At 42.2% G+C, this 134,995-nt stretch overlaps 4 protein-coding genes across 10 annotated transcripts in view; 1 reads left to right on the top strand and 3 right to left on the bottom strand.

The window, feature by feature from the left end:
* The window catches only part of LOC121281291 (signal peptidase complex subunit 3-like), a 13,502-nt gene extending 6,113 nt beyond the window's left edge, over nt 1-7,389 (bottom strand). Inside the window, exons 1-2 of one of the 2 annotated variants that reach the window (XM_041194160.1) lie at nt 7,247-7,389; nt 1,355-1,419 (exon numbers count right to left, since the gene is read on the bottom strand). In XM_041194160.1, the coding sequence (XP_041050094.1) occupies nt 1,355-1,419; nt 7,247-7,389 (208 nt within the window). Of the gene's footprint in view, nt 1-1,354; nt 1,420-2,015; nt 2,104-7,246 lie in introns of both variants that reach the window. The other variant, XM_041194161.1, reaches the window with a different exon arrangement.
* Nucleotides 7,390-10,342: 2,953 nt separating this feature from the next.
* On the bottom strand, nt 10,343-23,923 carry sra1 (steroid receptor RNA activator 1). The gene is made up of 5 exons (XM_041192919.1): nt 23,686-23,923; nt 19,015-19,140; nt 18,044-18,261; nt 16,031-16,139; nt 10,343-11,088 (listed from the first exon to the last, which is right to left on the bottom strand). Exons 1-5 carry the CDS (start codon nt 23,759-23,761, stop codon nt 10,928-10,930), a joined length of 690 nt encoding a protein of 229 aa, XP_041048853.1. The 5' UTR covers nt 23,762-23,923; the 3' UTR covers nt 10,343-10,927.
* A 3,529-nt stretch (nt 23,924-27,452) lies between these two features.
* On the bottom strand, nt 27,453-35,966 carry nudcd2 (NudC domain containing 2). 5 transcript variants are annotated; one of them, XM_041192808.1, is made up of 5 exons: nt 35,922-35,966; nt 31,525-31,715; nt 30,535-30,583; nt 30,179-30,330; nt 27,453-28,721 (listed from the first exon to the last, which is right to left on the bottom strand). In XM_041192808.1, the coding sequence occupies exons 2-5, from the start codon at nt 31,711-31,713 to the stop codon at nt 28,638-28,640; spliced, it is 474 nt and encodes a 157-aa protein (XP_041048742.1). In that variant the 5' UTR covers nt 31,714-31,715; nt 35,922-35,966; the 3' UTR covers nt 27,453-28,637. The 5 variants fall into 5 exon arrangements, with proteins under 5 accessions (XP_041048742.1, XP_041048747.1, XP_041048746.1 ...); XM_041192813.1 differs by lacking the exon at nt 35,922-35,966 and adding an exon at nt 35,894-35,914; XM_041192812.1 differs by lacking the exon at nt 35,922-35,966 and adding an exon at nt 35,664-35,765.
* Nucleotides 35,967-36,154: 188 nt separating this feature from the next.
* On the top strand, nt 36,155-120,383 carry lars1b (leucyl-tRNA synthetase 1b). Of its 2 annotated transcripts, XM_041193957.1 has the most exons (32): nt 36,155-36,255; nt 42,709-42,830; nt 54,583-54,670; nt 57,510-57,590; nt 58,883-59,023; nt 60,863-61,024; nt 61,468-61,580; nt 63,231-63,294; nt 65,773-65,840; nt 67,512-67,737; nt 67,929-68,016; nt 68,157-68,233; nt 69,242-69,295; nt 69,848-69,988; nt 70,413-70,490; nt 71,537-71,622; nt 72,884-72,949; nt 73,619-73,701; nt 77,223-77,361; nt 81,655-81,867; nt 83,224-83,281; nt 84,581-84,644; nt 90,211-90,394; nt 92,726-92,816; nt 92,935-93,075; nt 94,676-94,816; nt 97,879-97,989; nt 106,878-106,988; nt 108,182-108,286; nt 109,701-109,796; nt 111,421-111,553; nt 120,010-120,383. In XM_041193957.1, exons 1-32 carry the CDS (start codon nt 36,250-36,252, stop codon nt 120,213-120,215), a joined length of 3,537 nt encoding a protein of 1,178 aa, XP_041049891.1. In that variant the 5' UTR covers nt 36,155-36,249; the 3' UTR covers nt 120,216-120,383. The 2 variants fall into 2 exon arrangements, with proteins under 2 accessions (XP_041049891.1, XP_041049892.1); XM_041193958.1 differs by lacking the exons at nt 36,155-36,255; nt 54,583-54,670.
* The last annotated feature ends 14,612 nt before the right edge of the window (nt 120,384-134,995 follow it).

Here is a 134,995-nt window from a genome sequence, read left to right as displayed (position 1 = left end):
GTGCACGGTTTTTCCTTTTCTTGGGCTTATCAAAACAGCTGCTCAGGTGCACAACAGCAGCCAAGGATGAATGTTTCTGCAATCTGCTCTCAAGGAAGACAGAATCATTAGAAAAATTAGATAACAAAAAATAAATCAGAGAATTTGAAAAAGCTAATAGAATGTAGAACCTTGGTTCAAATCCAGCCCAAAGTGAGAAGGTGAACCCCTCTTCTGTCTGCTGACTTTAAGGGTATTTCATGAAGCCAATTTGGAAATCCTAAAAACTGGCCATTATTCTGCATTAAATACCACTAAGTTTGCATTAACTATCCAAACAGAATGGCTGGAGAGTGAAAGGAAAAACATTACACTGGAACACTGAGGAGTGGCCCTCAAGATTGGGCTAAGGCATGCTATATAGATGGTGTAGGCAGCTTCACTGTATATCTAACTGTTATAATGCAGAAACATTATTTCTGTCAGTGAGTGTCAAATCTATGGAACAGGCTTCATAGGGATATGGTGGAAAAGATCATATTGAATGAATCAATACTATCAAATTCAAATGAGAGACACTTCTTTCAGAAGATATTTTGTGATACAATATGAGTAATATATGAAATCTGATAAATGTAACATGCTTGGGAAGAACAGGTGACTTTGGATCTAAGATTTCCAAAGATCTCCACAGCCTGGGGTTGTTTCACTTCATAGAAACAAAGTGCACAGCAAGCGGCCATTTGGTTCATTGCACCTGTGCCAAATCTTTGAAAAAGCTATTCAATTAACCCCTTTCCTCTGATCTTTTGCATCAGTTCTGCAATTTTCTCTTTTTCATGCATCTCTCTAATTCCTTTGTGATTGTGCTATTGGATCTGCTTCCACCAGTTTGTTCAGGTCACTGCACCAGTATAATGTTTTTTATTCTAGATCCTAACAATTTAGTGCAGAACAAAATGTCTCTCATTTCTCCTCTAAATACCTTTGACCATTGTCTTACATGTTCTGGTTACTGACCCTCCTGTCAGTGGAAACAGTACAATGTTCTTTTTTGGTCTGGCTAGCCTCAAGTATTTTTCTGTTTTCAGATTACATAGCTAATGTTGGGCAGGCGGGTATTGATGCTTCATGTGTTGCAAGTTGTGTGTGGAATTCAAAGGACCTGCTGTTGTTGAAAGTTGTAAAATAAATGCCATTATTAAATAATACCATCATTATCTTTGAACCACGTGACTACCGAGGTGTTAGAAGACAACCTAGATGGACCATTGTCTTTTTTCATTGAGCAATTCCTACATTCCTATACCTAACCTGAGATTCCCAGACCTCAGCTTGATGAACAGAACAGTGAATCAAGTACGAAAAAGGATATCAACATAAACGCTAAAATTTACAGATCCTAAATCATACTTTCCAGTATAGTCTTCATATTTTTTTCTGAAATAGAAACAAAACATGTACTCCAAAACACAGGTTAACACTCCTTCTCTTCCTCTCCCCCAATACTACGCTCTTATATTCCCTCCATTTGCAGCAGATGAAGCTTTACCTTATCATTTCACATACTTGAAGCTATTTTTTTTAATACCGTGAAAAATATACAATTCACAAAATCCTATTTTATGGGTGAAAAAGTTAGTTGATCACTACTTAGGCGATGTTCCAGTATACACCCATTAGAATTTAAATACAGATAAGGCAACAGGATTTTTTTGGAAAAGCAATAAATTATTCAGCCATTTTGCAGAGTTTTCCAGAGTGAAGAGGGTTTAAGATTTTGGCTGGTATTGGACATCTTTGCTTCGGCAGTAGAGAGAAATATAAACGAATTTTGAGAAGTTTGCACCATATACTGGTGCCTGCCGCAGAAGCTTTCACACAATAATAGCTGGCTTATTTTCACTGCTGTGAAATACTGCCAGCATAGACAATGTGAATACAAGACAGCAGTTGGCTGGGAGGGAATGATTAGGCAATAATTCAATTAATAAGTTAAGATATTATAAATTGAGATAGCAAAGCCCACATAATACCTGGCTTAAACTGACAGCTGGTGCTGTAATTCCGGGCCCAGCAATCAAATCCATGGGGTGGCATCGCTCATGCATGATGACGTTCACACTGAAAGAGTAACAATCGTGACGTCATTACTGCAGGGATTATCAGGGAATTTTCTGCTGCACAGTATGTAAAAGTAATGGGTGTATACTTAAAGCAACTTAATAAGAATTTTACCATTATTTCTGCACATTATTCTAATAGCAAATTGGGGAAAAACAGGAATAAACTATTTGGTACACCCAAACTACCATAAATTTATTTTTCTGTTCCCATTCTTGTTGTTAGTAGAACAAGACATGATCATCCAAAATGACACACAAACTGTCTTATGGCAACCAGTTTTGAAGCAATCTTTTTTCATAATGTTTGAATTATGGACAAATTGAGAAGAATATACTGCAAATAAGAGAATTAAAGGATCAAGTGACTATGAGGATCACAGCCTGTAAATATGAATAGGAAACAAGAATACTGAAGAATAAAACATAATACCAAGACATTAATTCATTGAAGGGGGTAGGTTCAGGGGAGATACTTACAAGTATACCCATTGTAGATGGGGAATAAAACTCATTTTTAAACTTCTTACTTTGTACTATTCCCTTGCATCATCAACAGATCAAAGAGGGACGTGTTTGGTTAATATCAACCACAAGCTCCACACCAATCTGCTCCAATACCACCTGTGGTATTCACCACTAACAGGATGCTGCCGTCAAGGCAAAATATGTTCTGCCTATCACACAAATGAGTAATATGAATTTCAGTGCCAGTGTGATGCTAGGTATGTAGGCTGTACGTTTCAAAGACTAGTGGATTGTATCAAACAGCATATCCCAGCCGCTGTTTGCAATGGGCAGTGTACAGACTGCACCCAATCAGCCCATGCTTGCAAAACTCAAACAGTGTCCAACATTAGATGTGATTCTGCGATTGGATAGCATTTGCTAAATAATTCTCAGTGGGCTAATAATTATGCTGACAACCAATTTAAGATTGTCAGTCGGGCTTGTAATATGGCACATTTGCGTGTCCTGGAAGCTACATTAATACACAGGGCCCTGTACTTTGCAGACAGAAAAAACATGTACATAAATTGTGCCTATTTCAGCTAACTCATTCCTTAAGGCAAAGCCTTGGCCAATCAGGGTCAAGCTGTCTGGTTTAAATTTCAAACGATGCTTGGCAGTTATCTGTCAGTCACCAGTGATGCATTCTCCTCTATGGCAATGTCACTTGCTGACCAATCAGCACTCTCTTCACATACAGTATAAATTGTTGTTTTCCACCTTATATTGGTATTCTTGTGAATGTCCTGATGAGTGCAAGCTAAAAAGCTTAGACCTGTCTCTTTTTTTCAGCAATACCCAAGTTCGGTACTACCAAACAACTAAATTATAAATTAAGGAATGGGATAGTAATAAAAGGAACTGTAGTGCATTAAGGGATAGACAGTAATGGCAGAACAACAGATTGCCAAGTAGTGCCAAGGTATGTGGATGATATGCTTGCTATATTTAAATCCGCAGCTGCATGTAATAATTTCCTTACATGTCTTAATGGGCTCCATCCTGCGCTCAAATTCACCAATGAAATGGAGCAGTCAAATAAACTCCCTTTCCTGACATACTAGTTGAGAAATCGGCCAGGGGGGGTTCTATACCATAGTCTACTGCAAACCTACTTTCACAGGTCAATATACACATTGGGATTCTTACAGTTTCACACACTATAAGATTGGCCTTATAAGCAATCTTGTAAATAAGGCCCGAGCCATTTGCTCACCATAAAAGCTTGATGATGAAATAGGGCGCATCCTGAAGAATAATGGCTACCCTGATTAGATAATTTTGTGCTGCATATCTCATGAACGGGCCTAAAGTTATCACTTTCAGCCCTGAAAAGTGCCCGGTCTACCTCAGGTTACCCTGGAAGGGCAAGGTACCTCAAAAATTTGAGCAACAGGTGAACTTAGCTGTTTCACGCTGCTACTATGCAGTAGCAACATGAGTGGCATTCACCACTAACAGGAGGCTGCAATCAACCAAAAATACGTTCTACCTATCACACAAATGAGGAATGTGGTATATGAATTTCGGTGCCAGTATGATGCTAGGTATGCAGGCCGTAGTGCAACTCATATCAAACAGCATGTCCCTTCTGCTGTTCACAACAGACCATAATCAACCAGTCTGTGCTTGCAAAACTCAAAACAGTGTCCAACATTAGATGTAACTCTGCGATTGGACAACATTTGCTAAATAACCCTCAGTGTGTTAAGAATTATGCTCACAACCAACTTAAGATTGTCAGTCAGGTTTGCAGTGTGGCACATTTGCGTGTAATATTAGCTATATATATTAATACACAGGCCTGCTTCCTTGCAGACAGAAGGAGCATGTGCACACATTATGCCTGTTTCAGCTAAACAAAATAAGTAACGGCCATTTGCTGGTTCATTCTTCAGGGCAATGCTTTGACCAGAGTCAAGATGCCTGGTTCAAATTTCAAACGATGCTTGGTGACTGTCAGTCACCATCAACTGCACTATTCTCCATGACAATGCCTCTACCAGAGTCCACTTGCCAACCAATCAGCATTCTCTTCTCATACAGAATAAATTTGTTGTCTCCCTTGGATTTGCATCCTTGTGAAATGTCCTAAGTGCAAGAGGAAAAGCTTTAACAAAAACAGAAACAGAAATACCTGGAGAAACTCAGCAGTTCTGGCAGAGGAGAGCACAGTTGATGTTTCGAGTCCTCATGACCCTTCAACAGAACTAAGTTAAAATAGGAAAGGGGTAAAATATAAGCTGGTTTAAGGTGGGGGGGGGGGGGGGGGGGGGGGGCGGTGGGACAAGCAGCCAGTAAAAGGTGGAGATAACCAAATGATGTCACAGACAAAAGAACAAAGAGGTGTTGAAGGTGGTGATATTATCTAAAGGAATGTGCTAATTGAGTAGAAAGCAGGACAGACAAGGTACAGATAGCTCTAGTGGGGGAATACTAAAAGGGCTACAAGGTAGAGATAAACAATGGGTGGAAATACATGTAAAAATAATGGAAATAGGTGGGAAAAGTACAATCTATATAAATTATTGGAAAAAAATTGGTGGGGATGGAGGAGAGTTCAAGATCTAAAATTGTTGAACTCAATATGCAGTCCGGAAGGCTGTAAAGTGCCTAGTCGGAAGATGAGGTGCTGTTCCTCCAGTTTGCATTGAGCTTCACTGGAACAATGCAGCAAGCCAAGGACAGACATGTGGGCATGAGAGCAGGGTGGAGTGTTGAAATGGCAAGCGACAGGGAGGTCTAGGTAATGCTTGCGGACAGACCAAAGGTGTTCTGCAAAGCGGTCACCCAGTCTGCGTTTGGTCTCTCCAATGTAGAGGAAACTGCATTGGGAGCAATGAGTGCAGTAAACTAAGTTGAGGGAAGTGCAAGTGAAAAGCTGCTTCACTTGAAAGGAGTGATTGGGCCCTTGATGGTGAGGAGAGAGGAAGTGAAGTTTAACAAAAATCTTTTTTTCAGCAAGACTGCCAAGTATAATATGAATCTTTATTATAATGAAAATCTAAGATGATATTAAGCAAAACTGATGCAGTGGGGTAGTATTATTAAATAAAAAATCCACAGACTGAAGCAATAGGTGAGTATCCTCAATGCCAGCTCAACTTCAAATCCTATGTTGCTCCTACACCAAAGCCACCTAACCAAACATCACTAGCCCAGATTCCCACTGTAGTTAAAACTCTCATTTGCATCTTTTTTACCTCAAAGGTTGATGTTTTTACTCCAACGTACAAAAACCTAACTCATCTAGAGTTCTGTGGACTCCATCTTTTCTGATGCAATTTCATCCACATGTTTCATCTCTACTGGCTCCCTGAACAAATTTCAATATATTCACATTCTGTCATGGCCTCACTCTACATTCTATTACACATCCTCTTCTCTTCCAAAATTTGGTCACTTGGCACTCTCCCCTTTCTGCTGCTCTACCATGGATGCCAGAGCCTTAAGGCACCATAGCCCTGGACTTTGCATATCATGTCTCAAACCTTCATTACCTTGCCCGAACACTCTTTATTCTCAAAAGGTACCTTCTGTGCTTCAGATCATTTCTCATTTCAACCTTTCCTCCTGCTTAATGTAACCTATCATGGTATGCTTGGTCACATAAAAGGTACTAAATAAATGTAACTTATAGCTCCAAATTGTATCAAATTAAATATAATTAGAATTAATAAAAAGTTATGTGACAGTTTCTACAATCTGTCCTCAGAATAGTATTATAAATTGTGACATACTTGAAAGCCAGTATGCAATTGTAATTGGGATATTAAAAGAAAGTAACAAACCAATAACATTGTCAAAGTTATAATGGAGACATGTTAAAGATAATCAGGAATTAATATTTATAAGCTATGACCCAGTCTCCACCACCACCCCCCATTCGCAGATAAGAGAGTATTCCAAGTTATCGGACAAGATAAATCGAAGACAAAATAAATGAGAGAAAATAATAAGCTAAATGAGCAACTGCTCAAAGAAGCATTACAGGCCATTTGGTCTAACTGATCTATGCTAGTGTATAGAAGAAGTAGATTGATTTTTTTTAAAAATCGGGAGTTGAAGTCTATGAGGAGCTGGCACCAAAGAGGAGTTGAGGCCTGGGGCAGATCAGCCATGATCTTATTGAATGACGGGGTAGGCTTGTAGGCTTGAGGGGCCGAATGGCCTACTCCTGCTCCTATTTCTTATGTTCTCCCATCCTACTTCGTCTGACTGCCAGATTCTTGTTCCTTTCTCCTTCATGTACTTGCCTAGCTTCCCCTTAAAGGTATCTGTTCCACGCACCTCAACTACTTCGTGCAAATAGCAAGTTCCACATTCTAACCACTCTTTGGTGTCATTCCTGAGTTCTGTACTGAAATTATATTTATGGCCTCTAGTTTTGGACTCCCCACCAACAGAATCATCTGCCGCCTATCCTTAATTTTGAAGGACCTACCTGCTTTAGGTCACCCCTCAGCCTTCTCTTTGCAGAGAACAAAGCCCTAGCCTTTCCTGATAACTGCCAATATTGCATTAGGTTATAACTAAGAGGCCCAGTTTCTGCTGTCGGGCAGTCGCACCGAGAAAACGAGGTAATGGTTTGTGAAGAGCTCCCCCTCTCCCTCCCCGTTGTGGTCCACACTCACAGAGAGATGCCGCTCACACTGATGCTGACTGGTACCCGGGACCGCTGGAACACGGTGCTCAGGAGCACCAGCAAGGTCAGCGCCGCCATCACCATCACCGTGAAGGCGAACAGCGAGTTGAACCGCGAAATCAGGTTGTTCATCTTCCCGGCACCGGCTACAGGAGCAGGGGTACGAACAGACAAGACCCAGCGCACAAAACACTCCGGTCCAACCGCTGCAACTCGGAATAAAGGTTCCCAGTCCCCTTTTTACCCCACACCCCCCTCTCTCCCTCTCTGCAGCTTTGTCTTGCACCTGCTCTATCTCAGACTCCCCACCTGCACATCTACTTTTTAACCTACCCCCCTCAAGACTCAGATTTCCAACTAGAATAAGCTAATGAGTTTTGATGATGAAACTCGTTACAACGAAAGGCTAATCCTTATTAGCGTGCAAGCAATCCAGTAACAGCACTCATTTCTGGTGGGGTGCATTCCCCAAAGTCCAGCTGTCAACAAAATGAGATGGGATCAGCGAAAGTGACAACCCGCGAAAACACTTAAACATCTCCAGCTGTTATTTCTTCCCCCAGCGGACCGTCATGGGCACAATACTATAGGTTACAAGTGTAAGCAGAAATGAATGACACGAGACATGAGCGAGGCTTAACATATCAGGGTCAGAATATCATTGCTGCAGAATAATCAATGCAGCGAAACGCTCATTTCAGTGACTGAGATACATTCTAACTATAATTCTTGAGACCTCAAAATGTTCCAGGCTACATAATGAACAGAATCAACATTTAATACGTCAAAAAGTAAATTTAAACCCGGCTGTGGAGGAAAATGAAGCAGACAAAACTGTACGTTAAGACTTCAAGGTAAATAGGATTATGCCAACAGCTCTGAAAAATTGATCAGTTTGAGCTAATTTCATTGCTCACTTGAGCTCAAGAGAATGTCTCTCAATTACTGAGATACCCGAGTACAGCATTTAGGCTGATTTCACATCGTTAAAAAATACTTTAGATAAATCCAAAGGTGGCATTCCATTTCATTTCTTTGGAGCTAATCACCATTCAGTAATCTCAGCTAGATGTACACATGTGATAATGGCTGTGACAAGATCAGGCTCAGCTGTGATGTCTACTTCTTTTCAATGATAATAAACAAACATTCTGCTGGTGGAATTGCAGGCCAAATGTGCACCACAAATGTTAGTATGCATCTGCAAGCAGGGAGTGAAACATGATTCCCTCTTTGACTTGTTAAAAAAAAAGCAAAGATTATGTCCACCATTTCAGTATTAAAATGAAAGTACACTTTTTTCCCAGCTCTCTCTTATTCCATATCCATGTACCCAGTATAGCAAGATATAGCACATTTAACATACATACATACAAACATAAGAAATAGGAGTAGGCCATTCAGCTCCACAAACCTGTTCTACTATTCAATAAGATCATAGCTGATCTGTTTGCTTGGAATTCCACATTCCCATTAACCCCCCAATAACCTTTGATTCCCTTGCCTAACAAGAATCTATCTACCGCTGTCTTAAAAATATTCAATGACCGCACCCCATTGCCTTCTGAGGCAGAGAGTTCCAAAGTCATTTTGGAACCCTCGGGAAAAAAAAATTCCTCATCTGTGTCCTAAAAGGGCGACCCTTGATTTCAAAACAGTGTCCCCTGGTTCTGGACTCACCCACAAGAGGAAACATCCTTTCTACGTCAACCTTGTCAATACTGTTCAGGATTTTTTATACTTCAGTCAAGTCAACCCTCACTCTTCTGAACTCCAGTGGAAACAGGCCCATTTGGTCTAACCTTTCCTCATCAGACAAGTCCACTCGTTCCAGGTATCAATCTAGCAAACCTCCTCTCAACTGTCTCCAACGCACTTACATTCTTCCTTAAAGAGGCCAAAATTGCACACAATATTCGAGATGTGGTCTCGCCAACCCCTGTATGACTGAAGCATAACATCCTTACTTTTATAGTCAATTCCTCTTGTAATAAAGCATAGCATTCTACTAGCCTTGCCTACTTGCTGTACCTGCATATCAACCTTTTGTGACTCATGCACCAGAACACCTAGATTCCTCTGCATCTCAGTTCTGCAGCCATTCTTTGTTTAAGTGATACCCTGCTTTTTTATTCTTCCTGCCAAAGTAAACAGCTTCACAATTTCCCACATTATACTCCATCTGCCAGATTATTGCCCACTCAACCTATCTATATCCGTCTGCAACCTTCTTCTGTCCTCTTCACAACATGCTTTCCTAACTATCTTTGTGTCACCTTAATTGTAAAACTTCATTTTTTTGGTCTTTTTACTAATTTTCACTAATACTTTTAACCCACCCCCATTTTGTCCTTTTGCTATCTGGCAGAAGTGGAAACATAATTACAATGATGCATCCTATGGTTTGAAGAGCACTTTATTTGTGATGAGGATTCTGATTGCCCACTGCAAAGCCCCCCTCCATAGGAAGCGTACGAAACGGATTAAAAAGTCTTCACACTGAAATGCAAACCAGCAGTTTTTTTTAAAACTGATAGAAGAAACAATTCAGGACACTTGAAAGGCACAGACATCATTCTTGGCCATGGATGGAAATGGAGATCAGGGGGCAGGAAACAGGTTCTCTATCTACATCCATGACCAGGAATGATGAAAATAGGTTGTGGAACGTGTGCAAAAAGTATCAGTATTGTGCATAAAAAGTAATTTTCTAAACTGAATAATTTGGAAAACCTGAGGGAAAAAAAGTAAAACGACAAAAAAGTGCAGTTTTACAATTAAGAGGCTAAGTCTCTCGGCAGATTTTCTGGAAGTCAGAAATGGAACTTAAAAACATGGCAATATTTGCACCTATCAATAGTTTTTATTTTTCTGGAGAACATTTCCCAGTCTCAGCTTTGTCAGGGTGAGGGCGGGAAACAACATTCGCCTTAGTGCAGTTCCGAGCAGGCCGAGCATGCAGTTATTCTCATCACATTCAATAATCCAGCACATACCAACTATTGTCATTGTATATTTAGATGTGTATGAATGAAAGAAAAATGTTTTTCAATAAAATAAAGGACTTTACACGCACACTATAACCCAAAGCTATTTCAAGATGACTCTTCACCTTGAATCTTTAATGATTGTTTTAAAAATATAAAATGCAGCAGGAAGGCCACAATTTCTGAATTACTTGTGGTAAAGTTAAATCGAAATCTCATTTCTACAGATGTCAGTAAAACAAGCCATGTAAAAGGAAAAAAGCGTCTCTGGAAGAGCCCTATGTTCTTGTAGTAATGAGGCTTGGCTGCACTCTCTGTGGCAGAGGAAACTGATATAGTCAACATCTGACACTCGCCTTCCAAACAGAATACTCGGAAAGGATTTAATCATTGCAGCAGCTTCCTGGTGGCCTAAGAGTGGCCAAGTCATTGAAAAGCTCAGTCCATTTCTTTAAGACTAAAGTGCTTTTGTAAACTCTAGAACAGTCTTAAGATAAGAATACAGCCTGAATACATGCTTTCATTCCTGCTCAGTGCAGGAATCATTAACAAGTATTGTCTTTTCCTTATTCCTGTTGTCAAGGTTTTATAATTTTGGTACTTGACTACATTCTCACTGAAGAACAGTATTATCAGTTGGATCACCATGAATGGTTTCAACATAGCACCTCAGCCTCTAACTCTTAATCTTTGTTTCCATTGTCAGTAAGGTCAGATGGTAGATTTTTAGTTTCAGCAATGAGGCGTTTCACTCCGACCATCCACTGTCCAACTTCATTCACATGGTCAACCATTAAAGATCTGTGGATTTCATCAGCAGAATCCCAATTGCATTGCTCCATTTCTGTCAACAGACAAACATATACAACATATTCTTAGGAATAGTCATTTGGTAGTACAGAATTTGAGTATTGCTGAAAAAAGAGACCTGTCTAAACTTTCCATCTTGCACTCAGCAGGACATGCCCCCTTATATTGGTATTCTTGCAAGTGCGAGATGAGTGCAAGACAAAAAATTTAGACGTGTCTCTTTTTTCAGCAATTTTCTTAGAACTTAAAATATATCATTAACCAAACGCTACTTACAATACACAGATATCCTAGTAAAAGACAGGGAAAGGGAGATGGGAGGTAAAAGGAGAAAACAGTCTGCTCTGAGGAAAGAATTCTGAATTAGATCCCATACATTAGGGGTACCCAAGCTTTTTGTTTTTGTAATGCATGCAAAAGAGCCTCACAGGCCAGATATGAATGTAAAATCAATGCTCCCATAAATTTGCATTTCACTATCTATTGGTGCTAACAGATCTTGGTATTCTGACTAGGGACTTAGCCATCAATTAGATAACAGCATTAAGAACAAGTCTTTTCAAACAGAACAAGCCAGCAATAAAAAAAAGACGGTACATAAAATAGACACTGTACTGCTTGCATTCCATGGCCCAAACTGCACAGGTTCAAAGGCCATAAACATCCATAGGCTATAGGTTAGATACTCCTGTATTACATTACAGAGCACTTAATATGAAAAGATGACCAAAAGAAACATTTTTATCATTAGTTTCATAAACAGTTCTCATTTTACAATGGTTTTGCTTGATAAATAGATTCCTAAGTTTGAATAAATAAATCATTTTCCAGCCTCCCCCATTTGACCTAAAAACATAGGAAATAGGAGTAGGCCATTCTGCCCCTCAAGGCTGCTCTGCCATTCAGCTAGACGTTGGCTGATCTTCTACCAAAATGCCATTTTCCCACACTATCTCCCCTAATATCATTAATATCTAGAAATCTATAGATCTATCTTGAACATTTGTAATGACTGAACCTCCACAGCCCTTTAGGGTATATTCCAAAGATTCGTCTGAGTGACGAAATTCCTCATCTGTCCTAAATTACCTTTTATTCTGAGACTATGTACTATATTCTAGGTCGCCCCCATAGCCAGGGGGAACATCCTCCCTGCATCCATCTTGTCAAGCCCTATAAGAACTTTGTTTGCTTCAATGAGACCACCTCTCATTCTTCAAAACTCTGGAGTATACAGTCCCAGTCTCCTCAATCTCTCCTCATTGGACAATCCTGCCATCTCAAGGATCGGTCTGATGAACCTCCATTGCACCCCTTCTATGTAAAGTACATCCTTCCTTAGGGAAGGAAACCAAAACTGTACATAATACTCCAGATGCAGTATCACCAAGGCTCTGTACAACTGCAGCAAGACTTCTTTTCTCCTGTGCTCAAATCATCTTGCAATAAGGCCAACTAACCACTTGCCTTCCTAATTGCTTACTGCACCTGCATGCTAACTTTCAGTAACCTCTGAACAAGGACATCCAGGCCCTTTGAACATAAACACCTCCCAACGTCTCACCATTAATGAAATGCTCTGCATTTCTGATTTTTCTTACCAAAGTGGATAACTTCACCCTTTTTCCACATTATATTCCATCTGCCATGTTCTTGCCCACTCACTGAGCCTTGCAGTCTCTTTGCAAACCTCCTCAAACTCTCATTCCCTAGTTTTGTGTCATCAAACTTGGAACATTACATTTGGTCCCCACAACCAAATTATTGATATAGATTGTGAATAGCTAGGGCCTTGCGAAACGCCACTAGTCACAGCTTACCAACCCGAAAATGACCTGTTTATTCCTATTCTCAATCCTTGTCAGTATATTATCCATAATCCCATGTGTTCTAACTTTCCTTACTAACCTGTGTGGGGCCTTATCGAAAGTTTTCTGAAAATCCAAATACACCACATTTACTGGTTCCTCCTCATCAATTCTGCTAGTCATATCCTCAAAAAAACTCTAACAGGTTTGGCAAACCTTAGGAATGTCCTTTCATAAATCCACACCCAATCCTACCATTATTTTCCAAGTACCCAAATATCACAGCTTTTATAATAGGTTCTACCATTTGCCCTACTACTGATGTCAGACTAGCAGGTCTGTTTTCTCTCTCCTTCCTTTCTTAAGTGGGGTTACATTTGCTACCTTCCAATCTGCAGGAACTGTTCCAGAATCTATAGATTTTTGGAAGATGACCAGCAATACATCCAGTTTCTCTACTGCCACCTCTTTCAACGCTCTGGGATGTAAATCATCAGATCCAGGGGATTTATCAACTTCCAGTCCCATTAATTTCCCCAGTATTACTTTTTCACTAATACTAATTTCTTTCAACTCCTCATTCTTGCTTGTCCCTTGGCTCTCTATTATTCTTGGGAGGTTTTCTGCATCTTCCTTCGTGAAGACAGACAAAAAATATTTGTTTAGTTTAGCTGCCATTTCCTTATTCCTCATTATAAATTCCTCTGTCTCTGCTTATAGCAGGCCCACATTTGTCTTTGCTAATCTTTTCATTTTTACACACCTATGAGAAGCTTTTAGTCTGTTTTGATACTTTTCACTAGCTTATTTTGGTATTCTACATTTTCTTTCTTTCAATTTCTTGGTCCTCCTTTGCTAAATTCTAAAATGCTCCCAATTTTCAGACATACTACTTTTTTGGCAACTTTATAACCCTCTTCCTTTGATCAAATACAATCTTTAACTTTTCGTTAGCCATGGTCGGATCACATTTCCTACTGGTTTTTTTGTGCTTAAAAGGAATGTAAATTTGTCGTAAACCATATATTTTACTCTTTCAATGCTAGCCATTGCCTGTCTACTGTTATATCTTTTAATATAGTTGCCCAATCTACCACAGTCAATTTGCTCCTCATACCTTCATAATTTCCTTTGTTTTGATTTAAGCCCCTAGTTTTGGATTGAATCACATCACTTTCGAACTTAATATAAAATTCTATCATATTATGGTCACTCTTCCCTAGAGCTCCTTGAGAATGAAATTATTAATTAGCCCTTTCTCATTGTATAATACCAGATCTAAAATAGCCCATTCTCTAGTTGGTTCCTCAAACTAATGTTCTAGGAAACAAACCTTTTATATTTCTAACCCTTTCCAGTTTTGAAGAAAGTCCATTGACCTGAAATATTAACTTGCTTCTCTCTCCATAAATGCTGCCTGATCTTCTGAGTATTTCCAGTATTTTGTTTTTATTGGGGTTTTAAAAAACATTCAAATTAGCATGTATCATGTCCTACTCAATACGTCTCAAAGAGTAAAGCACAATTCCACCTTTCTTAATTCTGTTTCCCATTTTTAAAGTTATTTTTCTCTCCACTTTTCAGCTTCCCGAAATACATAATTATCTGGCCTGGAAATAAGACATAGACACGATAGCCAGTTGCTCAGAGATGCATGGAACACTCCTTTTATTTAGTCATGGGATGTGGGTGACGCTGGCTAGGCCAGCATTTATTTCCCATCTCTATAAGGTGGTGGTGAGCTGCCTTCTTGAACCACTGCAGTCCATGTGGTGTAGGTACACCCACAGTGTTGTTAGGGAGGGAGCTTCAGGATTTTGACCCAGTGACAGTGAAGGAACGGCGATATAGTTCTAGATCAGGATGGTGGGTGGCTTGGAGGGGAACTTCTAGGTGGTTTTCCCATGCATCTGCTGCCTTTGTCCTTCCACATGGTAGCAGTTGAGGGTTTGGAAGATGATGCCTAAGGAGCCTTGGTGCGTTCCTGCAGTGCACCTTGTAGATGGTCCACACTGCTGCCACTGTGCATCGGTGGTGGGAGTAGATGGCATGCCAATCAAACAAGTTTCTTGAGTGTTGTTGGGGCTGCACTCATCTGAGCAAGAGTATTCCATCACAATACTGACTTGTGCTTTGTCAGGAGGTGAGTTACTCGAATAGGATTCCTAGCCTCTGACCTGCTCTTGTAGCCGCAGTATTTATATGGCTAGTCCAATTCAGTTTCTGGTCAATGGCAACCCCCAGGATGTTGATGGCGGGGTGCTGGGGGGGGGGGGGGGGGGGGGGGGGGTTCAGTGATGCTAATGCCATTAAATATCAAGGGGTGATGGTTAGATTCTTTCTTGTTGGAGATGGTCATTACCTGGCATGAATGTTACTTGTCAGCTCAAGCCTGTCCAAGTCTTGCTGCATTTGGACATGGACTGCTTCAGTACCTGAGGAGTCGCAAATAGTGATCATTGTGCAATCATCAGCGCACATCCCCACTTCTGACTTTATGATGGAAGGAAAGTCATTGATGAAGCAAATGAGGATGGTTGGGCCTAGGACACTGCCCTGAGGAACTCCTGCAGTGATGTCCGGGAACTGAGGTGAACTAACACTGAATGAATTACTTTCTGATTTTACCCTCTTGGAGCAAGGGATAAAGTATCTGTTCTCCAATCTGTGCCTTTTGCAATAGATAATTCAGATTTGAGTTGAAGAGAAATTTCTTCACTCAAAGGGTTGTGAATCTTTCGAATTCTCTACCCCACAGGGTTGTGGAAGCTCCATCATTGATTCTATTTAAGGCTGAGATAGACAGATTTTTTGGTCCCTCAGGGAATCAAAGGATATGGGGAGCATGTAGTCAAGCGGAGTTGAAGCTAAAGATCAGCCATAGTCGTACTGAACGGTGCAGCAGATTTGACAGGCCATATGGTCTACTCCTGCTCCAATTTCATTTGTTCTTATTCAGAATTTTATAAGTATGTGCTGCTAACTAGAGCCTTCGCAGAAAAATGTACAACTCTGCTCACTCATATTTTTGCACTTGAGTGTTACATATCTTTTGCACTTATGGAAACACAACTTGCATTTATATAACATTTTATCACATCGCTCAGCACATCCCAAAGTGCCTCATATACAAGAACTTGGACAAGATACAAGACACAAGTTGATTACCTAGTGTGAGCAGTTGCATCCTTTTTTGCACTGATACAGATAGCTTTCCCGATTGCCACATATCCTGGAGTATTATTAGCCTTCTACCAATATCATCACAAACTTGTTTCTAGACAGGAAGTTTGAAAACAAAATTTTCAATTATTAGCTGTTACATAAGTTTTAATGTTAAGTGGCTGTAAGTATTCAAAATAATCCTTCTTGACACTTAACAGCTGCCATTAAAATATCACTATTTAAAATGAAATCTTAAAGTGTTATCAGACTATTGTTTGCACTGTTATATCAATTTATTTAAGACCCATCTGCAACACCCTTTAATTCCTACACATAAGCAAACTATTGACAGCATCTTTTGCTATGGAACAAATTCACAGTTTGGCGATATGAAGATACTTTGAAGATATCATTGACTCAGTCATATAATTTTCTCTTTCTGGGGAAATGCTTGGATTTCACTCTGTGTCTCCTCCTCAATTTATAGCCTGAAATTGGGAAATGTGAAAATGGGCAATTGTGGCTGTGATCCAATTTTCTAATATTCTATAATACATCATATTGGTACAATCAGCTTTTTACCAAGTTGTTTTACCTATATCAAATATCAATGCATAGCTGACATTCATTTTCACTTTCAAAGGAAGAATAGAGCTACTACCTGAAAGATAAGTGTATATTGCTGCTTTCCTGCATGTCAGTTTTACTGTTATCTTTGAGTCAGAAAGTTGTCGATTCAAACTTCAGACCAGGCCTTGAACCCACAATCAAGGCTAATATTTCAGTGCAATACTGAGGATATGCTTTATTTCTGGAGGTGCCTTCCTTCAGATATGGTGTTAAACGAATGCCCCACTTTCCTGTTCCAATGGTTCAATTGAATTATAAAGTTTACATCGTTACTCAATGGGTAGCAGGTTCTCCTGAGGTTCTGGTCAATATTCTTCCGTCAGCCAATATGACAAAAAAAAGGAACTTGTCATTCATCTCACTGCTGTTTGCAAGGATATACTGTGCATGTAAGGGTTGTCAAATTTGCAACTTTTCACTTTACACATTAATGATCTAGAAGAAGGAACTGAGGGCATCCTGGCTAAGTTTGCAGATGGTACAAAGATAGGTAGAGGGACAGGTAGTATTGAAGAGGCAGGGAGGCTGCAGAAGGATTTGGACAGGTTAGGAGAAAGGGTGAAGAAGTGGCAGATGGAATACAATGTGGGGAAGTGTGAGGTCATGCACTTTGGTAGGAAGAATAGAGGCATAGATTATTTTCTAAATGGGGAGAGAATTCAGAAATCTGGAGTGCAAAGGGTCTAATTTCTGCTCCTATGTCTTATGGTCTTAAATATAAAAATAGTAGTTTTAAATAATTTGCTGTGCAGGAAGATATTTGGATGTTTCTATAAAAATGCAAGCTTTCTCTACAAAAATAGAAAATTTGGATTTATTCTGTTCCAATAGTTTATTAACTTTATTCCAATATCTCCTATGTTTTCAACATAATTTTTCCCTCTTACAAAAACATTGCTGATGTGCAAGTATCAGGCTGATTATATTTGATGGATATTTGATATTCTAAGAATACGTATGTAGCATCATTCCTTCTCTCCATTTAGCCTTCCATCATTCACCATTTCCAACCAACTTGCTACTACACATCTGCTAAACTAACTCTACAATCTGGTGCTATGAGTGTGGGGGAATTCTGGGTGATCTTCCCTGCCTCCCATTTTGTGCAGGAATACTTGGTTGTGTTCAGCATTTCTGAGATACAAAATTCAGTGTGTAATTAATCAGATATATGAATACACATCCTACCTCTATTACAGTTGGTTAACCAAGTTAAGAGTTTAAGATGGTATGCAATGGTTGATTTGAACAGAATATCAATACAGTCTACTGTTGGTCAATTCCTTGTCAGCTAATATTATATCTGTAGGATTACCATTGTTTTTAGAACCCAGTTGGATGTCATTTCATAAGCTTTGCTGGAGGAACATTATTCACTCTGCTTACCTTAACAGTTTTCCTACAAGCCTCCAGTGCTTTATTCAATGGAACTAAAACATCTTCCACATTTACTTCACAATCAGACATAACTGTAGCACTCTGCACTGGTTTACAACTGTTGGACTGACTAGATTGCTTTGGAGGTGGTGGCGGTGGCATCTTCTCATGGGCTACGGAAGGGCCCGATGGTATAATTGCAGGAGGAATTCCAGCTGGTCCACAAACTACGGGAAAAATACACAATATATAAATAGAATCTTGCCACTGGGGGAAAAAATATTTCTATCTCCATGTTACTGGGAGTAAATGCAATTCAAGGTGTTTCATAAAAAATGAAAGTTTTTTGTACTAGAATTCATGGAGGGAATGGAATAATCTCTGAATTAAGCAATACTGCTAAATTAATGTGTTGCCAGTGAGCTGCATCATGCGCAGAGTGGTAGGAGGTACCTTCCCAGGCTCATTTTCCCATGTGGTGAATTCTCAATTGGGGTTAGGAGGAAGTGCAATGCAGAAAACAGATGACAGTTCTCAGGGGAGGGAGAAAAGGAAGTCGAGGAAGTGATCCAGCTTATGACTGTGCACCTCCTAATGAAAGGCTAGAGGTCAGCATTTGTAAAGGTTGCTTGCCCAGTCCCTTATAAAGAATAGGACACTTCAGGAAACTGCACATAGGAAGAGGAGATTTAAAAACATACACAAACTGGTAAAAGTTAAAACTACTTTTGTACCGAGGCTGCCCAGTAATACAACAAAGGCAGAGAAAGTGCTGATTTGAGTAAACACTAATCCATACTTGCTCCTCATATTTTGTTGACAGCTGGTGGAGATACCAGCTCAAAAGGGGAAGTTCAATTACATGAGAAAAAAATGATGACCACAATTTTGATATACCTAATTTGAATTTTTATGCCTATCGATTCCAAGCAGATATTCTGCCTTAGATTGCATATGTAAGATAAGTAACTGATGCTCACCTTTTGGTTTTTCCAACTGAGGTGCTGGTACCCTCTTAGTGAGAAAATGTTTCCTGGGACGCTGTGCTTGTGTCTGCAACCCATACGAAAACTGAGGGGGATCATTCCAGCCTCGCTCCTGGTTTCCTGATTTTTTTTAAAAAAGGGTTTATAATTAAGCAAAACAGTACAAGTGATGGTATAAAAATACATTACAGTAAACCATTCAAAACAACTGCAATTTGTATTTATATAGCACCTTTGACAAACAAAACACCTCAAGGCACTTAATATTCTGTACATTTCAGTTTTTAAGAATGTTTTCAATATTTTCCAAAATGTTCTTTGTGGTGACATCAAATTTTTCCTATTCTCTCCAATTTCTTTAAAACATGAAATTATTTTTCACAAGAACCTATTTTCCTCATAAATAATGATTAATGAAAATCATTCTCAAAAAGCCACATTTTTCAAAGCTAACCTGATTTTCTTAGCGGTTCATTAACTACAGAGGAAAACAAGCATTTTCCTGTTAAACCAAAAATGTGCGTCTCCCTAAGCAAATAATTAACTGTGGATGAGAGGACACACAAAGGCAGATATCGACAACTTGCATTTACTCTACTATTACTAAGATAAGAAACTCCATTATCATTGCAGCACTCAAGTTCTCTGGTGGCCATTCATAACTCAGTCACAAGATGTGAAATTAGTCCAGTGAAAACACAATTTTCATCTTGTTGCAAAGGTCTTGAAGTCAGATCCTCAAATAAGAAAGACTCACTTTATAGTGTGACTCTGACCTGAAGGAACACACAACCTCTGATATGTGGTGGTATATTTCTTTTAAAAGCAGCAAAAGGCGATTAGTGGGATCAATTAAATTCTGCTGCAAGTAGCATGGATGCATCAAGGTAAGGATATCAGTGATGGGCAATGAAATATATTTTTTCCATTAGTCATCATGTAAGTATCAAGTAAAGTTCACCTTACTCTGACCAAAAGTCACAAGAACACTCACTCATCACCGTAAATCTTTCCATTCTAAACTTTGAGTCAAAGAACTTCAGCACAGAAACAGGCCATTCAGCCCAACTAATGCTCCACACCAGCCTCCTCTCACCCCTCCTCATCTAACCCTATCAGCACTCTCTCAGGTGCTTATCTAGCTTTCCCTTAAATGTATCTTTTTGAGAGAGCTTTCCAACTGTTGTGTAAACATGTACCAGGCAAGTGGCAATTCTGTGCTGTGAACAGATATTGAACTTATCCAATAGTGACTGAATCTGGTGAATCAGCAAAACTTTTCCCGGCCAGGACATGTAACGTGGCAAGCTTTCTCACAGAAAACCAAGACTATTTCCTCTCTAGGATTCAACATTATAAACCTTGTTTCTGGGGTGGAGGTAAATTCGAGTGAATATATTTGTCACTCCATTAAATTTATTATTCTCCATTAAAGTGCTTTCAAGCTGTGAAAAGGGATAAACACAAATTTTAGGAATTCAAATTTTGTTGAAATATAAACTGCTCATAAATGTATTGCTGGTGTCAGTTATATTATTTAGTGGACAATAATCTTGGTTCAGAAACAGAAAACGCTGGAAAACTAGGGTCAAACAGCATCTGTGGAAAGAAAAACAGTTAATGGTTCAAGTCCGTATGACTCTTCTTCAGAGGAGTATTTTACTTTTATCTTCTTAATCTTGGTTCTCTCAGCTGTAATACAGTGAACTGAGTTGTGCCGTATTTCTTTAAAAAAAGCTATTAAAGGGTCATTGCAGTGTTACCCTGAGTTGGTTCATGGCTTTGGTGCCTTACATCCTGTCAGCTCCCTGGTCTCAATAATGTAGCACTTAAATATGATTGCACATACTAAATATAATACTCAGACTATAGTACACCAAATAATCATATGTGCTCTGCCCGCAGGCAGGTCATTGGCTCATAGTCTTCTCCTTGTCTTGTTGTCCTGTGCCAGTCTTTTCACTTTTTAAAAACTTCCTTCAATTTTCAAGCTATCCAGTATTTATAATCTCTTGCTTCTTCTTCTTCCTTGAAATCTTCCTTTCATGTCTCTTATTGGTCCATTTCCTCTGAATGCGCCCTGCCCAGGTTAACTGTTCCTTAATACAGTCAGCAAACTTCTTTAAAAACAAAAAAACTGCGGATGCTGGAAATCCAAAACAAAAACAGAATTACCTGGAAAAACTCAGCAGGTCTGGCAGCATCGGCGGAGAAGAAAAGAAAAGAAAAACGTCAACTCTTTTCTTCTCCGCTGATGCTGCCAGACCTGCTGTTTTTCCAGCAAATTTCTTTGATCGTTCCCTCTCTTCAGCACTTCATTTGCTACTTTTTCTATCCATCTGATCCTTTCCATTCTCTCCAAACTCACATTTCAAAACTAATTAGCAAATTGGTCTCCTTTTTCCGTCAGGTCCACGTCACACATCCATACAAAATACTCCAAATCAAGCTCCTTCAAGGTCTCTTATTGAGTTATTTATTCAGCTTTCCGGTTAGCAACTGTTTCGCTCACTTAATACAGCCTTTCCTATTGACATCCTTGTTCTTATTTCTTTGTTGTATCTTCCACCTGCAAATATTACGCTTACTAAAAGCAGAGTTGATTAAAAATATGAGAAAGGTTGTAACATCAATGTTACATTCAATGTTTATTAAGCTGTACAAAGATATTTACTTATCAGGAGGACAGCCAGAGGACTTCATGCAGACAATAATGATCACCCTAAGAAAGAAGCCAAAGGCATGCTGATGTTCTGACTTTCATACAGTCTGATTGCCCTTTTATCAAACGTTATGTTGAGAATTATAACAAAAAGAGTGGGTGGGAAGACACAGAACTACATCAGAGATGACCAGTTTGGATTCCAGGGAGGAAGAGGGACAAGTGACGCAATCAGCATTGTAAGATTAATGAGTGAATGTAGTTTAGAAATAAGTGCTGGAAATACTCAGTGGGTTTGGCAGCATCTGTGGAGGGAGAAACAGAGTTAACGTTCCAAGTTGATTATGTCTCTTCTTCAGAATGCAATTTAGACAAAGCATATTTTTTTGTAGATTTTGAAAAAGCACACGATCAGGTTGACTGGATCTTGGGAGCGCTGAAAGACATTGGAATAGACTGGTGAAATAGACAACTCATAAGAAATCTGTACATGGGACCAGCATTAACAGTGAGTAGGAAAAGGTGTAATTGGAAGAGGAGTTCGACGAGGACATTTTTTATCACCAGCCCTCGTCAATGTCTATGCAGAAGAAATGATCATAGGAGCTTTTGTAGAAGCAGAATCAGGTGTTAAGATTTGGGAGGAGGGGATGGGGGTGCGAATGATAACATCAATTAGATTTGTAGATGACAAAGCACTTCTAGCAAGCGCAGGAGGATTATAAGAACTAATAGACTATTAACAACAGGCGTGAACTTTGGAATGAAAGTGAACATCAGCAAAACCAAAGCAATGCACATCTCAAAATCGCCAAGAAATATTCATATATCCATAGGAGGAAAAGATCTTGAACAGATGCAAGAATACCAAATAATATATAAATACACAAGAAAATGGCATATTTATAGACCTTGTGTACAAAACGACAGTTGCAACATGATGTGCCTAAGTAGGGTGGTTAGTGGGTCATGCTGGCAAGAAAGCTGTTTTGTACTTTTTTTGGTCTGCCACTGCGCTGTCACTTCCTGCATGTTGATTTCTGGTTCAGCTACCTGGTTGATCCTGCTAATAGCATTTAATATCTGCACTCCTCTAATTCTGGTCTTTTGCGTATCCTCTATTTTAACCACTCCAACATGGATGGCTGTGCCTTCGGTTGCCTATGCCCGAAGTTCTGTAATTCCCTCCTTTAAGGTACTCCTTAAAGCCAACATTATGGTCATCTGCCCCAATATCTCTTTATGTGGTTCAGTGTCATGTTGCTTTCTAATGCTCCTGTAAAGTGCCTATTATATTAAAAGCATTATAGACATACAAGTTGTTGTTAAGTCAAAATTCTACTCAGTAGCTTACTTTTCCTGTCCAATTCTTTCAACTACATTCCTACATGCAGCTAACAATATGAGAAGTAACCTTTGTCCCCTCAGGACATTGCTTAACTCGAGCAGACTGGAACCAGAGATGGGGGTGGGGAGGGTTCTTGCTCAGAGCCTTCTTGCGACATTCGCCGTGAAAGGTCCTTCAAAAGATGTTTTGATGCAGGAAGTTGAGATTTTCTTTAATTGCTGGTAACATTTTTTTTCCCTCCTAATGCTGTAGCTTCATTCAACCCATCCACTTCCGTGTCCCTTTCCTTCCTTTGTCATCTACACCTCTCTCTGTTTATAAATATATTATACTATATATATATATTACTTTCTTAAAATGCTGCCCAGCTTAGATATGTATGCACATATACACACATATATATTCACATATACCCTAAATATATTATCTCTCTTTCTATATATCTCTCAAAGTGATCAGCTCTAGGGCAGTATTACATCACCGCCCACAGCTGACTCTAACTTGGCCACGTAACCAGGGTAACAGACTAAAGCCAACGCCTCTACACGCGTCCGCCCCTCAGACACCTCGGCTTCTTTAAATCCGGCCGCCGTTTCCCGTACGAAACCATTTGTTTTTTTTTCTCTTCCCCCTCTCTCTCTCTCTCTCACTTTACCTGGTTTCACGAACAGGTCCGACATTTCACTTTCGTCCCTCCTCCTCCTCGCCGGGGGCCCGGTCTCCGGCGTCATGGCGTCACTTCCGTCAGCAGGCGAAGGCACGTCACGTCACAGTGCGTCAGCAGGCCGGAAGTGTCGACGCAGTACAGGGCGTCGGCCTTGTGGACGCCATAGGCGGTGCTCTCAAGAGTACAAAAATAAAAACAAAAAAACTGCGGATGCTGGAAATCCAAAACAAAAACAGAATTACCTGGAAAAACTCAGCAGGTCTGGCAGCATCGGCGGAGAAGAAAAGAGTTGACGTTTCGAGTCCTCATGACCCTTCGACAGAACTTGAGTTCGAGTCCAGGAAAGAGCTGAAATATAAGCTGGTTTAAGGTGTGTGTGTGGGGGGCGGAGAGATAGAGAGACAGAGAGGTGGAGGGGGTTGGTGTGGTTGTAGCGACAAACAAGCAGTGATAGAAGCAGATCATCAGTCCCCTCCCCCATCCCCACCCCCTTTCTGTTTCCCCCTTCTTTTTTTTTCCCAATAAATTATAAAGATTTTCCTTTTCCCACCTATTTCCATTATATAAAATAAAAAAAAAACCCACTAGAGCTATACCTTGAGTGCCCTACCATCCATTCTTAATTAGCACATTCGTTTAGATAATATCACCAACTTTAACTTTAACACCTATGTGTTCTATTGTACTATTGTTGTTGACATCTTTTGATGATCTGCTTCTATCACTGCTTGTTTGTCGCTACAACCACACCAACCCCCTCCACCTCTCTGTCTCTCTATCTCTCCGCCCCCCACACACACACCTTAAACCAGCTTATATTTCAGCTCTTTCCTGGACTCGAACTCAAGTTCTGTCGAAGGGGTCATGAGGACTCGAAACGTCAACTCTTTTCTTCTCCGCCGATGCTGCCAGACCTGCTGAGTTTTTCCAGGTAATTCTGTTTTTGCTCTCAAGAGTACCATTGATTTGACCAGTGTCGTTCTGCATTGGTGATCGTGAGGGGGGAGTCATACGGATTCGAAACGTTAACTCTTGTTTCTCCCTCCACCTGACCTGCTGAGGTTTTCCACCATTTCTGTTTTTATTTCAGATGTCCAGCAGCCACAGTATTTTGCTTTTACATTATTGTCGTGCTGCAGTGAACCGTCCAACTGCAATACGCAGATTTACAATTTAACTGAAATGCAAACACTGGATTGCCACTCCTGCAAACTACCACTTAATATAGTTTATCATCTTAATTGACTTTCTCTGTATCCTCTTTTGAACTTTAATATGATTCCCATGGTTGATACCCCAGATCAAAAACAGTTTTTGCAATCTTGGTGGCTGATTTGACGCTGAGGTGGGCTTCAGACTCCAGTCCACCACCAAGGCTCTCTATTTCCACCTCTGGAATATCACCCATCTCTGACCGTACCTGAACTCATCTGCTGCTGAAACCCTAACTTCATTAATATCTTTGTTACCCCTGGACTTGACTATTAAAATGCTCTGAAAACATAGAATAGTGGAAATAACTAAAATAGTGGAGAGAGAAATTGTGTAAACGGGCAGGATTTTAGTTTTGGACACAGGACCCTGACGACAGATACATTTCAAGAGTCCCAAACCCACATTGCATTGGTGCCTGATGCCCGATGCAATTTTTGAAGAGCAGGCCAATTAGTGGCCAGTGAACACACTTGCCATTCAATTAAGGGCAGGGATGGACTTCTGAGGCTGGAGGACCTCCTATTGGACCTTCAGCCCTGAGAGGTCAGCAGCTTTGCCATCTAACGTGGAATCTGCTGATGTAGATGGAGAGAGAAGACACCGCCAGATGGTATCATCAGAGTGGCCTTGATGCCTAAGTAGCTATTTGATGCTTACAGGCAGGTAGCTGTTCCCCCCAGGAAAACCAGGATTTTCCAAAATGGTCTAGAGGCATGATGGCTGATGGCAGGAAATTGCAGGCCTATCTGCCTCTTCAATCGTTCAAAGATTTTGCCCCACATTTCAGGCAAAATGCTGCCTGACCCACACTAAAATGTCCATTTTCCACACCAGCTTGATGAGATTCTCAAGGGCAGTTAGGAGATAGACAATAAGCACTGGCCTTACCACTGACACCCACATATCATGAATGATTTTTAAACAAATGCTGATTACTACTGAATTACAAGGTTTTCTATTGTATGCAAATACCATGAGGAACTGGATTGTAGCTTTCCAGACTTGTATTGCACACAGAACTTACAGCCTGCAGACAAAAAGGTTTCATAGCATTAGCCTGGGTTGAACTTGAGCTCAAGTCCCAGAGGCGAAAAGCCAATATCTCAACCTCCACATCACTGAATGTTCCATAAAGTGCACAACAATAATAATTACACAAGGACAATTGATTCTGATTTTATTATTGGGAAACGGTGGTGTAGTGGTAATGTAAAAGAATTGGTAATCCAGAGGCCCAGGCTAATGCCCTGGGAACATGGATTTAAATTCCACCACAGCAGCTGGTGGAATTAAAAATTTAAGGCAGATGTTTAGAGCATGGTGCCAAGGTTGCAGATTCAATTAAAGCAAGCATGTTGCTTGTGATGTTTAGCTACAATCCTTAAATGGTTATCGACACACTCCAAGATGAATTCAGCTAGGGACACTTTCTCCTGTAGCATTACAGCCTTGCCCCGTTCAGGGCCTATCACTTTAATTTAATTTGTTAATTTGATCAATTAGTCCACTTTACTGTTTCATACCTAAAGAGTATAAAGTTAGTCTCAGTAATGGTCACCATGAAACTATGATTGTTATTAAAAAACCCATCTGATTCACTAACGTCCTTCAAGGAAGGAAATCTGCCATCCTTACCTGGTCTGCCCTACATGTGACTCCAGACCCACAGGAATATGGTTGACTCTGAAATGGCCTAGAAAACCACTCATTTCAACAGCATTAGGGATGGACAACAATGCTGGCCCGGCCAGCAACGTCCACATGCCATGAAAGAATATGGGGGAAAGAAAATGAATGGCATTAATCCTCTACAGAAGACCAAGAGGATTGCGGTATACTAGCTTGAAGGCTCCAGTTAAATGGTACAGAAATGATGAGGGAGCTCTATCAGGGCAGTTGAAACTTTATTTTGTAAAAAAATCAAAATGAACAACCAAGACCATAATTCCAGCAGGAATATTGAAGAAAAGGAACAGGAATCCTATTTGGGTGGAAAGCTGTAATATTGTATTACCAACTGGAATTCTCACAGCATCATGGCATGGCACTGCAAACACAACTGAACTATTTAATTTTTATTAAAAACGAAGACCACAAAATAACACCACACCTTGCTTTTTATTCCCCAAACTCCTTTAGCTGAAGATTTATCAAGTTAAATAACATATTTGGTGAATTCCTCTTATGTTGAAGATCAGAGGCACGACAGCAAAATACTGCAGATGTAGAACTCTGAAATAAAACCAGAACATGCTGGAAATACTCAGCAGGTCAAGCAGCAACTGCAGAGAGAGAAAGAGAGTTAAAGTTTCAGATCATTCATCAACCTGAAAAGTTAACTCCGTTTCTCTCTAGACAGCTGCTGTCTGACCTGCTGAGCATTTCCAGCATTTTCTGGTTTCATATCAGAATTTTCAGGCAACTGTTCAGATCAACCTAAACCAGAACAATTCAAAATATTGGCGCAAGATTTCGCACAACGTCTAATAATTTAGAAACGTGTACCCGAATTAAACATAACATAAATAAGAAACCATATATGAATTTTTGTGCAGAATTTTATTTTTTAAGCAGTAAAATTCATTTTAAAGCTCATATATCTGTGGCCCAGAATTTGCTGGAGACAGGCATTTTGTGGCCAGCAGCACGAATTGGATTTTTCTCCTCAACCTTCATCTCCAATTATTTTAGTGCCGCAAATTACTGGAATCAATTATGACATGCCAACAGCAATATGGTAAACTACTTGACCATCTTACAGGGACAGCGAAAGAAACGGGCCAAAAAAGTGGGGGTGAACGCTCTGCCTGCCTCTCTTTGGGGGGTGAACGCTCTGGCTGCCTCTCTTCAGCACCTGGGTGGCCCTGGAGAAGGAGCACACAGTTTCCATCAGTACACTTCAGGCCTTCCCTGACCATTGGGCACTGCAAGGACTGCACTGTCGAGACTGTAGATGATATTCTGAATTTAATTACGTTTCCTTTATTTTTAAAAACAAAAGATCAGTTTTATTGTTTATGCGCCTCTTTAAAAAAAGGGGGGCACTTTTGTCAAATTTGCTTTATCTTATTGTTCTAATTAAGAGGAGAAAGAAACAGTGCATGGCAGAGAAGGGAATAGGGTGAATGCGAGCCAAATTAGGTACAAAGACATAAAAAGAGGAATAAAGATGGGATTGGGAGAGGGAGAAAAGGGACAAATGTAAAGCAAAAAATTTTAAAAATATATATATATATAATTTGAAAAGCCTTTGAGGACAATTTAATACTCATAGGAGTTGAGACTCCAGTCTTAATTGTTCTCTTTCGGAGTTTCCAAGTTTGAGTGCCCCATTTAACAGGGTTCTGACGTGAAATAGCTGCCGAACTCTAAGTGGTGTGTTTCATTACATTTACGGTACAAATCCAGCAACTTATTGAAATGCAAGGGGAGGGTGACAGCAAGCTCCTGTTTTTGCAAGGCCAACAATGGTGCATTTCAAATTGTCCAGCAATTTGTAGCAGTTCATAACTCATGGCATATTTCTTCCTCAACACAAATTTCTGGGTTATTTAAACACCAATAACAGTGTGCTTTGTGAACTTGCCCTTATTTTCCCAGCAAGTTTTGGGTCATTAAGTCCTTCATGCACTTCAAAGGCTTGTCTTCTGTGCTGTTCTTTTCAAAGTCCATTAATGTTCTGTAGAAGCAACTCAGTCACCACTTTTCATGTCTTTAAGTCTTCCTCACTTTCCCAGGTTTGAGAAATCTGGACCTCCACCAGCATAGTTTCCAGAAATGTCAGCTCCACTAAAGTCAAAGCCAGGATGCTGTGTAGGAGGAAAATGAAAGCCCATTATACTGATTAAGTTTTTACATGTTTATGATTTTCCAACATGAATAATCTTCAGTTTTGAGTGTGATCTCCAGAAACATCTTTCTTTGTCACAATGAAAAAGGCTTAGCCTGCTGAAAAATGTCAATTCGCAGCAGGGATAAATGATTGATTAGCTTTGCTGGGATGGGTAGGGGCCTGTTGTGGGGTGGGGTGTCAAGAGTTGAAAAGTCAAGCAAAATTTCAGCTTTGTGACCTCTTTCATTATTTGCGTTGCTATATTGTTGCTTTAAATCTCATCCTCAGTATCAAAGATTCCAACTCCTCATCTCCAAAGTACTTTTTCTGTCTCAAAGTTATCCCCTTCATGTTTCTGAAATACCATGTCTACAACTACTTGAACGCATCTGCCTCACATCCCCCAATCAATGTCAGTTTATCCATCCTGTCTCTCATGTTGCCCGTGTCAAATTTTCCCCATTTTGTTAAGGAAATTGTAACTTCTCCTCTTTTCCATCTTCTCCACACTCTCCCTGGCTGGAAGGGGCAGTCAAGTGATCAAATTTGACATCTTTGCCTCCAGAGTAATGCTGCTCCCCAACAATAGCAAGTTCCACCCTGCCAGTTTTTCTCGCCTCTCCATGACATTGTCATTTTCTTAGAGAATAGTACATAACATAAGCTCATACATAGAAGAGGATAAAGGGGAAATACCACAGACCACCTCTGGTATTTCAGCCAAGTGGCCATTCTTCACTCTGCGTGTTGTCACAGTTAGTAGGCTACTGACTACAAAGAATATGGGAGCCACTCCATCAATCTAAAGTTATAATACTTTTAACTCTTAGTATTGCACCTTACTCCCAAAAAAGGATAATTTCCAATCTTTAGTGCAGTGCACTTCCAGAAGAATTGCAAAAGTCAAATCATGCTGCACAGGCACAAAGGCACTGATAGAAACAATGGGCGTGAATAGTGAAATTAAGAAATTGCAAAAACAGTATGTCTGATTATTAAGATGCAGATATTTATAACTATTTTCCGAGGCAAGCTTAGCTTTTTGGCCATCAGAAGGTTTTGTAATTAGTGTATTCTGTACTAACTTGTCTGTTTTACATCTTCTTCTCATCATATTTATTTAAGATCCTAGGCAACAGAACAGATCCAGTTGTAACCTGCTGATATTACCCAACCAGGGAGCTTTATTTTGCAGGATACTTTAGTGTTCAATTGTTCTGCATTTGATTATGTGAGTCTGATTCACTGTACTTGAATGGTTAAGCTTGGGTGTGGACTCAAAGAAATGTGAATAAAGTTGTAGAAAGAGCTGGAAGCTAGAGCTAGAAGTATGGAGCAGATATTTCTAAGCACTGAATAAAGCCTGTACAGTCATATGCAGTTATCTCTGCATATATACAAGATACAAATTATGCAACAGGTACCAATACTCACCTCCCTTTGGAACCTTTCCAGTGTGAGTTTCTTCTGCATTTCATCTTGCAGCAAGGGGTCAGCATTATACTGCCCTTCCAGCAATGAAGGCCAGCAGTTCCCAGCTCCTCGGTTACTTTTCCTCAGCACAATACACACCTGTTTCTTGTCCTCTGTCAGAAAGTATATGTTTCGTTGGAGGTGGAAGAAAATAACAGTTGAAAATATATATTTCTAAATTCCCTTATTTCTTTAGTCCTTTAAAAATATTTTGTTTAAATACAGAGTGGAGGGGTATCACATGTTCTCATACTGAAATGCTAAAGGCAGAAAAAGCTTATCATTTTTAAAGGTAACATTTTAAGATTGTTCCCTACCTAGTGTCCAGGTTCCTTCATCAGAAACAGTAGAATCATAGAGTTTCCCCTGAAAATCAAGTGAGATTCACCCATAACAATCCAGTGTGCTGCATAAAATCAGGATTTAATTTACAAAAGGTAACAATTTTCTCCTTTTTAATTTTACATATCATGTCATTTCGACTCAATGACAGCAGTCTTGCTGAAGTCAGAAATTTTTGAGTTCAAGGCCTAGTCTGGGACTTGAACACACAATAAACCATTTCAGTGCAGTATTAGAAGATTGCTGCATTGTCAGAGGTGCTATCTTTCAATGATAACACTTTATAGCTGGCTATGAAAGATTTTAGGATGTTCAAGAGAACATGAAACACTTTCTGAATGCCATTTTTTTCTTTTTTTACATGCAAGTAGAATAGCACTCTATATAGTTTACATGCCAATACACGTCATGCACTTATTCAAACAGTCTCTTTAAAGAATTACTAGATTCCTCTGTATATGTCTAATTGTACAAGTAATCGTACTCAATCTTTCGCCTGTATGGTTGCCACCTTTTGCCAAGTCTAAAACAGATTAGAGCTCAGGATCAAGGCTGGAGTTCCAATGAAAATTCTCATGAACAACTAATGTTTCCCAAGATGAGAAGAGAGGTGGGAAAAATATAGTATTTTAAAATAAGAACAGAACATTGGGAAATACACAGCATGCATGTCAGAATCTGCAGAGAAAAATGTTTCTTTTTTCAGTATTTCAATAGTCTTGTTGTCCTGTTTCAATATCAGGTTGTCAATTCAAAGCCTCGCATTTCTACCGTATCTCCCTATTAAGAGGCAGGAGCTATTATGTCAGATCTATTATCAGAAAAGTGAGATGACAAACCTATTTAAACTGACACATGTGTGTTCATTTAAAAATGAAATGCATCAACTAGGTTAGATTTTCAAACCAAAATGAATCAGCCTCATTTGAAGTGAAAGAACCAGGAGAGGTAAGGGATCTGTTTACCTTCAGCATCTCTTTCCCCTTGACAGACAATGTGATATCTTTACTCCCCAGGCTACATTTGATTTCTTTTGCAGATGTTCCAACTGGAACCTGGACATCAATGAAAACTTCTTCCATGGTTTGATACCATTCACCCCATGGGGTCTTACAACGCACGGTCCCACTTCTTTCATCAAAGTGAACTGACATGACTTGAAAATTAAAAACAGATTAAAAGTACTGCAAACAAGGATATAATTATGTTGAGCTATGACAAATGCTAATAGTTGGTCTTGGTAAAATCACTAGAAAATTATGCAGAAACTAACCAATGGCAGTTATATAACTTTAGTAGTAGCTATTCTAAAGGTTGGGCATGTTTTATATCTGGATATATTCAGCTTTAAACACATTTATAATATTGGGATCATTCCTTTGCCAGTTTTGAGCTACAGAAATTAAAACCATGTTGAACATTATTTTGTTATTCTGTAGTCATTCCTTAAGTATTTATTAGCTTCAAAAATTAAATTTCAACCAAGACATGCATAGAAAACAACAATGGATGGCTAAAGACACTCTCGTGCAGCCAATCTGTCCCACGTCTTGAGCAGGATTTTCCCACCAGGGTTGGGAAACCATATCAACACTGGGACCATTCCCAGGTCTCGACCTGCCCCTGGGGTGGGGGCGGGGTGGGGAAGAAATAGTCACAGCCTGCAATTTTTGCGGAGGCAGGCTGCTAGTTGGCTGGGTGGCCTATTGGGTACAGGACACTGCAAGTGCAGGACCAATTTAAAAGGCATCAAGGCAGTCTTGACTGAGGCTGAAGTTTGAAAGAGGAGATGCAGAAACCAGGGAGACAGCAGGAAAGGCAGAGGTAAAATAAAAATGCTGGAACTCAGCAGGTCAGGCAGTCTCTGGGCAAACAGTGTTAATGTTTCAGGTCTGACGTTTTATTGATCTCTCTTTTGTTCTTGCAGGCCTTGCTGACCCCGCAGGAGCAAGTTGGGAAAGGAGAGAAGGGCTTACCCAGAAAAGAGGGTGAAATGTTATTGTAATCTTTAGATGAAGGGTCGAATGCACTCCTCCACACCTGACAACACGCCAAAGACTCAGCTGCATTAGGAAGCCTCAGCACTGCAATGGTTTCTGCTATCAAAGGCTAGATGTTATGATCTCTTTCTTGCATCTCCTACACGTCCTGCCAAAAAGGACGAACGCCTGTATCCTGCCTCAGCCCCAAGACCATCAGAAGAAAGTGAGACAGCAGAGTCAGCACGTCTTGCAGGCTCATCCTCCACCAGTGCAGATACACTCACATCTGTGGATTCTTGTGCGTGCTCAGAAAGGGTGGCACTAGTTGAACAGAAGATCACCAGTGAGAGTGAGAGAAGCATGCCCACAGCTGCCTCTGATGATGGAGGATGGACACATCCATGCTTAGCTGGGAGTAGATGCTGGGCCTCGGGAGTCACAAGAAAGGAGGCTCGACTTAGACCAGCAACATGAAATGCGTTCTCATGTCAGGAGTTCCATGAAGCAGTGTGGGCTCATAGATTGAGAACCGAGGACTGCATCCAGCTCATGGGCTTAGGGCTTTGAACGCATGAGCTCCTCTAATGAGAGGGTGGCCAACCTCACGGAGTGCAATTTACAGTAGCAATGAGTGGATGCAGGAGCAGTGCACTGGCATGCAAAGACTGCATGCAATGCTCTGTCGCATTGACCAGAGGTGCCAATAGCACAAAGACCTTTGGACTGGATGCCAGTTACACCCTATCTAGTCACCAAGGAAGATGAGGGAGCCACCCCTAATGGGAAACAATCATTGACGGTCTCCTTGGCCCCTCTGACTGAAGGGCCATCAATACAGCAGGACACTGTGATGGAGATTGCCTATGCTGGTACCTTCATGACAAGGAAAACCACCATATGCATCTCAGCCGCAAGCAGACATACATGAAACTGGAAATGAGGGATGGAGTAGTGAAGGGAAGCACAAGTCTTTGTCCAATAGGACAGTGAGATTGCTGGTCAGAAGTGCCTCATTCATTGCAGTGAGAATGAATCCATCCAAGGCAGCATCTTCAATGTAAATGTCCTCACAGGCAGTTCAAAGTGAATCATAGACCACGCCATCCTCCTGGGTTAGAAGGGCTCACCTAGAACATGCCTATTCAGATGATCCCTGATTTTGATGGCTCCCTCACTAGATCCTCGATTTCTGTGCAAGGCCAATTCACGTAGAAGGCAGTCCGAGCATCTTTTTGTTCTGTACCTTCCTCTTCTTCCTCCCTTTTCACGTCCTCTGTTGAACTGTATGATTCCAGGGCCTCACCCTCTTAAGGGTCCAGACCTCTCTGAAGGGCCACACTATGAATAGCACAACAGGCCACCACAATGTGAAAGAACCTTGCAAGAATGTACTGCAGGGTGTGCTATTTGATTGGTCCAGGCACTGGAACCACATCTTCTGAAGCTCGATGGCCTATTCAATGTCTGTGCTTGTACTGCTTCTGTGCCTCTGTCTTGTGGTCATATCAAGAGGTGAGTAGCCAACTCTTTAAGCATATCCCTTGTCCATTAGAATCCAACCACAGAATTTGGGGGCGAAATGGTACCCTGGACAACCAGAGTATAAAGGCATCATGACAACTGCCAGGAAACAAGCACTTGCATGTAACTCTTGTGGCCACAGATCAATTACACGTTGAAAGTGGAAGCCCTTCCTGTTGATGATTCTCACTGGCCAGTCACTTAGCACCTTGATGGCCATATGGATGTAATCGATGATACCCTGCACCCAGGCGAATCCAGTGACAAGGGTAAATCCCACTGTGCTTGTGAGACCTCACCTATCCAAAATTCGGTGAACTGCCCAGATCACAGAAGAGAGCATCAGTGACCTGCAGGATGCAATGGTATGCTGTCGCTTGCAGGAGACCACCAAGGTCTGTAGCTAATCCTTGGAAAGAGCCAAAGTCAAAGAAGTTCAATGGCACAGTGACTTTTGACAACTACTGGCAGGGCAAGTGAGGTGTTTTGCGACAAGGGCACAAATCTCAGCGATAATCTGGAAAGATGCGGTCTCCAGTGGCACTGGCTTTTGGGCATGTCTAGTTAGCTCCTTCTTTGGCCGTACACCAAGGTCTCTGTTGCCTTTCTGCCCCTCTCCTCTACCTTTCTCATGCAGAGCTCTGGCTCTGCTGCTGATGTTGCTCATCACCATTGAACACAATATCTGAGAATTATGCTCTTATTACCGGTTGTTGCCTTACTTACACTCAGTTGCACTCACAATAATATCTGAAACCCTTCCTCTTTTGTCCCTGTGATGCTAGAGGGGCCACTGCTCCCTAACCAAATGCGTACAGACCACTCTCCCTGCAACCTCCAGACAACTGATGGCACCTGTGTACTGAGTGGTGTACAGAGGGACTGAGTATCCCTCTTAGCAGTGCTCCCTTTTGTAGGCACACCCAAGTTGATGATGCAGCCATGACTGCCTCTCTGCTGTGTTGTCACCTCCACGCACCTAGTCAGTCCCTGATCCAGCATGCAATTCATGCGCCATCAAAATCCCAAACTGGCTGACAATGAGGTCGCTAACAAGATTAATTGGCATTGTTCCCAAATCTGGTAGGTCACCAAGTGCCACCTTCTCCTGTAGAGAAGAAAATCGCTGGTAGCAGGAATGGCAACATAAAACCAACACATGTGCCAATTTTCCCACCCATCGTGTCTCCAGCTACATTGGGACCTAAAAATCCTGCCCCTTCTTTGTCACAACACATATGTTCACCACTCAAAAAACATGCAACAACCAGGGAGAGGAAAGAAAAAAACAGATAAAAACATAGGCCAATCTGGGGCTGCAGGAGGGTGGAATCAGCAAAATTCCTCTCTGACCAATCCAGACAATCAAAACTAGTGCAGGGGACAACTCTGCCCTTGAATTCATGCAGTGCTTACCCTCTGTAATATTAATTAGTATTATTGAATATTAACCTAGTGCACTTCAAAATATGGTCAAAAATGCCATCTCCAAGTTCTTCCCTGATTAACAAATCAATTCACAAACTCTTCTAGTTAAATGAAGAAGGGTCATACAGATCGATACGTTAACTCTGTTTCCCTCTCCACAGATGCTGTCAGACCTGCTGAGTTTTTCCACCTTTTTCTGTTTTTGTTTCTTCCAATTAAATATTCTGTGAGCCCATGTGTGAGACTCTCAGGTTTAATCCAGGCATTGCCTCTCTGGCCAGAAGTGAGAGTGGTTTTACGACACTGTCATAAAACCTAACACATACCCTCCCCTCTCTGAACACATATAAAAGCTGCGATGAACGATAGCGATAATCACCAGTAACTATTGAAATTACTGAACTGTATTTGTTAGAATGACAGCTTCTTACCGGCGAGCTTGGGGTGGAGAGGGGAAGGGAAGGTAATGGTGGTGAGCTAGGGGCTGGAGGAAGGGTAGAGGTGACGGACTGTTCGCAGTGTGTTCTGGGATTTGTAGGCTCTATATATATATATATATATATATATATATGTGACTGGAGCCGCGTGGTGACCGGTTAAAGCCTAGAGCAAAAACTCTACATCTCCCAGCATGCCGCTCGATAGCGCTGCGCACGCGCGTTTTGTAGAGCCGCTCGGCCCTTTCCCCCCCACCCCCCACCGATCTCGTTCTCCCATACGGTGAGTGAGTGAAGCCTGGCATCTGGCAAAAGACTGGACATGACGGTGAGTGTTCACCTTCTAGAGTCCTAATGCACACGTGTTTTTTTTTTATTGTTGTGACCGCCCCTGTCCGTTATTATAAGCGATCTTATATGGAGGGTCTGAGCATGAGGGGGTTTTCGAGTGAAAGTCCCGCTCCTCACCCTGTCTAACAGGCCGGTGGGGGAGTGAGTGCACTTGACATGTCGCCAAGCCCCGCAGGAGGGACATTCTCTGGGAATCTTTGGGTGGTCCTGAGTTCGGTAAGACTTGTTGAGCCCACCCTCAGCGGTAGCAGCTCAGTTGGCCGCACTCTTGAGTCATCAGGTCCTGGATTCGAGTCCCACGCCAGAGACTTCACGGAAATTGAGGCTGACCCTCCAGTGCGATACTGAGGGAGCGCTGAACTGTCGGAGCTGCTGTCCTGCCGGATGAGACGTTAAACTGATCATCTGGCCATTATCACATTGTTGTTTGCGGGAACTTGCTGTGCACAAGGGAGATGCTATGATTCCAAACTTTGCAACAGGGACTGCGCTTTAAAAGTACTTCCTTGACTGTAGAATGCTTTGGGATGCCCTGAAGTTGTGAAAGTCACTTCATAATACCAACACCACCTTGATGCACAACATTGTATGTTCAATCCCAGGAGTTGAGCATGTGCTCCAGATTTATACTTTAATGTGGTAATGATGGGGTGTTGTATTTGTTTGAGGTACTGTTACCTCAATGACCTGTTATGCAGCAGAACAGTAAAGATCCAGTGGCACTATTTGCAGAATAGCAGGGAAGCTTTTTGTGGGCTGGCCTCCTCTTCACCACTCAATGAAGATTAATAGGTCATTTAGCTAATAATCATTTGTAGGACCTTTTTGTGTTTACCTATCTGACTTTTTCTTTATTCATTCACGGGATGTGGGCTTCGTTGGCTGGGCCATCCCTAGTTGCCCTTGAGCAGGTAGTGGGGAGCTGCCTTCTTGAGCTGCTGCAGTCCATGTGGTGTAGGTACACCCACAGTACTGTTAGGGAGGGAGCTCCAGGATTTTGACCCAGCGACAGTGAAGGAACGGTGATATGTTTCCCAGTCAGGATGGTGAGCGATTTGGAGGGAAACTTCCAGGTGGTGGTGTTCCCATCTATCTGTTGTCCTTGTCCTTCTAGATGATAGTGGTCATGGGTTTGGAAGATGTTGTCGAAGGAGCCTTGGTGAGTTCCTGCAGTGCATCTTGTAGATGGTACACACTGCTGCTATGGTGCATTGGTGGTGGAGGGAGCGAATGTTTGTGGATGTGGTGCCAATCAAGCGGGCTGCACTTTCTTGGATGGTGTCAAGCTTCTTGAATGTTGTGGGAGCTACATTCATCCAGGCAAGTGGGGAGTATTCCATCACACTCCTGACTTGTCATGTAGATGGTTGGCAGGCTTTGGGGAGTCAGGAGGTGAATTGCCATCACACAATTCCTGGCCTCTGACCTGCTCTCGTAGCCATAGTATTTATATGGCTAATCCAGTTCAGCTTCTGATCAATGGTAACCCCAAGGATGTTGATTGTGGGGGAAACTCAGTGATGGTAATGCCATTGAACATCAAGGTTCGATGGTTGGATTTTCTTTTGTTGGAAATTGTCACTGCCTGACACTTGTGTGGCATGAATGTTACTTGCCACTTGTAAGCCCAAGCCTGGGTATTGTCCAGGCCTTGCTGCATTTGGACATGGAGTACTTCAGTATCTGAGGAATTGCAAATGATGCTGAACATAGTGCAATCATTAGCAAACATCCCAACTTCTGACCTTATGATGGAAGGAAGGTCATTGATGAAGCAGTTGATGATGGTTGAGCCGAGGACACTACCCTGAGGAACTCCTGCAGTGATGTCCTGGAGCTCAGATGATTAACCTCCAACAACCACAAACATCTTCCATTGTGCTAGGTATGACCCCAACCAGTGGAGAGATTTTCCCCCAATTCCCATTGACTCCAGTTTTGCTAGGGCTCCTTCATGCTGCACTTGGTCAAATGTTGACTTGATGTCAAGGGCAGTCACTCGCCTCACCTTGGGAGTTCAGCCCTTTTGTTCATGTTTGAACCAAGGCTGTAATTAGGTCAGGAGCTGAGTACCTCTGGCGGAACCCAAACTGGATGTCAGTGAGCAGGTTATTGCTCAGTAAGTGCCACTTGATAGCACTGTTGGTGACCCCTTTCCATCACTTTATTGACGATGGAGAGTAGACTGATGGGGCAATAATTGGCCGGGTTGGATTTGTCCTGCTTTTTGTGTACAGGACATACCTGGGCAATTTTCCACATAGCTGAGTAGATGCCAGTGTTGTAGCTGTAATAGAACTGCTTGGCTAGGGGCGCGGCAATCTCTGGAGCACAAGTCTTCAGTACTATTGCCAGAATATTGTCAGGGCCCATAACCTTTGCAGTATCCAGTGCCTTCAGCTGTTTCTTGCTATCACATGGAGTGAATTGAATTGGCTGAAGTCTGGCATCTGCGATGCTAGGGACCTCCAGAGGCGGCCGAGATGGGTCATTCTCTCGGCATTTCTGGCTGAAGATTGTGGCAAATGCTCCAGCCTTAACTTTTGCACTGATGTGCCGAGCTCCTCCTTCATTGAGGGTGGGGATATTTGTGGAGCCGCCTCCTCCAGTGAGTTGTTTAATCACCATCATTCACGACTGGATGTGACAAGACTGCAGAGCTTAGAGTTTTTCCAGGTATTTCTGTTTCTGCAGAGCTTAGATCTGGTGATGGGATCACTTAGCTCTGCCTATCACTTGCTGCTTATGCTCTGTGGCACGCATGTAGTCCTGTGTTAGAGCTTCATTTTTAGGTATTCCTGGTGCTGCTCCTGGCGTGCCCACTTTCACTCCTCATTGAACCAGGGCTGATCCCCTGTCTTGATGGTAATGGTAGAGTGGGGGATATGCTGGGCCATGAGGTTACAGATTGTGTTTGAGTACAATTCTGCTGCTGCTGATGGCCCAGAGCGCTTCATGGATTCCCAGTCTTGAATTGCTAGATCTGTTCAAAATCTATCCCATTTAGCACGATGGTAGTGCTACACAAAACGATGGAGAGTATCCTCAATGTGAAGGCGGGACTTGGTCTCCACAATGACTGCCTGGTGATCACTCCTACCAATGCTGTCATGGACAGATGTATCTGCGGCAGGCAGGTTAGTGAGGATGAGGTCAAATATGTTTTTCCCTCTTGTTGGTTTCCTCACCACCTGCTGCAGACCCGGCAATTATGTCATTTAGGACTCAGCCAGCTTGATCAGTCGTGGTACAACCGAACAACTCTTGGTGCTGGACATTGAAGTCCCCCACCCAGAGTGCACTCTGTGCCCTTGCCACCCACAGTGCTTCTTCCAAGTGGCGTTCAACATGGAGGAGCACCGATTCATCAGTTGAGGGAGTATTCCAGATGTGGTTCATCAATGCCCCGAACAGCTGTAGCAAAACTTCCCTACTTTTATATTCCATTCCTCTTATAATAAATGCCAACATTCCATTTGCCTTTCTAATCGCTTACTGTACCTGCATATTAACTTCATGAGTCATGAACCAGGACACCTAGATCCATCCCTCTATGCCTCTGATACCTCTGAGTTCTGCAACGTTTCTCTATTTGAATAGTATACTGCTTTTCTATTCTTCCTGCTAAAGTGGACAAGTTCACATTTTCCCACATTATACTCCAGCTGCCAAATTTTTGCCCACTCCCTTAACCTGTTTATATCACTTTGCAGACTCTGTACCTCCTTGTGGCAACTTACTTTCCAACTACCTTGGTGTCATCGGCAAATTTAGCTACTTTCGCTCTCTTTATCCAAGTCCTTGATATAGATTGTAAATAGTTGAGGACCCAGCACTTATCCCTGTGGCACTCCACTAGTTACAGCTTACCAATCCAAAGAAGATCCGTTTATCCCAACTCTCTGCTTCCTGTTAGCCAACCATGCTAATTTGTAACCCCTAACACCGTGTGCTCTTAGTAACCCATTACACCATGTGTAGTAACCTTTGATGTGGCACCTTACCAAATGCCTTTTGGAAATCCAAGTTCTCCACATTTATCGGTTCCCTTTTGTCCACCTTGAATGTTCCTTCATCAAAAAATCTCAGGAACAGATTAATTAAACACAATTTCTCTTTCACAGGGCCTTATTTACTGTGCCTGACCAAATCATGTTTATTGAAGTATCCTGCTATAACCTCCTAAATAACATTTGAGAGGTTGCGTACCACAAACCCTTTCTCAAAATCCAATAGTCCCCTTCTGCATGTTGTGTTGCACCTTGTTATTATAGTTGTGGTAAAGCACATTTACTCACAATGAATCTCATAGTTATTGCTCTCGGATTGAAAATTGGTTAGCAGGCAGCAAACATGGTAGGAATAAACGGGTCTTTTTCGGAGTGGCAGGCAGTGACTAATGGGGTACCGCGGGGCTCAGTGCTTGGGCCCCAGCTATTCACTTTATATCAATAATTTGGATGAGGGAACCAAATGTAATATCTTCAAGTTTGCTGACGACACAAAACGTGGTGGGAACGTAAGCGATACGGAGGGTGTTAAGAGGCTTCAAGGTGATTTAGACAGGTTGAGTGAATGGGCAAATACATGGCAGGTGCAGTATAATGTTGATAAGTGTGAAGTTATCCACTTTGGTAGGAAAAGCAAAATGGCAGAGTATTATTTAAATGATGATAAATTGGGAAATGTGGATGTACAAAGGGACCTGGGTATCCTTGTACACTAATCGCTGAAAGCAAGCATGCAGATGCAGCAAGCAGTTAAAGCAAATGTTATGTTAGCCTTGATTGCAAGTGGACTTGAGTACAGGAGCAAGGAAGTCTTACTGCAGCTGTACAGGGCCTTGGCGAGAGCACTGCTGGAGTATTGCATGCAGTTTTGGTCTCCTTACCTAAGAAAGAATATATTTGCCATAGAGGGAGTGCAGCGAAGGTTCACCAGACTGATTCCTGGAATGGCAGGATTGTTGTATGAGGAGAGAGTGGGCCAACTCGGCCTGTATTCACTGGAGTTTAGAAGAATGAGAGGAGATCTTATTGAAACATATAAAATCCTGACAGGGATGGACAGACTGGATGCAGGGGTGATATTTCCTTTGGCTGGGAGTCTAGAACAAGGGGTCACAGTCTCAGAATATAGGGTAGACCATTTAGGACTGGGATGAGGAGAAACTTCTTCACTCAGAGGGTGGTGAACCTATGGAATTTTGTACCACAGAGGGCTGTGGAGGCCTAATCACTGAATATACCTAAGAAGGAAATAGATGGATTTCTGGACTTGAAAGGTGTCAAGGAGAATGGGGAGAGTGCGGGAGTATGGCATTGAGGTAGACAATCAGCCATGATCATATTGAATGGTGGCACAGACTCAAAGGGCCGAATGACCTACTCCTGCTCCTATTTTCTATGTTTTTCAGGTCTTTGTTTCAACCAGGCATTGTAGAACAAACATTTTTCAGTTTTAGTTCATAATTCAAAAGTTTTCATTTATATTATGATTATTGTCTGTAAAATTTATTTAAGAAGATCTTTGTTGAGTCTCCCTTCTCTCAAAAAACACCATCACTTCCAAAATCTAATGAACTGGACTTACTGAAAGTGAACTTGATCACCACAACAACAATTGTATTTAGGTAGCACCTGTAATCTAATAAAACATTCCAAGGTGCTTCACATGACTGTTATCAAACAGAATTTGACACTGAGCTATTTAATGAGATATTAGACAAATGACCAAAATCTTGGTCAAAGGGATTGGTTTTAAAGAGAGTCTTAAAGGAAGAGTGAGAGGTGGAGAAGTTTAAGGAGCGTTTTACAGTGTTGAGGTGCCACGATTGTGTGCCTATTACCTTAATTTGATGTTAGCATTATCACTGTGAAGTAATTCTGTAGCAGGCCTTGAGCTGGTAAGAGAGATTAGACAAAGTGGTGAATAAAATGTGGAGAGAGGAAAAAAACAATGCCTAATCACATGACGTTATATCTCCCAAGAGAATTGGCTTCAAGGTATTTTTACATTGTGACATTTTATCCTGTGCAAAAATGTAAATGGAAGGAAGAGTTTGCATTTATATATTGCTTTTCGCAATCTCAGGAAATTGCAAAACTCTTCATGACAACTAAGTACATCTGAAGTGTGATTGCTATTGTAGATTAATGGAGCAGTCTATTAGCATACAGCAAAACCCTACAGATACAGCAATGAGATAAATTACTAAATAGCCTCTTGTTAACATTAGTTTATGGATAAATGTGATCAAAGCACTAGGTGAACCTTCTTGCTGCTTCTCGAATGGTGCCATAGGATCTTTTATATGTAGTTATTCACTGAGCCAGGGCTGGCAGCTTATGGACTAGCAATGAGAAATCTGTATGTTGATAATATGGAAAGCTAATAACATTTAGTATCTTTTGAATTTTCACCTCTACAGGAACGCAAGGGAACCGCTAAGGTTGATTACCTGAAGAGAATTGAGAAGGATATCCGCAAAAAATGGGAAGAAAATAAGTTGTTTGAGATTGATGCTGTCGAGCAAGGGAGTGCAGAGAGTAGGTAAGCTAATACTAATGTAGGTAGGTTGTTTGCACTTGCCACTTAGCTACGTTTAATATTTTTTTTGATTTTGGATTAAAGCATATTTTTAATAAAGTTAAGTAGTGTAATCTCATTCTTATTTATCATTTCTAAAGTACTTAACAATACAGAAGATTGATTAGTTCAGACTTGTTTTCCTTTAAACTCATTTTTGTGGTATAGGCTTCACTGGTAAGACTGAGATTTATTGCCCATCCCAAGTTGCCATGGAAGATGGTGGACCTTCAACCTTTGCACCTGTGTGGTGAATGTGTTCTAGTAATGCTTTTGGTAGGGAGTTCTAGGATTTTGACCCAATGAATATGAAGGCAATATGTGTCCAATTGGATGGTGTGACATTTGAAGGGATACTGATAGATGATATGATCCCATGCACTCTAAGTGGGGGCAGTCGTGGGTTTGGGAGATGCTGCCAAAGAAACCTTGGCAAGTTATGGTAGGGCATTATGTTGATTGTACAAACTTGCAGCCACAGCACATGCTGGTGGAATGGGTGGAGGTTTAGGCTAGTGCATGAATTGGCAAAAGCTAACTTCTTTTTCCTGGGTGAGGTTGAACTTCTTGAGTGTTGTACCTGCCCCCACCCCCCCATCCAGGCATGTGGTGAGTATTCCATCACACTCCTGACTTATGCTTTGTGGTCAGTAGAGAAGATTGCAGGAGTTAGGCGGTGACCCTCAGAATATCCAAAATCTGACTTGCTCTAATAGCCAAGGCAATTATTTGACTGGTCCAGTTGAGCTTCGAGTTATTGGTGAGCCAGAATGTTGAGAGTGTAGGATTCGAAGATGGTAATGTCATTGATTGTCATGTTTCAGCATTCTCTAAGAGATAATAATTTTTAAAGTGGGAATTTAAAATGGGAACAGGCTCAACAAGTTGCAACTTCACCATTCATCATTTTTCAGCATTGTGCAAATGTAAAAAATGTGCAAAGCTCACTCGTTCTTGACTCTCCCTGATTAGAAGGGAAATGATTGGCTGAGTTCGGGTTGTGCAAACTGACTGAATTCTATAAAATTGAAATGATACCCATTAGAGGTGTGTCACGTTCTTGTTCTAAAAACACTTACAACTGATATTATGTTTCTGTGGAACCAACCAGATTGTGTGACACTGCAGTACCACCCAAGGAGGATACTATTGATTCTCTTTTGTGCAATGCAGAAGCACTGTAGCCAACATGTTTTATTGTGTTCATGAACTAAACTCTGGAAAGGTTATGAGCTGGGGAGGCAGTGGCGTAGTGATATTGTCACTGGACGAATAATCCAGAAACCCAGGATAATGTTTTGGGGGCCCTGGTTCGAATCCCACCACAGCAGTTGGCAGAATTTGAATTCAAAAATCTGGAATTGAAAGTCTAATGACGACCATTGTCTATTGTCGTAAAAACCCATTTGGTCTGGCCTACATATTGACCATTAAGTGTCCTCTGAAATGACCAAGCAAGCCACCCAGTTGTATCAGAAAATTGGATAAGAAATGAAGCCGGACGGACCACCCAGCATCAAACTAGGCACTGGAAGCGACAACGGCAAACTCAGCCCTGCCGACCATGCAAAGTCCTTACTAAAACATCTGGGGGCTTGTGCCAAAATTGGGAGAGTGTGACATAGTCTTACTCACAGAATCATACCTTACAGATAATGTCCCAGACGCCACCATCACCATCCCTGGGTATGCCTTGTCCCACCGGCAGAACAGACTGAGCAGAGGTGGCAGAACAGTGCTATACATATGGGAGGGAGTTGCCCTGGGAATCCTCAACATCAACTGCAGACCCCATGTAGACCCCATGGCATCAGGTCAAACATGAGCAAGGAAACCTCCTGCTGATTATCATGTACTGCCTCCTCCACCCCCCCCACCCCACAAAATCCCTCAGCTGATGAATCAGTACTCCTCCATGTTGAACACCACTTGGAGGAAGCATTGAGGGTGGCAAGGGTGTAGAGTGTACTTCAATGTCCATCACCAAGAGTGGCTTGGTGGCACTACACTACTACAGACCTAGCTGGCTGAGACCTAAAGGACATAGATGCTAAGCTGGCTATGCAACAGGTGGTAAGGGAAGCAACATCCTCATCCAACACCAACCTCACCCTCACCAACCTGCCTATCGCAGATGCATCTGTCTGTGATGCTATCGGTAGGAGTGACCACAGTACAGTCCTTGTGCAGATGAAGTCTCATCTTCACATTGAGGATACCCTATATAGCGTTGTGTGGCACACCGTGCTAAATGGGATAGATTTTGAACAGATCTAGCAACTCGAGACACTGTGGGCCATCAGCAGCAGCAGAATTGTACTCAGCCACAATCTGGCCTGGCATATCCCCCATTCTACCATTACCATCAAGGCAAGGGATTAACCCTGGTTCAATGAAGAATGCAGGAGGGCATACCTGGTGAAGCTACAACACAGGACTACTTGCATACCAAACAGCATAAGCAGCAAGTAATAGACAGAGCTAAGTGATTCCACAACTAACAGATCAGACCTAAACCCTGAAGCCCTGCCACATCCAGTCGTGAATGGTGGAGGACAATTAAATAACTCACTGGAGGAGCAATCTCCACAAATATCCCCATCCTCAATGATGGGGGAGCCCAGCACATCAGTGCAAAAGACAAGGCTGAAGCATTTGCAACAATCTTCAGCCAGAAGTGCCAAGTGGATGATCCATCTCAGCCTCCTCCTGAGGCCCCCAGCATCACAGATGCCAATCTTCAACCAATTTGATTCACTCCACGTGATATCAAGAAACAGCTGAAGGCACTGAATACTGCAAAGGCAATGGGCCCTGACAATATTCCCTCAATAACACTGAAGACTTGTGCTCCAGAACTTGCTGCTCCCCTAGCCAAGTTGTTCCAGTACAGCTACAATATTGGCATGTACCCAGCAATGTTGAAAATTGCCCAGGTATGTCCTGTACACAAAAAGCATGACAAATCTAACCCAGCCAATTACCGCCCCATCAGTCTACTCTCGATCATCAGTAAAGTGATGGAAAGGGTCATCAACAGTGCTATCAAATAGCACTTGCTTAGCAATAATCTGCTCACTAACACTCAGTTTGGGTTCCGCCATGGTCACTCGCTCCTGACCGCATTACAGCCTTGGTTCAAACATGGGCAAAAGAGCTGAACTCCAGAGGTGAAGTGAGAGTGATTTTCCTTGACATCATGGCAGCATTTCACTGAGTGTGGCATCAAGGAGCCCTAGCAAAGCTGTAGTCAGTAGGGCTCAGAGGGAAAAATCTCTGCTGGTGGGTTTCAAATCTGGCACAAATGAAGATGGTTGTGGTTGTTGGAGGTCAATTATCTCAGTTCCAGGTCATCACTGTAAGAGTTCCTCAGCGTTGTGTCCTTGGGCCAACCATCTTCGGCTGCTTCATCAATGACCTCCCTATCATCATAAGTTCAGAAGTAGGGATGTTGCTGATGATTGTACAATGTTCAGCATCATTCGCAACTCCCCAGGTACTGAAGCAGCCCATGTCTCCATGCAGCAAGACCTGGACAATATCCAGGCTTGGGCTGACAAATGGCAAGTAACATTCACACCAGTGCCAGGCAATGACCATCTCCAACAAGAGAATCTAACCCTTTGACATTCAGTAGTATTACCATCACTGAGTGCCCCACTATCAACATCCTGGGAGTTACCGTTGACCAGAAACTGAACTGTACTAGCCATATGAATACTGTGGCTACAAGAGCGGGTCAGAGGCTCGGAATCCTGCAGCAAATAACTTACCTCCTAACTCCCCAAAGCCTATCCACCATCTACAAGTCAGGAGTGTGATTGAATATTCTCCACTTCCCTGGATGAGTGCAGCTCCAACAACACTCAAGAAGCTCAACATCACCCAGGACAAAGAAACCTGCTTGATTGGCACCCCTTCCACAAACATTCACTCCCTCCACCACCAGCTCACAGTGGCAGCAGTGTGTACCGTCAACAAGATGCACTGCAAGAACTCACCAAAGCCCCTTAGACAGCACCTTCCAAAATCACGACCGCTACCATCTAGAAGGACAAAGGCAGCAGACACATGGGAATACTACCACCTCGAAGTTCGCCTCCAAGGCACTTACCATCTTGACTTGGAAACATGTCGCCGTTCCTTTACTGTCGCTAGGTCAAAATCCTGGAACTCTCTCCCTAACAGCATTCTTGGTGTACCAACACTACATGGACTGCAGTGGTTTAGGAAGGCAGCTCACCACCACCTTCTCAAGGGCAATTAGGGATAGGCAATAAACGCTGGCCCTGCCAATAACTGCTAGCCCGGCCAACGACATCCACACCCCATGAATGCATGGACAAAAAATTCTTCCCATGCTGCAATGAGTTGGAAATAATTATGGTGTGAAGGCATAATTTCTCCAATGGAATGGAGAAGATAAAAAAACTTGGCTGAAGATTTCGTTTGAAAAATATACAGACAATTAAATGTTAATAACTTTACCTAGCCAAATAAGCCAGATCGACACAAAATATTTTCCCAGGAATAACTTAAAAAAGAATCGGCAAGCAAGTAAACATGAGTTGTAGATCAATCTTTCCTCAAGGTCACTGAAAGGTTGGGAGCAGTCTGGGAACGTGTTGCCTGTTGACTCTGGTGTTCCACTCTAAGAAAATAGTAAAAATAACATGACATTGAATTATACAGACCTGTAACGTGACTTAATCAGTGTTTCCTAAACTTCTTTGGCCACAGAACCCTTTCGACCTCCCAAGAATATTGATGGAAGCCTTTAGAAACATTCTTCTTATTATGCTGAAGAGTTAAACCACAAAAAATGTTTGTCTTGTGCAATAGGTACAAACATACAGAAGTGTTTTCAATTTCTTATTCATTATCCCGAATTCTCTTATGCAAAAAAGTACTTAAGTCTTTTTGTCATTTTTAATTGGATGAGTGTTGCTGCTTCTTTTGCTCACAAGTTAGTTTAATATTAGGAGTGATGCAGGAGAGCTGGATTCCTTTTCCCCCTCCCCACCTCCTGCTCGCCCGCCCCCCACCCCACCTCGTGCATGCTCTCTCTCCCTCTCTCCTCCTCCCGCTCACGCGGCCTCTCTTTCTCTCTCCCTCTCACTCGCGCACGCTCTCCCCATTCTTTCTCTCTCTCTCTCTCTAGCACGCTCCCACGCATGCACGCACTCTCCCCACTCTCTTGTACGCTGCTCACTCTCGCTCTCGTGCACGCACTCTCTCTTCTCTTTCTCTCTCCCTGACACGAACGCACTCTCCACGCTCTCTCTTGCACACGCACGCACTCTCCCTGCTCTCTCTATCCCTCCCCCTCTTGTGCATGCACTCTCCTCTCTCTCCCTCGCACACTTGAGCGTGCAGTCTCCCTGCTCCCCGTCTCCCGTATTCGAGCGTGCGCTCTGCCCGCTCCCCCCTCCCTCGCGCTCGAGCGTGCGCTCTGCCCGCTCCCCCCTCCCTAGCGCTCGAGCGTGCGCTCTGCCCGCTCCCCCCTCCCTCGCGCTGAAGCGTGCGCTCTGCCCGCTCCCCCCTCCCTCGCGCTCGAGAGTGCGCTCTGCCCGCTCCCCCCTCCCTCGCGCTCGAGCGTGCGCTCTGCCCGCTCCCTCGCGCTCGAGCGTGCGCTCTGCCCCCTCCCTCGCGCTCGGGCGTGCGCTCTGCCCCCTCCCTCGCGCTCGAGCGTGCGCTCTGCCCGCTCCCTCGCGCTCGAGCGTGCGCTCTGCCCGCTCCCTCGCGCTCGGGCGTGCGCTCTGCCCCCTCCCTCGCGCTCGGGCGTGCGCTCTGCCCCCTCCCTCGCGCTCGGGCGTGCGCTCTGCCCCCTCCCTCGCGCTCGGGCGTGCGCTCTGCCCCCTCCCTCGCGCTCGGGCGTGCGCTCTGCCCCCTCCCTCGCGCTCGGGCGTGCGCTCTGCCCCCTCCCTCGCGCTCGGGCGTGCGCTCTGCCCCCTCCCTCGCGCTCGGGCGTGCGCTCTGCCCCCTCCCTCGCGCTCGGGCGTGCGCTCTGCCCGCTCCCTCGCGCTCGGGCGTGCGCTCTGCCCCCTCCCTCGCGCTCGGGCGTGCGCTCTGCCCCCTCCCTCGCGCTCGGGCGTGCGCTCTGCCCCCTCCCTCGCGCTCGGGCGTGCGCTCTGCCCCCTCCCTCGCGCTCGGGCGTGCGCTCTGCCCCCTCCCTCGCGCTCGGGCGTGCGCTCTGCCCCCTCCCTCGCGCTCGGGCGTGCGCTCTGCCCCCTCCCTCGCGCTCGGGCGTGCGCTCTGCCCCCTCCCTCGCGCTCGGGCGTGCGCTCTGCCCCCTCCCTCGCGCTCGGGCGTGCGCTCTGCCCCCTCCCTCGCGCTCGGGCGTGCGCTCTGCCCCCTCCCTCGCGCTCGGGCGTGCGCTCTGCCCCCTCCCTCGCGCTCGAGCGTGCGCTCTGCCCCCTCCCTCGCGCTCGAGCGTGCGCTCTGCCCCCTCCCTCGCGCTCGAGCGTGCGCTCTGCCCCCTCCCTCGCGCTCGAGCGTGCGCTCTGCCCCCTCCCTCGCGCTCGAGCGTGCGCTCTGCCCCCTCCCTCGCGCTCGAGCGTGCGCTCTGCCCCCTCCCTCGCGCTCGAGCGTGCGCTCTGCCCCCTCCCTCGCGCTCGAGCGTGCGCTCTGCCCCCTCCCTCGCGCTCGAGCGTGCGCTCTGCCCCCTCCCTCGCGCTCGAGCGTGCGCTCTGCCCCCTCCCTCGCGCTCGAGCGTGCGCTCTGCCCCCTCCCTCGCGCTCGAGCGTGCGCTCTGCCCTCTCCCCCCTCCCTCGCGCTCGAGCGTGCGCTCTGCCCGCTCCCCCCTCTCTCACGCTCTCTCCATGTCGCACTCGCGTGCGCACTCTCTCACGCTCTCTCCCTGTCGCACTCGCGTGCGCACTCTCTCACGCTCTCTCCCTGTCGCACTCGCGTGCGCACTCTCTCACGCTCTCTCCCTGTCGCACTCGCGTGCGCAATCTCTCACGCTCTCTCCCTGTCGCACTCGCGTGCGCACTCTCTCACGCTCTCTCCCTGTCGCACTCGCGTGCGCACTCTCTCCGCTCCCACTCTTGCGCGCACGCACGCACAATCTCCCCATGCTTGCTCTCTTTCACTCACGCGCACTCTCCCCGTTTTCTGTTGCGCGCGTGCGCTCTCCCCCCTCTCTCTTTTCTCTTGTGCATACATGTGCACAAATGCATCAGCCAGTGCAGGGAGAAAGCAGCCTGTGATTGGACAAGCAGCTTTATAGCATTTTTCAAATGTACATCAGTTCATTGACGTGAGTTGGACAAGCCTGGCCTACTCCTACACTCCGCGCACACTACCACGGATCCCATTGATATATTATATGGAACCCCAGCATTCTGTGGAACACAGTTTGGAAATTCCTGGACTAAATCATACCAAGCTGAAGGCTGCAGGTTCAGGTGTGATGAGTTAGTGGATCACAGCTGAAGTGATGGTGGGGTGTTTTAATTCATCTTCATGCCAAGGTCCCTTCCTAAAGGGAATCTAATGTTCCTCTCTCAGTCGCAAAAATAGTTTGAAACAAAAAGTGCCACCGAACCAAGGGAGAAAAATCATGAGTTTTCTGGCCAGTGCTCCCTACTGAAAGTGCATTTGTGTAGGAAGCAGGTGAAGACAGAATTAAACTCATCTTGGATGTCCTTAGTCATTGTTTAAGCTCATGCTGAGAAAAGTGAATAGGACAGGCTGCTGTAGGATGGCTGGTATCTGTAGAACTTTTCACTAACAGATGTCATCACTCTCAAGAGAGCAGGAATGAACAACGTAGAAATAAATTATTGGCATCCATTGTCTTTCTTTTTAAAGAGTTTGACTGTGAGCATGGTTTACCCAAAATAAATCTTTAAATTTATATGCAGAGTCAACCACTGCCAATCACCAGGAGGTCAGTGATCAATTCAAACTTTTCTATTCCACTCTTTATACCTCAGACTCCTTTTCAGATACTGATTTATTTTCACAATTTTTTTTGATAATATAGACATCCCATCTCTAACGCCTGACACAATGAATGCATTAGAAGTGCCCCTTTCCCAAGATGAAATACTAAAAGCAATTAAATCTATGCAAAGTAATAGGGCACCAGGGCCTGATGGATTTCCAATAGAATTTTATAAAAGATTCTTATCACAACTTTCTTCATTATCATTGTCTCTGTTTTCGGAATGCTTTCTCTCTAAAACACTTCCTCCTACACTGCGCGAGGCATCTTTGTCTATTCTTTTGAAGCGGATAAGGATCCATCTATCCAAGGTGAAATTATCTAAGATTTATCCAAATTTTGATCGAACCTCTGATAAATGTCATACTGCCCAAACCCCTCTAATTCATATGTACTGGTTGTGTTCTAAATTGGCTTTGTTTTGGACACAAATTTTTATATCACTCACACATATTTTCAGAAGCAACGTTGGGCAGAATTTTGCCCTTGGTGGGCGTGCGGGCCCCACCGGCTCGGGGACGGGCGGACAGCCAACCCCGGCCACTGAAACGGGGCCCACTGCCATTTTGCCCAGCAGCCTGCCCGACAGGAAGTGCTATGCGCATCCTGTGCTGGGGGGGAGGAGGGAATCCCCGGCTGTCAAAGTACACTCTTTTGCGCATGCGTGTGAAAGAGCACACTGCTCCCTGAGACTAAGTGCTGTCTCAGGGAGAGTAGTGACAGCACAAAAGTTTAAAAAAAAATAGAAAAATAAAAATATTATTAACATGTCCCACTCATGTGACAATGTCACACGAGATGGGACATGTTAATAAAAATGACATAAACTTTTTAAAAATGGACATGAAACCTCATCCCGCCAATGGATGAGGTTTCATGAATTATCAGGAGCCCTCTGGGGCTCCTGGCCTGCCCACCAGCCTTAAGGTTGGACGGGCAGGTCTTTAATGATCTTAATTAGTCTGTCAATGGCCTTAATTGGCCTTTGACAGGTCAGGGGTGGACAGCTGATTTTGCTGTCCGCCCGCCTTCCTAAAAATTTAAAGGGACTGGGATGACATCAGGGGTTCCTCCCAACGTCATCCTGCGTCATTTTCCCATCAGCGAGCAGGCCCCATCCCCAAATCGCCGACGGGAAAATTCTGGCCATTGAACCTTCTTACAAAATTCAGACTGATGCATTTGCTTTTTCAACATTATTGGCTAGACGTATTATTTTATTAAATTAGAAACAGTCTGCCCCGCTTTCTTTTACTAATTAAATATGTGATCTTATGCAGAATCTTAAATTTGAGAAAGTAAAGGACACCATAAGAAGCTTCACTGGATTTTATGTAGCTTGGTAACCTTTCTTAGATTACTTTGAGGAACTACAACTCTCTACTTTCACATAACTGATCCTAATTAGGTCGTATGTATTATATCAGATTAAACTATATCTGACCTATGATTGTTGGTTTTCTTATGAGTTAGTTTTTGAGGGGCTGGGGAGGTTTTTTTTATATTTCCTTTTTCTTCCTCCTCCTACATCTCTCTTCCTGTCTTTCTCTTCCAAATATAAGTGTGTTGAATTATTACTGTACTAGTTTTTTTTTGTACAGTTCATTATGACTGTTGTTAATAGTTAAATAAATAAAAATTATATACAAATATATCTGAATCAAACATTTGAAGTCACAAGATGTTTCTGGTTCACACAGTGGATTTATAGACCTCTTAAAAGTACTGAAGGTACCCAAGTGTATACTTTCTGTTCAGCACAGGTCAATTTCAAGCTTAACACACTTGCATTGCTACTCTTTGTCTTGTATTTAGACAGGCATTAAGGTCACAGGGGAATATATTATGATGCACTGAACATTACTTTGAGTATTTCACTAATCGTAAAATATAACTGTTGTGCCAATTAGGGAAGTACACCACTTATGATTCACTTTGATAAGTGTCAATGTAGTTTTTATTAATTTATGGGATTTAATTATCGCAAGCATGGCCAGTGTTTATTGCCCTTGAGAATGCAATGATGAACCGCTGCAGTCCGTGTGGTGTAGGTGCACCCACAGTCCTGTTAAATTGATCCAGTGATGACGAAGGAACAGCAACCTATTTCCAAGTCAGGATGGTGCGTGACTTGAAAAGGAATTTGCAGGTGTTCTTATTGCCATGTTCCCTACTGCTCTTGTTCTTCTAGGTGCTAGATGTTGTGGTTGGGGAGTGTGTTAAGGAAACCTTGTTGAGTTGCTACAGTGCATCCTGTAGAGGCACACAGTGCAACCATGATGCACTGGCGGTGGAGGGATTGAATGTTTAAGGGGGTAAATTGGGTGCCAATCAAACAGGCTGCTTTGTCTTGGATGGTGTCAAGCTTCTTGCATGTTGTTGGAGCTGCACTTATTCAAGCAGACGGAGAGTATTCCATCACACTTCTGACTTCATTGTTCCATCACTGGTGGCCATACTTTCAGCTCTTGAATTCCATTCCCAAACCTCTACACCTCTCTACCTCTTTCTTCCTTTTAAGATACTCTTTTAAAACCTATTTCTTTGACCAAGCTTTTGGCCATCTGCGCTTATATTGCCATACGTAGCTTGGTGTCAAATTTTGCATGTGACAGTCCTGTGAAGTACCTCAGGGTGTTTTATTACATTCAAGGTACTATATTAATACAATTTTTTCTTGTTGACTTGTGCCATGTAGATGATGGAAAGTTTTTGGGGAGTCAAGTGATGAGTTACTCATTGTAAAATTCCTAGCCCTGACCTGCTTTTGTAGCGACAGTATTTATTAGGTTAAGTTTCTGGTTAGAGGCAACCCCCAGAATGTTGATAGTGGGAGAATTCAGTAATGGTTATGCCATTACATGTCAAGGGGTGGTGGTTTGATTGTCATTGAAAATGGTAATTCCTTGGTACTTGTAATCCACAAACATTACATGTCATTTATCAGCCCAAGTCTTACTGTTGGTCAGATCTTGCTGCATCTGGACATGGAATGCTTCATTACTTGATGAATTATGAATGGAACTGAACACTTTCCAAACATCAACACACATCCCCTTTTCTGTCCTTGTGTCGGATGGAAGCTCTTGGATGATGCAGCTGAATATGGTTGGACCTAGGATACTTCCCTGAGGAACTCCTGCAGTAATATGCTTGGGCTGAGGTGGTTGGTCTCCAACAAGCACAAGCATCTCCCTTTGTGCTCGGTATGACTCCCACCAGTGGAGAGTTTTCCTCCAATTGCCATTGACTTCAATTTTACTTGAGCTCCTCAATGCCACACTTGCTCAAATTCTGTCTTGGTGTCAAGGACAGTCATTGTCATCTCACCTCTGAAATTCTGCTCTTTTGTTCATGTTTGGATCGAGACTGTGGTGAGGTCTAAAACTGTGTGGCTCTAGCAGGACTCAAGCTGAGTATTAGTGAGCAGGTTATTATTGAGTATTCTACCTGCTGCCACAAAGAACAGTTTCCCATACAATGTGACTGCAGGTCTTTCAGGTAGGCTCAGTGGTATCATTTGTGGGTTCAAACTTCATACCAGGAATTTGTGTTTGAATTCTAAGATGACAATATTGAGGGAGGATCAGAAAAAGGTTCTGGGACCACTTGAAGCATTGCTGTTATGTCATACCTAAAATCGTGTAAGATTTAAGGCATGTGGTTTCCAGATATTGCATCTTACGCTGACCATCATCTCCCTGGTCGGGCAGCATTGTAGATTGATTTTCCTAAGTCTTTGCTCTTTAAATTTATATTTTACAGTGAGCCAAAGTACTTTGTAACCTTTCCCTATCCATACATGAATGGGCGACTTCATCTTGGGCACACTTTCTCCTTGTCTAAATGTGAGGTATGATTTATTTCTCTCTGTCACTTGGGATTGCGTATTATCATGGATTCACCTTACATTTTCAGTTGGCTTCCTGATAGCTATTCTGTTTAAACAAATGGTGAGATGTTTGACAAGCTTTTTTATTTAGTTCAAACCTGTGTTGCATTGATGTAACCTGGAAAGCACACGGCTGTGACACTTGTGGGTGATATTGATACAGAAATAATCCATGGCTTCTGTTCCTCTCCAAACAAGGGAAGGGTTACCAAATACTTCATAAATACGGTTCCCCTGTAATTACACGGAAATAATCGTGAGGGCAGTCATGTCTGAACACCTTTGTGTAAATAAATATATAAAAATGCAATTAAGGAAATTTTTGCAGTATTTGTTGATGCAGTGTGTAGAGTTGTCACCAAGAAATACTGGCAGGAACTAAGGCATTCCCATGAGGCTGCTTGACTCCCAGTACCTACAAGTGTTAAGGAATAAACATTTAACTGCACACCTTCCTGATATATGCTTTATTTTTCAGGAGAGTGAGAGAATGAAATTGGTTGTCAAATGGGGGTAGTTGGGAAAGAATACCAAGGGCAAAACTTTTAGCTCGGCAGAGGGCTGCACGCCCGACCTGCTCAAGCATAAAATGACACATGTTGACATCGGACGAGCATCACAGTCACGCGATATTTCGTTCGGCAGGCATGCAGCAAGCCCGCAGACAATTAAAAGGCCTATATGCAAGCCCGCAGACAATTAAAAGGCCTATTAAGGCTATTAAATTATCAATTAAGATGAACTTTTCGCTGCCTGTCCAACTTACGGTTGGCGGGCAGGCAACAAGGCCAAGCGGCCTTTGCACCTTTTAGGAAACCTCATCCATGGGCGGGATGAGGTTTTCTAAAGCAATTAAAGATAAAATTAAAATCTTAAAACTTAATTAGTAACATGTCCCTGCTCATGTGACAGAGTCACAAAAGGGGACATGTTTCATTATATTTTTATTTTCTTTATTTTTTCATGTAACTCTTCACCTCCCTGAGGGAGCTCTGTGCCTCAGGGAGATGATGAAGCACGCATTTGCCCCAACCCCCTCTGGCACAGGCAGCGCTGCCCTTCACATTTCATACTGGGTGGTCCTTAATTGGCCCGCCAGCATGAAATTGCCTTCCCACCTCGATCGCGGGTGGCCGTAGGCTTCCTGACCGCCCCCACCGAGCCCGCCTGACGTGGGTGAAATTCTGCCCCAAGTCACTTCTCAGTGAAGGAGCAATTTGCTAGTCAGTAGGGGGAGCCCAGAGTGTTTCTCAGTAATGCTGGAGCTCTGAATGTCTTATTAATGGGAAGTGAGGGAAGGTTAGATTTCTACTGTAGAAGTAAGAGTGATGGTGTCTTCTCCTGAATTTAGGAGACTCACACTTCCTTCTCTTCAGCAGTGGAGATGGCTCAAGTTTCCTAATGAGGTGGTGAGGATGTAAGGCTAAGGGAGATAGAGGTCATTGAAGTGAGAGACGGATGGGAATTTTTTAAACTAATAATTCAGGTAAGGATCGATTTACAGTCTAGTTTAGCTTCTGAGAGTCCATTTTAAATTAAGTTTGGTGTTGGAAACTCATTGCTTTTCCTACTGCTATTTTTGAGGTACATTTGACTGTTGGAAGGTTGCAGCAGGTACTTTTCTAAAATGGGGACAGGGAAAGTTGTTGCAATGTACTGGTTGGGTAATGGGGAAATAAACAGGAGTTAGCAGCAATGCACTTGCATTTCAGTGAGGGGAATATGTGAACCATTTCAAAGCAAATTCACTGTCAGGGGAACTTGCATTTTTGAGGTAAAATTGCCTTTGAGGATATTTGGGGGAAGGGGGCGAGAGTTATTAGATTAATCACTTTTAATAGGATTTACCATTAAGGAAGCCCCGTGAATTAGCAGCGTAAATTGTTAACTGTATAAGTTAAGGTTAGGTGTATATTGGGGGGATTGGATAATTACTTGTGTACAGGGAGACAGTGGCTGGTGGTAATGTCACTGGGCTGGTAATTCAGGAATCTCAGACAAAAGTTGTGGGGCCATGGCTTCAAATCCCACCATCCCACCATGGCAGCTAATGGAATTAAAAATTCCTAGAAATGGTGCAGTACTAGAAATGCTGAACTAGTAATTAGTCCCAGGCTAATGCTCTGGGGACATGGGTTCAAATCATGCCATGGCAGCTGCTAGATTTTGAATTCAATAGGCGGTCTTGTGGATCAGTAGATTGTGCCTCTGTCTCTGAGCCAGAAGGTCTGTGTTCAAGTCTCTCACTTAGACTTGTTGGCCACTGAAGGAACATTTATGACACAGTTCAAAGGGTTGGCAATCAGCCTGCTAATCCGCCCAATACTTATTCACTATTTCCCAAAAAGGGGGGAAAAAAGCGTGTACAGGTATGATGCAAAGAGACAGCTATTGACACTGGTGGTGAGTTGTAGAGTTAGGAGCTGTACATTTGTAATGTATCACTTTGAATAAATCTAAAACTGAGTAAATATTGGCTTCTGATCACCTTCAACAATTAGCTGTAAAAAAAATTAACATAAATGTCAATTCTAGTTGTCATGTGGTTGGGGGGGTGGATACGGTTACAGGGATTGATACAGCAACCTATTGTGCAATGCTAGAGGGAGGCCACGGTTTATTAATGAATCACATAATCATTTTGCTCACAGCATCACCTGTAGGCATAGCTGCATTTGAGCGTTGTGTCCACCCACACCATTTTTAATGTATAATAAATTAGGCATTTAAATCTGCCAACTTGATAGCAGTACAGATATCCATTGTAATTTGTTTTTTTTTTCTTTTGCCCCTTTTACAGTTCTCTGTAGGATTTCAACGTTTAAAGGGAAAAAGATGCCTCTTTCCTTTTGGATTGCATTGCACTGGCATGCCCATCAAGGTTAGTTATTTATATTTAGCTATGTGTTAATCATTTTTTTTGATCAGATTATTGGGTATATTGGTTAATGTTAGTTTTTATACCTTGGCTTTCAGTTTTTCTCATGTTATACCAAAAACACTAAACTTTAATTGCGAGTTTGTAATGATGAACACCATGAGCATAAGTTGCAGACCAAAGATGAGTGAAGGTCAGGCAGACCACATTGTACTCAGATATTCCATTCAGCTAAGAGAACAAAATGGTGGATTCTGAGTTTGTGTTTTGCTAGCAAGACTTAGCTAACCATAATCAATTTATTCTCAAACATGCACTTTTCTTCACACAGCCCTCTTACACAAAAAATTACTTGTGCAGTCTCTGGTGGAGTTCTGCAGATGACGGCAGCTGTCCAGTCCAATTCACAATTCTTCATATGAGTGGAGGCAGTCAGCATTGAGCTATTTGATCATGGCCAATACTGTAGCTGCCCCCAGCCCTGTATTCATCGATCATTATTCACAAATTCGCGCAGCATCCTGCAGATGCCGTTGGGTAACTATCAGAAATGATGAGCCTTGCTGGTTTCTCTTTCTCTCAGTTGCTTATTTGGAGTACTGATACAATTTCCTCAACTTGGATTGGCTTAGCTATTCAGACACTGACCATGGATTGAACCTGGGATTCAGCAAATTGTAAAGCTTAGTACAACACTGTGCCCACCGCCCCACCCACCCACCCAACAACGAAACTTATTTTAAAACTGGAAACAAATCTTTGTTTTGAGCTCCATAAATAGTGCAGTGGACAAACAGTGTTTGTTGGAGGTACTGAGCCATAAAGGCCAGAATTTCACAGTGATCTGAACTGAGTTGGCTGGTAAGAGGTGGCCTCTGCTTAGTGCATCCTCATAACCAGATGAAATATATGATTTAGGAGCTAACCGTGTGGGAAACACAAGCAATTCCATATCGGATGATGCAGTGATAACCTGCATTTAGAGCTTTTTGATGCTGCACCATCAAGGCAGGAACAAGATATTACTTCAGTAAGAATATTGCAACTTTTAAAATAGAAGCAAACATGGATGGCAAGCAATGCCTTGGATACCCAAGATAAAAAAAAACAATGATCACTGAAATACAAAGTAGCATGGTAGCATTTCATTTGCAGTCCTTTATCAGAATCCGGTTTACCTGTACATTTCCAACACTTTCTGGTTTTATGTAACTTTGCCAATATTCAGTGCTTTGGGTGTTGTCACTTGAGTACCCAATTCATCTCACGAGTGGTTTTCTCTTTCTTTGTGTTAGGCCTGTGCTGACAAGCTGAAGCGGGAGCTGGAGTTGTATGGGAACCCACCTCAATTCCCAGAGGAGGGGGAAGAGGAAGAAATACCAGCAAAAAATCAGGAAGAAGAAACTATTATCAAGGACAAGGCAAAGGGCAAAAAAGTATGCAATGTTTATCAATGTTTGGCCTTAACTACAAAAGTTTAATGTTGATATTTTATTTGTTTCAAGATAAAAATGTCCATTATGTTAAGATATGCAATCTCCTTTTCATCTTTGTATTAAATAGCTAGTAGTACAGTGTGCGTTAGTATAATGAGTTCTTGATCTCAGCTATAATTTTGAGTTCTTCTCAAAGGCAAGGGCCATCTCCAAAAGTTGACTTTGGATTAGCAATAGTCTAGAAGCAAACTGCCTACACACAGCAGATCAGGCAGTTATATGGGAGGACCCCCAAAACTGAGCAGAAATTTATTTTTAGATGGGAGAGTGATATTACAGGTAATTTGGGAACATTTAATGCATGTTAAGAAAAGTTTTACATTTAATAAGTGATAGTTTCAATTTTTGCTTCTGTAATTCGGCTATGGGTATGGATTGTTTGGAGAACAGCAAGTGGTTATCTAGAAAATTGGTGACTATTTTAAAGTGGTGTATAATAGGCATGGGATCTGTCTTGTGGTATTATATATTTCAGGTCTGCACTAGATAACCTTTCAGGGTTTTACTGTCAAAGGACACTCCCATAAGTGGAATCTGTGTCTACCTTGACTGCTTGGTATTCTAGTTAAATTATGGCCTGATCCAAGAACTTTAACAATAAGACCCCCTTCTGAGAATACTGAATACTGTGATCTTGCACATAGCACTTGCAATCTCCTATCTTACAGGATGTACACACCCACAGGCAGAGAGGTTTTAAGGAGGGGATTCCAGAGCTTCAGCCCCAGACAGCTGAAAGCACAGCTGGCAATAATGGGGTAAAGGAAGTGGGAGATGCCCAAGAGGCCAGAGTTGATGAACATGGTGCTGAAGAAGATTACAGAGATAAGGAGGGATGAGACTATGAAGGGTTTTGAACACAAGATTGAGAATGTTAATTTCGAAGTATTGCTGGATGTGGAAGTAATGTAGCTCAGCAGCCATGGGCACCGGATAAAGGTGCAAGCTAGAATATAGGCAGCAGATTTTGGATGAGGTTAAATTAATGGAGGGTGAAAAATGAGATACCAGCCCATAGAGCTTTGGAATGCTTGAGTGCAGGGGTAACAGATACGTGGGTGAAGGTTTCAGTGGTAGATGGGTTGAATTATTGGTGGAGATAGGTGACATTACAACAATGAAAGTAGGCAGTGTTGGTGATGGGCAGGATTTGAGGTTGTAATTTTAGTTCAAGCTCATTAGGATGCTGAGGTGCAAACAGCCTGGTTTAACCTGATGCAGAAGGGTGGGATGGGTGGCTAAGGAATACAGTTTGTGGCAGACAACTGGTCAAGCAACTGCTTCAGACTTATCAACATTTAATTGGAGGAAATTTTGGCCTATGCAGGCCTGGATATTAACAAGCATTTTGATAACACAGAAGCAGTGAAGTGATTCAGAGGCGGTAGTGAGGTAAAGCTGGATGTTGTCAACATATCTGTGGAGTCTGAATGTAAACAGACAGTCGTGGATAGATCGCTCATTTTACAATGGGAAGGAAAATTGGGTAAGGTGTATGGCAAGCAGCTAATTGTCATTTCCCATCTTCTGCCCTCGCCAAAGTTAATTTCATCCCATTCTTTTAGTGACAAATTATGGAAGAACTAAGAATTGTTATATCATTACAATGTCACCCATTGAATTCGATGGACAAGGAATGTTACGAAATCCACTGAAGACAGAGAAGAGAAATGCTTGTCAAAGTTTACATTCCTAATTATTTTTGAAGATTTACTTCTGAACAGCCTTCTTTTGGTCGATTTTATTGCTTATTTCATTCTTCTTGCACCTAATCTCCAGAGTAAAGCTGCTGCCAAGACTGGTGGGGCCAAGTTCCAGTGGAACATAATGAGATCTCTAGGCCTTTCCGATAAAGAGATTGTGAAGTTTGCAGAGGCTGAACACTGGCTTGATTACTTTCCAGCGATGGCTGTCCAGGATCTAAAGAGAATGGGGTTAAAGGTCTGTCTCAGTCTTCCAAAAGTCAAAGACAAAGCTATCTGATTTTTTATTTCACTCCCATGTCATTATTTAAACATCAGCCCTTTTAAGCTAATAAAAAGATATAAGCTTGGGGTTTGAGTAGTGCGTAGGATTCGTATAGTATCATTATATTTTAATCTGAGTTCCAAAGTAGCTGCTAATAGAACGTAGGAAATGTAAGAAATGTTTGTTAAATCAGTATGGATAAGCTGAACCTGTTTTCCAGTGAGTATGACTTTTCAGCATGGAAACTCTCATAATGCAGTATTAAATTGGCATTCTCACTTGAGAATGGCTTATGTGGAAAATGGAAAAATTTTTGCTGATATGATGTGAAATTTTGTTTCCGGATTGAAGTTGACAGTTTTGGGTTGTTCAGATTCATCGTGGAATGTAATCCTAGATTATGTAAATTGTCACAGATTGACTGGCGACGCTCCTTCATCACCACAGACGTGAACCCGTTTTATGATTCATTTGTGAAATGGCAATATCTGATTTTAAAAGAAAGGAAGAAAGTCAAGTTTGGAAAACGGTATGGATTTTTGAGGTTGCTGCTAATCCAAATAGAATGTGGCTTTTTGAACTAATTTTAATAGACTTGTTCTTGTTGGGTGATTTCTTAGGCTTTAAAGAATAAGGCCATTAAGCTTGTGAAGGCACCCCAATTATAATTTTCTGGTTATTTCTACGCTTATTAAACCATAGTCAGTGGCCCCAATTCCAAGCAGCATCTTGCTCATGTCTACTTGCTCATATCAGTACTGATTCAATATACTGTATCAATCAATTAAGCCTGTTCCTGTGGGTTCCCACATAGTGTATTCCTGATCTCTGTTCTATCTCTGGACAGTCGCTGTTTAAAAGTCAGACACTTACTCACAGAAGAGAAGAACTATGGGATAGTTTACAGAGAAAAATCTGTCCTTGATTTCTTTCACTCATCCTGTGGATGTCAGAATACACCCATTTTCTAATAGTTGACAAGCAAAAAATAGAGATGGAGCAACATCAAATTTCACCATTAACTATTGTAAGACAGTCAGAAGTTGCATTTCTGTAGAGTTCCTCACGTGCAGAAGAATTTCTCAAGTGCTTTATCTTAAGCAAAACTAGACCCTGGATATTCAACAGGTCTTTAAAAAAAGGAATGACAATTTGGCGGGGGTGGGAGGGAGTGTGGGGGTTGGGGTGGGGGTGTGGTTGAGCAGTATGGTGAACTAAAGGCCCAACTGAATAGAAGAATTTTGAGGAATGTTTGATTTGGCATCGAAGAAGAAACTTGGCAGAATTCCAGAGACAAGTGCATACGGACTAAGCAGCAGCCAGTGAGGGCCTGAGTGAGAGGGCATAGGAAAAGCCTGGTATTCAGGTAGAACAGTGTTTGGGAGGTGGGGGGGGTGGTTGTGAATTACTCTGGTAATGTGGGGTAAGACCATGAAGGGAGTTGAAAGTGAAATTAAGAATTTAAGTCAATTTCTTGGATATGAGAAGACGGAAGAACTTGGAAAGGACAAGGGAAGTTTTATTCTGGGATTTAGTGTGCTTCGAATATGTGAGCTGCATTATTTTTGATGAGTTGAAGCTTGTGGAAGATTGAGGCAAGGAGGTTACCCAAGAGCCTTACAAGGCATTTAAGGCATGGACTAGGATTCAGGTGGGTTGGAGATAGACAGTGCTGGAGATACAGATGAAAACGCTCTTGATAATGGAGCAAACGGGGTAGGAAGCTTTGCATGTGGGTTGCACATCAGAAAAATGTTCTACACCACCCAACTGTACTTGAGGTAGCAGCTGAAAGGCTGAAGGAGTTTAAGCCAGAGGCACAGATTCTCGTAGGACCTAAAAGGGATGGTTATGATTATGTTGACAAGGCAGAGAAATAAACAGCAGGACTGCAGGTAAAGAGGTGGCAGGCCTATAGTAAAGTTTGAATGTATTGAATACTGCTCTTACATTTCTCGAGTACCTTGGAGATTAACTGTAATCATTAGAATTGTCATATAACCCTTAAGAGACTTCAGTATGCCCAATAGTGTCTCTTTTTTCCTTCCTTTTCATACAATGCTTTAAATTTGTTGGTGAGAAGCATTCTGGAAACAATACTTGTAGAATTCTCCCCTTCAAAGTAGTGATGATGTGAATGGAAAGAGTGATTTTTACATATGAGCTCTTCCTTTTTCAGGTACACTATTTATTCTCCAAAAGATGGACAACCCTGCATGGACCATGATCGACAGAGTGGAGAGGTAAGAATGGTCATAGTCATACTTGGTAATGTTAATATAAATAGCAGCATAGAGCAAAGGAAGAATCCTGGGATATTTGGGACCAGTTCCTGGCCCAGATTGCTGGAAGTTCCCATTTTACCTTGGTGCAGTTCGTTGAAAATTATTAGGGATGCAACTAATATTGCATAAGTGCCGAAAAGTCTGCAACTAAATTTCAGATTTTTGGCATTTTTGCACTGGATATTTTCCTTTAGTTCAGTGTCATAGATTGCACCTGTGAAGGAGGTCTCAAGGCTGTGCCTTTACTCGCACAGTATCTAGATAACTTTATTGAACACAGGATTACAATGGAGAGCCCTTGCCACTACTTCAGTATGATATCATGTGCCACTGTGTGCTTTCCTCAGCTTTGGAAAGGAGGAAGATTGTAATCAGACTGTGCCTTAGACTATAATCTATCAGAGAGACTTATTAAACAGTTAACAGACCAATGATCAGTAGTAATTATATAATTCAGTTCTTTGGAATACAGATGGTATTAAAAAATTGAACCTTGATGCAAGGTCTCTGTAGTTGGTGGTTGGCTGCTCACTTACTACGGAACTTCTGCCCTGTCACAAACCGTGAAGGCTTCGGAATGACTCGTAAATTGGGCAAAGGCCTCACGTCATCCAGTTGTTAACTACAAATTTGCCCAATTACAATGAATCTCTCACTACCCCCATCCCTGACATTGCAGATCTAATTCCTTCTTTGTGATTATGATTTGTATCCGGTTGTTATTTACAGTATGATTCAAATACACCTTTGCCCCATGTCTCTTTCACCCAGTGAATTGTCAAGAAATCTTTTCTGGGACTTTCTTTAAAATCACCGTTTGCTACCAAAGCCAGATCGCATATCCTCTGCAGCTAGAGATTACCAGTTCTCTACAATGCAATATTAAAATATATTAGAAAGCTGACTGAAAACGGATATGACTGAATCTGACTCAATTCTTCATTTAATGCTTCAAATATGGTGTTGTATTATGAGCCATTTCACAATCTCCTTGAGAAACTTAGCTCCTATAGATGCCAATAGGATTTCCAAGGGCAGGATTTTCCCTTCCTCGGGCGGGCAGGCCCAGGAATGACTGCGAAACGGACCACTGCCCGCAATCGGGCTCAGACCATGATTTCACGCAGACTGGCATGAAACGCGTGCCAAGAGCCTTGGTGGGGGCGGGGGAGCACAGGCGCTGAGGTCTGCGCATGCACAGGGGAGCGCGCACTGAATGTTTCCCTGAAGCCACAGAACTGCGTCAGGAAGCTGAAGAATTTTAAAAGTGAAAAGTAAAGATCTTAAAAATAAGGGAAACATGTCCCCACATGTGACTCAGTCACATGGGGGGGAATTTTTCTTATGGCGGGCGGGCTGGGCGGAAGCAGGTGGGGGTGGGCATGGAGCCGATCGTCGCCCGCGATCAGCTGCACACTGCCATTTAACGCGGGCGAGCCAGTTAAGGCCCAGCCAGCGTAACGCGCAGCCGGTAGCCTGTGCAGGCGGGGAGGGGAGGGAGAGTCGGGGCCTGAGCGAAAGAGCGTCGCAATCTCCCTGAGGCACGGCGCTGTCTCAGAGAGATTAAGTAGATAATAAAACTTTTTAAAAACAAAGTAAAAAAATTATTTAAACATATGCCCTCATGTGACAGCGTTTGTGAAGTATGCAAAATGTATTTAACTATTTTATAAAAGACATTCAGAAAACCTCATCCATCTCGTGGGTGAGGTTTCCTGAAAAACGCAAAAGCCGCTTGGGCTCTTCGCCTGCCCGCCAACCTTAAGGTTGGATGGGCAGCGTTGTTAATAAGTTAAATTACTTTTTTAACAACCTTAACACCCACTGACCGAACTATCGAAATGACATCGGGATGCACGCCCGACATCATCTCCTGTCATTTTACACGTCTGCGTGTCGTGCCCGCCCCTGCATGCCAGCGGCAATACTCTGCCCATTAGCAGGGACGTATTAAACATGATGTTTTAAAATTTTTATATATTTTTTTAATTACTGTTGGAAGCCTCATCCCATCTGTGGATGAGGTTTCCCCAAAAACGCAAAGGCTGCCTGGCCTATTCGCTCGCCGCCAACTGTAAAGTTGGATGGGCAGCAAAATATAGGATTAAATTAATTGTTTAATGGCCTTAATAGGTCTCTTAAGTGTCTGCGGTTGCTGCCGACTCTCGCATGCATTGGCGACCGAAACATTGCAAGAGTGTGCGATGACGTCAGGACGCTAGCCCGATGTCATCACGCACTATTTTACTTCTGATCAGGTCGGGCGTGCGCACGCCTGTGGGACATAAAATTCCACCCTATATGTCAAACTGGCATGTCTGTTCCTCCCCAGACATGACTTTCGTTGAGCGACTTGTTCCCTGTTGTAGTAAACCTAACAAACTGCATCCCTTGAATTGTGATTTCTGCCTCATGTTTTGTGTGGTTTTGTTACAGGGTGTGGGTCCTCAAGAATATACGTTAATCAAAATGAAGATCCTTGAGCCTTATCCAGCAAAACTAAGGTAGCGTTTTCCCTTGTTAATCAGCCAAGGTCAATTCTCCTCAGTCTTTCTGAGAATTCAGGCCCTCATCTCAGGAAGCAAACTGCTGCTACTGGACTTTAAATGAAATTGTCATAAAAAGAATGTACCACTCACAGAATACTTCAAAATTTGTTTGAAGCAAGCTAGCAAGGAAGTTAAAATCAGGACTGATCACCTTAAGAAGCACTTGGGCAGCTATACATGGCCACCGTTAATTGTTTTAACTCAAAGAGTTACATGGCCACCGACAAATGTAGGGAATCATGTCTCCAGCTTATTTTCTTTTCGATCAATGAAAGTTATAGGGAATGTCTAATGGAGAAATGGGAATAGTTTACATTATTGTTTAATGATGATGACAAGCTTTCTACATGATGGTCCTTGCCCATAAGTAAAGGACCTGTATATAGAGTTAGGAGAACAGTAGGCATTGCTTGTCAGCTGTGGCTCAGTTGATCACGCTTTTGCCTCTGAGTCATAAAGTTCTGGGTTCAAGTCCCACACCAGAGGCCGAATTTTGCCGTCAGTGAGCAGGGGTTGGGGCCCGCTCACCGACATGCAAAATCAGGCGGGATGACGTTGGAGGGAACCTCCGACGTCATCCTGCCCCATTTAAATCTTCAGGAAGGCGGGGGCACAGAGAAATCAGCTGTGCGCCCGCCGACCTGTCAATGGCCAATTGAGGCCATTGACAAGATAATTAAAACAATTAAAGGACCTGCCCGTCCAACCTTAAGGTTGGCGGGCAGGCCAGGAGCCCCGGCAGGCTTCTGAATAAACATGAAACCTCATCTACCGGCGGGATGAGGTTTCATGTAGGGTTTAAAAAACTTTAATAAACTTTTAGTGAAATTTATTAACATGTCCCATCTCTTGTGACATTGTCACATGAGGGGGACATGTTAAGGATTTTTTTATTTTTCTATTTTTAATGTTTGTTCAACTTTCAGCGATCTCCCTGAGGCAGCACTTAGCCTCAGGGAGATGTGCGTTCTTTCGTGCGCATGCGCAAAAGAGCACATTCTCGCATTTTGGGAATCCCCCCCTCCCACCAGCCCACAGGAAGCGCATAGCGCTTCCCGCCGGACGTCACGCTGGACGGGCCTTAATTGACCAGCCCACTTAAAATGGCAGCAGGGCCCCCTTCTCCGGCGGGGATTGGCTCCCTACCTGCTGGAGATTAGGTCGGGCCCAAAATTCTGCCCCAGGTCTTGGGCACACAAATCATGGCTGACATTCCAATGCAGTATGCTTAAATGAAACATTAAACCAAGGCCCCACTTGCTTGCCCTGATAGATGTAAAAGATCCCACGGCAATATTTCGAAGAAGAGCAGGGGAGTAATCCCTGGTGTCCAATATTCCTTCAATCAATATTACATTGCTGTTTATGGGAGTTTGCTGTGTATTTGCTGCAGTACAATAGTGTCTACACTTCAAGAATACTTCACTGGTGTTTTTTCTACCAGAATTGATTTTACCAGAATGTAGTTGTGTGTTTTTGTGTACATTTTAAAGATAGTAGTTAAAGAGCATTGTATGAAATTCATCTGAAATCTAGAATGGTAGAATAAGGAATAGGAGTGCAGCTTTATATATTGGCAAAAAAGGTGTGGTCCACTGTAATCAGTCTTTTTTTTTAAACATCCAGTGGTCTTAAGGGACAAAATGTCTTTTTGGTGGCTGCTACACTGAGACCAGAGACCATGTTTGGACAAACGAACTGCTGGGTTCGCCCTGACATGAATTATATTGCGTTTGAAATGGCGAACGGGGATATCTTCATCTGTACTCAGCGGGCAGCAAGGAACATGTCCTTCCAGGGCTTTACCAGAGAGAATGGAGAAGTGCCTCTGGTAATGAATCTCATTGGAGAGGTAAATTCTTTTTAAATATCAATGATTGTACGGGCCTCTTTAGATTAGATCTCACCTTCTGGATGTTCTCATATTAAATCCTGGGGGACACCTTGTGATTTTGGCAAAAAATAGTAAAATATTCTGAGCAAAATTTCTTAAAATATTCTGACTATTGAAATGTTTTCAATCATTTTAAATTTTCTCACTAGGACATCCTTGGTGTATCATTGAGTGCACCCTTGACATCCTACAAGATTATTTATGCTCTCCCTATGCTCACCATTAAAGAAGACAAAGGTACTTTCATATTTTGTGCATGTAGTTGGTTTACAAAAACAACTTGGTTCTTAAATTTCTGTAAAAATAAAACCTAAATTGTAGGTTTAAACAACAATTGATATTTTTGTTAAAATAAGTTTTTTTAACCCATTCGATAGGCACTGGCATAGTCACCAGTGTTCCATCTGATGCTCCAGATGATATCGCAGCTCTCCGGGACCTTAAGAAAAAGAAGGTACAGGTTCTATTTTTTATTATGTTTTTTGCTATTTAGCTGACCTCCTATGCTGAAGGCATTGACTCCTTTCTGGTCCATATTCCATCGGCACTGTATAATCTCCATTACCTCAGCTAATAGCCATTATATGTGTTTAGAACTTGCAAAAGCCCATGGAAATTCCAGCGAATATTTTGTGGAAGCCCTTTGAATCTTTTTGTAACTGCATTTAAATGCTGAGAGATTGTGTTGTACAGTGAAGTGTGCTTGAAAGTTGTTATAACTAGAGGTAAAATGAGCTACAGTCTGCAATTAGATTTGAGTGCTCTACTTGAGATCCTGGAATTGAGTCACAGAGTGGATTGTTTGTATCTTTAACTTCTAATAGTCATGCTCATGTGGTTGGCCTCAACACTTAGTTGTTGACAAATTATTACACTGCAGTCTTTGGAAGGAGGGGAAGAGATAAGAGTTCAGAGCTGAAACTGATCCCATCCTCACTGACCCTCAAACTTCAAGCAGGAATTGCTAAATATCAATTGGAACAAGGAATTTTGGTTAATTTTTTTCCCTCCCCCAACAGCTAGATAGCAATTTAGTGTTTTTTATTAGACTATTAACCCTGAGACCTGGAGTAATATTCCACTGGTTGTAAATTTAAATTCCACTTTGATGGCTTAAGAATTTACATTCATTTATAATTTTTAAAGAGCAAGCTAGAAATAAAAAGCTGATGCCCGTAATATTGAGTGACCGGAAGCTGTCAGCCATTGTAAAAATCCAAATGGTTCGCTTACGTGTTTTAAGGAAGGAAACCTGTCATTCTTACCCAATGTAGCTTGTATGCAACTCCAGCAGTCAGGATTTTCATCAGGCACTCTGCATGCTTTAGGCTGTCTGCAGTGTGGGCTGTTGTTCTGTGTAAATGCCTTTGCCATCTGAGTCTGTTTGCATCTTTGGCATCCAAAACGGTGGCACCACTGTATCCTGAATTTTGAAAGAATAAAAGCACTCTTGTTTCTTCAGGCATTGAGGGAGAAGTATGGAATCACTGATGGAATGGTCCTACCATTTGAACCAGTGAGTATGCGTGAGTGAAACTGAAAGCATAATTTTGTTTTTCAATGTGAAACAAACCTGCTTTTCTTTATGCTGATCCTTAAACAAAATATGAATGTTTTTAGCTATTTCAATGGAATTTTGTTTACCTAGTCAAGCTCCCAATCTGTGCAGGTATAATCCATGTGTTTTTAAACTTTAAATATGAGATCTATTCTTAGAAAAGTTTAAAAATTATGCTTGACTCCTGTCGCCCTCCTAGATCTAACCGCTCAGAAGCAAAGAACTACACCATAAATTGGGTATACAGATAACTTTTTGCCTTGCTGGACATTTATCTCAACATTAATTAAAAACACAATTTGTCTTTTGGCTATATAAGGGTCTTACCCAGTATTGTAATGTTGAAGGGAACAAGCTGGCACTAGAGGTCCTCGTGAGTTTTGAAAAAGCAGATCCATGACAGAGGAGAAAACGACATTTGCTTCATTATTGTATGATGCATAGGCTCAGAATATTAATGTTTCACTGGTGACTTTTAATGCTGCTCTTGCTGTGCTGCTTGTTTGATAGATTCCTATCATTGAAATCCCTGGGTATGGGAACCTCTCTGCACCAACTGTGTGCGACGAGCTGAAGATTCAAAGCCAGAATGACCGGGAAAAGCTTGTGGAGGCCAAAGAGCGAGTTTATTTGAAAGGCTTTTATGAGGGGGTTAGTAATGTATTTAAGCTCTTGCAAATATTTTAAAAAAGAATCATGTGAATTGTTTCATTTTGTAAGTTGATTACCTGTGGCTTTATACATAGGGAGTTAAGATCAAGAACAATCGTAAAGTGAGAGTTTCAGGGGAAGGGATAATTGGATCATGACCTGCTGATGTAATCCAACCCTTATTTTAAAGTTACAAACTTGAGGACAGAATTTTTTTATTTGGATTCTAAATTCTATTTCCACATTTATTGTGTAAACCTGTCAAATTGTAATTACACTGCACAGTGAAGCGACTGCCTAGATTAGGCATCAAGCTGTCAAATAAGGCTTGAACTCTCAATTGTCTAACTTCAAGGCAAGCTTATTGCCAACTAGGCTCAGTAGACATTTGGTTGATTATTCACAAACCTGTTTTCTTCTATAGATAATGCTTGTGGATGGGTACAAAGGACAGAAGGTTCAAGAAGTCAAGAAACCAATTCAACGAAAAATGGTTGATGCTGTAAGTATTGCCTTTGATTTATTCAGTGACATCTTAAAACCAGACAGTGTCAATTAGAAATTCTGATTGAAACATTAAGAAGTTAATGAGTGTTATGTAGACAGCATGTTGCATTGAATTGCTGTGCTGTATCACAAGATAAGATAAGGGGTTAAACTGCTAGCTATGTTTGGCTTTCATGTTTGAGCTTCCCCTTTGATTAGTTTTGCATGGAATACAACATGTCAAGTTGGTAATGGCCTGTACCCCTGGTGAGCATTTACAGTCCTTTACTCCAATCACTGAAAGCAAGCATGCAGGTGCAACAAGCAGTTAAGTAGGCAAATGGTATGTTGGCCTTCATTGCGAGAGGACTTGAGTACAGGAGCAAGGATGTCTTACTACAGCTGTACAGGGCCTTGGTGAGACCACACCTAGATGATGTGTTCAGTTTTGGTATCCTTACCTAAGGATATACTTGCCTGAGAGGGAGTGCAGCGACGCTTCACCAGACTGATTCCTGGGATGGCAGGATTATCATATGAGGAGAGATTGGGTCAACTAGGCCTGTATTCACTGGAGTTTAGAAGAATGAGAGGGGATCTGATTGAGACGTATAAAATTCTGACAGGGCTGGATAGACTGGATTTAAGGATGATGTTTCCCCTGGCTGGGGGGGGGCGGTCTAGAACAAGGATTCACAGTCTCAGGATACGGGGCAGGCCATTTAGGACTGAGATGAGGAGAAACTTCTTTACTCAGCAGGTAGTGAACCTGTGGAATTCTTTACCAGAGAAGACTATGGAGGCCAAGTCACTGAATATATTTAAGAAGAAATAGATTTTTAGACGCTAAAGGTATCAAGGGTATGGGGAGAGAGTGGAAGTATGGCATTTATTGTATCACGGAGCAGGCTTGAAGGGCTGAATGACTGACCCTTACTCCTATTTTCTACTCCCCGCCCAGCATTTTCACAGCTAAAGGGAAGATAAATGGGTTCAAATGAATCCAGACCATAGTACAGCAGAGTATCTCAATTAAAGTCAAATTTCTAACAACTATTCTAGGAAGAGGCTATGATCTACATGGAACCTGAAAAGCAAGTTATATCCAGGTCTGCTGATGAGTGTGTTGTAGCACTGTGTGACCAGTGGTGAGTTTTTATTTTCTTTTTTTTTAACTCCTTCACCACCACCAGCATTGGATGAATCCTGAGATGACTGAAACCCTTTGATACCCCACTAAGTGGCCTTCTTGTATGCTATTTAATGGAGTGTCTGGGAGGTATTTAAACATGGGAATCATCCCAGCTGAATACACTTCTCTCTCTCACCCAACATTTATTTATGCACTTTCCAGGTGGGCAATGATCAGGAATAGAAACTCTGAGCTCAATTTTCCCCTTGGCGATTTGGGGGCGGGGCCCGCTCGCCGAGGGGAAAATGACGTTGGGAGGAATTCCCGACATCATCCCGGTCCATTTAAATCTTCAGGAAGATGGGCGGACAGTGAAATCAGCTCTGCCCACCGACCTGTCAATGGCCAATTAAGGCCATTGACAAGCTAATTAACCTTGTTAAAGACCCTGCCCGTCCAAGCTTAAGGCTGGCGGGCCTGCCAGGAACCCCAGCAGGCTCCAGGTTATTCATGAAACTTCATCCACTGGTGGGATGAAGTTTCATGTCCATTTTTAAAAAATGTAATAAACTTTGTGTTTCTTATTAACATGTCCCATCTCGTGTGACATTGCTACATGAGGGGGGCATGTTAATAATTTTAATATTTCTCTATTTTTTGACTTTTCTTACCTGTCAGTAAACTCCCTGAGAGAGCACTTTGCCTCAAGGAACAGTGCACTCTTTCGCACACTTGCGCGAAAGTGTGCACTTTGACAGTTGAGGATTCCTCTCCCCCCCCCCACCCCAAAGCACAGGAAGCACGTAGGGCTTTCTGTCAGGCAGGCTGCTAGGCGGGCCTTAATTGGCCTGCCCACTCAAAATGGCGGCGGGCCCCTTTTCAGCGGCAGGGATCGGCTGCCCGCCTGCCACCGAGCTGGTGGGGCCAGCTCGCCCACCAAGGGCAAAATTCTGCCCTCTGAATGAGTTTCACAACTGTGCTTCCAGGTGACAAATTGGCTTTTATGTTCTCTGTTGAACATTGTGCAACTCACAGCTGTTAAAATCAGTATTAAGTATTTGGGTCCATAAGGATAGGTACAGATGAGAAAGACCCTTTAGTCTTTCTCACATTTTCTTCCACAGTTACAATTTCATCCTCCACATCTCGGCATCTAATTGCTTCCTAGATGTGTTTGCCTCTACAACTCTACCCAGAAGACTATTCCAGATATTAATCAATTTGTGTAAAGAATTGGTTTTGTTTTATTTAATTTATCATGTTAATTTTCAATGTAGGTACCTGGATTATGGTGAAGAAACTTGGAAGAAACAGGCTGTAGGTTGCCTGTCAACGCTAGAGACGTATGTGCCATTCTACCCCTTTACTCCATTTCAGCTCCCTTTTGGGGCTATGCATTGTACTTTGAACGAATAGCAATTAGTTGACCCAGTTCTTGTGAGGTTTGTTAATCGCCATCACAAAATGTGCTTGAGAATAGCCTATGGAATGACTTGAAGTTTGTCCTCCCATGATCTGTGGAAGTAGTTGGCTGATCCACATTACTTATGATGGAATTAGAATTAAAACTCTTCATATGGAAGAATCCAGAATCCAGGTTTTCATCTAATCTGTGGCATGTTTTCAGCTCCATGGATACAGCCGATGTTTAATTATATTGCAAGGTCGAGTTAAGGTTCATCTTGGAAATTTTTATTATACCTCCTGTCCACCAAGTTTCAAGTATTCCATTGTACCCCTAGCCATAAATCAGTACCTCTGCTGATATCTGTCAAAGTTACTGTTGAGACATCTGAAAGGAGTTACAAGAATGGGACCCTAGAAGCTAGAATTCAAGGAATGTGCATGTTACCTGGAGCAAGTTATATTGTACCTGAGGTATCAGTGTTCACACAGCTACTGACTACTATAACAATGGCAACTTGTACCTGTATAGCACTTCTAACTTGGTAAAATATCCCGATATTAAGTTCAAAAGAGTGAAGAAAAATATATGCTTTTTTATTTTTCAGATTCTGTGAGGAGACTAGGAGGAATTTTGAAGCCAGCCTTGAGTGGCTGCAGGATCATGCCTGCTCGAGAACATATGGCCTTGGTTAGTGTAACACTTAAACACTCTATATTTAAAAAAAAACTGTTGGAGCAGGGGCACAGATGGTAATTCAATATAGGGAGAGCTTTTTTTTTTTGTCTTTAAAGTTGAACTTTAAATAAGGTTTTCTGAATACCTCAGGTGCCTAGTTTCCTTGCAAGACAATTGAGAGCTTGTCATTTTTGTACAAACGTAACTAAAATTTACTTGTTTATAAAAAGAATGTCAAACAGAACACCAAGTAAATCAGGAAACAGTGATTTGGTGACACCGTGCTTTGTTTTTAAAAACCCAAAGAGTAAAACTAAACCTGGCAATGTGCAATGAGACAGGGTTAATTAATTACCTCGTGGTAAAGGAGCCCCTAGGTAGCAGTTAACATGACATGAGCGAGTTTTTTGTATTCAGTTTGAGGGAGAGAAGAGTGGGCCTAAGACTATGCTTTAAACTTAATAATGGCAATTTTAAGGGTGTGAGGACAGAGCTGACTGAAGTGAATGGGGAAATTGAGTTAAGAGGTAGGTCAGTAGAGTCGCAATGGAAGACATTTATGGAGATATTTCATAACACTCAGCAAAGATACATTCCAGTGAGAAAGAAAGACTCTAAGAAAAGGATGCATCATTTGTGGCTAACTAAGGAAGATAGTGGGCAGAATTTTGCCCTTGGATGGCGTGCGGGCCCCACCGGCTTGGCCAACCCCCGCCATTGAAACAGGGCCCGCCGCCATTTTAAGTGGGCGGGCCAATTAAGGCCCGCCCAGCGGCATCCCCGACATGAAGTGCGATGCGCTTCCTGTGCGGGGGGTGGGGGGGGATTGCCCAGCTGTCAAAGTGCGCTCTTTCTGAGGCAAAGTCCTATCTCAGGGAGAATAGTGACAGTGGAAAAATCTTTAAAAATAGAAACATTAAAAAATTATTAACATGTCCCCCTCGTGACAATGTCACACAAGATAGGACATGTTAATAAAGAACACATTAAACTTTATTATTTTTGTCCCGCCAGTGGGTGAAGTTTCATCAATAATCAGAAGCCCGCTGAGGCTCCTGGCCTGCCCGCCAGCCTTAAGGTTGGCCGGGCAGGTCTTCAAGTACTTTAATTAGCCTGTCAATGGCCTCAATTGGCCATTGACAGGTCGGCAGGTGGACAGCTGCTTTCGCTGTCCTCCCGCCTTCCTAAAAATTTAAATGGCCCGGGATGACATCGGGGATTCCTCCCAACGTCACCCTGCGTCATTTTCCCCTCGGCGACTGGGCCCCGCCCCCAAATCGCAGAGAGGAAAATCCTGGCCAGTATTAAATTGAAAGAAAAAGCATACAATACCACGAAGATTCTTGGCAGGTCAGAACATTGTACAGAATATAAAAACCAGCAAAGAATGACTTTAAAAAAATGAGGGAAAAATTAAGAGTGAGGAAAAGCTAGCTAAAATATAGAAACAGATAGTGTTATTTAGATAGGAGTTTTTAAAAGGATAAGAATAACTAAAGTGAGAGTTGTTCCTCTAGAGAGAGAGTTCTAGGGAATTAATGGGAAATAAGGAAACTATGTTGATTCTGCTTGATTATATTCTGATTTTCTAAGTGTGCTATAACCTCCTTAATAGATTCCAGTATTTTCCATATGATAGATGTTAAGCTGATGGCCTGCAGTTTCCTGCTTTCTGTCTCCCTCCTTTCTTGAATAGAAGAGTTATATTCACTATTTTGCAATCTGATGGGACATTTCCAGAATCTAGGAGGATTTTGGAAAATTACAATCAATGCATCTACTATCCCAGCAGCCACTCCTTTTAAGACCCTGGGATGAAGTCCAACAGTACCTGGGGACTTGACAGCCTTTAATTCTAATAATTTTCTCAGTGCCCCTTCCATGGTGACTGTTTTAAGTTCTTCCCTCCCTTCAACTCTTGATTTACAATTATTTCTGGACTGTTATTTGTATCTCCTACAATAAAGAAAAATGCAGAATATTTGTTCAATGCATCAGCCATTTCCTTTTTTCCAATTATTAATTCCCCAGATTTGCTGTAGAAGAATAACACTCATTTTAATTATTATTTTCCTTCTTTAAGTACCTGTAGAAACCCTATCAATTTCTATATTTCTAGCTAGCTTTCATCATACTCTTCGTAATTTTCTCAATTTCCTTATTTTTAAAAAAATATAATTCATTAGAAGCAGTACAGAGAAGGTTCACTCAACTTATCCCAGGAATGAGTTGTTGTCTCATGAGGAAAGGTTGGACAGGTTGTACCTGTGTTCATTGGAGTTTAGAAGAATGACAGGTGATCTTATGGAAACATAAGATCCTGAGGGGTCTTGACAGGGTGGTTGCTGAAATGGTGTTTCCCCTTATGGGACAATCTGGAACTGGGGGACACCATTTAAAAATAAGGGGCCTTCCACTTAAGTTGGAGATGATAAGAATTTTTTTTCTTTCAGAGGGTCATTAGGCTGGAATTCTCTTTCCCAGAGAGCAGTGGGGGCAGGGTCATTACACATTTTTAAAGTTGAACAGGAAAGCAAAGGCCAAAATCAGATCAGCCATGATGATATGAAATGGCAGAGCAGGCTCACCACACCGAATGGCCTGCTCCTGCTCCAAAATCATATGTTTGTACGTATGAAAGATGAACCTATTAAGTATTGTGTCCTCCATAGCTCCCCGTAATGCCATGTACTATTCACCATTTGCAGCAGATGCAGACCTACCTGTAGGCGTTAGCTGATCTTATTTTGAGTGGTTATTTGGCGATGAAGAATAATTGACATGCTTTGCTCAAAAGATCATTTTGCTTGGGAAGACCCTAGCCATAACTTGCATCATCTCTTCAGCTCATGGGAATTAATGAAGTGATTCATATGAAGAGAAGAATACGCCATTTGAAAATACGATGTGTTGCTGTAAGTGCCTGCTCAGGGTTTCCCCCACCATCTTTTCCTCATGTAAACAGCTTGATAGTTGTTTCTGTAAATGCACACAGTCTCTTAGGAGTTGAAAGCTGGTGTCTGTTCTCTTCTATATTTGGGTTAGCAAAGCTCTGGGCTGAAAATCTTACCTTAATTGTGGTAAACTTGTGGGATGAGACTGCTGCCAGCTGGCACACTTCAGGATTGTAAATGTCAAGGTTCTAACCATCACTTTAAAATTTTGCTACTTTACCTCTATAATCTCTTCCAGCCTCTCATGGCTATGCATATCTTATCCATTTGGCATCTTCTGACTATACTTTGTCCCCGCTCACACTGACATCTCTCCAAGCTGTACCCCATCTTCAGAAGCCCCTCCTTAGAACATTTTTTTTGTAGTTGCTTCATTCCCTGCTTTCAAAAGTGCCCTCAAAGCCCTTCTCTTTGTGGCTTCAGCCCTCACCTGCCCATTTTTATTTTTTTCCATCCTGCAGGGTCTTCACCATATTTCCTTCTCAATGTACTGTGTTTCAACATCTTGCTGTACATGAGCACTTTCGCACTGCAAATTGTTTGGCAGCTTCTCAGTAAATTGTATTTTTACTCTTTCAGGTACTCGTCTGCCGTGGGATGACCAATGGCTGATAGAGTCACTCTCTGATTCCACAATTTACATGGCTTATTATACTGTTGCTCACCTATTACACGGGGGAACTTTGAATGGTCAAACCTCTGGCCCGCTGGGCATCAGGTGGGAATAGGAATTATCAAAACAATAATTTTACTTTGTGAACCATAACTGCATTAAAATTTACGAAAACAAAATATTAATTAGCAGTTATTATTGATTATGTGTGTAGTGAATGTATTAATCATCTATAAACAGATTATAGGAACAACATCTTATGCTCCCGAAATAATTAATTTAAAGGCTGCACAGGTAATGTTCACCTTTTAAGATTGAGCTGAAGTCTCCTTTATGGATCAGGAAGTGCGGTTGCAGGAACAATGAGGTTACTTTCTCCAGATGAACAGTCTAGACTATTTGATTGTCTGCATACACTTCATTTTTTAATAATGAGTACAGTAGCATAGTGGTAACGTTACTGGACTTATAATCCAGAGGGCTTGGTAATAATTCATGACCATGAAACTACCAAGTTGTCTAAAATTTCATCTGGTTCACTAATGTTCTATAGGGATTGAAATCTGCTGTTCTTTCCTGCTGTGGCCTAAATGTAATTCCAGACCCACAGCAATGTGGTTGACCCTTTACGGCCTTTTGAAGTGATTGAGCTAGTCACTCAGTTGTATTCTGGAAGGTGGCCCATTACCACCTTCTCAATTAAGGTAAGGCAATAAATGCTACCCTTGTCAGCAGCCCTCACACCCTGTGAATGGATGGAAAAAGAAATACTGATTATAGATCATCCTCAACAATGCAAGGCTAGCCTTTCATGTTTGCCAAACTAAACTCACACTCTAGTTATTTTTTAAAGAGTCATTAGATTCCTGTATTTCTGGACCCATCCATTCCTATTACCAATTCAATTGTTGCAGTTTCAATGCTCAAGCAAAATGTTTTCAATCACATTTGGCCCACTTAGCGCCACAGAGTACAACAAGCTGTAGCTAATAAATCCAATTTGTCCTCTAAAGATCAGTGATTTGGGGACTAGATGCAGTGTCTATTTGATTTTTTGCCTCTGAAATCTAGTTTTGCATCTGGCTTTGTCTAAAGTGAGTTTGCAACAGGCGCAAACATAATTCATAATGAGCATCAATGGTTTGAAAAATATTCCAGTTTTGGTCTCCTTACCTAAGGAAGGATATACTTTCCATACAGGAATGTGCAATGAAGGTTCACCAGACTGATTCCTGGGATAGCGGGATTGTCCTATGAGGAGAGACTGAGGAGATTGGGCCTGCATTTTCCAGAGTTTAGAAGAGTGAGAGGCAGTCTCATTGAAACATATAAAATTCTTACAGGGCACAACAAGGTAGATGCAGGCTGGAGGGTTTAGAACTAGGGGGAAAAATGTTGGAATAAGAGGAAGGCCATTTAGGATAGAAATGAGGAGGAATTTCTTCATGCAGGGGTAGTGAATCTTTGGAATTCTTTACTCTGGAGGGCTGTGGAGGCTCAGTCATTGAGTATGTTCAAGACAGAGGTCGATAGCTTTCTGGATAATAAAGACAGCAAGGCATATGGGGATTGTGTGAAAAAATGTTGTTGAGGTAGAAAAATAGCCATGATACAATTGAATGTGGAGCAGGCTCGAAGTGGCCAGATGACGTAGATGCAAGATGTAGAATCCATATGAGTGGAGGTAAGAAATAATAAGGGCAAGAAGACATTGATGGGAGTAGTCTATAGGTCCTCGAACAGCAGCTATACTGTAGGACAGAGAATGAATCACGAGATAATGAGGGCATGTAAAAAAGGCAGCACATTAATCATGGGTGACTTTAATCTTCATGTAGATTGGGAAAATCAAATTGGCAGAGGTAGCCATGAGCAAGAACTTAGAGTGTATTCGGGACAATTTTCTAGAACAATATGTTGTGGATCCAATCAGCAATCAGGCTATTTTGAATCTGGTAATGTGTAATGAAACAGGTTTAATAAATGGCCTCAGAGTAAAAGATACCCTAGGAAACAGTGACCATGATGTGGTAGAATTTAGTATTCAGTTTGAAAGTGAGAAACTTGGGTCAGAAACAACTGCGCTAAACTTAAATAAGGGTAATTACAAAGGAATGAGGGCAGAGTTGGCTGGAGTGGACTAGGATAGAATTTTAGCAGAAAAAACAGTTGATGAACAATGATGTTTAAAAAAAATAGTTCATGACTCAACAAAGATATATCCCAGTGAGGCAGAAGGATTCAAAGAAGGGGATAAACCAACCATGGGTTAACCAAGGAAGTTAAAGATAGCATAAAATTAAAAGAAAAGACATACGATTTGGCAAAGGTTAGTGATAAGCCAGAGGATTTGGAAAGTTTTAAAAACCAATAAAAGATGATCAAAAAATTAATAAAGAGTGAGAAATAAACTTTGAGGGTAAACTAGCAAGAAATATAAGTAACAAGTAATATAACTAGAAAATAAGAGCTTCTATAACTCTATAAAAAGGAAAAGAGAGAACAAAGTGAACATAGGCCCCTTCAGAATGAGGCTGGGGAAATAATAATGAGGAACCAGGAAATGACAGAGGAATTGAATAAATATTTTGCTTCAGTCTTCACGTTAGAAGACACTAATAGCATTCCAATACTAAATAATCAAGGGGCAAAAGACGGGGAGGAAATAAATACAAAATTATCACTAGAGAAAAAATACTAGGGAAACTAATGGATCTAAAGGTTGATAAGCCCCCTGGACCTGATGGGCTGTATCCTAGGGTATTAAAGGAGGTAGCTACAGAGATAAAGGATGCAGTGGTATTATTCTTCGAAGAATCCTTAGATTCTGGAAAAGTCCCTGAGGATTGGAAACCTGCCAATGTAACACCCTTATTCAGAATGGGAGGGAGACCAAAAACAGGTAACCATAGGCCAGTTAGCTTAATGTTTGTCATTGGGAAAATGTTAGAGTCTACTATAAAGGATGTTATAGCAGAGCATTTTGAATTACATAATCTAGCAGAGCCAACATGGCTTCATGAAGGGTAAATCATGCCTGACAAATTTAATAGAATTTTATGAGGAGATAACAAGCAGGATAGATAAAGGGGAACCAGTAGATGTAATATATTTGGATTTCCAAAATGAAAAAGTACCGATAAGGTACCGCACGTAAGGCAACTTAATAAATTAGAGTCCATGGTGTTAGGGGTAGTATATTAGCATGGTTAGAGGATTGTCTAACTAATAGAAGACAGAGTTGGGATAAGGGTGGCATTTACAGGATGGCAACCTATAACAAGTAGAGTGCCACAGGGATCAGTGCTGGGACATCAATTATTTACAATATATATTAATGACATAAATGAAGGAAGTAAATGTACTGTCACAAAATTTGCGAAGGCAAGTGATGAGGATGACACAAGGAGTCTACAGAGGGATGTTGACAGGTTAAGTGAGTGGGCAAAAAAGTGACAGATGGAACATAATGTGGGAAAATGTGAGGTTATGCGCTTTGGCAGGAAGAATAGAGGAGTTGAATATTATTTAAATGGAGAAAGACTGCAGAAGGCTGCAGCACAAAAGAATTTGGGAGTCCTTGTGCATGAATCCCAAAAAACTAACATACATGTTCAACAGGTAATAGGGAAGTCAAATGGAATGTTGGCCTTTATTTCAAAGGGAAAGGAGTATAAAAATAGGGAAGTCTTGCTAAAACTGTACAAGGCACTAGTTAGACCACACCTAGAATACTGTGAACAATTTTGGTCACCTTATCTAAGGAAAGATATACTGGCATTGGAGGCAGTCCAGAGAAGGTTCACTAGATTAACCCCGGGTATGGAGGGATTTTCTTATGAGGAGAGGTTGAGTATGTTAGGCCTGTACTCATTGGAGTTTAGAAGAATGAGAGGCAACCTCATTGAAACATATAAAATTCTTGGGGGCTTGACAGGGTAGATGCTGAGATGTTGGTTCCCCTTGTGGGAGAGTCTAGGACCAGAGGGCATAATCTCAGAGTAAGGGGTCACCCATTTAAAACAGAGATGAGGAGGAATTTCTTCTCTGAGGGTAGTTAATCTGTGGCATTCTTTACCACAGAGGGCTGTAGATGTTGGGTCGTTAAGTATATTCAAGGCGGAGGTAGACAGATTTTTAATCAGTAAGGTAATCAGGGGAGAAGGCAGGAAAGTGGTGTTGAGGAATATCAGATCAACCATGATCTCCTTGAATGGTAGAGCAGACTTGATGGGCTGAATGGCCTACTCTTGCTCCTATGTCTTACGGTCCTAAATGGCCTAATACTGCTCCTATTTCTTATGTTCCTATACTTTTTTAAATGCCATCATTACAAGCTTCTTCCACAATAATAGATTCTGCCAGCATTGGTATATGTTTATTTTATTATTCCCTCAGACCAGAACAGATGACCAGAGAAGTTTGGGATTATGTGTTTTTGAAGGGCGTTTCATATCCAGAGACTCCGATTCCTAAAGCAAATCTAGACCAACTGAAAAAGGAATTCGAATACTGGTATCCGGTGGATTTACGAGTCTCTGGGAAAGATCTGGTTCCAAACCATCTCTCCTACTACCTGTATAGCCATATAGCCATATGGCCCAATGACAGGTGAGATCACATCATTCAGTAATAAAGTTTGCAGATGAAATAAGTGCTATCTGCAGACCATGCATAATCCTGTCTGCACGTGGAGAAGGCTTTATGTTTGCTAATCTATACGGGGTGTCTTTGAGCTAGTTGCTCCCTCAACATGGCAGAAAACAGAGTATGCAAAAATGGGTCTTTGTCTGATTGGCAGGATGTGATGAGCGGAGTCTTGCAGGGGCCTATGCTGGGACCTCAACTTTTTACAATTCACATCAATGACGAAGATGAAGCCATGGTAGCCAAATTTGCAGAAAAGTATGAAAGCAGGTTGTGAAGAAGACATAAGGAGTTTGCAGACGGATATAGATAAATTGAGTGAGTGAGCAAAAATCTGGCAGATGGGGTATAATGTGGGAAAATGCTAAGTTCTTCACTTAGGCAGGAAAATTAAAAAAGCAGAATATCGCTTAAACAGAGAACGACTGCATAATTCCGAGGTCCAGAGCGATCTAGGTGTTCTCGTGCATGAATCACAAACGTTAGTTTGCAGGTACAGCATGTAATCAAGAAGGCTAATGGAATGCTATCTTTTAACACTAGAGAAATTGAACATAAAAATAAGAATGTTATGCTTCAGTTATACAGGGCATTGGTGAGACCACATATCAAAAACTGTGTGCAGTTTTGCTCTCCTTATTTAAGGAAGGACATAAATGTATTGGAGGCAGTTCAGAGGAGATTTACTGGATTGGTACCTGGAATGAGTGGATTGTTTTATGAGGAAAGGTTGGACAAGTTGGGCTTGTTTCTACAGGAATTTAAAATAGTGAGGGGTGACTTGATTGAAGTATGTAAGACCCTGAATGGTCTTGACAAGGTAGACATGAAAAGGATGTTTCTTCTTGTGGGTGAATCCAGAACTAGGGGTTACTGTTTTAAAGTTAGGGGTCACCCTTCTAGGACAAAGATCAGAAGAAATTTTTCTGGGGATTGTGCGACTTTGAACTCTGCCTCAGAAGATCGTGGAAGCGAGGGTCACTGAATATTTTTAAGGTAGATTGATTCCTTGCCTAATGGGAATCTAAGGTTATTGAACGTAGATGGGAATGTGGAACTCAACACAAACAGATCAGCCATGATCTTATTGAATGGTGGAGCAGGCTCGTGGGGCCAAATGGCTTACTTCTGCGCCTAGTTCATATATTCGTATGAACCACACCTTTCCGAGTGTCAATCATGGAGATGCTGCCGGCTTCCTGATTAAAGAAGCTATTGAGAGGAAAGGAGAAACTAATTTGGAGGAACTACATGCAGTTGAGGGAGACTATTGCTAAAAGATTTTTTATGTATAACTGATTTTATTTTTTCAAATTGTAGTTCAAAATGGCCTCAAGCTGTAAGAGCAAATGGACACTTGCTACTGAATTCTGAAAAGGTACAATATAATTCATATTATATAAATATTTCCGCCAACTCCAGCATGATGTCATCACCAAACATATGTTCCCTTCACCACCCCCCCTGTCGGCATTCCATGGGGACTGTTCCCTCCAAGACACCTTGGTCCACTCCTCCATCACCCCCAGCACCTCAACCCCCTCCCACGGCACCTTCCCATGCAATCGTAGAAGGTGCAACACCTGCCTCTTTTCTCCCCCCGCCCCTCACCGTCCGAGGGCCCAAACACTCCTCTTAAGTGAAGTTGCGCTTTGCTTGCACTTCCCTCAATTTGGCCTGCTTTCAATGCTCCCAATGCGGTCTCCTCTACATTGGAGTGACCAAACGCAGACTGGGTGACCGCTTTGCAGAACACCTTCGGTCTGTCTTCAAGCATGACCCAGACCTTCCTGTCGCTTGCCATTTGAACACACCATCCTGCTCTCATGCCCACATGTCTGTCCTTGGCCTGCTGCAATGTTCCAGTGAAGCTCAACGCAAACTGAAGGAACAGTACCTCATCTTCCAAATAGGCACTTTATAGCCTTCCAGACTTAACATTGAGTTCAACAATTTCAGACCATAAACTCTTTTCTCCATCCCCATGCCTTTTTGAGCCCCCCTTTTTCCTATATTCATTTTTATTTTTAAATTTTTTTCCCACTTATTTTCATTTATTTTTTAAATTTATTTCAATTTCTATTCATTGTTTTATCCCCAGCTTTTAGCCTATTTCCAATCTCTTTTCCCACCACTGTCCCTTCCCCCCACCCCACCCCCACTAGGGCCACGTGTCACTTTCCAGAGTGCTTACCCTGGCCTGGGCCATTATCACATTCTGTTTTCCACTCTTAATGTCACCATTAGCACCTCCTTTAGCCAGTGTCACCACTATTAACAACCCTTTGACCTTTTGTTTATGACATCTTTTGCAATCTCTCCTTTGCCTCCACCTATTGCTGTCCTTCTATCCAGCTTCACCGATTCCATCCCCCTTAATCAGTAAATATTTCCCTTTAGCTCTGAAGAAGTCATACGGACTCGAAACGTTAACTCTGTCTTTCCCTCCACAGATGCTGTCAGACCTGCTGAGTTTTTCCAGCGTTTTTTGTTTTTGTTTTTGTTTTAGATTTCCAGCATCCACAGTATTTTGCCTTTAATATAATTTATGTTGTATTAAAGCATAATTAAAGAATTGCCTGGCTTGCAATGAATTAACATGTATTTGAATATTAATGTATTTCACTTCAGAATATTTCTTGAGTAACTTCTGTTGCTATTTTTCTCTTTCCATTAGATGTCTAAATCCACAGGGAATTTCCTTACTCTAGATGAAGCTGTGGAAAAATTCTCTGCAGATGGTGAGTAATCGCCCTCCCCCCCCACCACCTCCCCCCCATCATCCTCACCTCACTCTTTCCACAAACCACCACGTCCCTCTTTCTCCACACACACACACACACACACACACACACACACACACACATCCCCCCCCCCCACCCCCCACCAACCCTGTCCGCACCACTTGAGTTTAATTTATTAGAATTAGCAGCTTCTCTACAGAAGGCATAGACATTTGAGCAGCATTGCCAATACAGAATGATGACATATATGGGGTTGCATTGTGCGTAATGAGTGCAGTTGTAGATTGTTATCTGTTTGTGGACCAGTCAATGATATGAGGGCATTTTTTTTATAAAATGATGCACTATTTGGCATTATAAATTAATTCTCGGTTAATGTAATCAGATTATTACAAGAGCATATAAGGAGGTTAGTGGAATGGAAAGATAAGTGACTGTTGCAAATCAGTGCATGATAATTTTGAGAGGGGGAAGAGAATTGAAATGATATATACCCTAAGTGGCACACTCAACAGATTTTTGACAGAATTGCAGGTGAATAGATCTTTAACAGTGGGAAAGCAAGTAGAATAATCCATAATAGTGACCCTTCTGTGCAGTCGCAAGGGAATGCTGCATTGTTAGAGCTTCCATATTTCACATGAGACAATAGGAGATACACCTATGTCCACCTGCCCCCTCCACAGGACATTTAAAGAAATCCCATGGCATTTTTTTTTTGAAGAGAAGGTATTTTCTACGCAGTCTCCTGGGATATATTTATCCTTCAACCAACCTCAATAAAGCAGGTAATCTGATCATTTTCTTATAATTGTGTGACCCTTACTGTGAACAAATTGGCTGCAGTGTTTCCTACATATTGCAACACTAACTACACTTCAGAAAGTATCCCATTACGTTTTCGGGTAACCTGAGGGCGTGAAAAGTGCTATACAAATGAAAGTCTTTCTTTCAAACTGAAGTTTGGATTTTTTATGAAGGAGCATCAAAAACAAAAATGAAGTTTGTTGAATAAGCACAAGACATTAGTCGGGCCGTTTTTGGAAAATTTTATTAAGTTTTGGGAACCCATAATTGAAGGACTGTTAGAACTACTAAAAAGAGCATGGGTAGTGATTCAGTGAATTGTACAGTGTAGAAGGAGGTTGGTTGTTCAGCCAAACATTTCTATGCCGGCTGTTTGAAAGAGCAATTTAATTAGTCCTCAACTGCTCTTTCCTGGTAATCCTGTGGATTTCTCCTACTCAAGCATATCCAATTCTCTTTTGACAGTTACTGTTAAATCTGTTTCCACCACCTTTTCAAATCATCATAACTTGCTGCATAATCGTTTTTCTTACCAATTAATTCACCCTGATTACCAACTCTCCTGCCAATAGAAACAGTGTCTCCAACTTTATCAAATCCATCATAGAATTGCAATGAGGATGAGGGCTTATAGTTACAAAGAAATAGGTAGTTTCTGTCATTGGAATGGGGAAAGTTGAGGGAGATGAAAATCTGATAAATTTTCAAGATTAGGAAGAGTTTTGAGTGGATAAATTGCAAAAGATTGGGCTGTAACTTCCGAGCTCCAAGGTGTCACATTGGGAGGATTACCCCAAATATGTGCTAGGGAAGACACCCGCCCCCACCCCCCAAAGTTCACAGGGAAGGTTTGCACGGCAATTGCCTGGAAGTGCAAGCTTCCCCTGGGCAATTGCCCTGCACTGGGAGCAATCCAAAAATGCACCTTAAATCCCAAACTTTGGATGGCTCTGACGGAGTTACATCAATAGTTACCCAAAAGAAGCTGGAAGAATTAAAACCTCGCCTAGCTTCTGGGTAACTAAATTACAGACCCAGACTATCCCCCACACCCCCAAACCCCCAGGAGATTTCTCCCGACACCAACACAAGGGTCAACTCTCACCCCTCCCAACTATTCCCCCCCCGCCCCCCCAAGGGACTGCACCCCTCTACTGGAAGTCCGCAATCCACAGGATTCCCCCACCCCCATGGGGACTCATTTTCTCACCCTTGCCAGTCCCGACACTCTCTCTTTTCCCCCCCCCCCCCAGCTTTCCCCAAACCCCGTGCCGGGGCTGACTGTCGCCCGCACCTCCCCCCAAAGGTCTGGCCTGGCCCGGCCCAAACTCAACCTGACCTGATGTGCAGCGAGATAAGCTTAATTGATGACCCCATAGCGAAGGCACACCTAGGTAGCAGGGATAATAAAATGTTTGATTTTTACATCCAATTTGAGGGAGAAAAGAATGAGTCTATCACTAGTATTTTAAACTTAAATAAGGGCAATTATGAAGGCATGAAAGTAGAGCTAGCGAAAGTGAACTGGTGAATCAGGTGAAGGAACAGGTCAAGAGAGATGCAGGGCAGACATTTAAGGGGATATTTCAAAATACACAGAATAGGTACATTCCAATGAGAAAAATTCCAAGGGGTGGATCCACCATCCATGGTTAACTAAAAAAGTTAAATACAGTATCAAACTTAAAGCAAAAGCACATCATTGTGCAAAGATATGTGGCAGATCAGAAGATAGGACAGAATACAAAAAGCAGCAAATAATGACTAAAAGATTAATAGGGAAGGAAAAATTTGAGTATGAGAGAAAGCTGGGTGGAAATAGAAAGGCAGATAGTAAGAGCTTCTTTAGATATTTAAAAAAGAAAAAAGTTAACAAAGTGAGCGTTGGTACTATCGAAAGTGAGTTTGAGGAATTGATAATGGAAAATAAGGAGATAGCAGTTGAATTGAACAGGTATTTTGCATTGGCCTTCACAAGTAACATCCCAGAAATGATGGTAAATTAGGAATGGAAGGGAAAGAGCAAGTCAGAAAAATAACAATCACCAGGGTAGTGATACTTGTCAACGCTAAGTTCCAATAATTTGCTAACTCTCTGGGTCCTGGTGGATTTCATCCTAGGGTCTTAAAGGAAGTGGCTAGTGAGATAGTTGATGTGTCGGTTTTAATTTTCCAAAATTCACTAGATTCGGGGAAGGTTTCATTTGATTGGAAAATAGGTAATCTAGCTCCTTTACTCAAAAAGGGAGGGAGACAGGAAATGGGAAACTGTAGGCCTGTTAGCCAAACATCAGTCATAGGGAAAATGTTAGAAGCTATTATTAAAGACGTTAAAAAGGGGCACTTACATAAATTAAAAGTAATCAGGCAAAGTCAGCACGGTTTTGTGAAAGGGAAATCGTGTTTAACCAATTTATTGAATTTCTTTGAAGAGGTAACATGTGCTGTAGATAAAGAGGGAATCAGTGGATGTACTGTACTTAGATTTTCAGAAGGCATTTGCCTCATCAAAGGTTATTGCGGAAAATAAAAGCTCATGGTGTAGGGGTAACATATTGGCATGGATAAAAGATTGGTTAGCTGACAGGAAACAGAGTAGGCAAAAATGGGTCACTTTCTGGTAGGTAGGATGTGACAAGTGGTATGCCACAGGAATTAGTACTGAGGTCTCAATTCTTTACAATTTATATAAATGATTTGGATGAGGGATCAGTGGTATGGTTGCTAAATTTGCTGATGACACAAAGATATGTAGGAACATAAGCTGTAAAGAGGGACCTAAGGAGGTTACAAAAGGATATAGATAGGTTAGGTGAGTGGGTAAAGATCTGGCTAATGAAGTATAATGTGAAATTGTCCATTTTGGCAGGACAAATAAAAAAGAGACTTATTATTTAAATAGTGAGAGACTGCAGAGTTCCGAGCTGCAGAGGGATCTGGGTGCCCTAGTGCATGAATTGCAAATGTTTAGTATGCAGGTACAGCAAGTAATTAGCAAAGCTAATAAAATGTTATTGTTTATTGCTAGGGGAATTGAATACAAGAGAAAGCAGGTTATGCTTCAGTTATACTGGGCATTGGTGAGACCACATCTGGAGTGCTGTATACAGTATTGGTCTCCTTATTTAATGAATGATGTAAATGCATTAGAAACAGTTCAGAGAAGGTTTACAAATTAATACCTGGAATGGGCAGGTTGTTCTGTGAGGAAAGCCTGGACAGGCTAGGCTTGTATCCGCTGGAGTTTAGAAGAGTAAGAGGTCGCTTGATTGAAATATTTAAGATCCTGAGGGGACATGACAAAGTAGATGTGGAAAGGATGTTTTCTCTTGTAGGAGAATCTAGAACTCGGGGTCACTGCTTCAAAATAAAGGGTAGCCCACTTAGGACAGAGATGAGCAAATATGTTTTCTCTGAGGGTTGAGACACTTTGGATTTCTCTTCCTGAAAAGGTGGTTGAGGCAGAGTCCTTGAATATCTTTAAGGCAAAGGTAGATAGATTTTTGATAAGCAAGAGGGAGAAAGGTTATTGGGATAGGCAGGAATGCGAAGATGAGGTTAAAATCAGATCGGCCATGTTCTTATTGAATGGGGGAGCAGGTTTGAGGGGCCAAATGGCCTACTCCTCCTAACTTGTATGTTCGTATTAACCCCCCCCACCCCCCACTCACCCCCGAGGCGCAACCCAACTCCCCCCACACCCTACCCAGTTAACCTTATACACTTACCTTCTCCCTGGCCTGTCAAGAATCTTTAAACTTGGCTGGACCTTTAATTTACCTGGTTTATGGCAGCTAGCACTGTTTATATATTTTTAAAAAAGTGATTGTGGCCTCCTTACATTCAACTGAGCTGCCCTCAATGCTAGGATGTGCTGCACTGCCCAGACCTTGCCTGGCCTGAGTTGGAAGGTCTGGTGAGATAGGCTCCAAAAAAATTTTTGGTTTAAAATTTGGAGCAGAGTAGCAATCCAACTCTGAGTGCCACTCTGAGGATGTTATTTTGGCAAATCAGTAATCAGGGGCATAAACTTAGAATTATCATTAGAGGAATGAAAAAGTCTTTGATTCCCATATGGGGCAACAAAATGCCACCTCAATTTTTTTTGTATCAAGGAAATTAGCAATACTAATGGACTGTTCACAGGAACTTCTATTGCTGGCATAAAAATGGACAAAATCCTGAATTATTTTCTCTGCAACCCCAAGGCATACATGGGGTTAGGTTGAAACTATTCATTTTCTAAACAACAAAGACCATGCTCTTTCATTTAAACATCATTCTCAAATTGAATGGTTGGATGAATTGATTCCAGTTGCCTCGAAACGTCAACTCTTTTCTTCTCCGCCGATGCTGCCAGACCTGCTGAGTTTTTCCAGGTAATTCTGTTTTTGTTTTGCCTTTCTGGTGTTTGTCTTGATCCACCTGATTGCAAGAGTAGGTTATTTAACGTACTACTTTCTGAGAAAACATCTCACCTCCCTCTAATCGTCTCAGCCCTCGATTTGGCATCAAGGTTAGAGACTACTGGCCTGCTGTGTGGGTAATTGTGAGCAAGAATGTGTGTCTTGTCACTCAATGGTGCCTAGAGGTATAATTTTATATATAGATATAATTGTTTTGTTATAGATTTGTTTGTCTATGTTTTAGTTCTATCAAGCATTGACAGATGGTTATTTACAACGCCTAGCCATTTAGGATAATTGTTCATAAGCTAACCATCTTCTTTACTCCTTTGACACAACTTTGTTCCCAGGAATGCGCCTTGCTCTTGCTGATGCTGGTGACACAGTGGAAGATGCTAACTTCGTAGAAACCATGGCTGATGCAGGTATCCTGAGGCTCTACACTTGGGTGGAATGGGTGAAGGAAATGATTGCAAATCGTGAGAGCCTTCGGAGTGGACCTGCCAACACCTTCAATGATAGAGTCTTTGTCAGGTACTGAATGGCCTTTGTATTTGAAGATTTATTAGCTACTTGCAACATTTCTTGAAATATATTGGTAATGGTCAGTTATTCTGCAATTGTATTTGTTAAAACTAACTTTTTCAATACAGGGTACAGTTCTTCAGTCTTAGCACATTATATTTAGGGCATTACTTCACGAAAGGAGAGCATGTATGTTGGGAATGTGATAGGTAGTATACATATGAAAGTAGCTTTTGGACATCCCTGAATGTTGCACATGATAAATAATTATGTTTGGGCTTGTTGTTGTGTATGACCACAATTAAAACTCTGGTGTGTAGAAGTTGTGATCAAACTATATGGTGGTTTGGTCTGACTATGACCAGTCTTGGTCTCTAAGATACAGGAAACATATATTCAAGCACTGGAGGCACCACAGAGAAGAGACAAAGCTGATTCCTGCTGTCAGAAGTTTGGGTTATACAAAACTACTGAACAAACTTGGGCTGCAAAATTCCACACCATAACACCACTGGATTCAGCCCTACGCGAGCTGACAAATGGAAAATATGGCAGATGTTGGCTCCCGACTTCTGTCATGTGTCAATCACTATGTTTGAAAGAGTGATAGTGCAGGTGTCCCATGAATGTGCAGGGAACATCCTCAGTTGAAGACAGCACTTCGTCTCCACAAGGACTATGCAGTGGTCACTCCTACCAATACTGTCCTGGACAGATGCATCTGTGGCAGACAGGTTGGTGAGGATGAGGTCAAATATGATTTTCCCTCACCACCTGCCGCAAACCCAGTCTAGCAGCAATGCCCTTTAAGACTAGGCCAGCTCGATCTGTGGTGGTGCTACCAAGTCACTCTTGGTGATGGACATTGAAGTCCCCCAGCCAGAGTACATTCTGCGCCCTTGCCACCTTCAGTGCTTCCTCCAAGTGCTGCACCACGTAGAGGAGTACTGATTCTTCAGCTGAGTTGGGGGACATTACGTGGTTATCAGCAAGAATTTTCTTTGACCTGATGCCATCAGACTTCATGCGGTCCGGAGTCGATGCTGAGGACTCCCAGGGCAACTCCCTCCAGACTACATACCACTGTGCCCCCACCTTAATATCTTTAATCTCTAGAAATTTATTAATCTCTGTCTTGAATCACTACAGAGCCACTGTCACAGCCTAGGAGTGATATCTCAACAATACTAGTAATTTTCCGGAGCACAGGTTGCTGGACTTCCACCTGCATCCACGATGGCAGCAGTCTGAGCCTGTAAAGCACAAAGCTGGGCTTGCATGGCACAAGCAGAGATCTCATGACCTCACTGAATTTCCATTGCAGCACAAAGACATTGGATGTGTGCTGCAATAGAAGGTGGGACATCATCCATCAGATGCTGCATAGTTGCAAGTACTGTTGTGAAGTTTGCCACCAGTTCCACTCTGGAAAGGATGGACTCCCGGCTCTGTGTAAGTTGGAGCCAGACTTCCTCCATGGTTCCTGACAGTGGCAACAGTGTCTCTGGCAGACCTGCCAATTCATCAAGCATTTTGGTGTGCATGTCCATTAACCTTTTCCTGTATGCCATCCGGCATTGACCGTGGAGCTATCTGCTGTTATCTCTTCTTTAAATGGTGCTGACCAGCTTTAATTAGTGCTAGCCTTGCTTGATCCTGGGCCCTCTGCAATGTGTTTAACACTGGGCGGATTGCGTAATCATGGAGGTGAGCAGGAAGCATGATGTTTGTGTGCCGCCAGCATCACTTCCATTGATATGGGCTAACTGCACATTGCGACCCCTGTGCCCACTGATGGACCCGATCTAACTTTTAATCCTTAGGCTTTTCAACCTAAAAGAGAGATGTCTGTGAGTTGATGTTATAGAAATATATCAGTTAGTTAAGGGAATTGAAAGAACTAAATGCCGAATATGACGTTAAATAGTGAGATTTGAAATGGGAGATATATTTATACTAGTAAAAGCTAAATTTAGAACTGGTGTCAGGAAATGCTTCTTACAAAAAGTGATAAGCATATGAAATACATTTCGAGTAAGTGTAGTGGAGGTGAAAACCCTGAAACCGTTCAGGAAACAATTGGATCTTGAAGCACGAGGGGTTTAAGAGTGGCTGGGTGAAAAAACCAGTATGGGTCAAATGATTGTGGAAGAGGAGAAAAATTGTGCTTTTGATTGTTTATTTTTCCATCTCCATACTTTAACCATAATGGCCTTCCACAGCTATTATTGATGACTGTGTACAGTCCGCCGTTGCTTATTTTTTGGTACTTTGCAAAATTCTGAGTGCGTCCTTCTGGGAGTATGTGGCTAATCTAGTTGTTGTGATTTATCATTCCAGTGAAATGAATGCTGGAATTCTAAAGACAGAACAACACTATGAGAGGATGATGTTCAAGGAAGCTTTGAAGACAGGTTTCTTTGAATTTCAGGTATGTTCAAGCGTTGAAAATAAATAATTCATCCTGCCTGGGATTTTTGTTCTTTTTAATTTAATCTCCCAAGGGAGACAGTCAGAGTGTTGTGATGATTTTGCAATTTGTGTTCCAGGCAGCAAAGGACAAGTACCGTGAAGTTGCTGTGGAAGGAATGCAGGAGAACCTTGTCTTCCAGTTCATCGAGATTCAGACTCTGCTGCTGGCTCCAATATGCCCCCACCTTTGTGAGCACATTTGGGCACTACTAGGAAAGGTGCTGTAACTCAAATGCCCTTAAATAACTAACATAATATATTTGAGGAAAGAAACACTTCTTATGCAACAAGTCACACTACAGAGCACTGCATCTAGGAAAATAGAACCCTATGAAGAAGTTAGTAACATTTGGTCCAATTGAGCATTAAAATAAACTATGATTACTTATTAAACAGTGCAGTTATTCTTGATGTACTCAACTTTTTTTTTGATGTTCACCGCTAATCCAGTCAGTCAGTTCTATTTTAAAGTTCTTGTTATGGTCTGTTTAGAACATTGGGATTAATATTGGCAGACAGAAGAGGATCAAGGAGGAGTTGAAAATCAAAAATTGCAAAACGTGATCTCCCAGCCTGCCACAGAAAGGGGGTCATTGCTGTTTTACTGTGGCATGTCTGTGTCCCATCCTTGAGTAGCAGGAGACCTCATTTCTATATTTAAATTGAGCTCCCATAGTGCAGATGTGAGCCTGATTAAAATTTAACAGTGGCCATCCAGATTTCCCAGGGCTCAGGAAAGCAGGCAGCAAATTAGAGGTGGGAGCAGTCGGATCCAACAGATGCTTTTATAGCACTGTTTGTGTGCCAGGAGGAGCAGTAGGCACCTCGAGCAAACCTTTTGTTGATTGCAGCCGCACTTGACTGAATCCTCTCCTCTAGTTCTGTAATCTCAAGCTGTCTGCCCAGCAATCTGCCCCAGGATCCATGTCCTCCTGTTGATGGCCCAACCCTTCAGGATCTTGGCATTTCTGGACTTTCCCCACCCCCGCAAACATGCCTCTCCACATCTCCATAAATATCAGGGTCATTCTCTTTTCACTCGGTGAATCCCTAGATCACTCTATGCCTGACTGGATCTGAAAAATAAATATTGACATCTCACCCGTTCCCTAATTACTTCATAGAAACAGCAGAGAAATTTTCCATCTTAGGGATCCCTTGAATTTTATGATCAATGGAAAAGCATTCATACTAGGCTCATATTTGGGCTTTCATTTTTGCGAGACCTTAATTTTTACCTGTGCAAATTTAAAGATTGAAAATAGTATCTTTATAATAGCTGTAAGAATCCTAATGTCCTAATGAAAATGTACCAGGACAGCCTTAACTTATTTCCTTGTAATTGTAACTCTTATGCACAAAACAAAGCAAGATCCCACAGACAGGCTTGACATTTAAAGAAAAGCTATTGGTGGTGGTGATATTGCTTGAAGGATAAATGTTGGCCAGGACTCCAGGGAATATAATATGGTAGCACATTTTATGTCCACCTGAGAGGGCAGAAAAAGCTTTGGTTTAACTTTTCATTCAAAAGGGGTAAAGTGGGGCTTGAACCCACAACCTTCTGATCCAAGCTACAACAAAGACATGCGGCTTGGCTGGGTGCCCCTGCTTTTGTGCAGATACATCTATAAGTAAGGGAATATTTAATTAAAATCCTGATAAATGAAAATTTACAGATGCTTTATTTCACTGAAAATTGGGTTAAAAAGCCATGTCCTGCACTACATTACTTCAGAGAGCTGATATGTGCCTAACATCTGTTCATATAGCTTGTGTTTAGTATTGAATTTGAATCCCATATTTAACTCTTCTCAGACTGAGTCACTGATGAAAGCAAGATGGCCAGTAGCTGGACCTGTGGACGAAATCCTCATTCGTTCATCTCAGTATCTAATGGAAACTGCCCATGATGTTCGACTCCGTGCCAAAAATTATATGATTGCTGGAAAAGGAAAAGTAAGAACAATTTATACCAACAGTTATCATGTGTTTAAAATAAACTCTGACTTCAGTTACAAAGCGCAAACAATCTTTTCTTGATCTCTTCCCAAGCAACATTTCTGAATCACACAATGAGCAGATGAACCTGGCTCCCAAATTACTATCAGTGTAATTTAATGGCTTTGTTCGTTAAAGAAGAATGGCTAGGGTGATAATTTCCTTCCTTCTCCCTTGCTGTGCATAATTTGCTGCTATCTGATCTCTGCTTTCACACAGTGGCAGAGCTGAGATTGATAACTCCGTATGTTAAGAATGACAGACATAACGCAGTCCAACCAGTTCATAAATATGTGTGATAAAAGTACGTATTGTACTGCAGTGGCAACTCCTGATCTCCACTCTCTACTTTCCTCCAGATGTCATGCCTTGAGGCTTGTGTGTGCTTATCCTATCATCTGGTCATCCTTTGAGGTTGTTTAGTGGAACAGATCATAAGAAAAGATACTTGATGTTTGTAAGGCTGATTTTCTGATCAGTTATGCCGGATGAATGAACTTAACTGATCAGGAATATGAGCAGAGGCGGCTTAAGCCAGATCACTGTTCATTTTATGTTCCTATTAATTTCAAAAGCACTGATTTATAGGGAAAGATTTCCCCACCCCCGTCGGGGGGAGAGTGCGGGAGTGGGCGTGGGCAGGCATACCTCCGATTGGCGCCCCCAGGGCACGCCGCCATGTTCCATGGGCAGACCTTAATTGGCATGACGTCCGCTCGGAAGCGCTATGCGCTCCCTGTGCAGGCGGGGGTGGGGGGATTCCCTCAGCCGGGAGTGCGCTCTTTCGCTTGGAATTAAAATCTGTCAAACAAATGATTGAAAAAAATTTTCCTGACATATCCCCTCATGTGACACTGTTACATGAGTTGGGACATGTCCATAACTTTTATTGAAATCTTTAATAAATATTTAAGTACCCTCACTGAAACCCGTGGATGAGGTTTCATGCTTTTTCCAAAGCCCATCAGGGCTCCTGGCCTGCCTGCCAACCTTAAGGTTGGACGGGCAGGTCCATTAGTGACCTTAATTAGTTTTTACATTGGCCTCAATAGGCTGTTGACAGGTCAGCGGGCATGTAGCTGACTTGGCTGCGCCCCCGCCGACGTAAAAAAGGAAATGACGCCGGGAGTTCCACCCCACATCATCCCACGTCATTTTACGCGTTGGCGAGCGGGCCCTGCCTCCGTTTGCCAATCAGGAGATCCTGCCCATAGTTTTCAGAGTTGTAGAATTTTATTCCTAAAACACTGGTACAATTCTGAAATACCAATTGAAACAGAATTTGACTATTTCAAGTTACTAAAAATAGATGACCCTGACATTATTTCCCCTATGTGGTTTAAACACCCCAATTGTAAAAACATTGGGCCAGATATTGAAATCGGCAAGCGGACCCCGCTTGCCGGCGCATAAATTTACAGGGGATGACGTTGGGTGGAACTCCCGACATCATTCCAATTTTCAGGCCAGCGGGGGCTCAGCTGAATCAGCTATGCACCTGCCGACCAGTCAACGGCCAATTGAGGCCATTTAAAAAGTAATTAGACTAGTTAAAGGACCTGCCCGTCCAAGCTTAAGGTTGGCGGGCAGGCCGGGAGCCCCAACGGGCTTCAGAAAAAGCAGGAAACCTCATCCACGGGCGAGATGAGGTTTCATATAGGTTTTTAAAGATTTAATAAAAGTTTACTTAAAAGTGATGGACATGTCCCAACTCGTGAGGGGACATGTCAGGGAAAGTTCATTTCTCTACATGTACCATTTTTAAATTTGGCACCGATCTCCCTTGAGGCAACACTTAGCTTCAGGGAGATGAGTGTGCTTTCTTGTGCACATGCACGAAAGAGCACACTCCTGGCTTAGGGAATCCCCTCCCCTGCCGGCACATGGAGCACATAGCGCTTCCTGGCAGATGTCACGTTGGGCGGGCCTTAATTGGATTAGATGCGCCAATCGGAGGTGCACCCGCTCCTAAACTTCTCCCCCAACTGTGTGTGTGTGTGTGTGTGTGTGTGTGTGTGTGTGGGGGGGGGGGTGTGGGGGGACGACGACGACGACTTCTTAACACATTAACAATATTGGGAGCGTTTGTAAGAACTGCTAACATTTATGCACATGTATACAACCTATTTTTGTCTGGCTGCTTCTTGTAATTTGATCCATTCATGAATCTCTTTCCTGCCACAAGATTTGTGGGCACCTGGACCCTCCCCATCAACCCAATACCAAGTCTGAAGTGCCAATCAACTAATGACTGATGAGAAATATGATTGGAAAATTTTCAATGCATTGTTTCGATACAGGTCCTGAAGTTGCATAGTGGATCTACTGCAGTAGCCCCTGTGTTTGTGATTGCATGTGTTGGTGCATCATTGTAGGAGGGTTGGTACGACATGTCATTATTCCCATTCTCATGCTGAATGGAGCCTAGGTGTTTCCTTGCTGGAAATGAAGGAAAAACTGGTGAATCAATTTGTTGTGAGTGCCCCTATCAGCAGTTGAGGTGGTAGGGAAGGATCACATACTGAAAGGTGGCTCCATATTCTGCTATTTATATGTAAGTAGTTGTCAACCTGCTTTAGTACTGTAACATTTACCACTTGAGATTATATTTCACATGTTGACTTGACTTAGTTTTCTTTCTAACATAATTGACAGTGAAGGGTTTGCACAAGGAATAACAGAACAAACTCCAGCTCCTGCGGCTGTAATTCAATAGCTCTGAAACTATCCAAAGCCACACAAGCAAAATTTAAGAAATTCATAACCATCTCCTTCACAAAATTAGACTACAAAGTTCAATTCTACTGACCTCTCGCATTCTTTTTTTCCCACCAAGTTCCTGAATTTATTTTGAGCCATGTTTCTGACCATATGAATTGTGCCTTTAATTACTGATAGTGCTGAAAGGGTATTGGGATTTTAACCTGCTGATGGTTAGAATATATTTAGGTATATGTGCTATGGGATGTGCCTGATTCTGCATGTTTTGTACTTAAGATCTGTGAAATAATCCATTACAGAAAGGAGATGCAAAGCCAACACAGAAGCCTTCTCACTGCAATATCTATGTGGCAAAGAACTACCCTCCATGGCAACACACAACACTTCTGTTGCTTCGTAAGCACTATGAGGCAAGTTTTTTTTTAGCATTTATTGTTGATCCTTTCAGTATCCTCTCACCGCACACAAAGCATTCCTTTAGCTGTGTGAAGTAGCTAAATAAATTTAAAACACCTAGTAATGTTTGAATGTTTCATTTTCTCCATTTCCTCTTAAAGTTTGTGAAACGTGTGTTTATCCCTTTTTGCAGAGGGCTGTATGGCTGGTTGGAAGCTGATTCAATAATTATCAGATGTAATATATGCCTAGATTTCACAATAATAGTGACAGCCAGTGCCTAAAGTTAGACAATTGTGTCCTCTAATCTTCCAGTGGCAAATTTACACCACAATTTTCAGAGAAAACAATTTGAGTATGCTACACAAAAACAGAATTACCTGGAAAAACTCAGCAGGTCTGGCAGCATCGGCGGAGAAGAAAAGAGTTGACGTTTCGAGTCCTCATGACCCTTCGACAGAACTTGCCTGAGTATGCTACAGTGAGCATAGCGACAGATCAGGAGTTGCAAGGTCAATGAGTAGTAAAGAATTCATTTTGATTGTTGAATTCTGCAGAAATTTCAACCCATTTTATTGGTTTCATTATTTATATTTGGCAAAAAAAATTACTTAGTTATGAACAAAAATACATATTGGCATACAGGCAAAGATTGTTAATAAAATAACAATTCTTCTGCAACTTTCACACTGTAACATGTGCTTATGGCTGGCAGCTGTTTTTAGAAGTATTCACTTTACTCCTGATTGACCTCAAAAACAGAGCAGACAAACGTTACCTAAACAGGCAATTTGTGTTTCAAGTGTTGCCCTAGTCTTTTTGATTACTGCACCTATCAGTGTGAGAAGTACTAATTACTTTAATATTCACATTATAGTCAACCTTCAAAAATGTAGGCTTTTCTTTTGATCAATCTGATCAAGAAAATTTGAGTTCAGATAGCATTACTTTGCCACAAACCAATGTTGCGTCTTAACTGTGTTCCTCTTTTATATTTTCTGTACACTCGGCTGATGAGCCATTCTGCGATGATTTATGTTCAGCATTCAGCAATAACCTGCTCACTGATGCTCAATTTGGGTTCTACAAGGGCCCTCTGCTCCTGACCTCATTACAGCCTTGGTCCAAACATGGACAAAAGAGCTGAATTGAAGAGGCGAGGTGTGGGAGCTGAGAAAAATTAGAAAAATTCTAAGGGGAGGACCCACCATCCGTGGTTAACTAAAGAAGTTAAAGAAAGCACAAAACTTAAGGAAAAAGCATACAACTCCGCAAAGGTGAGTGGCGGGACAAATGATTGGACAGAATATAAAAAAAAAGCAGAGAATGGCTAAAAGGTTAATGAGAAAGAAATTAGAGTACGAAAGGAAGCTAGCTAGAAATGTAAAAACAGATAGCAAGAGTTTCTACAGGCGCTTAAAAAGGAAAAGAGTAAGTAAAGTGAATGTTGGTCCTCAAGAGAGGGGATTAATAGTAGATAATAAGGAAATGGCGGAGGAAATGAACAAATATTTTGCTTCTGTATTCACTGTAGTGGATACAAAAAATATTCCAGTAATAGCTGCAAATCAGGAGGTGAACGGGAGAAAGGAACTTGGTGAAATTGAAATCACGAGAGAAATGGTACTGAGCAAATTGATGAAGCTGAGGGCTGGCAAGTTTCTGGTTCCCAATTGACTACATCCTAGGGTCTGAAAAGAGGTGGTTAATGAGGTAATCGATGCGCTGGTGTTAATTTTCCAAAATTTGCTAGATTCTGGAAAGGTTCCATCAGATTAGAAAGTAACAAATATAACCCCTCTATTCAAGAAGGGAGGGAGGCAGAAAACAGGAAACTATAGGCCAGCTAGCTTGATGTCTGTCGTGGGGAAGTTATTAGAATTAATCGTTAAGGAGAGCTTAGAAGAGCTCAAGGCAGTCGGGAAGAGTCAGCATAGTTTTGTGAAAAGAAAATCATGTTTAACCAATTAGAGTTTTTTGAAGGAATAACATGCACAGTGGACGTACTATACTTGGATTTCCAGAAGGCATTTGATAAGGTGCTACATCAAAGATTATTCCAGAAAATAAAAGCACATGGTGTAGGGGGTAACATATATTAGCATGGATAGAAGATTGGCTGGCTGGCAGAAAGCAGAGAGTATGCATAAATGGGTCTTTTTCAGATTGGCAGGATGTAACGAGTAGAGTCCCACAGGGGTCTGTACTGGGGCCTCAACTTTTTACGATTTACATCAATGACTTAGATGAGGGGAGTGAAGATGTGGTAGCTAAATTTGCAGATGACACAAAGATAGGTAGGAAAGTATGTTGTGAAGAGGACATTAGGTGGCAGATGGATATAGGTAGGTTGAGTGAGTGGGCAAAGGTTTGGCAAAGAGTTTAATGTGGAAAAATGTTCACTTTGGCAGGAAGAGCAAAAAAGCAGAGTATTACTTAAATGGAGAACAGCTGCATAATTCTGAGGTGTAGAGGGATCCAGGTGTTCTACGTGAGTCACATAAAGATTAGTAAGCAGGTACAAAAGTAATTAAGAAGGCTAATGGAATGCTATCCTTTATTATGAGAGGGATTGAACATAAAAGTAAAGATACAAAAACAAAAACAGAATTACCTGGAAAAACTCAGCAGGTCTGGCAGCATCGGCAGAGAAAAAAAGAGTTGACGTTTCGAGTCCTCATGACCCTTCGACAGAACTTGAGTTCGAGTCCAAGAAAGAGTTGAAATATAAGCTGGTTTAAGGTGTGTGTGTGGGGGGCGGAGAGAGAGAGAGAGAGAGAGAGAGAGGTGGAGGGGGGGGTTGTGGTTGTAGGGATAAACAAGCAGTGATAGAAGCAGATCATCAAAAGATGTCAACAATAGTACAAAAGAACACATAGGTGTTAAAGTTAAAGTTGGTGATATTATCTAAACGAATGTGCTAATTAAGAATGGATGGTAGGGCACTCAAGGTATAGCTCTAGTGGGGGTGTTTTTTTTATTAAAAAATAATGGAAATAGGTGGGAAAAGGAAAATCTTTATAATTTATTGGAAAAAAAAGGAAGGGGGAAACAGAAAGGGAGTGGGGATGGGGGAGGGAGCTCACGACCTAAAGTTGTTGAATTCAATATTCAGTCCGGAAGGCTGTAAAGTGCCTAGTCGGAAGATGAGGTGTTGTCCCTCCAGTTTGCGTTGGGCTTCACTGGAACAATGCAGCAAGCCAAGGACAGACATGTGGGCAAGAGAGCAGGGTGGAGTGTTAAAATGGCAAGCGACAGGGAGGTTTGGGTCATTCTTGTGAACAGACCGCAGGTGTTCAGCAAAGCAGTCGCCCAGTTTACGTTTGGTCTCTCCAATGTAGAGGAGACCGCATTGGGAGCAACGAATGCAGTAGACTAAGTTGGGGGAAATGCAAGTGAAATGCTGCTTCACTTGAAAGGAGTGTTTGGGTCCTTGGACGGTGAGGAGAGAGGAAGTGAAGGGGCAGGTGTTGCATCTTTTGCGTGGGCATGGGGTGGTGCCATAGGAGGGGGTTGAGGAGTAGGGGGTGATGGAGGAGCGGACCAGGGTGTCCCGGAGGGAGCGATCCCTACGGAATGCCGATAGAGGGGGTGAAGGGAAGATGTGTTTGGTGGTGGCATCATGCTGGAGTTGGCGGAAATGGCGGAGGATGATCCTTTGAATGCGGAGGCTGGTGGGGTGATAAGTGAGGACAAGGGGGACCCTATCATGTTTCTGGGAGGGAGGAGAAGGCGTAAGGGCGGATGCGCGGGAGATGGGCCGGACACGGTTGAGGGCCCTGTCAACGACTGTGGGTGGAAAACCTTGGTTAAGGAAGAAGGAGGACCTGTCAGAGGAACTGTTTTTGAAGATGGCATCATCGGAACAGATGCGACGGAGGCGAAGGAACTGAGAGAATGGGATGGAGACCTTATAGGAAGCGGGGTGTGAGGAGCTGTAGTCGAGATAGCTGTGGGAGTCGGTGGGTTTGTAATGGATATTGGTGGACAGTCTATCACCAGAGATTGAGACAGAGAGGTCAAGGAAGGGAAGGGAAGTGTCAGAGATGGACCACGTGAAAATGTTGGAGGGGTGGAGATTGGAAGCAAAATTAATAAATTTTTCCAAGTCCCGACGAGAGCATGAAGCGGCACCGAAGTAACCATCGATGTACCGGAGAAAGAGTTGTGGAAGGGGGCCGGAGTAGGACTGGAACAAGGAATGTTCCACATACCCCATAAAGAGACAGGCATAGCTGGGGCCCATGCGGGTACCCATAGCCACACCTTTTATTTGGAGGAAGTGAGAGGAGTTGAAGGAGAAATTGTTCAGCGTGAGAACAAGTTCAGCCAGACGGAGGAGAGTAGTGGTGGATGGGGATTGTTCGGGCCTCTGTTCGAGGCAGAAGCTAAGGGCCCTCAGACCATCTTGGTGGGGGATGGAGGTGTAGAGTGATTGGACGTCCATGGTGAAGAGGAAGCAGTTGGGGCCAGGGAACTGGAAATTGTTGATGTGACGTAAGGTGTCAGAGGAATCAGGGATGTAGGTGGGAAGGGACTGGACAAGGGGAGAGAGAAGGGAGTCAAGATAACGAGAAATGAGTTCTGTGGGGCAGGAGCAAGCTGAGACGATCGGTCTACCGGGGCAGTTCTGTTTGTGGATTTTGGGTAGGAGATAGAAGCGGGCCGTCCGAGGTTGGGCGACTATCAGGTTGGAAGCTGTGGGAGGGAGATCCCCAGAGGAGATGAGGTCAGTGACAGTCCTGGAAACAATGGCTTGATGTTCAGTGGTGGGGTCATGGTCCAGGGAGAGGTAGGAGGAAGTGTCTGCGAGTTGAATATTGAATTCAACAACTTTAGGTCGTGAGCTCCCTCCCCCATCCCCACTCCCTTTCTGTTTCCCCCTTCCCTTTTTTTTCCAATAATTATAAAGATTTTCCTTTTCCCACCTATTTCCATTATTTTTTAATAAAAAAAACACCCCCACTAGAGTTATACCTTGAGTGCCCTACCATCCATTCTTAATTAGCACATTCGTTTAGATAATATCACCAACTTTAACTTTAACACCTATGTGTTCTTTTGTACTATTGTTGTTGACATCTTTTGATGATCTGCTTCTATCACTGCTTGTTTGTCCCTTCAACCACACCCCCCCCTCCACACCTCTCTCTCTCTCTCTCTCTCTCTCTCTCTCTCCGCCCCCCACACACACACCTTAAACCAGCTTATATTTCAACTCTTTCTTGGACTCGAACTCAAGTTCTGTCGAAGGGTCATGAGGACTCGAAACGTCAACTCTTTTCTTCTCCGCCGATGCTGCCAGACCTGCTGAGTTTTTCCAGGTAATTCTGTTTTTGTTTTTGTTTTGGATTTCCAGCATCCACAGTTTTTTTGTTTTTATAAAAGTAAGGATGTTATGCTTCAGTTATATAGGGTTGGTGAGACCGCACCTTGAATACTGTGTGCAGTTTTGGTCCCCTCTTTTAAGGAAGGATGTAAATGCATTGGAGGCAATTCAAAGGAGGTTTACTAGATTGATACCTGCAATGAGCAGGTTGTCTTATGAGGAACGGTTGGACAGACTGGGCTTGTTTCTACTGGAGTTTAAAAGAACGAGGGGTGATTTGATTGAAGTATACAAGATCCTGAATGACCTTGACAAGGCAGATGTTGATAGAATGTTTCCTCTTGTGGCTATGCCCAGAACTAGGAAGCACTGTTTTAAAATTAGGGGCCACCCTTTTAGGACAGAGATGAGGAGAATTTTTTCTGACGGTTGTGCGCCTTTGGAAATCTCTGCCTCAGAGGATGGTGAAAGCGGGGTCATTGAATATCTTTAAGACGGAGGTAGATAGATTCTTATGAGGCAAGGGAATAAAAGGTTAGATGGAAATGTGGAAATTGAAACGCAAGAAGATCAGCCATGATCTTATTGAATGGAGGAACAGGCTTGAAGGGCTGAATGGTCTACTCCTGTTCTTATTTTTCATGTTCTTATGAGAGACTGCCCTTGACATCAATTTAACTGAGTGTCACTGAAGTCAGTGGGAATCAGGGTGAAAATTCTCTGCTAGTTGGACTCATACCTAGCACAGTGGAAGATACTGATAGATGTTGGAGGTCAATCACCTCAGTCCCAGGACATTGCTGTAGGTGTTCCTCATGGTAGTGTCCTGGGCTCAATCATCATCAGATGCTTCATCAATGACCTTCCCTCTATTATAAAGTCAGAATTTGGATATTTGCTGGTGATTACACAATGTTCAGCCCATTCATGACACCTTAGATCCTGAAGCAGTCAGTGCCCATATGTAGTGAGACCTGGACAACATTCAGGCTTGGGCCATTAAGTGGCAAATAAAATTCTCGCCATGCAGGTGCCAGACAATGATCATCTCCAACAAGAGAAAATCTAACCATCACCCCTGACATTCAATGGCATTACTGTCACTGAATCCCCCACTATCAACATCCTAGAGGTTACTATTTACCAGAAACTGAACTGGACCAGCCATATAACTGCTGTGGCTCCAAAAGCAGGTCAGAGGCTGGGTATTCTGCAGAGAGTAACTCACCTCCTGACTCCCAAAGCCTGTCCAGCACCTAAAAGAGACAAGTCTGGAGTGTGATGAAACACTCTCCACTTGCCTCAATGAGTGCAGCTCCAACAACGCTCAAGAGGCACAACACCATCCAAGACAAAGCAGCTTGCTTGATTGGCAACCCATCCACCACCATCCTTAAACATTCATTCCCTGCACCACCGACACAGTGGCAGCAATTTGTGCTATATACAAGATGCAGTGCAGCAACTCACCAAGGCTCCTTTGACAGCACCTTTCAAAACAGCGACCTCAACCACCTAGGAAGACAAGGGCAGCAGATGCATGGGACCACCACCACCACCACCAAGTGCCCCTCCAAGCCACACACCGTCGTGACTTGGAACTATATCGACGTTCCTTCACTGTTGTTGGAACTCGCTAACGCACTGTGGGGTACCTACACCACATGTACTATAACAGTTCAAGAAGGTGGTTCATCACCACCTTCTCGAGCCCTTGGGGATAGGCAATAAATGCTGGTCTAGACAGTGATGCCCACATCCCGTGAAAGAATGAAAAAAATCTATGTATCAGTGGCGATTTCAGCTGCTTTAATTTAGCAAACTCAGCCTTGCCATTGCTTTTATTGGGAGGCAGCAATTAACGAAGTTACTTATTCCATTATTTTCTGGGACTTTTGAGTTGTAAATTGGGCCATCTGACGTCAGTGTGCCACTATAATAGTGTAAATAGGAAATTGAATGCTTTCAGCACTGAAGTACACAGTTAATTTAGAATTTCTGAAGCTGGGCAGTGCAGTTTGTGCTTGTACTCTTTTCCAACAAGTTACCAAGAGCAAGCAGCCGTGTAGTCTGGTAAAAGTGTAACGTTTTCCAATTGTCAGCTATTTTCACTGGAAAATTGCACTTCATCCAGAAATGAGGTTAAGCACAGTGACTTTGGCCAAGTTAATAAATGTCCAGGGTGGAAAACTTTTATAGCAGTGATGGTGACACTTCCAGATGGTGATGTGCACAGTCTGTTTGTTGAATTTGGATCTAGCAAAAAAAATAGTTCTTTTGTTTCTAGAATTAAAGCTGCTTTCCTTCTTTTGTATTGCTTGGCATGAGAAGACCAGATGAAAGCACACGTCGGCAACTTCACCCCAGCCCTGCTGCTATGACATTTTAAAACTTGTAACACTAATTTTTATATCCAACCATACCACATTGTGAAGCTCTGCAGAAAAATTAATTAGAAATTTTTGTGCACTGTCTGTTATATTGGCAAATGGGGTAGTTATTCTTCATCAACACGGCCTTAACGTAGGAAGTCGAGCCAGTTTCACTGCTCAATGAGCTTGTGGCTAATCTGTATCCTAACTCCGTTCACCACCCTTAACTCCATCCCTTAATACCCTTGAGTAGCTAAGGCCTATCAATCTCAGATTTTAAGTCATTAATTAAGCTAACGTCTACTGCTTTTTTTTGATGAGAGTTCCACATTGCCACCACTCTTTGGATGAAGTGTTTTCTAACTTCTCTCCAAAATGATCTGGTTCTTAACTTTAATTCCCTTAACCTAGGCACTCCAGCAGTAGAAAAAGTTTCTCGCTATCTACCCTACCTATTCCTTTCAAAATCCTCAAAACCTTAATCAAGTCATCCTTTACCCTTCTAGAATACAGAGAATACAAACCTTGTATATGTCATCTTTCCTTATAAGTTAATGATCGAACATTCTGGTGATTCTGTGCTGCACTTTTTTAAGGCCAACATATCCTTTTAAGGTGCATTGCCCAGAAGTGCACATAGTACTCCAGATGTGATCTAATCAGGGCTTTGTACACCTGTAGGAAAACTTCCATTTATATTTCAGCTCTTTAAATATAAAGGGTAATATTCCATTTGTACCTGGTCACTACATATTCGTAATTTATTTACATGGACCTCTAAATCTCTTTGGATATCAACTGTTCCTAGCTTTTCACCATTTAAATAACATTGGAGTTTACCCTTTTATTGGTCCAAAGTGGTAACCTCGTACCTGCCTGCTTTTTAGTCCATCTGCCACAATGAAATGAGTGGCCAGTTAGTTTGTTCTTTTTAGTAATGCTGTGTGAGCATGCCTCGCTGCAAAAAAAGGTTGGAAAATCACATCATTTGATGTGGTAGCGTTGATGTGCACACTGATATTTTCATTGTAGCTTCTCATTGATTTAATAATTAAATGTTAGTGGGTTTTTTATAAGTTGAATAAATTGTGGTACAGAGGCGCCGCAAATAATGTGCTGTGCTTTTGAGTATTTCAGATATTCTCTGCCAATGAAAGTGTTTGCAAAATCTTTAACTCTATGGTAAATGGTTATATTTTAGAAAAATGATGGTCAACTGCCAGATAATAAAATCATTGCTGGTGAATTGAAAGACCTGCCGGAGCTAAAGAAGTATATGAAGAAAGTCATGCCATTTGTTGCTATGATCAAGGTAAATGCTTTGACACTCCTAGATAAATGCACATTATGAATGAATTCTATGTCTTTTTAACTTCTCCCCCTTGCAAGGCTTCGAGAGCTCTTGTGTTCCTCCAACTCTGGCCTCCTCTTCATCTAGAAATCCCCTTGTTCCTCCATTAGCAGCTTTGCCTTCAACCATCTTGAGCCATCTAGGCTCAAACCTCTGGATTTCCCTGCCCAAATCTCTGCCTCTCCATCTCCCTCTCCTTACATAAGATAGTTAAAACTCATCTCTTTGACTAAGCTTTTGGTCACCCCTCCTAATATCTCCCTGTTAACTTGCTGTGTTTTTTTTGTCTGATTATGCTTCCATGAAGAGCCTTGGGCCATTTTGCTATGTCAAATAGTCTGTAAAAATGCATTGTTATGTGCAAGTACTACATAATTGTCCAGCTTAATGTTTTTTAACCACCGCCCTGATATTCTTAGATTTAACTTTCTCTTCTGGTGTGATATTGTTTGATTACCTCTGTAACAACTTCATGAAATGATTTAAGATAAGAAAACACTGAGTGCTGCTATAATAAAAACAGAAAATGCTGGAAAACCCAGCAGGTCTGACAGCAACTTTGGAGAAAGAAACAGAGTTAATGTTTCGAATCCATATGACTCTTTTTCAGAGCTGGAGGAAGCTCCACAGGTGCTGCCAGACCTGCTGAGTTTCTCTAACATTTTCTGTTTCTATTTCAGATTTCCAGCATCGTCAGTAGTTTGCCTTTAACTGAATACTGCTAATCAGAAATAAAACAGAAAATATTGGAAATGTATTTCAGGTCAATCGGCATCTGAAAGAGAGAAATAGGCCAACATTTTGGGTGAGATACTTAATGGAAAAGCTAATAACTTAAATGGGACTTTACACAGGGTTATTTAATTATAGTCATTGAAGTAATTTAAACCAGAAGTGTGGCACTGAAGATATTTCTTTTACTACAATATGGAATTGAGTTTCTAGTTTTTTTTTCCATGGGAAAGGGCATCTTCTCATCATAAGAAGAAACTGCCCATTTATCTCATTCCTTAATACTGGCCAGCCATGGAGTACTACAGGTACTTCAAACCACGTGTGAGCCTGTTGCTCCTTTGACAAGCCCAGGAACAACAGTTATCGCTGAATGTTGCTACTCATGATGATGCAATGTTTGCTTTTTTTTTAAAAAAAAGGAAAACCTAGTGAAGAATGGGCCTCGAGTTCTTGACCTGGAGCTGGAGTTTGATGAACGTAGTGTCTTGATGGAGAACATTGTCTATTTAACAAACTCATTGGAGGCAAGTACTAGTGAAAGAACTAACTTGGGTCACAAAAATCCGTAACAAGTTTCCATGTTCTGTTCATTTTTGAAGAAACAAATAAATAATAGCTCTAGTGATGTGTGTGCGAAAGAACTTGCAGTGCAACTCTTGTTGCTGCCTGTTTTTGGGGTATGCACTCATGCAATACAAGTACAATAAGGGGAGATAATTGGGTGCTTTGTATGGTGCAGATATCTCCTGGCAGTTTGGGGAGGTGACATGGTGGCTACTTTTTATTTGTTCAATGGAAATATGTTAACACACTCCCAACATCATGTTCCAGTTTTACAAAGAAAATAATTTGAAAGTGAATGTTTTTTACTTGATATGAGAGCAGCTATTTACTGCAATTTATGTAAACAGGTGAAATTCATAAATTGAAATTAGAAGCAGTAACGCAAAAGCTTTTTTCACTGGGAGTATTCACTTCATGGGCTTTAATTAGTGATTAAATACTAAGGGTAACTGTTGCGCACTAATTATCATCAGCACTCTGAAATTGAACATCAGACAGAGATGGGCAGTAGATTTCTGAGTGGCTGGGGCCTGTGGGAAGGAATTTCTGAGGAAGAGGGGCAGTAACTGTTTCCAGTAGCAAAATGGTCAATTCCCAGAGGACACAGATTTAATGTGATTGGCAAAGGAACCGGAAATGACGTGGAAAATATTTTTTAGACAGATTTGTTGCAATCTGGAATGCACTGCCTGAAAGGATGGTGGAAACAATTCAACACAAACACAAATGGAATCGGATAAACACTTGAAGGGAAAATAAATTACAGGGCTATGGAGAAAGAGCAGGAGAGTGGGATTAATTGGATAGCTTTACCAAAGAGCCTGCACAAGCACTGTTGATTAATTCGATGTACGATTCTGAGATTCTTTGTGGAGATTTAAGGGGGAGAATTCCCATCTGAGAGTGTGGGAAGAAAGAATTGGGGATCTGGAAGTGGGACTAACTTGGTAGTTAAGTTTCTGAAAGGGAGGTGTATCCTTGGCATATACTATGACTTTATATTCTAAACTTTCTATATACACACTAGCACTTCTTAATTTAAGCTGCTACCCTGAAATTGTGGGTGCCCCTGCAAAGATTAAGTTCTGGATTTTGTGTTTGCTCACAAGAGCATCACGATGTATGTTTGGGTTGTGTTAAGTAGACTGGAGCTTTCCTTTAACTGCAATGATGTAACATGCCCAGGAAAGTTTGATGCATTTTGCTTCATCTTCTCTAGTAGACACATGGGGTGGGGTTCATTGCAGAAATGTAATGTTATGAACTACAAAAATAATTTCTCTTGGTGACTTAAATTGAGTCTGGTAATCAAAAAGGAACTGTAGAATATGAAATCTATGAAATGAAAATGCTCTCTCTACCTTCTTGCCACAGTTGGACCATATTGACGTGTTGTTTGCAACAGAGGCAGAAGATAAAATCCGAGAAGAGTGCTGTCCAGGAAAACCTTTCTGTGCATTTAGAACAGAGGTAAGAGGAGGGAGTAATATATCAAACTAAAATCTTGTGGTACAGGTGAAGGCTGTCCAGGCAGAGCTGTTCAGAGAATTTTTACAAAAGCTGCAAGTCCAGGGAAGCTGATTGTATTTGAATAACTGCACCATGGAAGCTTCCTGTTCTGAGAGAACCTAAAATATAGAACATAAGGACCACAGTTGATAAACTTCTTCCATATGTTGAAAGAATCTATAATTTTGGAATTTTTGGGCGGGCCAAAACTAGGTATTATAACATTTAAGGTAGAGGGTGTAACAGGCTTGGATATGTTGGAACCTGACTCAGAGTAGGGGGCGGAACCCTGTTAGGAGATATTAGCAAGTCATCCATAACTTCAAGGGACAGAGTGAACCGCGGGCAGTGGTTGCCCAGTGCAGATGGGGTGCAGTGTCAGCTCAGGGAAGCTGAAGTATTTGCTCAGTACAGCTAGGTAGCTAGGATTGTGCTGGTGATTAGATGCTAGGGTACAGCTGGCCAGCCCAATGGAGCGCCGTCTCGGGAGAAGAGATTGAACAGCTGGAATGTGAGCAGTTGGAGTTGAAACCCTGTTGCCTGACAGCTCATTATAGGTTGAAGAAGAGGGCCTTCAGTTTGAGCTGTCAAAGGGAAATCAGTGGCTAAGCCTCTAAAGATAAAAAGCTGAGACCCCTCCTGAAGAAGACAAGTTAAAGGTTTTTTGTGACTCACAATAATCACTGATGTTTGGGTGGGTTATTGAGAAAAATGCCTGGGATCTGTCTTGATGGAGGTCTACGATTCAGTGTGCAGTTTGTGGTGTGTTTGACCACAGTTTGCCTGTTAATTCATGTTCAACATATAGAATTAACAAGAAATTGAGTATAAGGTAGATAGTATTGACTGTTTGATTTGTTGACTCTTGTGTAGTAAAACATTTTCTGATTGTTTTAAAACCATGGCACCTTGTGACTTTATTCTCTTGGTAAGTAACTAGGATTTCAAATTTCGTCATCAAAATGTTACTGGTCCCTAACTGAATTGTAACAAATTTGGGGGTCTCATCCGGGACCTTAATAATACCAAGACCTGGGGTTAAGTATGAACCTGTGCAACCTATTCTCATCCTCATGTTCAACATTGTGGTCTTTTTTGTGCCCTCTTGAGATTTTTCCACATTAGTGTGGTGACAGACTGGCAATGGTTGATGCAGGCTTAAAATAACTCTCATGGTTCTGCCTTTCACAATAGAAAATCCTTTTCCCCCCCACTTTCTGTGATACAGTTTTTTAGTTGAAAACATAGGAAGGTAAGTTGTTGCAACCTTTGCATGAACTCCTCTGATTTCAATTCAAGTTTGGGAGAAATGCCTGTCCTTGACACCCTTCACTGTGATTTGGGAATGAGACATCCCTGAAAAAGGAAGAGAGTTGGCCATGAAACTGTCATGCTGCTGTTTAATGTAGTGATTGGCAGGCCAATACAATGTGCCAGAGAATCTTCTGTCCTGAACATTAACTATGCTGTTGCATTTGGGTTTCTAATAATTCCTTTGGAGAGACCCTACAAACAGGATTTTGAAGTGTACAGCTTTGTTTTTGGAATCTATTTCTTGAAATGTTGTTCTCATCCTTGTCCACAGCCTAGTGTGTCCCTGTTCTTGGTGAACCCCCAGCCAGCAAATGGACATTTCTCTACAAGGATCAACATCAGACAGGGTGATAAAAAGGACACTGTAATTCGAAGACTTATGAAGATTGACAGGGATATTAAAGGTATGACTGAGTTTAACCATCATGTTAATTCTCAACCATACCATTAATGAAACTATTTGTGTTTTTTTTTCCACCATCAGTTTTAAAAGTTTTAATGTCTTTACTACATCCTGTCCCCTTGCTCATGAGGTGGAGATTAGATGGTGAATTGAATATGCTACCAATCCCTTGGTATATACAAAAGCAAAATACTGCAGATGCTGGAAATACTCAGCAGGTCAGGCAGCAAATGTGGAAGTAAACAGAGTTAATGTTTCAGGTTAAGGTTTCAACGGATCCTTTTGCCCGCCTCCGGTATTCTCCCGCTACTTGGATCCCTCCCTCTAGGCTCATACCTGTTCTTGATCTTTTCATTGAGAACTGTTGGCGTGACATTGGCTATCTTAATTTCGCTGCTCCTTTCACCCGCTCAAACATTTCTCCTTCTGAACTTGCTGCACTCTGTTCTCTCAGGTCCAACCCTGACTTCGTTATCAAACCTGCTGACAAGTGTGGTTTTGTTGTTGTCTGGCATACTGACCTCTGCCTTGCAGAGGCCGGGCACCAACTCTCAGCCATTTCTTTCTACCTTCCCCTGGACAATGACCCTACCACTGAACATCAAGCCATTGTTTCCAGGACTGTCACTAACCTCATGCCCTTTGGAGATCTTCCCTCCATAGCTTCCAACCCGAAAGTCTCCCCGCTTCTACCTCCTTCCCAAAATCTACAAACAGGACTGTCCTGGTAGACCCATTGTTTTGACCTTCTCCCACCCCACTAAATTTATTTCTTCCTATCTTGACTCTATTTTTTCTTCCCTTGTCCAGTCTCTTTCCACCTACATTTGTGATTTTTCTGATGCCCTATTTCATCTCAGCAATTTCCAATATCCTGGCCCTAGCTGCCTCCACTTCGCTATGGGCGCCCAACCCCTCTACACCTCCATTCCCACCAGGACAGTCTGAGGGCCCTTCGCTTCCTTAAATAGAGGCCCGAACAATCCCCATCCGCTACCACCCTCCTCCGCCTGACTGAACTTGTTCTCTTATTAAAAATTTCTCCTTAAACTTGTCTCACTTCCTCCAAATAAAAAGTGTGGCTACAGGCACCAGCATTGGCCCTAGTTATGCTTGTCTTTTTGTGGGGTAATTGGAACATTTCTTTTTCCAGTCCTACTCAGGCCCTTCCCACCACTCTTTTGCCGGTACATCGATGACTGTATCAGTGATGCCTCATGCTCTCTTCTACACCTGAAAAATTCATCAGTTTTGCTTCCAATTTCCACCCCCTCTCACCTTTACATGGTCCATCTCCAACACTTCCCTTCCTTTCTTTAACATCTCTGTCTCCACTTCTGGTGATAGACTGTCTGCCAATATTCATTACAAGCCCATTGACTCCCAAAGCTACCTCGACTATGCCTCCTCGCATCCTGCTTCCTGTAAGGACTCCATTCCATTCTCTTAGTTTCTCATCTCCGTCACATCAATTCCAGTGATGCTACCTTGCATAACGGCACTCCTGACATATATTCCTTTTTCCTCAGCCAAGGTTGCTCCCAACTGTGGTTGACAGGGCCCTCAGCCATGTCCGACCCATTTCCCACACTTCTCCCCTCACCCCTTCCCCTCCCTCCCAGAACCATGATTCCCCTTGTCCTCACTTTCCACACAATCAGCCCCTGTATTCAAAGGATCACCCTCTGCCAATTGCGCCAACTCCAGCATGATGCTACATCTTCCCCTCACCTCCCCTGTCAGTATTCCAAAGGGACTGTTCCTTCTGTGACATCCTGGTCCACTTCTCTATCACCTACAACACTTCATCCCCTTCCCTAAGCACCTTCCCATGCAATCGTAGAAGGTGTAACACCTGCCCCTTTACCTCCCTCCTTATGGCCCAAGACCCCAAACACCCCTTCCAGGTTAAGCAGTGTTTTAGTCTACTTGTATTTACTGTATTCACTACTCACAATGTGGTCTGCTCTATACTGGGGAGACAAAATGCAAACTGGGTGACTACTTTGCAGAACATCTTTGCTCAGTCTACAAGCATGACCCTGAGCTTTCTGTCGCTTACCATTTCAATTCAGCATCTTGCTCTCATGCTCACATTCCTGTCCTCAGCCTGCTACAGTGTTCCAGTGAAGCCCAGTGCAAGCTGGAGGAACAGCACCTCATCTTCCGATTAGGCACTTTACATCCTTCTGGACTCAACATTGAGTTCAACAGCTTCAGACCATGAATGATTCCATCCTCCCACCCAAGTGCCAGCCTGTATCTTGTTCTCATGATTTTGCTTTCAGCCACGCTGATCTTTATTGTACTATTAACATGTAATCTGGACCAAAGCTTCTGTCTTTATGGGCCATTACTTCCGCGCTCCCCAGTGTCAGATTTGGGGGGGGGGGTAACCCAAAGATGCACGGGGATTGCCTCCGGAAAGTTCCAGATAAGGGTTTGCTTAGCCGTTGCCCAGATGTGCCAACTTCCTCTGGACAATTGCCCTGCTCTGGGAACCATCCAAAAATGCGATTTAAATCTCAAACTTTGGATGGTTCCACCAGGGTTACACCAATAGCTACCCAGAAAAAGTTAGAAGAACTAAAACCTCTTCTAACTTCTAGGTAACTATTTGTAAACACCCAGCCTGACCCCCACGGGACTCCCTCCACTTGCCTGCCCTGCCCCAACAGGACCCTCTCCCCAAACACCCCCAACCACTCCCCACAAGGATTTGCCCAACCCCGCTCCCTCAGGACCTTTGCTGGCGCCTGTAAGGAGTCCTTCGATGCAGGCCCCAAGCGGCCCTAGTGAGTGCAAACGTCAGCGTAATTTTCAAGGGCAGGTAAATTGCATTTATTTCTTCTAGTTCCTGCGGGCCATCTCTTTCTGAAGCTAGTTGGAAGTTGTGGCCCTATAATATCGTTACCAAACCTTTTGTCTTGTGTTCCATGAGAGCTTTGTCATTTAATCTCTCCTGCTCTCCAACCTATCCTTGACCTTCTTCTATTTTGCTCCACTTGCCCCTCCCCCACCTTTTTCAATTGCATTAAACCCATCACGTTTCTACCTCTCTCCAGTTCCGAAAAAGAGTCACATTGGACTCAAAACGTTAACTCAGTTTCTCTCACCACAGATGCTGCCAAACCTGCTGAGTTTTTCCAGCGTTTTCTGTTTCTATTTCAGATTTCCAGCACCCGCAGTATTTTGCTTTTATTTTAATGTTTCAGGCTGATGACCTGAGAATGATGATGACTGATGATGACCTCATCAGAACTGAGAAAAGATAGAAATGTAATAGGTTTCAAGCAAGTGAAAGGGGGAGGAAGAACAAAAGGAAGATCTGTGATAGGGTGAAGGACGGCAGAGATCAAATGACAAAAAGTTTCATGGTCAAAAATGAATGGTAATGGGTAAAGTAAAGAAACAAAAGCAGTGTTAAGATGAGGTGTGAATGATTGGATAGCAGCCATCCAAATGCAAAGTAAAATAAAAACGAAAGAAACAAGATAAAACTAAACCAGAAAAAAAAAAGTTGGAGGCATATGAACTATGAAATTAGTTGAATTTAACGTTGAGTCCAGAAGGCTGTAGAGTGCCAAGTCCAAAGATGAGGTGCTGTTCCTCTAGCTTGGGTCGAGCTTCATTGGAACATTGCAGCAGGCCAAGGACAGCAGAATTGAAACGACAAGCAACAGAAAGCTTGGGTTCACGCTTGTGGACAGAACGAACGTGTTCTGCAAAGTGGTCACCAGGCTATGTTTGGTCTCCCTAATGTAGAGGAGACCATGTTGTAAACAGATAATGCAGCATACTGAATTGAAAGAAGTATAAGTAAATCCATATTTCACTTGGAAGGAGTGTTTGGGACCTTAGGTAGTGAGAAGCAAGGGGTAAAGGGGCAGGTGTTGCATCTGCTGTGCATGCATGGAAAGCTGCTGTAGGAAAAGGAGTTGTTGAGAGTGACTGAGGAATGAAACAGAATGTCGCAGAGGAATGGTTTCTTCAGAATACGGAAAAGGAAGGGCAGGGGAAGATGTGTTTGGTTGTGGCGGAGGATGATCCATTGAATATGGAGGCTGGTGGGATGGAAGCTGAGGACAAAGGAAACCCTGTCATGGTTCTGGGTGGGAGGGGAAGGGATGAGAACAGAAGTCCATGAAATAGATCGGACATAGTAGAGGGCCCTGTCAATTACGCTCAGTGAAATCCTCAGTTGATGAAAAAAGGAAGACTAGTTAGGAAGGTTGCATCGCCTGAACAGATGCGATGGAGAAACTGTGAGAATGGAATAAAGTTCTTACAAGAAGTGGGGATGAGGAAGTGTATTCAGGATAGCTGTGGGAGTCCATGGGCTTGTTAGTGAACATGAGTTGATAGTTGAACACCAGAAATTGAGACACATGTCAAGGAAGGGAAGGGAAGAATCAGAGATATACGAGGGGAAGTTGAGTGAAGGGTGGAAATTGGAAACGAAGTCGGTTAAATTTTCCAGTCATGGCGAGAGTAGGAAGCAGTACCGATACAGTCATGAGTGTACCAGAAAAAGAGATGAGGGAGGGGGCCTGATTAGATGTTATTCAAAATGTGGATTGCTTCACACTTCATTTTAGGCAAAATGAAGAGCTGATAATATGCAAACTGAATAGTCAAAGTATTTCATTATTTGATCCAGTTAATAGAAAAATTAGAAATATAATGACATCTGGATTCTAATGTTGAATAATCATACGCTTGTGTTTGTGGAATCAGTATGATGTGTCAAACTGCTTTACCCATTGCATTCAATTTGAGAAAATGTTTTATTGATCTCTAATTTTAGTGATCCTGATTAATGGTGCTCGATTTAATCACTGAACCCTAATTAATGTATAAGTAGACAGGGAAGAAAGAGATTTGAGAAAAATTCAACTCTGTATGGAAAGTTCAATAATCCATTATCTCTGACTCCTGGTTGTGCACACCAATACCACTTGGGTTTTCAGTATCGTCCTATTCACTATTCATTCTTTCCAACTTGCCTAGAATGGGTAAAGAGTGACTGTGGATTCTTGGTACAGTATTCCTGGCATGAGAAGTGTGTCAGGGCCTGTGATTGAGATAAAAGCAAAACATTGCGGATGCTGGAAATCTGAAACAAAAATAAAAATAGCTGGAAAAACTCAGCAGGTCTGACAGCATCTGCAGAGGGGAATACAGTTAATGTTTTGAGTCCGTATGACTCTTCATCAGAGTTCTGATGTAGAGTCATACAAACTCGCAACATTAACTGTATTCCTCTCCACATATGCTGTCAGACCTGCTGAGTTATCTCAGCTATTTTTATTTTTGCCTGTGATTGAAATGGCAGGTTGGTTCAACACACTTCTATGTAACATGCTATTATAGAGAGGTATGTAGTTTTGCTCAAAGATGACTTAATAAGGAACATGAAACGTCCCTTTGATCTATCCTGTCCCACGCAACCACAGTGCCTTATGCATCACATTACAGGCGCTGCATCCCCACCTGAAAGAGGTGAGAAACAAGATAAAATCCCAGGCCAAAGTGAGGGGGATAAAATCTGAAAAATTCCTCTCTAACCCCCTTAGTCAAAATTAGACTAAGAGACCACTCTGATGCTGATAAATGTTATACAGCAACAATCTTTTGCAAGAGGTGATCTGTGCACCAGCCAGATTATTATGATCAATTCTCACTTGGAGGAATTCACTGAACCAACATTGACTTCACATGCTGGCAGTCTACTCATCTCTGGGACTTCTTAATCTTTGGATGTTCTTTAAATGGAAATTCCCTGTGAAGAGACGATCCTTTGAAGGAAAGAAACTCAGATTGCGAGTCAACTCATGCTGCTTTTACTTTTGCACAGAATCTATGACCAAAAAGCACCATTCAGCCCAACTGGCCTGGATTGCATTTCAGAGTCTCCTCCCAGAGCTCTTCATCTAACCATATCATCATATCCTAGACCACAATTTGCTGTCTTAGTAGCTTTGATATTTGTCATAAAATTTGGACATGAGAGATCAATTAGCAGTCTACTTTTACTCCTGCTTACAACTGAAGTAAATAGTACCGAAGACTTGTGCTTCAGAACTTTTCCATGCCCCTAGCCAAGCTGCTCCAGTACAGCTACAACACTGGCATCTACCCGGCAATGTGGAAAATTGCCCAGGTATGGCCTGTACGTAAGAAGCAGGACAAATCCAACCGGCCAGTTACCACCCCATCAGTCTATTCTCTATCATCGGTAAAGTAATGGAAGGGGTCATCAACAGTGCTATCATGTGGCACTTAATTAGCAATAATCTGCTCACTGATGGAGCTCCAGGATTTTGACCCAGTGACAGTGAAGGAACAGCAACATATTTCCAAGTCAGGATGGTGAGTGGCTTGGAAGGGAACTTCCAGGTGGTGGTGTTCCCACGTATCTGCTGCCTTTGTTCTTCTAGATTGTAGCGGTCATGGGTTTGGAAGATGCTGTCTAAGGAGCCTTGATGAGTTCCTGCAGTGCAACTTGTAGATGGTACACACTACTGCCACTGTGCGTCGGTGGTGAAGGGAATGAATGCTTGTGGATGGATGCCAATCAAGCTGGCTGCTTTGTCATAGATGGTGTCAAGCTTTCAGTTGGACTCCATCAGGGCCACTCAGCTCCTGACCTCATGACAGCCTTGATTCAAGCATGGATAAGAGAGCTGATTTCCAGAGGTGAGCTGAGAATGACTGCTTTTGATATCAAGGGAGCATTTGGCCAAGTGTGGCATCAAGGAGCCCTAGCAAAACTGGAGTCAATGAGAATTGGGGGGTGGGGTGGGATATCTCTCCGCTGGTTGGAATCATGCCTAGCACAAAGGAAGATGATTGTGATTGTTGGAAGTCAGTCATCTCAGTTCCAGGGCATCACTTCAGGCGTTCCTCAGGGTAGTGTTTTCGGCCCAACCATCTTCAACTGCTTCATCAATGGCCCTCACTTCTGCTCTTATAATGGAAGGAAGGTATCCGCTGATGATTGTGCAATGTTCACCATTCGCAACTCCTCAGATACTGAAACAGTCCATGTCCAAATGCATCAAGACCTAGACAATAGCCAGGCTTGAGCTGATAAGTGGCAAGTAACATTTGTGTCACACAAGTGCCAGGCAATGACCATCTCCAACCAGAGAGAATCTAACTATTGCCTCTTGACATTCAAAGGCATTACCATTGCTGAATCCCCCACTCACAACATCCTGGAGGGTTACCATTGACCAGAAACTGAACTGGACTAACCATATAAATACTGTGGTTACAAGCAGGTCAGAGGCTAGGAATCCTGCAGCGAATAACTCACCTCCTGATTCCCCAAAGCCTGTCCTCCATCTACAAGGCACAAATCAGCAGTGTGATGGAATACTCTACACTTGCCTGGATGAGTGCTGCTCCAACAACACTCATGAAGCTTGACACCATCTATGACAAAGCAGCCAGCTTGATTGGCATCCATCCACAAGCATTCATTCCCTCCACCACCGATGCACAGTGGCAACAGTGTGTACCATCTACAAGATGCACTGTAGGAATTCACCAAGGCTCCTTAGACAGCATCTTCCAAACCCATGACCGCTACCATCTAGAGACAGCAGATACGTGGGAACACCACCACCTGGAAGTTCCCTTCCAAGCCACTCACCATCCTGACTTGGAAATATGTTGCTGTTCCTTCGTTGTCATTGGGTCAGAATCCTGGAGCTCCATCCCTGACAACACTGGGTGTACCAATACCACATGGACTGCAGTGGTTCAAGAAGGCAGCTAACCACCACCTTCTCAAGGGCAATTAGGAGTGGGCAGTAAATGCAGGCTTAGCCAGTGATGCCCACATCCCATTAATTAAGTTTTAAAAACTTCAATGAATGATAAATTCTATGTTGTAATTCAGATTCTTACAGCACTTGCGTCCGATGGTTGTACCCTCTCAGCTTTGGTGGAATCCTTGTAAATCATTTTAGCTTGTATGAGTTTTTTGGTGACCAATCAGTGCAGTTTTGACAGATAACCTGGGAGCTAGTCAGTTGATGAGTGAAAGAGACTGTGAGAGAAAGGCCTAAATCAATGGGGGGAAAATATCTTGTGGTATAATCATTGTAAAACACAATTACTCCATTACATAAACTGCAAGTTTTAGGGCAGTTCATCGGTTCCCTGGGTGTTTTTATTATTTGCTAAGTGTTTAAAAAGAAAGTTCTAATCATTAGTCGTTTCAATTATTCAGTTGAATAAACTTAACATCTCAAAGCATGTATTGGGGGAGTTTGAGATATTTGCTGAACCAGAGAAATGAGGAAAGCTTGAATCTCGGCATGTTACTTGTAAATTTAAAAAGCAGCTTCATCCTACAAGTTTGTTTAACTGAATTGCCAACTCTTAATTGTACAATGACACTATGTTCATTGCAACAGAATAAAACCATTTATCTTTGTTTTTAAGATCTTACACGAGTGAAACTCATGAGGTATGAAGACCCTGTACTGGGCCCACGACGGGTTCCAGTGCTTGGAAAGGAATCAGTGGGTAAAGTGGCCATTTCTGAGAAGGCGTCCTTCCACATAGACTTGACTGCAAAAAAGATCCACCTGACTGACAATGGCTTGAAACTTGATGTGGGTGATACTTTGATCTACCTGGTACACTGATGCACAGCAGAATATATCCTTTGGCTTCACCCCAGTTGATGACTGTAATACTTCTGTACTGACGTTGATCTTTTTGTCACCTTTATATTTCATTGCAAACATTATACACTCTAATTTGTAAATGAATGAAATGGCTGGAATGAAGTGAAATAAAAGTACTGCCAGCAATATTTTAGTGATTTTTTTTTTCTCTCCAGTTCGCCAGCAGAGTGTTCCATCGGGAAGCTGATGATCATAAGCTTGAGTTGATAAGTGGGGGACCCGAACAGGCTTGGAAAAAACTGCAGATGCTCAGTTCTAGGAACCTGTCAATAAGTTTAAACAAAATGGCAGCACCAATCTACCTATTTCCTGCCACTTGAGAAACTGCCTGTAACAACAACTTACAATTATATAACACCTTTAACGTAACAAATTTTTACAAGATGCTTCACAGGAGTATTATAAAGCAAAATATGACACCGAGCCACATAAGGAAATATTAGGTCAGATGATCAAAAGCTTGGTCAAAGGACGAAAGTGAATTGCAAAGGCGGAGAGGTGAGGCAAGGGTATTCTAGAGCTTTAGAGCCTAGGCAATTGAAGGCACAGCCACCAAAGGTGAAGCATTTAAAATTGGCAATGCTAAAGAGGCCAGAATTAGAGTATTTTGGAGAGTTTTGGGGTTAGAGGAGATTACAGAGATTGGGAGGGGAGACTGTGGAAGCGTTTGAAAATGTGAGAATTTTAAAATCTAAAATATTGCTTGACCAGGAACCAAAGTTGGTCAGTGAGCACGGGTGATAGGATTGCGGAAATTGATGTGAATTAAGACATGGGCAGCAGAGTTTTAGAGACTTCAAATCTATAGAAAAGTTTGAGCCTCTGAGGCAACACTTGCAAAGGCACTAAGATCGGTTACTGGATGTGGATTAGTAATGGCATTGTTTAGCTTTCAGACCCTATAGTTTCTACCCAAAATAATTTTCTATAGTTCTCAGTATATAATGCTGAAAGCAACACCAAAAAACAGATCTGATTGTTATTTGTCGGAGCTTGCTCTGTGCAAATTTACTGCTGCTTTTTCTATTTTGCAACAGTGACTTTACTTCAAAAGTACTTAATTGACTTTAGAACACATTGAGATCTGAGGTTGTGAAAGGTGTTATATAAATGCAAATCTTTATTTTTTTGGGGGACTGAACAATATTAATACACAGAAAAAATGATTTCAGTATAAACACAGCCTACACAATCCTGAGTTTAGCTTGAATAGCCATAGCTCTGGCAAAAATATCAAGTCTAAGAATTTACTTTTGGGAAAGGCTGGAGCTATCAAGCTAAAACCTTAAAGAAGGCATTAAAAGACAATGCTTTAATCTTAATTGTGTTATGAAGTTTTTTTCTTAAAAATAATGTTGCGAACCTTGCTTTAGACATTAGAAATTCTGAAACCTGGTGGCTAGATTGGGGAAGCAGAATGAATTGGTTACACTAATGATATCCATTATAAATAAGGATGAAGGAATATAGAATGGGGGAAATGTTGACAAGTTATGCATACAAGATGTAAGTTCTGACATAAGATTTTTACTAAGATATATTTGGATATTTTAACTTACAAATTGGAATGGGGTGAAACCCATGATGTTTTTATATTCCAGAATGACAGCTGAACATTAATGAGGGTTGAGTTCCCTGGAATTTAGAAGGTTAAGAAGTGATTTGATCAAAGTATTAAAGGGGACAGATAGGGTAAATAGAAACTATTTCTATTATTTAAGGAGTCTAGGGCTAGGCCATAATCTAAAAATCCGAGCCAGACAGGAGTGAAGTTAGGAAACACCACAATGCAAGAGGTGGTAGAAGTTTGGAATTCTCTTCCACAAATGGCAATTACTTGTTAATGTTAAAATTGAGATTGGTAGAGTTTGTTCGCCAAAGGTATTAAGGGATATAGTAAAGGTAAGGTATATGGAGTTTAGTCATAGATCAGCGATAACCTCATTGACAGAATACGCTCCAGGGGCAGAAGTAGCCTGCTCCTGTTCTTAAGTTCCTATATACTATTCAAAATATAAATTACATTGCTATAGCTTAGTTTCATAGAGGAAAAATAGACATTTGCATTTATATATTGCCTTGTCACTTGTTTTGCTTTTATGCAATTCATTACTTTTGGGGTACAGTGATTGTGTTTCATGCTGTTTGATATATTTTATAAAAAATACTAAGCGAAATATTGTCGATTATGGATTTTATTGCATTGAGGGGTGAAACCTATACAACATATGGAAAAATACGCTATTCAGGAGTTATTCAGCCCTGTATTTTCAGACGAATTTCATGCAGAGGATGCGGGCACTGGACAAGTGCTGCAGTAAGTACTAAAACCTGTCAGCAGAGAGAGCTGTTGAGCTATTTGGAGTCACTGTTCTCCGCAGTGCCACTATTTAAACATCGGGGAGCACTGCATCTTTGAAATGCAATTCGAACATGATCTTGAACGCACATAATTTTGAAACATAAGTCCTCGTTCACAGATCTCCAGTGTGCATGCTCAGTCCAACGCATTTGTGTTTTAAAATTTATCTGTGAGGCTGTACTCACTCCGCCATCCACTTTCATAGCTTCTCGTCTCCATGGTGACCGCCTGTTCTTTAAGCAGCAAGTGATTACGATGCTAAGAGGATTGGCAGTGAGAAGCTGCTGAATACCATAGACAGGGAGCTTGCAATGTCTGTTAAATGGTGTAGAGAAAGGGCTGGTTCAGCTGTTCACTGTCTATATCTAAAGGGTCATCAGCCTGTTAGGCTGCTGTTAGGCTCAAACTGCTAAATGGTCTGTTCCCCAGCCAATTAAAATGTGAGCTGGTTGTAACTAAAATACAATCATATTACAAAAATACATGCTTTTATTGTTTCTTCTACCAAGTATATTTGTAATCAGAAAAGCATTGATTTTCAGTGTAAGGAATCTGAGTTACAAGGAAAGACTAGAGTAACTTAGGCTTTTCAGCCTAAGGGGAAAAGGCTGGAGGCTTCTTGAGTGGTGATCTTGTGGAGCAACATCAGATAGTTGAGGGTTTGCAAATGTTAGGCTGGGATATTACTTTAAATTAAGGTATAGAAATACACTAGGACGTAAAATGGAGCTAGTAAAAGATCATATTTGAATTGATATCACAAAATTTTTCTTCACACAAATAGTTATCAACATATGGAATAAGCTTCCAATATAGCATTGGAGGCAAAAACCCTGGCACAAGTTAAGAAGCAAATGAATGCCACCTTGTGCATGAAGAGATTATTATTTCACTGAAATGGGCCGAATGGCCTTCCTCATCTGCGATTATTTTGTGACATATTTGGACCCGGCTTTCTACAATATACTTAGTGACGCTGCTAATAAAGGTCTCTATGACACTTGCATCTATAAGTATAAAGCCTGTTTAATGGAGGGAGTAATCTTTCACTGAAAGGTATTTTATCCACTGGTACTATTAAAATCAGATTCACCAAATGTAGGGTTAAATTTCTTAAAATATTGTGTCAGTGATTGAGAAATTCCATCACTTTCAGGCAATTCATAAATAAAAGGGAAGACCCGTGAGGTGGAAATCTGACATAAAAGCAGAAAATGTACAGTAGCTCTGTCAGAATCCAGAAAGAGAAAAGTTAGATTGTGATGTTTTGGGGTGTGCTTCCTCAATCAGAACTGAAAAATTGGTCATAATCTGTGTTCATGATCACTGACTAACCTGCTGTGTATTTCCAATGTTTTCTGTTTGCAATTTGTGTTGCAAAGTCAACTGTGCAGTATCATCTGTTGCAAAACTGCCAGGGAGATTTTAACATTGTCTTACAAACATTGTCATCAAGCTGAAACATTAACTCTGTTTCTCTCTTCATAGATGCTGGCAGACCTGCTGAGTATTTCAAACATTTTCTGTTTCTCTCTCCTAATATTGGCTCATTGGCTATCCCCTAACATTAGACTTTTGAACTTTATTAAATGCATTGGAGTTGATCTCTAAGCATGCAGAGAATAACTGGCTTTGTGAAATGAGTAAAAAAGCTGATAGCATAACTTGGATTTGCTGACCCTCTATCATTGTCCATTCGTACTGGTCTGGAACTGGTACCTGTAATGTGATGAACTCCTTGATATTGAACTCCTCCATTTCCTCTAGTCATGTTTCAACATTTTTGTTTTATTCTGCACAATTAAACCCTGTTTTATTAATGTCTCCTTCATGTAGGGTTCTATTAACACAATACAAAAAATCCACATCATAAATTATTGAAAAATACCACATTCTTGTACAACAGTCACAGCCTTGATGAGTTCATTACTATGCAGTGTTTCCATTGTGCACTTGCCCCTTCCTGCTTTTACACTCAAAGTGAACCAAGCAACATGTAGAAAATGTCTTACATTTTAAATACTACACTTACATAACAAATGTGTATAGCACGAGAAAGGTCACAAGTGATACCACAAGTACAGTGAGATTGATGCGCTGTGCTAACATATTCTCAATGATGCAAATGAGACTAGGAACTCTTAACATGCTTTGCTGCCCCATGACTTTTTTTTTAACTTGTTCAACAGTTCCATCCCAGCTATGAAAGTGTTTTAAACATTTATTTTTACATGCGTATTTGGGTGATTTCTCCCCACTCTTTTTTTATATTTTGATATCCTTTCCATCTGCTTTATCAGATGACTGCAGCCAAGAGGGCAGGTGCTGTGAGGTGACTGGCAAAGCCCCTTGTGATGATTTTGAGGGCACAAGAGATCACCAATGCATAACTTCGCCCTCTGGTTTTCTGTCTATTGCACAGGGAGCTGTGCTAAATGGCACCTCCCTTTGCTCAATGTGGTTCAAATCAGAAACTGACCAAGTGAAAGGAAGAAATTCTTGTATTTATGTAGCACTTTACCAACTCACCGGAAACGCCTCAGAGTACTTTACGCAAAATATTACTTTTGGACTGTGGTTAACTCTTATGCAAACAAATGGGCCAACCATTCTGATTCTCAAACAGCAATAAGGCAAATGCCAAGCTGATTTACATTTTGCCAATGTCAGATGAGAAGATCTTGCTACTGTCCTTCAGATGGTGCTATGAAATGTTTAATGATAACTACTGACATACACAGCAGACTAACTTGCTTTGATGCAGCATTCCCTCAGCATTGCACTAGAGTTCACTAATGAACTTAAGTCCTGGTGCAGGATTCAACCCCACAACCTACTGGCTACACATGTGCTATAATTGTATCAGACAAACAGGATAATCGCCTCTGAGATACAGTAAACTAACACTTAATTATCATTTTAGTTAGGCATCTCACCCCATTTCCTGTTGGGATGTCCATAAATGAGTTTCTAACTCAAGCCGATACCTCAGGCCAAAGCTTATACACTGCAACCTCTCCTGTCTGGAATGCGTGAGACCAAGTTATTTCTGGATTCCTGAATTTTCTGGATTATACAATGATGTTAGAAAGGCCAACCACAAATGTGTGAACCAGAAAATTCTGTAGATATAAACATTTACCCTGAAGCGTAAAATAGTGATAAAACATTATACAGCAGTAATAAAAATTGCTTTATTTATGCAAATAGAGGTTGGATTCCAAAGTCCAGCTGTCTGAAGCCAGGCATTTCTGAAATGATGTGCTGGTCTAGTTACAGGGTCTGCTTTAGGTTCAGGGATATTAGTTTCAGAGTGTGTACTAGTTTCAGGGGGATGAATTTTACATGCCCTTGGTGGGTGTGTTTCCCACAGGTGGGGCATGCAAAATAGGGTGGGTGCCCAGTCCACCACCTTCCCCCACCCCCCCACCAACCCCTGAACTCTCCCTCATAATATGGGGGGTGGGCAGGGACCAAAATTGGCAAATTTAAATGAATAATTAAGGGTCAATTAGGCTTGTTATCCAGCCAATTTTCTCTGATAATACGCTGCCCACACCATAAAACATTTGGTGTGGGCAGCCAGGTGGGAGCAGGAAGCCAGACGTTTTAACTCAGCTGCTTAAAGGGTGGAAAGGAAAGAAGTGGGGGTTGCTCTTTGGGGGATGCCCTTTGCCAAATGTGGGAGAGCCCCCAGTGAGGTCAAACTACCCCCCTTCCTTCCTACCCGCTTCCTCCATGAAACCCACTCCCACATCACCCACCCTCACCCTCCCATCCTCCTGCTCCTTCCCCTAATCCACAAAAGCCCTCCTAGCCCAAGACCCCGGACTTACCTACTCTGGAGATCCATAGGCCTTGATCTTCTTCTTTAGTCCCCACAGCTGCATCTGATGCCTTAGCCCATGCGCTCCCCCATCGTATTATTCAGCCCAGTATGTGTAATAGTATCAGGGTCTGTTTTAGTTTCAGGGTCTTTATTATATTCAAGGTACAAATTATGGACATCCAATTATCTTTACTGAGCTCATGCCTTCTCGATATGTTGCAGCACCCAAACAGAGTAGTGTCAAGTCCATGAATTGCTTTTGTCTGCTGAAAGATTCTCTGGACAACTGGTGTTCCCGAGCAATAGATTTCCAGACTGGCAAGGTTAAATTGTGATTGGCTCATGTGTCTTCAGCAGTCATTTGGAGATTAAATGGTATTAACAATGGTTGTGTTGAACCGACTGTCGGGAATCAGCAGCCTGGTAAAAGTATCTGCTTGTGTAGCAATAATATTGAAAGGCTAAAACCTTGTGAAAATTTTATTTTAAAATATTTAAACTTGTCCACAGTCATTTCATCAGTCACTATTTCAGTTGAACCTCTTTGTTACAAACTCTGGGTGCATAGAACACAAGTTTCTTAGTGCGAGTTTGAGCTTTTTGCATTATCACAGTGGAGTTTCACTCATAAGCAGGAGACAAGTTTGTACTTGTAATGACAGTAACGGTATGTGTCGTAGCACCTGATCCAGGTTATTTGTTGCTGAATTAGGCTAAAAACCCCTTAGGCTTTAGGTTCTTTGGCTTGAACATCAAGTGCTGTTCTTCAAGAATTCGATGCACCCCTGATCTGATCATTGACATAACTAACATTAATGTTTTCTTCACATTTTTAAGTAAATGTATATTCGCAGTTACAATGCTGAGACTGAAAACCATCACAAAAAAAACAAATGTGCTTGGTGCATATGATTAATTACTTATTTTCTATTTCTCTTCAAATTTGACTTTTTTGTTAAGTAAGTCAAAAATAATATTGCAGAACAAATCCAGAAATGTGGCCTCGATCATGCCAAAATAATTTAACGCCGCTACTCTACTGACCCAAAAGCTAGGGGTTTGATGCCACGTTTGTGCTGAGAGGCCTGGTTTCAGTTGGATCAACAGTAGCAGCATTGCAATTGTCTTCAGTGCTCTTGGGTTTGAGAAGGGAAAAATTGACAACATAAATAAAAGCTTTTTAATTAGTCTTCAACCGAGACTGAACACTCTGGGATATAATTTGGCACTAGTGGTGCCTGTTCAAGATCATAAGGTCGTAAGAAATGGGAGCAGGAGTTGGCCATTTGGCCCGTCGAGCCTGCTCTGCCATTCAGCAAGACTACGGCTGATCTGACTGTGGCCTGAACTCCACTTTCCTGCTGTCCCACTGTAACCCTTGAAACCCTCGTAGATCAAAAATCTGTCTAACTGATCCTTCCTATATTCACTGACCCAGCCTCCAGTGCTCTCTGTGGAAGAGCATTCCAAAGACTAACGGCCCTCTGAGAGAAGAAATTCCTCCACATCTCTGTCTCTCAGGCGTAAAATGCACAGAATGTGGGTCGACATCGAAGATGACTATTGGGTTGTGCCATTTTTCAGGTGCCCCGGGCAGCCATCAAAAACAGCATTAGACCTTTTACATATGTAAATGAGAGGTCTAATGCCCATTTTAGGTCCCTTTGTGAAAATGGACAATGATGAGTGGAACAGGAGCTGGGGCTTTTTTCCTCAGGATGCTTCAGTGGCTGCTTTATTTTTAAAAAACTAATTCAAAAATCAATGCTGTGGAGCCAGGAGCACACTTCTGGCACCAGAATACTCTCAGGATTTGCCTTCAGGTCATTATTAAAATGGGCAAGCTGCCTGTGGTGGTGTGACAGGCATCTAAATAACGTGAACAAGGCCCGAAGTCTAATCTTGGGCAGGCGTCGGGTCTCCCTGCTCTGGTGTGGTGGCCAATTCAGGTCTCCCAGCTTTGGAAAATCTAACAATGAGGAAGTGATTACTGACTGTTTCTAAAGCATTCATCTTTGTTTTGTACACAGAAGTTACACATTCCTCATGGTATCTCTGTCAAACAGTCCTGTTTTTATATTCTGCAGCTCGCTCCTTTATTCAGTGTACCAACTCGGGTTAGACCCGATCTGGACTTTAAATTGTTACAAAGTTCCTTTTGTTCAAGCACACTGTACTTACTTTTCATGGAGGAAGAAAAGATCACCATTCCGTTGACGTTTTGGAAGTCCTTGGTCTGGGCAAAAAATGTACGGGAACAAAACAACTGCTTCCTTTAAGTGAACAGATTGAGTTGTTAAATAAAAAGGTAGTTATTCATCCATTAGAAAAGTCCCAGCCTTCAATAGCTAGTAATGCTGTGATCAGAATGCAGACCCACCACTTTATATATATTAATGGACAACTAGATAGTCAGATGGAAACACGTATAAGCACAATCTATCGATTAATACATTGCTGCCTTCCTGTGGCACTCTCTTAACATTACTTCCAAGTCCTCACAATAAATTCTGTAATAGAGAAGTTCAATTAATCAAACCCATTCCTTCCATACTGGGAGCAATTTTTACTTTTATCTCCAGCAGTTACATGAGTTTCACAACTCACTCAATTTTCTTTTCAATTATATAAAAGTTTGTAGAGCCCAGTGATAAAAGTTCAAATCAGCCCCACTATATTTAATCCATTCCATCTACCAACCCCACTCAATCTCTGAAAGGAAGATTCCCCCTTCCACCAATGGAAGTAAAGCAAAACTCCTTACCGCTGATTTCATCCTTGACCAATTGTCCTCCTTATCATGCTCCTAACAAAACAGGAAGCAACATGTTCCAAAAGATATTCACATATCTTTAACTTTACGTATCCTCACAACCTCAATCCTGTTTTTAACCAGATCTTTACCCAACTACTTCTTGAAAGCTATTCTTTGAGACATGAACAGCTTTGGCTGGTTTCCTATTCCGTAAAACCTCCTTATAATGTCAAAGTATATTTGGGGATTGCTTGACATATCCTTTTTGTTTCAAATTACTAGCTACAAGAATAGGGAAGAGGATTCTCTGTACCTGTGGCTCATCTTTTGATCGCTCTAAACTATCTCTGCCATCAATGGGGCTGAAGCCAACAGGCTAAGGAGTATTTATAACATGACACATATCTCGACTGTTTGAGGTAAGCTAGATGGACCTCTTGCTCTTTTCTGTCTGATTTTTTCATATGTTCATAACCTCCCAATCCACCTGGATAGGTCCCGCACGACAACATTCCAGATGCTCCGACAATTCAGACTGAACGGTTCTCTTGATTGCTGCTTGTGTCACTGGATACAATAACCTCCTCTCCCTCTCTGGCTGACTGTGGGTACAGTATGTACTAGCTACAGCAAGAAGTGCACCAACTCGCCATAATTAGGCCGACAGCATCTCATTCTGCTACAGCCTTTACCACCAAGAAGAACAAGAAAAGCAATGTTGAGGGAACACCATCACCTTCAAGCCACACAATTCTGACTTGAACTTATATTGCTATTCCGTCATCATCACCGGATCAATATCTAGGAATTGCCTATCTAACACCCTTGTGGAGCACCATCATCACAAGGTCTGCAAACATTCAAGAATGCAGCCCATCATATTCTCAGGGCAAAAATAAAAACAAAAAAACTGCAGATGCTGGAAATCCAAAACAAAAACAAAAACAGAATTACCTGGAAAAACTCAGCAGGTCTGGCAGCATCGGCGGAGAAGGAAAGAGTTGACCTTTCGAGTCCTCATAACCTCATGAGGACTCGAAACGTCAACTCTTTTCTTCTCCGCCGATGCTGCCAGACCTGCTGAGTTTTTCCAGGTAATTCTGTTTTTGTTTTTATATTCTCAGGGCAACTAGGGCTGGACAATAAATGCCAGGGTTGCCCATACCCTGAGATAAGTCTCCAACTGTCTGATGATTTTTTTATCTTCATGGTTATTTAAAACATTTTCGTCGACACCCTGGTGTCTGTCTGAAAGAGGGAGGAGAGGAGGTAGAGAGAGTGGATCGCTTGCCTCAGAGTCTTGTCATGGTGCAGCTTGTCTGCCAGTTTAGTTGCTACCAGTTAAAGACCTTTATATTTAAGGTTCAAAAATGCTGCCTGTGCACTTGTTCATTCTGTGATCAATTCCACAAGTTTTAAAGAGTTAAGTAATCTTCACTCACCCCCATAGTTGGCTGACTTCCAGGATCATTCAGGCATCCCTAATATCCAGCATGCCCTAAATGTTGGAAAGTACGTTGGATGACACAACTTCCATCATTCAACTAATATTAAAATGAGCGCATCAGATAGTCACCCGCCACAGTGGGGAATGAGACGCTGTAAAGGGAGCTAGGAGAGAATAACAACAAATCCCAGACATGTTAGCTACCTAACTAAAATTACGTTTAATTAAACTTTCTGTTTTTCAGCCTAAATATGTAATTGTCCCCTGTTAACTCATCTGATTAATACAATTCAAAATAAGCATTTATTTTAACATCCAATACACCTAAAATCCATTTCCCAAAACTTGATTTCACTTTAATGACCTTCGATTATGTTTCTGAGCTTCTTCAAAGCAAACGGAGAAAATGACCTCACAGGAGTGTTATCATATGTGTTATGGTCATAGTTCATATGTGTTTGGACTGAAAGTCAGTCCAATTAGGTGAGTAAAGTGAATATATTTAATGTAATTTTTACTTTCTTTGATGGAACAACACCAGGAATAGTGCAACTGAAAAATGGCCAAAATTAAACATAAAACTAACCTGTAATAGATCACATCTCATCTAAAACACTGTAATATACTCCATTCCACCCTGTAAACACTGCAGTAAGACACCTTTTCTGGTAACAATCCAACATAACACTACAAGCTTAGTTTATCTGGAAACATCTTCATAACATGCTTTTAGCTGTCTAGTACGTTGTGAATGTCTTCCAAAGTCAACTTTATAAAGAGGATTATTCTACTGTCTGGTTTTGACCTGCTATACACAGACGGACCATTTGACTGGATTAGTATGTGCTTTCTGATATATTTAGCTGAACACAGCTGTGCTGCTGGTACATGAACCTTGGAAACAGGAGAGTTGGTATGTTGTGATTGAAAGGGCACTGCTTTCTATTTGGGAGGTAATGGGGGTGGAATGAGTTCCCCGTACTTTTGCTATGCTGGATGTCACATGCATAGTTGGAGAATAGTTCATGTTGCTTCTCTCCAAAGCTGCCCATACAGATAGATATGTTTCAGGTTAATGTCCATCCTTATGTGCGGTATGGGTAGAAACTCATATTGACAACATTACCGCACACTGGCTATTATTCTCACACACAGTGTCATAGGGCAAAGCTGCGTTGCTGTGATGATTTGTCACCTTTCAACTTCAATCTAATTTCAGATTTCAGTCTCACTGTAAACTTTCGACAAAGTTTCCTGGAAAGAGGCCTGTCTTCCCACTTTCTGTGTGCGTCCCTTGGAACCAGCCATCCTGGCGTTTTCTGTGCACCAGTACAATGTCACCTTGTTCCAGACCAAGCTCCGCCTCACCTTGGGCTGGATAAGAAAGTACCGCTCTGCATCTGTGGGAACAAGGAATGTCCCTATTATTTTGGGGGGTACTGAAGAGAAGGCAGCATTTTTTATAAATATGTATATATAAAATATTACATAGGGTATACAACACAGAAACAGGCCATTAGACCCAACAGTACATGCCAGTGCTTATGTTCAACACAAGCCTCTTCACACCTTTCCTCTCTTCTCCCTCATATGCTTCACCAGCCTCCTGTTAAGTGCATCTATACTATTCGATTCAAGTCCCCTCCGTGGTAGAGAGTTCCACATTCTCACCACTCCTTGGGGAAAGGAGTTTCTTCTGAATTCCCTACTGGATTTCTTAGTGACTATTTTATATTGATGGCCTCTAGTTATGCTATGCTTTTCCTGACAAGAGGAAACATTCTCTCTGTATCCACTCTATCAAAATCTTTCATAATTTTAAAGAAATCTATCAGTCTTCTTATCTGAGCCTCCCTTTCAGTCCAAAAAAGAAACCCTTCCATTCTTAATGAGTAAGCTTATCCCTGATAAAAACAAAAAACTGCAGATGCTGGAAATCCAAAACAAAAACAAAATTACCTGGAAAAACTCAGCAGGTCTGGCAGCATCAGCGAAGAAGAAAAGAGTTGACGTTTCGAGTCCTCATGGCCCTTCCACAGAACTGAGTGAATATAAGGAGAGGGGTGAAATATAAGCTGATTTAAGTGGGGGAGGTGGGGTGGGGGGACAGAAGTGGAGGGGGGTGGTGTGGTTGTAGGGACAAACAAGCAGTGATAGGAGCAGATAATCAAAAGATGTCACAGACAAAAGAACACAGAGGTGTTGAAGGTGGTGATATCTAAACGAATGTGCTAATTAAGAATGGATGGTGGGGCACTCAAGGTACAGCTCTAGTGGGGGTGGGGTGGAAAGACTAGCAGGGCATAAAAGATTTAAAAATAATGGAAATAGGTGGGAAAAGAAAAATATAAATTATTGGAAAAAAAAAGAAAGAGGGAAGAAACAGAAAGGGGGTGGGGATGGAGGAGGGAGTTCAAGATCTAAAGTTGTTGAATTCAATATTCAGTCCGGAAGGCTGTAAACTGCCTAGTTGGAAGATGAGGTGCTGTTCCACCAGTTTGCGTTGAGCTTCACTGGAACAATGCAGCAAGCCAAGGACAGACATTTGGGCAAGAGAGCAGGGTGAAAGCAGGACTGTCTCTGACCTCATCTCCTCTGGAGATCTTCTTCCCACAGCTTCCAACCTGACAGTCGCCCAACCTTGGACGGCCCGCTTCTACCTCCTACCCAAAATCCACAAACAGAACTGTCCCGGTAGACCGATCGTGTCAGCCTGCTCCTGCCCCACGGAACTCATTTCTCGTTATCTTGACTCCCTTCTCTCTCCTCTTGTCCAGTTCCTTCCCACCTACATCCGTGATTCCTCTGACACCTTATGTCACATCAACAATTTCCAGTTCCCTCGCCCCAACCGCTTCCTCTTCACCATGGACATCCAATCCCTCTACACCTCCATCCTCCACCAGGATGGTCTGAGAGCCCTTAGCTTCTTCCTTGAACAGAGGCCGGAACAATCCCTATCCACCACTACTCTCCTCCGTCTGGCTGAGCTTGTTCTCACACTGAACAATTTCTCCTTTAACTCCTCTCACTTCCTCCAAATAAAAGGTGTGGCTATGGGTACCCGCATGGGCCCCTACTATGCCAGTCTCTTTATGGGATATGTGGAACATTCCTTGTTCCAGTCCTACTCTGGCCCCCTTCCACAACTCCAGTACATCCTTGATTACTTCGGTGCTGCTTCATGCTCTCATTGGGACTTGGAAAAATTCATTAATTTTGCTTCCAACCTCCACTCCTCCATCATTTTCACATGGTCCATCTCTGACACTTCCCTTCCCTTCCTTGACCTCTCTGTCTCAATCTCTGGTGATAGACTGTCCACCAATATCCATTACAAGCCTACCGACTCCCACAGCTACCTCGACTATAGCTCCTCACACCCCGCTTCCTGTAAGGACTCCATCCCATTCTCTCAGTTCCTTCGCCTCCGTCGCATCTGTTCTGATGATGCTACCTTCAAAAACAGTTCCTCTGACATGGTCTCCTTCTACCTTAATCGAGGTTTTCCACCTACAGTCGTTGACAGGGCCCTCAACCATGTCCGACCCATCTCCCGCACATCTGCCCTCATGCATTCTCCTCCCTCCCAGAGACATGATAGAGTCCCCCTTGTCCTCACTTATCACCCCACCAGCCTCCGCATTCAAAGGATCATCCTCTGCCATTTCTGCCAACTCCAGCATGATGCCACCACCAAACACATCTTCCCTTCACCCCCCCACCGGCAGCTTTCCGTAGGGATCGTTCGCTCCGGGACACCCTGGTCCACTCCTCCATCAACCCCTACTCCTCAACCCCCACCTCTGGCACCTCCCCATGCCCACACAAAAGATGCAACACCTGCCCCTTCACTTCCTTTCTCCTCACCATCCAAGGGCCCAAACACTCCTTTCAAGCGAAGCAGCATTTCACTTGCATTTCCCCCAACTTAGTCTACTGCATTCGTTGCTCCCAATGCGGTCTCCTCTACATTGGAGAGACCAAACGTAAACTGGGCGACCGCTTTGCAGAACACTTGTGGTCTGTCCACAAGAATGACCCAAACCTCCCTGTCGCTTGCCATTTTAACACTCCACCCTGCTCTCTTGCCCACATGTCTGTCCTTGGCTTGCTGCATTGTTCCAGTGAAGCCCAACGCAAACTGGAGGAAGAGCACCTCATCTTCCGACCAGGCACTGTACAGCCTTCCAGACTGAATATTGAATTCAACAACTTTTGATCTTGAACTCCCTCCTCCATCCCCACCCCCCTTCTGTTTCTTCCCTCTTCCTTTTGTTTTTTCCAATAATTTATATAGATTTTTCTTTTCCCACCTATTTCCATTATTTTTAAATCTTTTATG

The sequence above is a fragment of the Carcharodon carcharias genome, chromosome 8, assembly GCF_017639515.1.
Source record: "Carcharodon carcharias isolate sCarCar2 chromosome 8, sCarCar2.pri, whole genome shotgun sequence".
Lineage (NCBI taxonomy): Eukaryota > Metazoa > Chordata > Chondrichthyes > Lamniformes > Lamnidae > Carcharodon > Carcharodon carcharias.
This window is presented reverse-complemented; position numbering and strand designations above follow the sequence as displayed.

Bases quoted from the DNA above. Each gene is read 5' to 3' on its own strand.
- sra1 (XM_041192919.1), bottom strand. From the start codon at position 23,761: ATGACGCCGGAGACCGGGCCCCCGGCGAGGAGGAGGAGGGACGAAAGT. The intron at 19,141-23,685 runs GTAAAGTGAGAG...AAAAAAAATCAG, and splicing joins GGACCTGTTCGTGAAACCAG to GAAACCAGGAGCGAGGCTGG. The intron at 16,140-18,043 runs GTAAGCAGAGTG...CTTCCTGTCTAG, and splicing joins CTTGTAGGAAAACTGTTAAG to AAACAAGTTTGTGATGATAT.
- nudcd2 (XM_041192808.1), bottom strand. From the start codon at position 31,713: ATGTCAGTTCACTTTGATGAAAGAAGTGGGACCGTGCGTTGTAAGACC. The intron at 30,584-31,524 runs GTAAACAGATCC...CTTGATTTTCAG, and splicing joins AGGGGAAAGAGATGCTGAAG to GGGAAACTCTATGATTCTAC. The intron at 30,331-30,534 runs GTAGGGAACAAT...ACTTTCTGACAG, and splicing joins TGAAGGAACCTGGACACTAG to AGGACAAGAAACAGGTGTGT.
- lars1b (XM_041193957.1), top strand. The intron at 84,645-90,210 runs GTGAGTAATCGC...CTTTGTTCCCAG, and splicing joins GGAAAAATTCTCTGCAGATG to GAATGCGCCTTGCTCTTGCT. The intron at 93,076-94,675 runs GTGCTGTAACTC...AACTCTTCTCAG, and splicing joins TTTGGGCACTACTAGGAAAG to ACTGAGTCACTGATGAAAGC.